Consider the following 106031-nt stretch of genomic DNA (forward strand, 5'->3'; position numbering starts at 1 on the left):
GCCGCCAGCTCTGCCCCTTTCCTTCCAGGAAGAGGACACCCTCCAGCCGCGGCGGACCTGCCCCCTGCTCCCTGCATCCTGCCGGCCGTGGGGCTGGGGCGCCTGACCTGCAGTGCATGGGCCACGGGGCGGGACGGCCCGTGAGTCCTTGTGCGCATGTGGGACCTGCTGTGCACACACGTGTGTGGTGCTGCGTTTGCACATCTGGCCCTGCATGGCTGCGCGTGCACACGCGTGGCTCTGTGCATGCACACGTGTGGTCCTCTGTGTGCGCGTGTGGACCTGCCTGTGCTCACATGTGACCCTATATAAGCACACATATGGCCTCCGTGTGCATATGAACATGATCCCATGCACATACGTGTCCCAGTGTGCACATGCATGGCCTGGATGGTGTGGCTAGGACACACACGCAGCCCCCAGCAGGGCCAGGAGTGCTTGGGCAGGGGCGCGCAGGGGTGCCAGCAGGGATGTGTATCCGTGCGCAGCTCCCCGGGGGCCTCCGTGCACAGGCGGGCAGGGGTCAGGATGTGCCTCCCACGTCCTATCAGCAGAGCCCGGAAACACCTTGTCCGAGCAGAGATTCTCCCTTCCTGTGGCGAGCACCGTCCCGGCCAGGAGGAAACTCCGGGAGTGACTGCATCTCCCTGCATGGGAGGGCGGGATGTGGCCAAACCCTGCAGCAGGCGCCGGGCGTCACAGGGGAGCTGCCCCTGCCTGCCCCTCTGCCCGGCCTGCCCGGCACCCGCATCCTCCTCAGTGCCACATCCTGCCCGGGAAGCTGCCCAGCGCCGTCTCCGTCTCTTCTCCTCCGGCTGGTCCTCTGCCGATCTCCAGGCAGGGAGGCACCGGCAGCACCGGGCTGCAGCAGCAGCTCATGCAGCAGCAGGAAGGATCAGCAGGCGCAAGGCCCGGCGCGGCTCTTCCCACGGGGCAGCTCCGCAGCATCCCCAGGCACCTGCGTGGCTCTTCCTGGGAAAGCTCTGCAGCATCTCTGGGGACCCGCCCCGCTCCTGCACCACTTTCCAGAGAGCTGGGGTCATCCACGGAGGGGTTTTCCTGCTGCTTTCAGGGCAGTGTCACCACCCTGGCGGCTCAGAAGCTCTGCTCAGGCTCCTCCTGTGTCTTTGGCCTGGTTTTGACCAGGAGAGCTTAGGTGCAAACCTCTAAGCGTTTCTTACACCATGGAGGCAAGTTTTTTGACTTTGGTGGCTGCGGAGCTGGAAACAGGCCATCCTCACACAGTGGATTCAGCACCTTGCCCTGCAGGAACAGGCGCTTTGCAGAGAGCTCCTGCAGCCCTCAGCATTGAAACAAGTCCCGGACACTCACCAGGGAGATGGGTCTGGGCTTACAGCAGCAGCACCAGTCCTAGAGCTCCGTGCAGAGCCCATCTGGGACACCCCAGGCTGTGCCTCCTCATGAGCACTGCTGAACCATTGCCCAACACAGCACAGAGAGCAGCCCTGCCGTGCTAAGCAGGGCAGCTCCCTGGTGACTCTGAGCTGCAGAAGGCGCCGCACAGGAGAGCATGGCCGGAGCAGGCTCAGCTCAGTGAGCGGCGCAGGCGCCGCAGAGCCCTGCGCCTATGTCTGCGCAGGCCCCGGGATGGGTACCCTGGAGCTGGGGCAGGGCACAGAGCAGGGCTCCCCTTGCGCAGCGCTCCCGCGGGCCAGGGAACAGGAGCAGGAGGCAGCAGGAAGCTGTGTCCTGCTGTGGAGACGGCCCATCTGCTCCGCGGCACGAAGAGGAGGGAGGCGCTCCGGGAGCGGGGCTGAAGGAACAGGGGCCTGGCCCCCAGCCATCACGCCAAGGACACCGGCAGTGGGCATAGCCCTGCCACCTCCACACGACATTTCACTTCTAGGGCCCCCGGACAAGGCCTGGGAGCTGCTTGGAGGCCCCCAAGGACTCTGACTCTGCCAATGGTGGGAGGCAGGACACAGCTCTGCTGAGGTCTGGGCCAGTGTTTTAGTCTGGATCCTCCCAGGGGACGGATGAATGGAGAAGAGTGATGGGAGAACCGCAGCTACCGCCAGGGCTGCAGCCATCTTCCCTCCGGCATGTCGTGCTGTCCGAGAGCATGTGCAGCAAAACACTTCTCACCAGGTGGTGACACCAGCTCTCCCAAGCCACCCCAAGCACTCGAGGGCTGTTTCCAGGGCCAGGAGCCAGGTCCAGGAAGGGCCTATGTTAATGCAATGGGCAATGGGCATCCCGCTCCAGCCAGAGGGTGGCAAATGGTGTGAGCCTCAGCATGGGGTCTGACAAAGCCAACGTTCAGTGCTTTACTGGCACTGGTTCTGAAACCTCTGCCTGGGGACAACGCTCCAGCCACCCTTGTGCCTGCATGCTCGAGTAACAAGCTGGATATTTTCCAGGGCCCCTTCTCTCTGCCAGGTCCCATTTTCTGGATCCCAGTGCCCTGCACAGTCTCTTCCCTTTACTGTTCTTTCTGGATGTTCAGTCTGAATCTTCTGGTGCATCTTGCAAAGGCCGGACAAGCTCTTGTGCTTTCCAGCTGCTGATGAAAGCAGAAGAGGGAGGAGTTGGGAAACTACAGGCCGATCAGCCTCACCTCGATCCCTGGAAAGGTGATGGAGCAGCTCATCCTAGAGACCATCTCTAGGTATGTCAAGGAAAAGGTGATCAGGAGTAGGCAGCATGGATTCACCAGGGGAAAGTCGTGTTTGACGAACCTGATAGCCTTCTACAATGAGGTGACCGGCTGGATGGACAATGAGAGAGCTGTGGATGTTGTCTACCTTGACTTCAGCAACCGTGAGGCAGTGGTATGCCCTCATGGCCAAGGCAGCCAATGAGATCCTGGCCCACATCAGGAGGAGTGTTGCCAGCAGGTTGAGGGAGGGGATCTTCCCCCTCTCCTCAGCTCTGGTGAGGCTGCACCTGGAGCATTGGGTGCAGTTCTGGGCTCCCCAGTACAAGAAGGACATTGAGCTTCTAGAGAGGGTCCAGTGCAGAGTCACAAGATGATGAAGGGACTGCAGCATCTATCGTATGAGGAAAGACTAGGCGACCTGGGCCTAGTCTGGAGAAGAGAAGGCTGAGAGAAGATTTGATCAACACGTTCAAGTACCTGAGGGATGATTGTAGGGAGGATGGGGCCAGGCACTTCTCCATGGTGGCCGGTGACATGAAGAAGGGTAACAGAATCGCAGAATCACAGAATGCTTAGGGTTGGAAGGGACCTCCAGAGATCATCTAATCCTAACCCCCTGCACAAGCAGGGACACCCAGAGCATGTGGCACAAGGTGGCATCCAGGCAGGTTTGGAAGGTCTCCAGAGAAGGAGACTCCACAGCCTCTCTGGGCAGCCTGTTCTAGGGCTCTGTCACCCTCACAGTAAAGAAGTTCTTCCTCATATGGAGGTGGAACTTCCTGTGTTTCAGCTTACACCCATTACCCCTCGTCCTGTCATGGATGGTGGGTGTCCTGTGCCCCGTACTCTAGGTGTCCCTGCTGGAGCAGGGGTGTTGGACTAGATCATCTCTAGAGCTCCCTTGCAACCTCAACCATTCTGGGATTCTGTGAAGGTGCAGCCATCTCTCTCCCCTGAGCTCCTGATGCAGAAGAAGCTGCCATGGGACTCTGAAACATCAAATCTTCCTAGCCACGACAGATAAGCCTTGGGCTCTGCTTCCAGCAGCCTGTGAGCGTGCCGCTTGGGGCACCCCGTGCCCAGCTCTGCTCCTGCAGCAGGGCTTTGGTGAGCACGTGCTTCCCATGGGGGTCTACCTGGTTCGGCTGCAACCCACACAGGCAGCGCACACAGGCTGAGGGCAGAGAGGACTCCTTGTGCCAGGGAACGAGGGGTCCCCATGCTAGGGTGCTCTGGGCAGTGAGGGGGTCCCTGTGCCAGGGTGCGGGTACAGCCTGTGGCAACAGTCCTTCCTCCTGGCCTCCACCCAGCTACTGCTTTTCCTCCAAAAGAGCTTGCCTGGTGCTGCGGGTGCTTTGGCAGACTGGATTCCTTGGGCTCTTTTCAGATTCAGACTTCCACCACTTTTCCGATACCATTCTTTGTGTCTGTCCGCACGAGTGCAGACAGCCTGGGCCTGTGTAAGAAATGCTGTGAGTTCTGGAGCGCAGTGGCAGCAGCTGCCTGCCTTGCTCCCAGACTGTGTGGAGCCTTTTGGCTTCCCGGCTGCTTCATTAAGTACACTTAAAGTCACATGGCAAGAACTTTCATGCCACTAAAGTCGTGCCCTTTACACAGTGAGCCTCTTTCTTTCCTACAAGCAAACTTCCAGGGCAGTGTTTCAGTCAGCTTGCAGAGGCCTGATGCAGGTCCTCACGAGCCCCAGGCCAAGGAGCTCCATCTCCTCCTGGCGGATGAGCCCTGCCTCTAGCACCAAGCCATCCAGACAGCTCATGTGCTCTCAGGAGCCACAGACAAGCCAGACCCTCCTGTCACCCACGATGCCACGATTCCAGATCACCAGCAGCGTCATCTTCTGCCTGCTCACACTGCAGGCCAGGCCGTGTGAAGCTGAACACAGCACCTGTGTTGTCCGCAGTTTGGGGCACACTCGAGGCTCACCTGCCCATGTGGCACAGGGGACCAGCGAGGCTGCAGCTGAGCACGGCTCGGCCCCAGTGGGGTGCGGATGTTTGGTGCTTGCCCATGCTCCTCCTACATTTCAGCAGGGATGATGCTGGACCACAGCTCCCCTGTATCACGACCCCTCTTCTCTGATGGGATCCATCTGTGCCATCCAGACAGGATTTCATCTCCAGCCAAGACAAATGCCACATCTCACTCAAGAGCACATCTCCAGTGGGTCTTGGGGGCCTACACAAGGGGCTGGAGCAGAGGGGAGTCTGCTCCAAGGAAATGGGATGCTCCCATGGGGTCTACCCTGCCCCGGCACCATGCCAGGGACTTCATAGGAGCCACCTGGGGCCTCCACAGGCCACACCATGGATCTCAAGCACAGCATTTTGAGCCACCTGAGGAAAGACTTTCAAAGAGGGATCATCAGTCCAAGGATCTTGTTAGGAGCAGGTAAAGGAGGGAGGTCAGGGAACCCCAGGAGGGATTCAGGACGGGCTGGCCAGGCGGGATGACCCTTTCCAGGCTGGCTAGTCACTGCCAGGCAGGAGAAGGACAGTGCTCTACCCTGCCCTGCGGCAGAGCAGACGTGCCTGGAGCATTGGGCTGGCAGGACCAGCCCTCTTCCCACTTCTTAATCACCGTTCTGGATGCTAATGAGGCGGCAGCTCCTTGAGGGAGGCATGCCTGCTAATTAAGCTCTTAATTTGTGACACTGCACATTTCCGGAGGCTGTCTAGCTGCCTGCCTGCATGGATACCCTGGGCAGCCCGCCCCAGCACAGCCCTCTGCCCTGCGTCATGGCTCTGCCCCAGCCCAAGAGTCCCACCAGAATGAAAGCAGCTGCCTCAGGGGGTGCTGCCATCATGAGGCTGGTGAGCAGGGACACGACAGCTTCAGGGCAAGGACATGCGGGCTGTATGCATCCGTGGAGAGGGCTCCTGCAGGCTGTGCAAATACCGGGCAGTGTTCACTGCACGCATTGCACATGAGCTGTGCTCACTGCAGGCAGTGCTCACCGTGCACCATGCACGTGTGCAGGCAGTGTTCGCTGCACACCATGCACGTGTGCAGGCAGTGCTCATTGTGGACCATGCACACACGCAGGCAGAGCTCATTGTGCACCATGCGTACACATGCAGCCAGGGCTCACCATGTGCAGGCGCTGCTCACAGCCTTTCTGCTCTGGTGGGAGAAATACAGCTATAGTGTAAATACAGACACAGTGTAGCTACAGCTAAATACAGTAATATACAGTGATACAGTGAAAACACAGTAAATTCAATCTTTTGAAAACACTTTTCACTGTGAGGGTGATTGAACATAGGCACAGGTTGCCCAAGAGAGGATGTGGAGTTTCCCTCCTTGGAGATATTCAGAACCAGCTGGACACAGTCGTGAGTAACTTGCTTGACCCAGGGAGTTGGAGCAGACGATCTCCAGAGGGCCCTGGGTATTGCTGAGAGGCCAGCAGAGTAGCCGTGACTCCTGCCTGACCCAGATCTGAGCAGCGGCAACTCCTGCCTAACCTAGACCTTTGGATTCATGGTTGTGGGGAGCCACACATGCAGGTGGCTACTCCGTGAGGCGCCTCCAGGAAATGCCCGTGCAGCGGGGGCGAGGAGGGCTCTGAAGCCACAGAACACACCGCTCTTGGCAGCAGAGGAGGGTGGCAGAGTGGGGTGGCTGCACTGCCTGCACGAACACAGCAGTGTGGAACAGCATGTGTGCCCTGATGTGCTCACAGGGCCACACGCACGGCATGGCATGGCATGGTGGGGCACACCACAGTGTGGCATACAAGCAGGGCACAGCATGGCATGGCATGGCAGGGCACATCATCCCCCCCAACCTTTCCCCCTGAGCCTGCGAAATGGCAGCGCGGAAGGGGAGCTCAGTATTTGGCCACAACAGGCACCTGCAGCTCTATCCCCCAGAGAAAGAGGGACTTTGCTCCTCCAAAGCAAAAGGTTTGACGGCTCCTGCTGCAGCTCATGGGTGAGGATATGGGCTGCTGGTAGTAGGACACCCCCAGACCTTCCTGGCAGAGACACTGAAACAGCTCCTGGGTAAAGGCCTCAGCTTGAGCCTTTCTGCAAGAGCGGGCAGAGTCACCAGGAGCCTGAATCAGCTCCACAGGAGCCTTTGCAGCATGCGTCAGTATGAGCAAGCACACCCAGTAGCACCAAAATCACAGACACACGCATGACCCAGCACCCGGCCAGTGGGGCTTCCAGGCCAGGGTGCAAATCTCAGGGCAGAAGCTTGCAGCAGGATGGTACTATTGACTGAGGACTGTGCTAGGATGCAGTGCCAGTCTCACACTGCCTGTGGAGCTGCTCCCCACTGCACCAGCCCTGCAGCAGGACGCGGCACAGAGGAGCTCCAAGGCCGGCTGCATTGCCAAGAGGAGCCAAGACCCCCCAAAGAGGCCGTCAGGCATAGCGACAACCTGCTGCCTAAGTCAGAGGTGCCAGGCAGCAGATTCCCCAGCTCCCATGCCATGCTGAATGTTCTCCCATAGCACTCCTTGCCCTGCACCCAGGGCGATGGACCAGCACTCACTGTGATACATGGCGTTATTGCACTGAACACCAAGGCATTAAATATTGAGCAGCAGTTAAATGCTCATTAGATAGATTTAAATGCTGAGACCCAAAGAGCCATTAAATATGCAGTGTGCAGGGTGGGGGGATCTGATGATTGACTGCAGCACCATCTTCTCTGCACTGAGCTGCAGCAGCTTCCCCAGCCCAGCTCTGCTCCATCTTCCGACACGTTATCTCATAGCAACCCCTGGCAGGCACGAGGCAGGGTGACACGCTCCAGGGGACAACGGGCTGTGGGAGAGCAGTGCAGAGAGGGAACATGGCCATGGGGCAGGACTGTGTGGGGAGAGTGAAAGCAAAGCCTCCCTGTGAGCCTGCAGTGTCAGGCACAGCAGAGCTCCCTAGCCCCAGCCCCAACCCCCACCAGTGCCACGGAGCACCCCACAAAACTGCACGTGGCTCAATGCTGGGAGGAGAATGGCGTCCCATGTGTCACCTTGGCACAAGACTCCCTCTGTCCCCTCCAGTGGCAGCCCCGCGGTGGCCGCAAGCAGCCAACCTGGCACTCCGCTCCGCTGCCTCCCACCCCTCCTGCTGCCCAGTTGCTCTCGGCAGCAGCAGCATCTTGCTGCACTGACCCCACGAGCTGTTTCCCTGGCCAGTGCTGCACGCTGGTTGGGGGTGTCCCGCTGCCTGCAACAGGTGCTTCCTCCAGGGAGCAACCATTAGCCCAGGCTGGGAATAACCTGAGGAGGCCTCCAAGGGAATGCAGAGGAGCAGTGAGCGCCAGGATGCAGAACATGGAGGCAGGGATGAGGTGGATGCTGGGACCTCTTGGGCATTTTACAGTGTCCTCAGAGCTGCAGGCTCGCAGAGGAAGTGGGACAGGGCTCAGCGGGACTGCTCTGATCCAGGAGGGCCACCAGCTAAACTCTTCCCAGGACCCTGGGCCAGCAGCACCCCATCTGCAGCCTTGTGCCTCCAGGTGGATGCAGGTCCCACCACCCCATTATGGGGAAAGGCTGAGATGTGGCCCCTTCTGCAAGGAGCAAATGTTCCCCAAAGCAGAGGATGTCCGTCCAGAGCTGTCCGGCAGCCCAGAACCCTCACGGCACAGGCCACAGCCCTATCCCCACTGCTCTGGCACTGTGGCTGTGCCAGCCCAGCCCTGCTCCATGCCACGCTGCAGAGGATGCAACAGCCTTGGGCATGGGCAGGCGCAGGCAGCAGGGAAGAGAGTAGAATGGGGGTGGTCCTGCTCAGTTTGCAAATGTTTCTCCTTAAGAAATTGTCCCTCCTTGGAGTGGAGCTCAGCAGCAGATGCTACTGCTGGGGGTGGAGAGGGACGCATGGCACTGTCCCTGCTGCAGCACCAACCCCCAGCTCTGCCAGCAGACCTGGTGCCCCTGCTCGTGATCCTCGATTTCAGGGCTAGGGTTTCCCTCACTGCTTCCATGCTGTTCAGCCTTTGCCACTAGGCAATGTCCTGGAAATGCCACCATGCCCAGCCACCATAGGAGCAGCAGAGCTGGTCAGAGGCAGGTCTGTGCAGTGTGGGGCAGATGCAGGAGACAAAACAGCACTCAGTACAGGAGCAATTGCAGGGCACAGCTCCCACGGATGGACAATGAGAGTGGAGGATGAGGGAAATACTGAGAGCTGCTCACAGGACTAAAGGTGGCCCCATCATGCACAGACTGGGTGCTCGGCCCCAACATCACCACTCCCCTCACTCCATAGTGTCACTCCAGAGCACCCTCTGCCTCTCCCTGCCCTGCTCCATGTTCTCATTAGCAGCCATGGACACTGGAAAACAGGATGGTGAAGTCAAGGATGTCCAGAGCTCCTTTAATGGTCACGCTGCTCTGAAGAAGCGGTTGGTGCTGAACGGGACAGCTCCTACAATTTGCCCCTGGCTCCTTCTTCGCCACTCCGGTGCCTCTTCTGTCCTGCTAGAGAGCCTTGGGCTCCCCACATAGGCCTTGCCCTGCCCAGTTCAACTAAATGGGACAACACAGAAGGAAATTGGTTTGAGGGCTTTACTGGTCTCCACATTCTAGAGAAGAACAGTGCTCATTAAAAATGGGGAGGTGGCACCATTATCTAAGATCAAAGTTCTGAACTCAAATCTCCTAAAAGCATTTTGGCTTCCTTGCCAACCTCAGAGTTGCAGCAGCTCTAGCCATCATGATTTGCATTCACTTAGCTCCTGATTACCAGCTGTGGGCTGCTCCTCACGACAGGAGATGCCCTGTACACATGGAGCAGGAGGTGACATATGGATCCAGAGCCAGCAGAGAGAAACACATGCCCCAGAACAAGCAGGGCCTGGAGACTGGGATTGCTCGCAGGATCTGTCCAGCCTCTTGGGGAGTCACCCACTCTTCTGCATGACCGTGAGTGCAGCAGGAACCCTGGTCAGCCCTCTGCAGCCCTTCCTCCTTTGTAGCTGCCTTGAGTCCCTGGGAAAAAAGGCAGCCCCTGGACTGAGGCCCACGTGGGGTGGCTGCAGTACGTGGTGCCAGTGCATGGGGCCAGTGCTGGCATTTGGTGCTGGTGAGTGGTGTCGGATTGTGGTGCCAATGAGAGAAGCCAATGCACGATGCTGGTCAGCAATGCCAGCAAGGGACGCCAATCACTCACAGTGCCAATGCTGGTGTGCGGTGCCAGTGAGCGGTGCAGTTGCACAGTGCTGATGTACGATGCCTCTACATGATGCCAGTGAGCAATGCCTCTGTACAAAGCTGGTGAGTGATACTGGGGAACAATGCCACTGAGACGCAGGTGAGCAAAGCAGATGAGAAATGCAGATGAGCAATGCCGGTGAATGTACACAGCAGGGGGAATAAACAAGGGGAACTGGAGAAACAAGTGCGATTGAAGGGTCATGATCTCAACGCAGTTACTGAGACATGGTGGGACAGCTCTCATGACTGGAATGTGGCCATGGATGGCTTTAGGCTTTCCAGGAAGGACAGACCAGGAAGGCGAGGTGGTGGAGTTCCTCTTTATGTGAGAGAGCAACTGGAATGTATGGAGTACAGGGAAGGACGAAGCGCAGGTCGAGAGCCTGTGGGTGAGGACTGAAGGATAGCGAACAAGGGCGACATCGTCGTGGGAGTTTACCACAGGCCTCCTGACCAGGAAGAGGAAGTGGATGAGGCCTTCCATAGGCAGCTGCAAGAAGCCTCATGATCCCAAGGCCTGGTCCTTATGGGGGACTTCAACCACCCTGATGTCTGCTAGGATAATCACACAGCTAGAAACAGACAGTCCAGGAGGTTCCTACAAAATATTGCAGATAACTTCTTGATGCAGGTGGTTGGTGAGCCAGCAAGGGGAGGGTGCGCTGGTAGATATGATACTAACGAACAGAGATGGTCTAGTGGGAAATGTGAAGGTTGGGGGCAGTATTGGCTGCAGTGACCATGAGATGTTGGAACTTAAGATCCTGCGAGGAGGAAGCTGGGCAAGAAGTAGGATTGCAGCCCTGGACTTTAAGAAATATGACTTTGACCTCTTCAGGGAGGTCCTCGGAAGAATCCCCTGGGCAAGGGTCCTAGAAGGAAAGGGGGTCCAGGAGAGCTGGCTAATATTCAAACACCACTTTCTCCAAGCTCAAGCATTCCTATAAGAAAGAAGTCAAGCAAGGGGAGCAGGAGACCTGCATGGATGAGCAAGGAGCTATTGGGTAAACTTAATGAGAAAAAGAACACGTACATAATGTGGAAGAAGGGCCAGGGCACATGGGAAGAATATAGGAACATTGTCAGAGAATGCAGGGATGCAATGAGGAAGGCCAAGGCCCGTTTGGAATTAGACTTAGTGAGAGATGTCAGGGGCAAAAGGAAGGGCTTCTATAAATACATCAGCAGCAAGAGGAAGACTAGGGAAAATGTTAGTCAGCTGCTGAATACAGAGGGTGCCTTGGTGACGGAGGATGCAGAGAAGGCAGAGCTACTAAATGCCTTCTTTGCCTCAGTCTTTACTGCTAACACTAGTCTAACTACTGATCCCAGAGACAAGAGAGAGAACCAGGAGAGAGGAGGACTTTCCACTGGCCAAGGAGGATTGGGTTAGGGATTATTTAGTCAAACTGGACACCCATAAATCTATGGGTCCAGATGGGATGCACCCAAGAGTGCTGAGGGAACTGGCAGGGGTTATTGCTCAGCTGCTCTCCATCATCTTCGAGAGGTCATGGAGGGCAGGGGAGGTGCCAGAGGACTGGAAGAAACCAATGTCACTCCAGTCTTCAAAAAGGGCAAGAGAGAGGAGCTGGGAAACTACAGGCTGATCAGCCTCGCCTCGGTCCCTGGAAAGTGATGGAGCAGCTCATCCTAGAGACCATCTCTAGGTATGTCAAGGAAAAGAAGGTCATCAGGAGTAGGCAGCATGGATTCACCAAGGGGAAGTCATGTCTGACGAATCTGATAGCCTTCTACAATGAGGTGACCGGCTGGATGGACAATGAGAGCTGTGGATGTTGTCTACCTTGACTTCACCAAGGCATTCGACACCTCATAGGGAAGCTCCGGAAGTGTGGACTGGACGAGTGGACAGTGGAGTGGATTGAGGACTGGCTGGATGGCAGAGACCAGAGGGTGGTGATAAATGGGGCCAAGCCCACTTGGAAGCCTGTGGCCAGTGGTGTCCCGCAGGGGTCAGTACTGGGCCCGGTGCTCTTCAGCTTATTCATCAATGTCTTGCACGAGGGCACAGAGTGCACCTTCAGCAGGTTTGCAGATGACACCAAACTGGGAGGAGTGGCCGACACTCCAGAGGGCTGGGCTGCCATTCAGAGACCTAGACAGGATGGAGAGTTGGGCAGAGAGGAACCTCATGAGGTTCAACAAGGGCAAGTGCAGGGTCCTGCACCTGGGGAGGAATAACCCCAGGCACCAGTACAGATTAGGGGATGACCTGCTGGAAAGCAGCTCCACAGAGGGATTTGGGAGTCCTGATTGACAAGTTAACCATGAGGCAGCAGTCTGCCCTCGTGGCCAAGGCGGCCAATGGGCTCCTGGCTGCATCAGGAGGAGTGTTGCCAGGAGGTCGAGGGAGGGGATCCTCCCCCTCTCCTCAGCTCTGGTGAGGCTGCACCTGGAGCATTGGGTGCAGTTCTGGGCTCCCCAGTACAAGAAGGACATTGAGCTTCTAGAGAGGGTCCCGCACAGAGCCACAAAGATGGTGAAGGGGCTGCAGCATCTATCGTATGAGGGAAGACAAGAGAGCTGGGTCTTTTCAGCCTAGACAAGAGAAGATCAAGAGGCAATCTGATCAACAGGTACAATTACCTGAGGGGTGAATGCAGGGAGGATGGGGCCAAACTCTTCTCCATGGTGGCCAGTGATTGGATGAGGGGTAACGGGTGTAAGTTGAAACACGGGAATTTCCATCTCTATGTTAGGAAGAACTTCTTTACTGTGAGGGTGACGGAGCCCTGGAACAGGTTGCCCAGAGAGGCTGTGGAATCTCCTTCTCTGGAAACCTTCAAAACCCACCTGGATGCCACCCTGTGCCACGTGCTCTGGGTGTCCCTCCTTGAGGAGGGAGGTTGTACTAGATGATCTCTAGAGGTCCCTTCCAACCTCAACCATTCTGTGATTCTGTGAATGATGCCAGTAAGTGATGCAGGTGAGTGGCGCAGTAGCGATGCCGCTGCTCGGTCCCTTGGCCCGCTCCTTTTCCCCGGTGCTGTCGCGCCGTGTCCCGAGCGCTGCGGCCCGGGCGGGGAGGCGGCGCCCCCTGGTGGCAGCTGGAGGGTCCGGCGGGCGCACGCGTGAGCGCGCGCACACGCACTTGCACACACACTTGCACACGCACATGCGTGCTTGCACATGCACTCACACGTGCACTGTGCACACGCACACACACAGATTTTCATAGTGTACCGCATGATGCATGCACACAGTGTTCGCAAGTGTTGCCTACGCACGCACACATCATGCTCCAAGTGCTTGCAAAGACAGTCTGCATGCTTACGTGCACAAGCACACACAACATGCAGAATGACCACCCACACTTAAAGCATTCACACAGCGTGAATACACAGACATAGTGTGTGCATACACAGACTCATCATGCAAACACTGGACAAACACAAGCAGCATGTGCTCACATGGGGCATGCACACTTAGCACACACACACAACGCAGGTACTGTGACTGCACACATGGTGTGTGCACACTCAGAGGAACCCTGCACACAGCTGTGAGCCTGCATGGAGTGCACACACATACACACACGGAGTGTGTGTCCACAAACACAAAGAGCACAGAGTGCTCATGGCTCGGGGGTGCTGAACCCACCCTGCTGGCTCATCGCTGCTTGGCTGCCACAGCTGTGAACCTGCCTGGCTTTTCAGCACCCAGCATGTGGGCACCCGCTCTGCAGGAGCCATGCTCCATGGTGGGGCACTTTGGCAAAGACAAGATGGGCAGCAGCTGCAGGGAGAGAGCAGCAGCCAACGTCCCCTGGGAGTTGCAAACTCATGCTGTTCTCCAGGGAGCTGCTAGCAAAGGCAGCGCTGGTGGGGGGCAGCGCTCCGCCCTGGCCACGCACCCTCATCCCCATCCCTGCCGTGTCCTGCAGGGCTGCTATCGCACCCCATCGTGGCACCCACAGCAGCTGCCTCGCTCCCACTCACACCCTGGGTGCCAGCCCCACTGCTGGCATAGACCCCACCAGGGGCCCAGGCTCCGGAACCAACTGCTCCAGAACCAGCACCATGGCACCAGCCCAACAGACATCACCAGAACCGGCTCTGCTGCCGCTCAGCGCAACCAGCAGGCTGCCTTGTGCTGTTGGTGAAGATGTTTTTCCTCCTCCTATTGGTGCTGGCCGCATGCTGGCCCATGCAGGATGCACAGTCCTCCTGTTTGTAAGTTGCCCAAGGCTTTGGCGATGTCAGCATCTCTCCTAGGAGAAGAGTTTGGGAGAGTTGGGCCTGTCCAGCCTAAAGAGGAGAAGACTAAAAGGCCCTCACTATACATAAACACCTTAAGGGAGGGTGTCAACAGGGGGAGGGTCAGACTCCTTTCAGGGTTGTCCAGCAATAGGACAACAGCCACAAATGGAAGCACAGGAAGTTCTCCCTGAATTTCAGGAAAAACGGCTTGACCGTGAGGGTGATAGACTACTTCAAGACATTGTCCAGAGAGGTGGTGGAGTCTCCTTCTTTGAAGATACTCAAAACGCATCTAGGCACAATCCTGTAACACACTGCTTGCCTGGGGGGTTGCACTAGATGATCTCCAGAGGTCTCTTCCAAACTTAATCATCTTATGATTAATTCTGTGTGATTTGGGAGAGCCCCACAGGGAGCCTGGTGGTCCAGGGCTGCACGGAAGGCATCTGGCCCAGGGCAGGGGGCTCAGCCCTCTCCAGTACCCTGCACATCCTGCTGCAGGGCTGTGGCTGCCTTGCCCATGCTGTCCACACGCTGCCTCCTGGGGAGGGAGCAGGAGGACCCTCCACGTGAGGGGAACAGGGAGCCGACGAGCACTGCACTAACCACTTTCTGCTTACAGCGACAGCTGCGGAGTCCGGACTGAGTCTTTCTACTACAGCGGAATGCGTATTGTGGGTGGTTGGGATGCTCAGCCAGGCGCCTGGCCCTGGATTGTCAGCATCCAGATTCCCTGGGAAAATGGCCGCACACACCTTTGTGGAGGGTCTCTCATCACCCCCCAGTGGGTCCTCACAGCAGCTCACTGCTTCGTAAATTTCAGGTAAGGCGGCTGGAGGCGCAGGGATATCCACACAACACAGGCAGATGCCCAGCTCTCTGCTTTGCAGCACACCTACTACCTGGGCATTTCAAAAACCCCAGCTGAGCTGCTGCTCTTGGAAGGGTACCAAAGCTTTCTAGCAGCCTCTCCTCAATGTGCCCTGTGCCCAACACATGCGATGGCACGATGCCTCCATGCAAGGTGGCATCTACATCCCTCTCCCTCTGTAAAGCTGATGGGTGGGAAGTGCTTGCTCCTCCAGTGCACGGCTCTGCTCTAACCAATCTCTCCATCTCCCTTCCAGTAATTTTGATAAGTGGCATATAATAGCTGGTTCACTCCACGTGATTCAGCCAGACCCTGGGGCCCAAGAGATCAATATCAAGAGAGTAGTGATGCATGAACACTTCAGTACCGTCACACAGCATAACGACATTGCACTTATGGAGCTGGAACACCCTGTGCAGTGTGGCCGTTATGTACAGCTGGCATGTGTCCCTGATAACTCGCTACAAGTGACAGGGCTGTCACCTTGCTACGTCGGTGGTTGGGGTGCCATGTACGAAGGAGGTGAGTTTCCAACAAGTGCTGGTGTTCCCCAAGGGCAGGCACAGCATGCTGTCGAGGTGGGACTGGGCTACCAGGAGAAGCCAATGGGACGTACACTTGTAGAGAGATGGCCTTAGCCCATTACCCAAAGCAAGACAGAAGGGAAGCCCCTCAAGACCCAAAGCCAGGACTTGGGGAAGGTGTTCAGCCACACAGGGATGCAGAAACGGCAACGAGCTGCCAGATGCCAATTCCTTTTTATGTCCACAGCATTGACACGACCTGAAATCCTGCAGGAGGCCCTTGTCCACCTCATTGACAAGCACCTTTGCAACAGCAGCGAATGGTATGGAGGGATGATCTCCGACACCAACTTGTGTGCTGGTTATCAGCAAGGTGGCATTGACTCTTGCCAGGTAAGAAGGGGCAAAAGCAGTGGGGACAATTCTGCCACAACCCCCATACACATGCAGCCTGTGCTCTGCCTGGACAGCTACCCAACCATCTCTGGGTCCCAAATGTGACAGAGCTCACCATCCCTTCTCCTCTGCAGGTCCAGCATGAGATGGTCCCCTTAATCCAGGTTGCCTGGGACATAGGTTCAGATCCCTGGCTGGAACATCCCTGTTCACAAACCCAGAATCACCCAGAAACACCAGAGAGAATCCTCCCTCACAGACCCATAGTCCCCTCATCAACAAGCTTCTGTGGGCCCCAGCAGCTGCAGTATGCCACTTGGCAGTGCAGACACCTCTGCAACGCACTCTTGTAGAGAAGCAGTGATGACACTTTAGTGCCAGCACTGAAGAGCTGACATTAGTCAAAAAGCAACAGCTCACGCTTCTCTCCTGCACTGCAGGGTGACAGCGGCGGCCCCCTCGTATGCAAAGATCGAACTCGCGACTTCTACTGGCTTGTTGGTGTCACCAGCTGGGGAGCTGGCTGCGCAAGAGCACACCAACCTGGGATCTACACCTCCACTAAGGACTTCCACCAATGGATCCTGTTCCAAATAGGACTGTACCAATCACAGACAACTGCAAGACCGATGACCACAGCCCCATACCATAAGCCAGTACCTACACAAACACACAGACCTGTCTCCTGCCCATTTTCACGCAAAAAGCTGACGGAGTTCTTCACTCTGCTGCAGGAGATGCTGCAGGTTATAAAAGAAAGTGAGGTTTAAACATCAGAACAAGCAGGATCCAGGGCAGCATGTGCTAACCATTTCCTCCTCAGGCAATGCCCCCAACCCCAGGGCCAAAGGCTTGCGCTGCCCTGCCCACCTCCCTGAACCCTGCAAATGACCACAAACCCTGAACTTGTAGTCCAGAAATAAAATTGCCTGTTCTCAGAGCTGACCTTGCCTCAGTCCAGTTCCATCTTGGGGGCATGGCTGGGATTTCCACAGATAGCACCTGAAAAGTGAGCCTGTGTGCAGCCAGTTGCCCACAAAGGCAAAGAGTCACCCCGAGGGCTGGAACTCTGCCCATGCAGGCAGGAGGCTGCTTGACCCGTATAGGCAGCCTACACTGTCTGAGACTGAGAGGCCTAGGAAAAAGATGATGGGGCATGAAGACAACTTTGAAGGAACACATCAGGAAGGCAAGTGAATGACTAAGCTGTGGCTTAAGGCTTTGTTGACTAGACCAAGAGAAACTCCTGAATGCAGTATGGGAAACCGCTGAACATAACTAGTAACAGAGTGAAACACTGATGATAGAGACAGCATTACAAGGAATGGCCAGATTTCATAAGAGGTTAGAGGGGAGGCACTTGAGAGAGGCCCAAACATCACAGATGACTGAAGGCACTGCTAGGGAGCAGAATCTGGCAAAGGCAGTGATATCTCAGAAGGCACATCACTAAAAACACAGAAGCCTGAGAGGAATTAGGTAAAAATATCTGAAATACTGAAATTGTGTAAGGATGCTGCAAAACTGGGTACTCATAATCCCTGTCCGGTGGTTGCGCAGTACCTCCCATGTCGGTTCCCACTGGGGCTGCCATTGCAACCTCCCCCCGAGCAGGTTGTAATTTGAGGACACAGTGGCATGCCCTTTGCTTCATCGTGTTTTCTTATGTGGACTCGGGAGATGATGCTGTATTATGGACCCTTCCTGAGCAAATCCTTTTCCCCCTGCAAGGGGACCTCGGCCGAGAGATCCACTGGGGAGTGCAAGGTCCACTGAACTTCCACACATGCAGCTCCCCACAGCAGTACCCCATAGTCCCGGGTGGCACTGAACCAAGGCTCGAGGCTGCACTACAGCTGAGCTTGCTTAGCAGAGGGCTCTGCAGAGTTTGGGGACAAGGTCGGAGTGTGAAGGGGCTGGGGCGGCACAGGGCTAGGAGCAGTGGCAGCAGGAGGGCTTGGGGGTGCAGTCTGGGGTGCAGCAGGGCTGCAGGGCAGGGTCTCTGCCCTTCCCGATCTGGCTTTCTCCAAACTCCATGCGCTGCTCAAAAAGCGCCTTCTGCAGTTTGATCTCCTCCAGCACTTGCAGAACTTCTTGCCCTGCGCCACCCTGCACCAAATCGTAGTGCTCAGCAGGGTCCGACTCCAGATCAAAGAGCAGCGGGGGCACATGGGGAGTCAGCGGAGTCAGTCCATGGCAAGCCTGGTCAGGGGTAGTATCACTGTGAAAGGAGCCTGCAAAAGAAGTCCCCAAGCGCAGCTCAGTTTCCTCCCATTGAGCTTTGGGCAGCCAAACCACACTGCGCCAAGCCACCCATGTAGAAAAGAGGAGGCAGTGCTGACCTTGTGTGAAGTAATGGGCCTTGTACTTCCCAAGCCTGACTGCAAAGGGCCCGTGCAGCTCATCAGGGGCCGGCGGGTAGTAGAACATTGTCTGACGGGGACTCTGCGGGGAGCAAACGAGATGAGGTCACCTGCACAGCACTGAGGCTGGAAGAGAGGCTGGGACAGGACCACGTAGAGACCGTAGGGAGTCATACAGAAGCCCTGATACCGCAGGCAGGATGGAGCAAAGGCAGCACCGAGCAGCAGCATCCTATTTGCTCCCAACTCAGAGAAATCGGGGCTCTGTCCTGGCACTGCAGCCCTGGGCGTTTGGCTTGGCAACACACAGCAGTTGCTACAGCATGCCTCGGAGCAGGCTGGGGACGCCCGGGAACTCCATGGCATGGCACAGGCCTGGCCCAAGACCAGAAAATCTCTCAGCTCATGGCTCTCCCCAGGCCCTCAGGCTGGGGCTACTAACCAGGCAGAAGGCTCCTTTCCCACACCCCACCTCTATGCGCTGCACTAGCCATAACTGGCCCAACAAACTCACCTTCCCTGAGCCAAACAGCACTGGACTCAAGTCGTAGCCGTCCAGGGCAACGCTGGGGAGAGCTGCTCCAGCCAGAGCAGTCAGTGTTGGCAGGATGTCCAGGGTGCTCGCCAGCTCATGGGTCACTCCTGCCACCACAGCAAGGCACAAGGAGAGGCTCAAGCATCTCATCCCATTCCCATGCCCATCCTCATCACCACCTCTCTCCCCTCCTCCACCGGTCCCAGGAGAGCTCAATTGCTACAACAGCCCCGCCTCAGCACGCAAGAGGAGAGCGGGGCCAGGTCTCACCTGGAGTGATGCGGCCCGGCCAATAAGCCACTGCTGGTTCCCGCATGCCACCTTCATATGTTGTTCCCTTCCCACACCTCAGAAGGCCAGAGCTGCCCCCACGGGCCATCCGCATGGTGGAAGGGCTGCGAGCGAAGAGGGAGGAACCAGCTCCCGTCAGTCTTGCAGCTCCACACTACCCCCTCCCTAATGCTCACAGTGGGGCCACGCTGCCACACTGACAAGGCACCAATGTGCAGCCCTGCCACCCTGCTGAGCCTTTCAAACAGGCAGGATGGGCTGAGGAGGCCAAGGAGTGCCAGATAGCCAAGCAGGACACTAGAGACCAAGGCCACCAACACAGGAAAGAGACTGGGAGGCATCACAGCAGCACACCCCGGCCCCAGGCCCGTGGAGCTTCTGTCCATGACAAGAAGCACAGCTGGCTCCCAGGGGCAAAGGGTTCATGCAACAGGTCCTACCCAGAGCAACCTTCACCCCCAGCCTCATTCCAGGTCACTAGGATCTCTCTTGGCAATGCTAACCCGCAACACCTGTGCCCCAGCCACCCAAGGTCTCATCGCAGCTCCTCCACACCAAGGCAGGAGAATCTTACCAACCAGGACATTCGCACTCACCCATTGTCAGAGGTGAAAAACACCAGCGTCCTGTTTGTTAGACCACTGTCCTCCAGCACCTGCAGCAAGTGTCCCACCGAGGCATCGAACTCCAGGAGAGCATCACCAAAGGGCCCCCGACGCGACCGCCCTGTGAACTCCCGGCTTGCAAACTGCGGGTAGTGCGTATGCTGGGGAGAGGGGAGAGGGGCTGCTCCACAACCTGCCAGAGACGCACCCAGCTGCTGCACTCACCTGGGCACAGCAAACACCCCAGCTGGGTAATGGAGTTATGGGACAAGACCCACGAGATGACACAGGGCTTGGGGCCAGCCTTCCGAGACGCCTCTCGGAAATAACACAAAGGAGCTCAGGGCCACAGAGGACAGGGAGTTTCAGAGATTGCCCTGTACAGATTCCTACTCCGGGGAGCAGGCAAAGCAGCAGGTAGAAACAGCTCAAGAACATTACCAGGACGATGCAATGAGGCTGGAGCACAAAGAATGCCAGCCCCGAGCCACTCACGTCAGGGTCTTCCCCCTTCTTTCCTCCATGTTCTGACTTCTCAGCACTCATTTGGGACCGCAGGAGTCAAAGTGCTCCCAAAGCGCCCATAGGACAGAGGCTTCCCCCCCACCCCTGCACCCAGGGCAGCCCTTCCCCTCTCCTACGTGGGAGGCATAGTAGAGCAGGAAGGGGACGCCTTTCCGGGCACAGTCAGTGATGAAGTCCCGGGAAAACTTGTTGTAGAGCGGTACTAGGTCGGGGAAGGAGACTGGCTGCTGCACAATACTCTGGTTCCAGAGCAGTGGGACCGGTACTAAGCCCTGGTCACAAGTCCCAAAACACTTGACGTCAGGTGGGAAGCAAGTGAGATTCTGGCATGGACCCTGCAGAGAGAAAGAGAGAAGGGGGCGGGGAGGGTAGGGTAGGAGGGAAAAAAAGGCACTTTGTTCTTTATCTGTGTGGCAGGACAGCGCAGGCAGGTTGCTCAGAGCCTCACAGCAGCTCCTCCTCCACAGACACCCTCGGGCAGCCCCTTCAGAAGCCCAAGGATGGGCCCCCCCCAAGCCTGCCCGCGGATCAGGCTGTCTCAGCACCACTTCCTCCCGCCAGCAGCGCAGGCCTTTCCCCGTTTCCCGCACGCAGGCCCTAGCACACGGCTTGGCAAGGGGCCGACACCTCCAGGCACAACGCAACCCGCAGCCCGGGACACGGCCCTACCGCAGCTGCCCCTCACGGGACGCTCTGTAACCGGCACCCGCCTGCTCGGCTTGCGGCCTCCCGCCTGCCCTGCGAGCCCCAGCTGGGCCCATCCGCCCTCAAGCAGGGGCCTCCCAGGGCAGCACCCTTGCGCAGCCCTGGCGCCTCCTCCTGCTCCCGGCCGGCCAGCGGGCACTCACCTGGTCGTGGGAATAGGGCACCCCCAGGAAGTGGTCAAAGCCCTGCTTGGTGGGCAGGAAGGAGCCGTTAACACCCAGCCCCAGGTGCCACTTGCCAACCATGGCTGTGGAATAGCCCGCCGCCTTCAGCACCTCCGCCACGGTCACCTCGGCGAGCGGCAGCCCCCCGCGCGAGTCGGGGCTGAACACGCCCGGGTAGACCCCGGAGCGCGTCTGGAAGCGGCCGGTGAGCAGGGCTGCCCTGGGGGCGAGAGTGGCGAGGCGGGGGTCGGGCACCGCCGCGCGGCAGCCCGCGCCTCGCCCCGCGGGCCTCCCCCGCGCCGAGCGGGCTGCCCAGGCAGGCGCCGCCCGCCGCCGTACCGCGAGGGGCTGCACACGGCGGCGCCGCTGTAGAAGTCGGTGAAGCGGAGCCCGCCGGCGGCCAGGCGGTCCAGGTGCGGCGTGCCCGACGACGGGTGCCCGTAGCTGCCCAGGTCCCCGAAGCCCAGGTCGTCGGCCAGGAGCAGCACGAAGCTGGGCGGCACCCCGGCCGCCCCGCGCAGCGCCAGCAGCGCCAGCGCCCACGGCGAGGGCCGCATGGCGCCGCTCCCGGGCGTCCCGCCGCGCGCCCAGCCCGCCCGGCACCCGTAGGCCAGAGCGAGGCGCCGCCGCTGCACCTGCCGCCGACCCCTGACGGGCGCGGGCGCGGGCGGCCACGTGACCGCGCGAGGCGTGCCGGGAGCTGTAGGCCGCCGCGGCTGCCCCTTAAAGGGGCCGCGAGGCGGCCGGGCGGAGCCGCCCTGCAGAGCGCGGCGCGGGGCCGGCCCCAGGCGGCCTCGGGGCCTCTCCAGGCAGGGAGCCTCCACAGCCGCCCTGGGCTGCCTGCTGTCCCCCAGGGCGCCCACGTCTTTTTCCGCAGAGCTGCTCCCCAGCAGGTCGTTCCCCAGCCTGTCCTGGTCCTGGGGTTATTCCTCCCCAGCGGCCGGACCCTGCATTTGCCTTAGTTGAACTTCGTGAGTTCTGCCCATCTCTCCAGCCTGTCGAGGTCTCTCTGAAGGGCAGCACAGCCCTTTCTTGTATCAGCCACTTCTCCTAGTTTGGTATCATCAGCAAACTTGCTGACGGGGCGCTCTGTCCTTCATCCAAGTCATTGATGCATAAAGTGAACAGGACTGGAGCCGATACTGACCCCATGGGGACACTGGCCTCCTACTAGACTGCACCACTGATCACAAGCCCCCGAGCTCTGCCAGCCAGGCAGCTTTCAGTCCACCTCACGGTCCACATACCTAGTCCGTATGTCCTGAGCTTGCCTTTGAAGATGTTGCGGGAGACGGTGTCGACAGCCTTGCTGCAGTCAAGGTAGACAACTTCCCCTGCTCTCCTCCACCCAGCCAGTCATTCCATCATAGAGGGCTATCAGATTGGTTCAGCTTGAGTTCCCTTGATGAATCCATGCTGTCTCTTCCTGATCACCTTCTTGTCCTCCATGTCCAGGAAAAGCTGTTGCATCCCCTTTCCAGACAGGGAGCTGAGGCTGACTGGCCCGTAGTTGCCTGAGTCCTCCTTTTTGCCCTTTTTGAAGACTGGCATGACAGTGGCTTTCCTTCTGTCCTCAGGCACCTCTCCTGATCTCCTTCACCTTACAAGAATGATAAAATCATAGAATCCTAGAATGATTATGGTTGGAAAAGACCTTTGAGATCATCGAGTCCAGCCGTAAGCCCTTCAACACCATCCTGCCAAACCAAACCATGTCCCTAAGGGTCTCATCTACATGCTTCTTCAACACTGCCAGGGACGGTGACTCCACCACTTCCCCAAGCAGCCTGTTCCAATGCTTGATTACTCTTTCCATGTAGAAATTCTTCCCAATGTCTCCCCTGGCAGAGTGGCTTACCAATAATATCCGGCAGCTCTCACAGCGCTCTTGGATGCATCTCATCAAGGCCTATGGATGTGTGGCTGTTAGCTTTGCCTATGCAATCACTAACCTGATCTTCCTCAACCAAGGGCAAGTCTTCCTTTCTCTAGACATCTCCTGCTGCCAGTGTCTGGGATTCCAGAGGGCTGGCCTTAGTAAAGATTGAAGCAAAGAAGGCATTCAGTAACTCTGCCTTCTCTGTATCCTTTGTCACCAGGGCACCCACCCCATTCTCCAGTGGGCTCATGTTTCCCCTAGTCTTCTTTTTGCTACTGATGGGTTTGAGGAAGCCCTTCTTAGAATCATAGAATTGTAAAGGTTGGAAGGGTCCTCTAGAGATCCAGAGGATCTAGAGTCCAACACCCCTGCACGCGCAGGGTCACCTAGAGCATGTTACACAGGATTGCGTCCAAGCGGATTTTGAAGATCTCCAGAGAAGGAGATTCCACCTCCTCTTTTGGCAGCCTGCTCCAACGCTCTGGCACCCTCACTGTCAAGAAATTTTTCCTTAAGTTCCTGTGGAAATTATGATGCTTCAGTTTGTGGCCGTTTCCTCTTGTCCTATCGCTGGCTGCCACTGAAAAGAGCCTGGCCCCGTCGTCCTCCCTCCCTTGAGGTACTTGTAGACACTGATCAGGTCCCCTCTCAGCCTTCTCTTCTTCAGGCTGTACGGGCCCAGCTCTCTCAGCCTTTCCTCATAGGGCAGATGTTCCAGGCCCCTCCTCATCCCCGTAGCCCTGCGCTGGACTCTCTCCAGTAGTTCCACGTCCCTCTTGTACTGGGGATCCCAGAACTGGACACAATACTCCAGATGTGGCCTCACCAGGGCTGAGCAGAGGGGCAGGATCCCCTCCCTCGACCTGCTGGAGACGCTCTTCTTAATGCACCCCAAGATCCCATTGGCCTTCTTGGCGACGACGGCACCTGCTGCCTCATGGTCAACTTGTCGTCCACCATGTTGCCCAGGTCCTTCTCCGCAGAGCTGCTCTCCAGAGGGTCAGTCCCCAGCCTGTACTGATGCTAAAGGGGTTATTCCTCCCCAGGTGCAGGAGCTTGCGCTAGCCCTTGTTGAACTTCATGAGGTTTCTCACCGCCCAGTTGTCCAGTCTGTCTGGTTCTTGTGGTCCTTGACATCCCTTGCCAGATTTAATGCCAGGTGCACCTTAGCCTTCCTCGTCACATCCCTGCACACCGTGACAGCATTCCTATACTCCTCCCAAGGGAGCCTGCTCCTTTTTCCACATTCTATATGCTGCCTTCTTCTGTTTGAGTTTTGCCCAGAGCCCCATGCTCATGCACACAGGTCTCATGTCCCCTCTGCCTCATTTCTTACTCATAGGGGTGCACCGGTCTTGAACTTGGAGGAAGTGATGCTGGAATGTGAAGTAGCTCTCTTGGACCCCTTCTTCCTTCCAGGCCTTTAACCCATGGGATTCCTCCAAGTAGGTCTCTGAAGAGGCCAACCCCCTCCTCTGAAGTCCAGGGCTGCGGTCCTACTTATTGCCCTGCTTCCTCCTGGCTGGATCCTGAACTCCACAGCAGCCACAGCTACCCCCGACCTTCCCATTTCCAGCGAGTCCTTCTTTATTTGTTAGTGGCTTATGCTACTATGGACTGCTTATGCTAACCTGTGCATAGGCTTATTAAACTGTAGCCTTTGTGGGCTCCTGTGCAGCTCTTTTTGACCTTGAAGGGAACCCTCCCATCCGAGGCCTGGGCTCTGGCCAAGTCCCAGTCCTGGATGATAGGGAAAATAGGCCCCACCAGATGTTACCGCTCACCAAGAAAATGCCAGTTATCATGATTTGCTGATGAGGCTCTATAAAAGCTGGACCCTCTTGCTGCGACTTAGGAGACCTTGCTTACGAGTGGACGCACCATGTAAGACCTCCCAATTGTTGTGAAGTTTCTCCAAATCCTCGCTGCAACAGGGGCTCCCCAGCCACTGCGGATCTGCATGATGGTAACGTATTTAGGCAATTGCTGATGTATCTTAATCACTATGCTCTTTCTCCTGTAGTAATGGCTAGGTGCGTTACCTTGCTTATTTTGTCTGTTGCTAAAACCGAGCGCATAGTGAGCTTATTGTTTTGTTTTGTTAAATGTATCATTCTGTACTGCCTTAATATTAATAGTAAAACAAGAAAGTTCTTTCCATTGGTGTCCGGTTCTTTTTGCCCCACCCGCCGATTGGCAAAACAGGCCCTGTGATAGCAAACACTTCTGCAGTTCCTCCTGTTTATTCCCCATGCTGCATGCACTGGTGTACAGGCATTTCAGGGAGGTAAGTGAGCGTGCAGGAGAGGTGCAAGAGGATCCTCCATAGTCCTGTCACATATGCTCTTCCCCACAGGAGGCATCCCGACTTGAGCCACGTTACCCTGACTGGAACTCTCCCCTTCCCCATCTTGCCTAGTTTAAAGCCCTCCTAACCAGGCCTGCCAACCTGTTGGCAAAGACGTGTGTACCCTGCTTACTGAGGTAGCTCCTGTGTCTCCCCACTAGTTGTGGATCTTTGAACAGGGTTCCTTTTGTTAGTTGTTCAGCTTTTATACTCTATGTTGAGCTGAGCCACCTACACACTTCCCCCATGCTGTTCTGGCTAACTCAGGGAGACATTCAATCTCTTTGGATGAACTCAGGGAAAAGCCTTTACACCAGTTCATCCACTCAACTGAGAGGCAGTCAGTTGATGCAAGCATTTGACATAGTTGTTCTTGTAAAAAGGAAAAGGCCACCTTCCAGTCCTCTTTGTGTTGAAATAAAGTCAGCAAACACTGCGGTCAGTCACATCCTTCGTTACTCGTGAACTTCATGGGCACCTCACTCTTGCCCATCTCCTCTGACTCTTCTTCCATTGGAGGCGTTCAGCGGTCAGCCATGGGCGCACCTCAAGCTCCTGCCCATCTCTGCTGAGGTGTGAGGTGTAGTTAACACCTAACCCTGGTATTGTTAGAGCACTGCATGCAGACACCAAGGGACTCAGCAGCTCTGCGACCCCAGGCTGTGCTGAACCAGAACGGCGCTATTGCTCGTCAACAGTGAGTACATAAATCCTGCCACATGGTATTAGTATAATGTGGCCAGGGAGGACTGCGCTGCATGTGCCTTTGACTGTTTTGTGTAAATGACTGCTGTCATCTGGGTGTGCTGGACCTCTTCTACACGACCATCTCTGTGTGCATGCCACAGCCACAAGCAACCTTAGCAGAGGCAGCACTCTGCCCTGGCCACGCACCCTCATCCCCATCCCTGCCGTGTCCAGCGGGGCTGCCTATCACACCCCATCGCAGCGCCCAGAGCGGCTGCCTGGCTCCCATTCACATCCCGGGCCCCAACCCCGCTGTTGGCGTGGGCCCCACCAGAAGCCCCACAAGGAGCCTGGTGGCCAGAGAATGCAGGGATGTAATGAGGAAGGCCAAGGCCCGTTTGGAATTAGACTTAGTGAGAGATGTCAGGGGCAAAAGGAAGGGCTTCTATAAATACATCAGCAGCAAGAGGAAGACTAGGGAAAATGTTAGTCAGCTGCTGAATACGGAGGGTGCCTTGGTGATGGAGGATGCAGAGAAGGCAGAGCTACTAAATGCCTTCTTTGCCTCAGTCTTTACTGCTAACACTAGTCTAACTACTGATCCCAGAGACAAGAGAGAGAACCAGGAGAGAGGAGGAGTTTCCACTGGTCAAGGAGGTTTGGGTTAGGGATTATTTAGTCAAACTGGACACCCATAAATCTATGGGTCCAGATGGGATGCACGCAAGAGTGCTGAGGAAACTGGCAGGGGTTATTGCTCAGCTGCTCTCCATCATCTTCGAGAGGTCATGGAGGGCAGGGGAGGTGCCAGAGGACTGGAAGAAACCAATGTCACTCCAGTCTTCAAAAAGGGCAAGAGAGAGGAGCTGGGAAACTACAGGCTGATCAGCCTCGCCTCAGTCCCTGGAAAAGTGATGGAGCAGCTCATCCTAGAGACCATCTCTAGGTATGTCAAGGAAAAGAAGGTCATCAGGAGTAGGCAGCATGGATTCACCAAGGGGAAGTCATGTCTGACGAATCTGATAGCCTTCTACAATGAGGTGACCGGCTGGATGGACAATGAGAGAGCTGTGGATGTTGTCTACCTTGACTTCAGCAAGGCATTCGACACCTCATAGGGAAGTTCTGGAAGTGTGGACTGGACGAGTGGACAGTGGAGTGGATTGAGGACTGGCTGGATGGCAGAGACCAGAGGGTGGTGATAAATGGGGCCAAGCCCACTTGGAAGCCTGTGGCCAGTGGTGTCCCGCAGGGGTCAGTACTGGGCCCGGTGCTCTTCAGCTTATTCATCAATGTCTTGCACGAGGGCACAGAGTGCACCTTCAGCAGGTTTGCAGATGACACCAAACTGGGAGGAGTGGCCGACACTCCAGAGGGCTGGGCTGCCATTCAGAGACCTAGACAGGATGGAGAGTTGGGCAGAGAGGAACCTCATGAGGTTCAACAAGGGCAAGTGCAGGGTCCTGCACCTGGGGAGGAATAACCCCAGGCACCAGTACAGATTAGGGGATGACCTGCTGGAAAGCAGCTCCACAGAGGGATTTGGAAGTCCTGGTTGAAAACAAGTTAACCGTGAGGCAGCAGTCTGCCCTCGTGGCCAAGGCGGCCAATGGGCTCCTGGCTGCATCAGGAGGAGTGTTGCCAGGAGGTCGAGGGAGGGGATCCTCCCCCTCTCCTCAGCTCTGGTGAGGCTGCACCTGGAGCATTGGGTGCAGTTCTGGGCTCCCCAGTACAAGAAGGACATTGAGCTTCTAGAGAGGGTCCAGCACAGAGCCACAAAGATGGTGAAGGGACTGGAGCATCTGTTGTATGAGGAAAGACAAGAGAGCTGGGTCTTTTCAGCCTAGACAAGAGAAGATCAAGAGGCAATCTGATCAACAGGTACAATTACCTGAGGGGCGAATGCAGGGAGGATGGGGCCAAACTCTTCTCCATGGTGGCCAGTGATTGGACGAGGGGTAACGGGTGTAAGTTGAAACACGGGAATTTCCATCTCTATGTTAGGAAGAACTTCTTTACTGTGAGGGTGACGGAGCCCTGGAACAGGCTGCCCAGAGAGGCTGTGGAGTCTCCTTCTCTGGAGATCTTCAAAACCCACCTGGATGCCACCCTGTGCCACATGCTCTGGGTGTCCCTCCTTGAGGAGGGAGGTTGTACTAGATGATCTCTAGAGGTCCCTTCCAACCTCAACCATTCTGTGATTCTGTGAATGATGCCAGGTGAGTGATGCAGGTGAGTGGCGCAGTAGCGATGCCGCTGCTCGGTCCCTTGGCCCGCTCCTTTTCCCCGGTGCTGTCGCGCCGTGTCCCGAGCGCTGCGGCCCGGGCGGGGAGGCGGCGCCCCCTGGTGGCAGCTGGAGGGTCCGGCGGGCGCACGCGTGAGCGCGCGCACACGCACTTGCACACACACTTGCACACGCACATGCGTGCTTGCACATGCACTCACACGTGCACTGTGCACACGCACACGCACACACACAGATTTTCATAGTGTACCGCATGATGCATGCACACAGTGTTCGCAAGTGTTGCCTACGCACGCACACATCATGCTCCAAGTGCTTGCAAAGACAGTCTGCATGCTTACGTGCACAAGCACACACAACATGCAGAATGACCACCCACACTTAAAGCATTCACACAGCGTGAATACACAGACATAGTGTGTGCATACACAGACTCATCATGCAAACACTGGACAAACACAAGCAGCATGTGCTCACATGGGGCATGCACACTTAGCACACACACACACACACAACGCAGGTACTGTGACTGCACACATGGTGTGTGCACACTCAGAGGAACCCTGCACACAGCTGTGAGCCTGCATGGAGTGCACACACATACACACACGGAGTGTGTGTCCACAAACACAAAGAGCACAGAGTGCTCATGGCTCGGGGGTGCTGAACCCACCCTGCTGGCTCATCGCTGCTTGGCTGCCACAGCTGTGAACCTGCCTGGCTTTTCAGCACCCAGCATGTGGGCACCCGCTCTGCAGGAGCCATGCTCCATGGTGGGGCACTTTGGCAAAGACAAGATGGGCAGCAGCTGCAGGGAGAGAGCAGCAGCCAACGTCCCCTGGGAGTTGCAAACTCATGCTGTTCTCCAGGGAGCTGCTAGCAAAGGCAGCGCTGGTGGGGGGCAGCGCTCCGCCCTGGCCACGCACCCTCATCCCCATCCCTGCCGTGTCCTGCAGGGCTGCTATCGCACCCCATCGTGGCACCCACAGCAGCTGCCTCGCTCCCACTCACACCCTGGGTGCCAGCCCCACTGCTGGCATAGACCCCACCAGGGGCCCAGGCTCCGGAACCAACTGCTCCAGAACCAGCGCCATGGCACCAGCCCAACAGACATCACCAGAACCGGCTCTGCTGCCGCTCAGCGCAACCAGCAGGCTGCCTTGTGCTGTTGGTGAAGATGTTTTTCCTCCTCCTATTGGTGCTGGCCGCATGCTGGCCCATGCAGGATGCACAGTCCTCCTGTTTGTAAGTTGCCCAAGGCTTTGGGGATGTCAGCATCTCTCCTAGGAGGAGAGTCTGGGAGAGTTGGGCCTGTCCAGCCTAAAGAGGAGAAGACTAAAAGGCCCTCACTATACATAAACACCTTAAGGGAGGGTGTCAACAGGGGGAGGGTCAGACTCCTTTCAGGGTTGTCCAGCAATAGGACAACAGCCACAAATGGAAGCACAGGAAGTTCTCCCTGAATTTCAGGAAAAACGGCTTGACCGTGAGGGTGATAGACTACTTCAAGACATTGTCCAGAGAGGTGGTGGAGTCTCCTTCTTTGAAGATACTCAAAACGCATCTAGGCACAATCCTGTAACACACTGCTTGCCTGGGGGGTTGCACTAGATGATCTCCAGAGGTCTCTTCCAAACTTAATCATCTTATGATTAATTCTGTGTGATTTGGGAGAGCCCCACAGGGAGCCTGGTGGTCCAGGGCTGCACGGAAGGCATCTGGCCCAGGGCAGGGGGCTCAGCCCTCTCCAGTACCCTGCACATCCTGCTGCAGGGCTGTGGCTGCCTTGCCCATGCTGTCCACACGCTGCCTCCTGGGGAGGGAGCAGGAGGACCCTCCACGTGAGGGGAACAGGGAGCCGATGAGCACTGCACTAACCACTTTCTGCTTACAGCGACAGCTGCGGGGTCCGGACTGAGTCTTTCTACTACAGCGGAATGCGTATTGTGGGTGGTTGGGATGCTCAGCCAGGCGCCTGGCCCTGGATTGTCAGCATCCAGATTCCCTGGGAAAATGACCGCAGACACATTTGTGGAGGGTCTCTCATCACCCCCCAGTGGGTCCTCACAGCAGCTCACTGCTTCGTAAATTTCAGGTAAGGCGGCTGGAGGCGCAGGGATATCCACACAACACAGACAGATGCCCAGCTCTCTGCTTTGCAGCACACCTACTACCTGGGCATTTCAAAAACCCCAGTTGAGCTGCTGCTCTTGGAAGGGTACCAAAGCTTTCTAGCAGCCTCTCCTCAATGTGCCCTGTGCCCAACACATGCGATGGCACGATGCCTCCATGCAAGGTGGCATCTACATCCCTCTCCCTCTGTAAAGCTGATGGGTGGGAAGTGCTTGCTCCTCCAGTGCACGGCTCTGCTCTAACCAATCTCTCCATCTCCCTTCCAGTAATTTTGATAAGTGGCATATAATAGCTGGTTCACTCCGCGTGATTCAGCCAGACCCTGGGGCCCAAGAGATCAATATCAAGAGAGTAGTGATGCATGAACACTACAATAACGTCACACAGCATAACGACATTGCACTTATGGAGCTGGAACACCCTGTGCAGTGTGGCCATTATGTACAGCTGGCATGTGTCCCTGATAACTCGCTACAAGTGACAGGGCTGTCACCTTGCTACGTCGGTGGTTGGGGTGCCATGTACGAAGGAGGTGAGTTCCCAACAAGTGCTGGTGTTCCCCAGGGGCAGGCACAGCGTGCTGTTGAGGTGGGACTGGGCTACCAGGAGAAGCCAATGGGACGTACACTTGTAGAGAGATGGCCTTAGCCCATTACCCAAAGCAAGACAGAAGGGAAGCCCCTCAAGACCCAAAGCCAGGACTTGGGGAAGGTGTTCAGCCACACAGGGATGCAGAAACGGCAACGAGCTGCCAGATGCCAATTCCTTTTTATGTCCACAGCATTGACACGACCTGAAATCCTGCAGGAGGCCCTTGTCCACCTCATTGACAAGCACCTTTGCAACAGCAGCGAATGGTATGGAGGGATGATCTTCGACACCAACTTGTGTGCTGGTTATCAGCAAGGTGGCATCGACTCTTGCCAGGTAGGAAGGGGCAAAAGCAGTGGGGACAATTCTGCCACAACCCCCATACACATGCAGCCTGTGCTCTGCCTGGACAGCTACCCAACCATCTCTGGGTCCCAAATGTGACAGAGCTCACCATCCCTTCTCCTCTGCAGGTCCAGCATGAGATGGTCCCCTTAATCCAGGTTGCCTGGGACATAGGTTCAGATCCCTGGCTGGAACATCCCTGTTCACAAACCCAGAATCACCCAGAAACACCAGAGAGAATCCTCCCTCACAGACCCATAGTCCCCTCATCAACAAGCTTCTGTGGGCCCCAGCAGCTGCAGTATGCCACTTGGCAGTGCAGACACCTCTGCAACGCACTCTTGTAGAGAAGCAGTGATGACACTTTAGTGCCAGCACTGAAGAGCTGACATTAGTCAAAAAGCAACAGCTCACGCTTCTCTCCTGCACTGCAGGGTGACAGCGGCGGCCCCCTCGTATGCAAAGATCGAACTCGCGACTTCTACTGGCTTGTTGGTGTCACCAGCTGGGGAGCTGGCTGCGCAAGAGCACACCAACCTGGGATCTACACCTCCACTAAGGACTACTACCAATGGATCCTGTTCCAAATAGGACTGTACCAATCACAGACGACTGCACCACCGATGACCACAGCCCCATACCATAAGCCAGTACCTACACAAACACACAGACCTGTCTCCTGCCCATTTTCACGCAAAAAGCTGACGCAGTTCTTCACTCTGCTGCAGGAGATGCTGCAGGTTATAAAAGAAAGTGAGGTTTAAACATCAGAACAAGCAGGATCCAGGGCAGCATGTGCTAACCATTTCCTCCTCAGGCAATGCCCCCAACCCCAGGGCCAAAGGCTTGCGCTGCCCTGCCCACCTCCCTGAACCCTGCAAATGACCACAAACCCTGAACTTGTAGTCCAGAAATAAAATTGCCTGTTCTCAGAGCTGACCTTGCCTCAGTCCAGTTCCATCTTGGGGGCATGGCTGGGATTTCCACAGATAGCACCTGAAAAGTGAGCCTGTGTGCAGCCAGTTGCCCACAAAGGCAAAGAGTCACCCCGAGGGCTGGAACTCTGCCCATGCAGGCAGGAGGCTGCTTGACCCGTATAGGCAGCCTACACTGTCTGAGACTGAGAGGCCTAGGAAAAAGATGATGGGGCATGAAGACAACTTTGAAGGAACACATCAGGAAGGCAAGTGAATGACTAAGCTGTGGCTTAAGGCTTTGTTGACTAGACCAAGAGAAACTCCTGAATGCAGTATGGGAAACCGCTGAACATAACTAGTAACAGAGTGAAACACTGATGATAGAGACAGCATTACAAGGAATGGCCAGATTTCATAAGAGGTTAGAGGGGAGGCACTTGAGAGAGGCCCAAACATCACAGATGACTGAAGGCACTGCTAGGGAGCAGAATCTGGCAAAGGCAGTGATATCTCAGAAGGCACATCACTAAAAACACAGAAGCCTGAGAGGAATTAGGTAAAAATATCTGAAATACTGAAATTGTGTAAGGATGCTGCAAAACTGGGTACTCATAATCCCTGTCCGGTGGTTGTGCAGTACCTCCCATGTCGGTTCCCACTGAGGCTGCCATTGCAACCCCCACCCAAGCAGGTTGTAATCTGAGAATACAGTGGCATGCCCTTTGCTTCATCGTGTTTTCTTATGTGGACTTGGGAGATGATGCTGTATTATGGACCCTTAACTGGAACTCTCCCCTTCCCCATCTTGCCTAGTTTAAAGCCCTCCTAACCAGGCCTGCCAACCTGTTGGCAAAGACGTGTGTACTCTGCTTAGTGAGGTAGCTCCCGAGTCTCCCCACTAGTTGTGGATCTTTGAACAGGGTTCCTTTTGTTAGTTGTTCAGCTTTTATACTCTATGTTGAGCTGAGCCACCTACACACTTCCCCCATGCTGTTCTGGTTAACTCAGGGAGACATTCAATCTCTTTGGATGAACTCAGGGAAAAGCCTTTACACCAGTTCATCCACTCAACTGAGAGGCAGTCAGTTGATGCAATCATTTGACATAGTTGTTCTTGTAAAAAGGAAAAGGCCACCTTCCAGTCCTCTTTGTGCCCAGAGCGGCTGCCTCACTCCCATTCACATCCTGGGCCCCAACCCCGCTGTTGGCGTGGGCCCCACCAGGAGCCCAGTGCTCTGGAACCAGCTGCTCTGTGACATGGGCTCAGTGACACGGCACCAGCCCAACGGACACTGCTGGAACCGGCTCCGCTGCCACTTGGCGCGACCAGCAGCTGCCTCATGCTACTGGCGAAGATGAGGTTGTTTCCCTTCCTCTTGGTGCTGGCCGCGTGCTGGCCCACACAGGACGCATATGACACCTGTCTGTAAGTGGCCCAAGGCTTTGGGAGAGCCCCACAGGGAGCCTGGTGGCCCAGGGCTGCACAGGAGGCATCTGGCCCAAGGCAGGGGGCTCAGCCCTCTCCAGTACCCTGCACATCCTGCTGCAGGGCTGTGGCTGCCTTGCCCATGCTGTCCACACGCTGCCTCCTGGGGAGGGAGCAGGAGGACCCTCCACGTGAGGGGAACAGGGAGCCAACGAGCACTGCACTAACCACTTTCTGCTTACAGAGAGGGCTGCGGAACCCGTGTTGAGTCTTTTTACTACAGCGGGATGCGTGTTGTGGGTGGTTGGGATGCTCAGCCAGGCTCCTGGCCCTGGATTGTCAGCATCCAGGTCCCCTGGGGAATAGGTACTGGACACATTTGTGGAGGGTCTCTCATCACCTCCCAGTGGGTCCTCACAGCAGCTCACTGCTTCGTACGCGGCAGGTAAGGTGGCTCAAGGACCCGGGACATCCACACAAGACAGGCTGATACCCTGGCTCTGCCCTCTCTAACCCCTCTCTCCATCTCCCTTCCAGCCATTTTGAGCTGTGGCGCGTGGTGGCTGGTACCTCCGATTTGCAACAGCTGGGCCCTGAGGGCCAAGTGCGCAATGTTAAGCGGCTAATTATGCATGAACATTACAGTACAATCACAGAGCATAACGACATTGCACTGCTGCAGCTGGACCAACCTGTGCAGTGCGGCCATTATGTACAGGTGGCATGTGTCCCTGATAACGCGCTACAAGTGCCAGGGCTGTCACCTTGCTACGTCGGTGGTTGGGGTGCCATGTACGAAGGAGGTGAGTTTCCAACAAGTGCTGGTGTTCCCCAAGGGCAGGCACAGCATGCTGTCGAGGTGGGACTGGGCTACCAGGAGAAGCCAATGGGACGTACACTTGTAGAGAGATGGCCTTAGCCCATTACCCAAAGCAAGACAGAAGGGAAGCCCCTCAAGACCCAAAGCCAGGACTTGGGGAAGGTGTTCAGCCACACAGGGATGCAGAAACAGCAACGAGCTGCCAGATGCCGAATCCTTTTCATATCCACAGCTCCAGAAACACCTCACATCCTTCAGGAGGCCCCTGTCCACCTCATTGACAACCACATCTGCAACAGCAGCGAATGGTACGCAGGGGTCATCGTGGACACTCACGTGTGTGCTGGCTATCAGGAAGGTGGCATCGACACTTGCCAGGTAGGAAAGGACAGCACGCCAGAGCACAACGGCAGGGAGAGCCCTGCCACAATCCCCCATACAACCCACCAAGCAACACCTCACACTTCTCTCCTGCACTGCAGGGTGACAGCGGTGGCCCCCTCGTATGCAAAGATCCAGTTGGCGAGTACTATTGGCTTGTTGGTGTCACCAGCTGGGGATATGGCTGCGCAAGAATGCAACAACCCGGAGTCTACAGCGCTGTTCAGCGGTATTACAACTGGATCTTGAGCCACATAAGCACACTGCAAGAATCATCACGGAGATGGAGTCGTTCATCCTCTGGTTTCAGCCAACTCCCTAGGCCACGGCCAACACAGTCAGCCCAGCCTGATCCCTGCAAAACTGGGTGCTCATAATCCCTGTCCAGTGGTTGTGCAGTACCTCCCATGTCTGTTCCCACTGAGGCTGCCCTCGCAAACACCCGCCCCCGAGCAGGTTGTAATTTGAGAATACAGTGGCATGCCCTTTGCTTCATCGTGTTTTCTTATGTGGACTCGGGAGATGATGCTGTATTACGGACCCTTCCTGAGCAAATCCTTTTTTTCCCCCTGCAAGGAGACCTCGGCCGAGAGATCCACTGGGGAGTGCAAGGCCCACTGAACTTCCACACATGCGGCTCCCCACAGCAGTACCCCATAGTCCCGGGTGGCACTGAACCAAGGCTCGAGGCTGCACTACAGCTGAGCTTGCTTAGCAGAGGGCTCTGCAGAGTTTGGGGACAAGGTCGGAGTGTGAAGGGGCTGGGGAGGCACAGGGCTAGGAGCAGTGGCAGCAGGAGGGCTTGGGGGTGCAGTCTGGGATGCAGCAGGGCTGCAGGGCAGGGTCTCTGCCCTTCCCGATCTGGCTTTCTCCAAACTCCATGCGCTGCTCAAAAAGCGCCTTCTGCAGTTTGATCTCCTCCAGCACTTGCAGAACTTCTTGCCCTGCGCCACCCTGCACCAAATCGTAGTGCTCAGCAGGGTCCGACTCCAGATCAAAGAGCAGCGGGGGCACATGGGGAGTCAGCGGAGTCAGTCCATGGCAAGCCTGGTCAGGGGTAGTATCACTGTGAAAGGAGCCTGCAAAAGAAGTCCCCAAGCGCAGCTCAGTTTCCTCCCATTGAGCTTTGGGCAGCCAAACCACACTGCGCCAAGCCACCCATGTAGAAAAGAGGAGGCAGTGCTGACCTTGTGTGAAGTAATGGGCCTTGTACTTCCCAAGCCTGACTGCAAAGGGCCCGTGCAGCTCATCAGGGGCCGGCGGGTAGTAGAACATTGTCTGACGGGGACTCTGCGGGGAGCAAACGAGATGAGGTCACCTGCACAGCACTGAGGCTGGAAGAGAGGCTGGGACAGGACCACGTAGAGACCGTAGGGAGTCATACAGAAGCCCTGATACCGCAGGCAGGATGGAGCAAAGGCAGCACCGAGCAGCAGCATCCTATTTGCTCCCAACTCAGAGAAATCGGGGCTCTGTCCTGGCACTGCAGCCCTGGGCGTTTGGCTTGGCAACACACAGCAGTTGCTACAGCATGCCTCGGAGCAGGCTGGGGACGCCCGGGAACTCCATGGCATGGCACAGGCCTGGCCCAAGACCAGAAAATCTCTCAGCTCATGGCTCTCCCCAGGCCCTCAGGCTGGGGCTACTAACCAGGCAGAAGGCTCCTTTCCCACACCCCACCTCTATGCGCTGCACTAGCCATAACTGGCCCAACAAACTCACCTTCCCTGAGCCAAACAGCACTGGACTCAAGTCGTAGCCGTCCAGGGCAACGCTGGGGAGAGCTGCTCCAGCCAGAGCAGTCAGTGTTGGCAGGATGTCCAGGGTGCTCGCCAGCTCATGGGTCACTCCTGCCACCACAGCAAGGCACAAGGAGAGGCTCAAGCATCTCATCCCATTCCCATGCCCATCATCCTCACCACCTCTCTCCCCTCCTCCACCGGTCCCAGGAGAGCTCAATTGCTACAACAGCCCCGCCTCAGCACGCAAGAGGAGAGCGGGGCCAGGTCTCACCTGGAGTGATGCGGCCCGGCCAATAAGCCACTGCTGGTTCCCGCATGCCACCTTCATATGTTGTTCCCTTCCCACACCTCAGAAGGCCAGAGCTGCCCCCACGGGCCATCCGCATGGTGGAAGGGCTGCGAGCGAAGAGGGAGGAACCAGCTCCCGTCAGTCTTGCAGCTCCACACTACCCCCTCCCTAATGCTCACAGTGGGGCCACGCTGCCACACTGACAAGGCACCAATGTGCAGCCCTGCCACCCTGCTGAGCCTTTCAAACAGGCAGGATGGGCTGAGGAGGCCAAGGAGTGCCAGATAGCCAAGCAGGACACTAGAGACCAAGGCCACCAACACAGGAAAGAGACTGGGAGGCATCACAGCAGCACACCCCGGCCCCAGGCCCGTGGAGCTTCTGTCCATGACAAGAAGCACAGCTGGCTCCCAGGGGCAAAGGGTTCATGCAACAGGTCCTACCCAGAGCAACCTTCACCCCCAGCCTCATTCCAGGTCACTAGGATCTCTCTTGGCAATGCCAACCCGCAACACCTGTGCCCCAGCCACCCAAGGTCTCATCGCAGCTCCTCCACACCAAGGCAGGAGAATCTTACCAACCAGGACATTCGCACTCACCCATTGTCAGAGGTGAAAAACACCAGCGTCCTGTTTGTTAGACCACTGTCCTCCAGCACCTGCAGCAAGTGTCCCACCGAGGCATCGAACTCCAGGAGAGCATCACCAAAGGGCCCCCGACGCGACCGCCCTGTGAACTCCCGGCTTGCAAACTGCGGGTAGTGCGTATGCTGGGGAGAGGGGAGAGGGGCTGCTCCACAACCTGCCAGAGACGCACCCAGCTGCTGCACTCACCTGGGCACAGCAAACACCCCAGCTGGGTAATGGAGTTATGGGACAAGACCCACGAGATGACACAGGGCTTGGGGCCAGCCTTCCGAGACGCCTCTCGGAAATAACACAAAGGAGCTCAGGGCCACAGAGGACAGGGAGTTTCAGAGATTGCCCTGTACAGATTCCTACTCCGGGGAGCAGGCAAAGCAGCAGGTAGAAACAGCTCAAGAACATTACCAGGACGATGCAATGAGGCTGGAGCACAAAGAATGCCAGCCCCGAGCCACTCACGTCAGGGTCTTCCCCCTTCTTTCCTCCATGTTCTGACTTCTCAGCACTCATTTGGGACCGCAGGAGTCAAAGTGCTCCCAAAGCGCCCATAGGACAGAGGCTTCCCCCCCACCCCTGCACCCAGGGCAGCCCTTCCCCTCTCCTACGTGGGAGGCATAGTAGAGCAGGAAGGGGACGCCTTTCCGGGCACAGTCAGTGATGAAGTCCCGGGAAAACTTGTTGTAGAGCGGTACTAGGTCGGGGAAGGAGACTGGCTGCTGCACAATACTCTGGTTCCAGAGCAGTGGGACCGGTACTAAGCCCTGGTCACAAGTCCCAAAACACTTGACGTCAGGTGGGAAGCAAGTGAGATTCTGGCATGGACCCTGCAGAGAGAGAGAGAGAAGGGGGCGGGGAGGGTAGGGTAGGAGGGAAAAAAAGGCACTTTGTTCTTTATCTGTGTGGCAGGACAGCGCAGGCAGGTTGCTCAGAGCCTCACAGCAGCTCCTCCTCCACAGACACCCTCGGGCAGCCCCTTCAGAAGCCCAAGGATGGGCCCCCCCCAAGCCTGCCCGCGGATCAGGCTGTCTCAGCACCACTTCCTCCCGCCAGCAGCGCAGGCCTTTCCCCGTTTCCCGCACGCAGGCCCTAGCACACGGCTTGGCAAGGGGCCGACACCTCCAGGCACAACGCAACCCGCAGCCCGGGACACGGCCCTACCGCAGCTGCCCCTCACGGGACGCTCTGTAACCGGCACCCGCCTGCTCGGCTTGCGGCCTCCCGCCTGCCCTGCGAGCCCCAGCTGGGCCCATCCGCCCTCAAGCAGGGGCCTCCCAGGGCAGCACCCTTGCGCAGCCCTGGCGCCTCCTCCTGCTCCCGGCCGGCCAGCGGGCACTCACCTGGTCGTGGGAATAGGGCACCCCCAGGAAGTGGTCAAAGCCCTGCTTGGTGGGCAGGAAGGAGCCGTTAACACCCAGCCCCAGGTGCCACTTGCCAACCATGGCTGTGGAATAGCCCGCCGCCTTCAGCACCTCCGCCACGGTCACCTCGGCGAGCGGCAGCCCCCCGCGCGAGTCGGGGCTGAACACGCCCGGGTAGACCCCGGAGCGCGTCTGGAAGCGGCCGGTGAGCAGGGCTGCCCTGGGGGCGAGAGTGGCGAGGCGGGGGTTGGGCACCGCCGCGCGGCAGCCCGCGCCTCGCCCCGCGGGCCTCCCCCGCGCCGAGCGGGCTGCCCAGGCAGGCGCCGCCCGCCGCCGTACCGCGAGGGGCTGCACACGGCGGCGCCGCTGTAGAAGTCGGTGAAGCGGAGCCCGCCGGCGGCCAGGCGGTCCAGGTGCGGCGTGCCCGACGACGGGTGCCCGTAGCTGCCCAGGTCCCCGAAGCCCAGGTCGTCGGCCAGGAGCAGCACGAAGCTGGGCGGCACCCCGGCCGCCCCGCGCAGCGCCAGCAGCGCCAGCGCCCACGGCGAGGGCCGCATGGCGCCGCTCCCGGGCGTCCCGCCGCGCGCCCAGCCCGCCCGGCACCCGTAGGCCAGAGCGAGGCGCCGCCGCTGCACCTGCCGCCGACCCCTGACGGGCGCGGGCGCGGGCGGCCACGTGACCGCGCGAGGCGTGCCGGGAGCTGTAGGCCGCCGCGGCTGCCCCTTAAAGGGGCCGCGAGGCGGCCGGGCGGAGCCGCCCTGCAGAGCGCGGCGCGGGGCCGGCCCCAGGCGGCCTCGGGGCCTCTCCAGGCAGGGAGCCTCCACAGCCGCCCTGGGCTGCCTGCTGTCCCCCAGGGCGCCCACGTCTTTTTCCGCAGAGCTGCTCCCCAGCAGGTCGTTCCCCAGCCTGTCCTGGTCCTGGGGTTATTCCTCCCCAGCGGCCGGACCCTGCATTTGCCTTAGTTGAACTTCGTGAGTTCTGCCCATCTCTCCAGCCTGTCGAGGTCTCTCTGAAGGGCAGCACAGCCCTTTCTTGTATCAGCCACTTCTCCTAGTTTGGTATCATCAGCAAACTTGCTGACGGGGCGCTCTGTCCTTCATCCAAGTCATTGATGCATAAAGTGAACAGGACTGGAGCCGATACTGACCCCATGGGGACACTGGCCTCCTACTAGACTGCACCACTGATCACAAGCCCCCGAGCTCTGCCAGCCAGGCAGCTTTCAGTCCACCTCACGGTCCACATACCTAGTCCGTATGTCCTGAGCTTGCCTTTGAAGATGTTGCGGGAGACGGTGTCGACAGCCTTGCTGCAGTCAAGGTAGACAACTTCCCCTGCTCTCCTCCACCCAGCCAGTCATTCCATCATAGAGGGCTATCAGATTGGTTCAGCTTGAGTTCCCTTGATGAATCCATGCTGTCTCTTCCTGATCACCTTCTTGTCCTCCATGTCCAGGAAAAGCTGTTGCATCCCCTTTCCAGACAGGGAGCTGAGGCTGACTGGCCCGTAGTTGCCTGAGTCCTCCTTTTTGCCCTTTTTGAAGACTGGCATGACAGTGGCTTTCCTTCTGTCCTCAGGCACCTCTCCTGATCTCCTTCACCTTACAAGAATGATAAAATCATAGAATCCTAGAATGATTATGGTTGGAAAAGACCTTTGAGATCATCGAGTCCAGCCGTAAGCCCTTCAACACCATCCTGCCAAACCAAACCATGTCCCTAAGGGTCTCATCTACATGCTTCTTCAACACTGCCAGGGACGGTGACTCCACCACTTCCCCAAGCAGCCTGTTCCAATGCTTGATTACTCTTTCCATGTAGAAATTCTTCCCAATGTCTCCCCTGGCAGAGTGGCTTACCAATAATATCCGGCAGCTCTCACAGCGCTCTTGGATGCATCTCATCAAGGCCTATGGATGTGTGGCTGTTAGCTTTGCCTATGCAATCACTAACCTGATCTTCCTCAACCAAGGGCAAGTCTTCCTTTCTCTAGACATCTCCTGCTGCCAGTGTCTGGGATTCCAGAGGGCTGGCCTTAGTAAAGATTGAAGCAAAGAAGGCATTCAGTAACTCTGCCTTCTCTGTATCCTTTGTCACCAGGGCACCCACCCCATTCTGCAGTGGGCTCATGTTTCCCCTAGTCTTCTTTTTGCTACTGATGGGTTTGAGGAAGCCCTTCTTAGAATCATAGAAGTATAAAGGTTGGAAGTGTTCTCTAGAGATCACCTAGTCCAACCCCCCTGCACGCGCAGGGTCACCTAGAGCATGTTACACAGGATTGCGTCCAAGCGGATTTTGAAGATCTCCAGAGAAGGAGATTCCACCTCCTCTTTTGGCAGCCTGCTCCAACGCTCTGGCACCCTCACTGTCAAGAATATTTTGCTTAAGTTCCTGTGGAAATTATGATGCTTCAGTTTGTGGCCGTTTCCTCTTGTCCTATCGCTGGCTGCCACTGAAAAGAGCCTGGCCCCGTCGTCCTCCCTCCCTTGAGGTACTTGTAGACACTGATCAGGTCCCCTCTCAGCCTTCTTTTCTTCAGGCTGTATGGGCCCAGCTCTCTCAGCCTTTCCTCATAGGGCAGATGTTCCAGGCCACTGGTCATCCTCCTAGCCCTGCGCTGGACTCTCTCCAGTAGTTCCACGTCCCTCTTGTACTGGGGATCCCAGAACTGGACACAATACTCCAGATGTGGCCTCACCAGGGCTGAGCAGAGGGGCAGGATCCCCTCCCTCGACCTGCTGGAGACGCTCTTCTTAATGCACCCCAAGATCCCATTGGCCTTCTTGGCCACGAGGGCACCTGCTGCCTCATGGTCAACTTGTCGTCCACCATGTTGCCCAGGTCCTTCTCCGCAGAGCTGCTCTCCAGAGGGTCAGTCCCCAGCCTGTACTGATGCTAAAGGGGTTATTCCTCCCCAGGTGCAGGAGCTTGCGCTAGCCCTTGTTGAACTTCATGAGGTTTCTCACCGCCCAGTTGTCCAGTCTGTCCGGTTCTTGTGGTCCTTGACATCCCTTGCCAGATTTAATGCCAGGTGCACCTTAGCCTTCCTCGTCACATCCCTGCACACCGTGACAGCATTCCTATACTCCTCCCAAGGGAGCCTGCTCCTTTTTCCACATTCTATATGCTGCCTTCTTCTGTTTGAGTTTTGCCCAGAGCCCCATGCTCATGCACACAGGTCTCATGTCCCCTCTGCCTCATTTCTTACTCATAGGGGTGCACCGGTCTTGAACTTGGAGGAAGTGATGCTGGAATGTGAAGTAGCTCTCTTGGACCCCTTCTTCCTTCCAGGCCTCTAACCCATGGGATTCCTCCAAGTAGGTCTCTGAAGAGGCCAACCCCCTCCTCTGAAGTCCAGGGCTGCGGTCCTACTTATTGCCCTGCTTCCTCCTGGCTGGATCCTGAACTCCACAGCAGCCACAGCTACCCCCGACCTTCCCATTTCCAGCGAGTCCTTCTTTATTTGTTAGTGGCTTATGCTACTATGGACTGCTTATGCTAACCTGTGCATAGGCTTATTAAACTGTAGCCTTTGTGGGCTCCTGTGCAGCTCTTTTTGACCTTGAGGGGAACCCTCCCATCCAAGGCCTGGGCTCTGGCCAAGTCCCAGTCCCGGATGATAGGGAAAGTAGACCCCACCAGATGTTACCGCTCACCAAGAAAATGCCAGTTATCATGATTTGCTGATGAGGCTCTATAAAAGCTGGACCCTCTTGCTGCGACTTAGGAGACCTTGCTTATGGGTGGATGCACCATGTAAGACCTCCCAATTGTTGTGAAGTTTCTCCAAATCCTCGCTGCAACAGGGGCTCCCCAGCCACTGCGGATCTGCATGATGGTAACGTACTTAGGCAATTGCTGATGTATCTTTTTCTTAATCACTATGCTCTTTCTTGTATAGCAATGGCTAGGTGCGTTACCTTGCTTATTTTGTCTGTTGCTAAAACCGAGCGCATAGTGAGCTTATTGTTTTGTTTTGTTAAATGTATCATTCTGTACTGCCTTAATATTAATAGTAAAACAAGAAAGTTCTTTCCATTGGTGTCCGGTTCTTTTTGCCCCACCCGCCGATTGGCAAAACAGGCCCTGTGATAGCAAACACTTCTGCAGTTCCTCCTGTTTATTCCCCATGCTGCATGCACTGGTGTACAGGCATTTCAGGGAGGTAAGTGAGCGTGCAGGAGAGGTGCAAGAGGATCCTCCATAGTCCTGTCACATATGCTCTTCCCCACAGGAGGCATCCCGACTTGAGCCACGTTACCCTGACTGGAACTCTCCCCTTCCCCATCTTGCCTAGTTTAAAGCCCTCCTAACCAGGCCTGCCAACCTGTTGGCAAAGACGTGTGTACCCTGCTTACTGAGGTAGCTCCTGTGTCTCCCCACTAGTTGTGGATCTTTGAACAGGGTTCCTTTTGTTAGTTGTTCAGCTTTTATACTCTATGTTGAGCTGAGCCACCTACACACTTCCCCCATGCTGTTCTGGCTAACTCAGGGAGACATTCAATCTCTTTGGATGAACTCAGGGAAAAGCCTTTACACCAGTTCATCCACTCAACTGAGAGGCAGTCAGTTGATGCAAGCATTTGACATAGTTGTTCTTGTAAAAAGGAAAAGGCCACCTTCCAGTCCTCTTTGTGTTGAAATAAAGTCAGCAAACACTGCGGTCAGTCACATCCTTCGTTACTCGTGAACTTCATGGGCACCTCACTCTTGCCCATCTCCTCTGACTCTTCTTCCATTGGAGGCGTTCAGCGGTCAGCCATGGGCGCACCTCAAGCTCCTGCCCATCTCTGCTGAGGTGTGAGGTGTAGTTAACACCTAACCCTGGTATTGTTAGAGCACTGCATGCAGACACCAAGGGACTCAGCAGCTCTGCGACCCCGGGCTGTGCTGAACCAGAACGGCGCTATTGCTCGTCAACAGTGAGTACATAAATCCTGCCACATGGTGTTAGTATAATGTGGCCAGGCAGGACTGCGCTGCATGTGCCTTTGACTGTTTTGTGTAAATGACTGCTGTCATCTGGGTGTGCTGGACCTCTTCTACACGACCATCTCTGTGTGCCTGCCACAGCCAGAAGCAACCTTAGCAGAGGCAGCACTCTGCCCTGGCCATGCACCCTCATCCCCACCCCTGCCGTGTCCAGCGGGGCTGCCTATCACACCCCATCGCAGCGCCCAGAGCGGCTGCCTCGCTCCCATTCACATCCCGGGCCCCAACCCCGCTGTTGGCGTGGGCCCCACCAGGAGCCCAGTGCTCTGGAACCAGCTGCTCTGTGACATGGGCTCAGTGACACGGCACCAGCCCAACGGACACTGCCGGAACCGGCTCCGCTGCCACTCGGCGCGACCAGCAGCTGCCTCATGCTACTGGCGAAGATGAGGTTGTTTCCCTTCCTCTTGGTGCTGGCCGCGTGCTGGCCCACACAGGACGCATATGACACCTGTCTGTAAGTGGCCCAAGGCTTTGGGAGAGCCCCACAGGGAGCCTGGTGGCCCAGGGCTGCACAGGAGGCATCTGGCCCAGGGCAGGGGGCTCAGCCCTCTCCAGTACCCTGCACATCCTGCTGCAGGGCTGTGGCTGCCTTGCCCATGCTGTCCACATGCTACCTCCTGGGGAGGGAGCAGGAGGACCCTCCACGTGAGGGGAACAGGGAGCCAACGAGCACTGCACTAACCACTTTCTGCTTACAGACAGGGCTGCGGAACCCGTGCTGAGTCTTTCTACTACAGCGGGATGCGTGTTGTGGGTGGTTGGGATGCTCAGCCAGGCTCCTGGCCCTGGATTGTCAGCATCCAGGTCCCCTGGGGAATAGGTACTGGACACCTTTGTGGAGGATCTCTCATCACCTCCCAGTGGGTCCTCACAGCAGCTCACTGCTTCGTACGCGGCAGGTAAGGTGGCTCAAGGACCCGGGACATCCACACAAGACAGGCTGATACCCTGGCTCTGCCCTCTCTAACCCCTCTCTCCATCTCCCTTCCAGCCATTTTGAGATGTGGCGCGTGGTGGCTGGTACCTCCGATTTGCAACAGCTGGGCCCTGAGGGCCAAGTGCGCCATCTTAAGCGGCTAATTATGCATGAACATTACGATCCAATCACAGAGCTAAACGACATTGCACTGCTGCAGCTGGACCAACCTGTGCAGTGCGGCCATTATGTACAGGTGGCATGTGTCCCTGATAACGCGCTACAAGTGCCAGGGCTGTCACCTTGCTACGTCGGTGGTTGGGGTGCCATGTTCGAAGGAGGTGAGTTCCCAACAAGTGCTGGTGTTCCCCAAGGGCAGGCACAGCGTGCTGTCGAGGTGGGACTGGGCTACCAGGAGAAGCCAATGGGACGTACACTTGTAGAGAGATGGCCTTAGCCCATTACCCAAAGCAAGACAGAAGGGAAGCCCCTCAAGACCCAAAGCCAGGACTTGGGGAAGGTGTTCAGCCACACAGGGATGCAGAAACAGCAACGAGCTGCCAGATGCCGATTCCTTTTTATAGGCACAGCTCTAGAAGCACCTCACATCCTTCAGGAGGCCCCTGTCCACCTCATTGACAACCACATCTGCAACAGCAGCGAATGGTACGCAGGGGTCATCGTGGACACTCACGTGTGTGCTGGCTATCAGGAAGGTGGCATCGACACTTGCCAGGTAGGAAAGGACAGCACGCCAGAGCACAACGGCAGGGAGAGCCCTGCCACAATCCCCCATACAACCCACCAAGCAACACCTCGCACTTCTCTCCTGCACTGCAGGGTGACAGCGGTGGCCCCCTCGTATGCAAAGATCCAGTTGGCGAGTACTATTGGCTTGTTGGTGTCACCAGCTGGGGATATGGCTGCGCAAGAATGCAACAACCCGGAGTCTACAGCGCTGTTCAGCGGTATTACAACTGGATCTTGAGCCACATAAGCACACTGCAAGAATCATCACGGAGATGGAGTCGTTCATCCTCTGGTTTCAGCCAACTCCCTAGGCCACGGCCAACACAGTCAGCCCAGCCTGATCCCTGCAAAACTGGGTGCTCATAATCCCTGTCCAGTGGTTGTGCAGTACCTCCCATGTCTGTTCCCACTGAGGCTGCCCTCGCAAACACCCCCCCCCCCCCCGAGCAGGTTGTAATTTGAGAATAGAGTGGCATGCCCTTTGCTTCATCGTGTTTTCTTATGTGGACTCGGGAGATGATGCTGTATTACGGACCCTTCCTGAGCAAATCCCTTTTTTCCCCCTGCAAGGAGACCTTGGCCGAGAGATCCACTGGGGAGTGCAAGGCCCACTGAACTTCCACACATGCGGCTCCCCACAGCAGTACCCCATAGTCCCGGGTGGCACTGAACCAAGGCTCGAGGCTGCACTACAGCTGAGTTTGCTTAGCAGAGGGCTCTGCAGAGTTTGGGGACAAGGTCGGAGTGTGAAGGGGCTGGGGAGGCACAGGGCTAGGAGCAGTGGCAGCAGGAGGGCTTGGGGGTGCAGTCTGGGATGCAGCAGGGCTGCAGGGCAGGGTCTCTGCCCTTCCCGATCTGGCTTTCTCCAAACTCCATGCGCTGTTCAGAAAGCGCCTTCTGCAGTTTGATCTCCTCCAGCACTTGCAGAACTTCTTGCCCTGCGCCACCCTGCACCAAATCGTAGTGCTCAGCAGGGTCCGACTCCAGATCAAAGAGCAGCGGGGGCACATGGGGAGTCAGCGGAGTCAATCCATGGCAAGCCTGGTCAGGGGTAGTATCACTGTGAAAGGAGCCTGCAAAAGAAGTCCCCAAGCGCAGCTCAGTTTCCTCCCATTGAGCTTTGGGCAGCCAAACCACACTGCGCCAAGCCACCCATGTAGAAAAGAGGAGGCAGTGCTGACCTTGTGTGAAGTAATGGGCCTTGTACTTCCCAAGCCTGACTGCAAAGGGCCCGTGCAGCTCATCAGGGGCCGGCAGGTAGTAGAACATTGTCTGACGGGGACTCTGCGGGGAGCAAACGAGATGAGGTCACCTGCACAGCACTGAGGCTGGAAGAGAGGCTGGGACAGGACCACGTAGAGACCGTAGGGAGTCATACAGAAGCCCTGATACCGCAGGCAGGATGGAGCAAAGGCAGCACCGAGCAGCAGCATCCTATTTGCTCCCAACTCAGAGAAATCGGGGCTCTGTCCTGGCACTGCAGCCCTGGGCGTTTGGCTTGGCAACACACAGCAGTTGCTACAGCACGCCTCGAAGCAGGCTGGGGACGCCCGGGAACTCCATGGCATGGCACAGGCCTGGCCCAAGACCAGAAAATCTCTCAGCTCATGGCTCTCCCCAGGCCCTCAGGCTGGGGCTACTAACCAGGCAGAAGGCTCCTTTCCCACACCCCACCTCTATGCGCTGCACTAGCCATAACTGGCCCAACAAACTCACCTTCCCTGAGCCAAACAGCACTGGACTCAAGTCGTAGCCGTCCAGGGCAACGCTGGGGAGAGCTGCTCCAGCCAGAGCAGTCAGTGTTGGCAGGATGTCCAGGGTGCTCGCCAGCTCATGGGTCACTCCTGCCACCACAGCAAGGCACAAGGAGAGGCTCAAGCATCTCATCCCATTCCCATGCCCATCCTCATCACCACCTCTCTCCCCTCCTCCACCGGTCCCAGGAGAGCTCAATTGCAACAACAGCCCCGCCTCAGCACGCAAGAGGAGAGCGGGGCCAGGTCTCACCTGGAGTGATGCGGCCCGGCCAATAAGCCACTGCTGGTTCCCGCATGCCACCTTCATATGTTGTTCCCTTCCCACACCTCAGAAGGCCAGAGCTGCCCCCACGGGCCATCCGCATGGTGGAAGGGCTGCGAGCAAAGAGGGAGGAACCAGCTCCCGTCAGTCTTGCAGCTCCACACTACCCCCTCCCTAATGCTCACAGTGGGGCCACGCTGCCACACTGACAAGGCACCAATGTGCAGCCCTGCCACCCTGCTGAGCCTTTCAAACAGGCAGGATGGGCTGAGGAGGCCAAGGAGTGCCAGATAGCCAAGCAGGACACTAGAGACCAAGGCCACCAACACAGGAAAGAGACTGGGAGGCATCACAGCAGCACACCCCGGCCCCAGGCCCGTGGAGCTTCTGTCCATGGCAAGAAGCACAGCTGGCTCCCAGGGGCAAAGGGTTCATGTAACAGGTCCTATCCAGAGCAACCTTCACCCCCAGCCTCATTCCAGGTCACTAGGATCTCTCTTGGCAATGCCAACCCGCAACACCTGTGCCCCAGCCACCCAAGGTCTCATCGCAGCTCCTCCACACCAAGGCAGGAGGATCTTACCAACCAGGACATTCGCACTCACCCATTGTCAGAGGTGAAAAACACCAGCGTCCTGTTTGTTAGACCACTGTCCTCCAGCACCTGCAGCAAGTGTCCCACCGAGGCATCGAACTCCAGGAGAGCATCACCAAAGGGCCCCCGACGCGACCGCCCTGTGAACTCCCGGCTTGCAAACTGCGGGTAGTGCGTATGCTGGGGAGAGGGGAGAGGGGCTGCTCCACAACCTGCCAGAGACACACCCAGCTGCTGCACTCACCTGGGCACAGCAAACACCCCAGCTGGGTAATGGAGTTATGGGACAAGACCCACGAGATGACACAGGGCTTGGGATTTTGGCGGATTTTGAAGATCTCCAGAGAAGGAGATTCCACCTCCTCTTTTGGCAGCCTGCTCCAACGCTCTGGCACCCTCACTGTCAAGAATATTTTGCTTAAGTTCCTGTGGAAATTATGATGCTTCAGTTTGTGGCCGTTTCCTCTTGTCCTATCGCTGGCTGCCACTGAAAAGAGCCTGGCCCCGTCGTCCTCCCTCCCTTGAGGTACTTATAGACACTGATCAGGTCCCCTCTCAGCCTTCTTTTCTTCAGGCTGTATGGGCCCAGCTCTCTCAGCCTTTCCTCATAGGGCAGATGTTCCAGGCCCCTCCTCATCCCCGTAGCCCTGCGCTGGACTCTCTCCAGTAGTTCCACGTCCCTCTTGTACTGGGGATCCCAGAACTGGACACAATACTCCAGATGTGGCCTCACCAGGGCTGAGCAGAGGGGCAGGATCCCCTCCCTCGACCTGCTGGAGACGCTCTTCTTAATGCACCCCAAGATCCCATTGGCCTTCTTGGCCACGAGGGCACCTGCTGCCTCATGGTCAACTTGTCGTCCACCATGTTGCCCAGGTCCTTCTCCGCAGAGCTGCTCTCCAGAGGGTCAGTCCCCAGCCTGTACTGATGCTAAAGGGGTTATTCCTCCCCAGGTGCAGGAGCTTGCGCTAGCCCTTGTTGAACTTCATGAGGTTTCTCACCGCCCAGTTGTCCAGTCTGTCCGGTTCTTGTGGTCCTTGACATCCCTTGCCAGATTTAATGCCAGGTGCACCTTAGCCTTCCTCGTCACATCCCTGCACACCGTGACAGCATTCCTATACTCCTCCCAAGGGAGCCTGCTCCTTTTTCCACATTCTATATGCTGCCTTCTTCTGTTTGAGTTTTGCCCAGAGCCCCATGCTCATGCACACAGGTCTCATGTCCCCTCTGCCTCATTTCTTACTCATAGGGGTGCACCGGTCTTGAACTTGGAGGAAGTGATGCTGGAATGTGAAGTAGCTCTCTTGGACCCCTTCTTCCTTCCAGGCCTCTAACCCATGGGATTCCTCCAAGTAGGTCTCTGAAGAGGCCAACCCCCTCCTCTGAAGTCCAGGGCTGCGGTCCTACTTATTGCCCTGCTTCCTCCTGGCTGGATCCTGAACTCCACAGCAGCCACAGCTACCCCCGACCTTCCCATTTCCAGCGAGTCCTTCTTTATTTGTTAGTGGCTTATGCTACTATGGACTGCTTATGCTAACCTGTGCATAGGCTTATTAAACTGTAGCCTTTGTGGGCTCCTGTGCAGCTCTTTTTGACCTTGAGGGGAACCCTCCCATCCAAGGCCTGGGCTCTGGCCAAGTCCCAGTCCCGGATGATAGGGAAAGTAGACCCCACCAGATGTTACCGCTCACCAAGAAAATGCCAGTTATCATGATTTGCTGATGAGGCTCTATAAAAGCTGGACCCTCTTGCTGCGACTTAGGAGACCTTGCTTATGGGTGGATGCACCATGTAAGACCTCCCAATTGTTGTGAAGTTCCTCCAAATCCTCGCTGCAACAGGGGCTCCCCAGCCACTGCGGATCTGCATGATGGTAACGTATTTAGGCAATTGCTGATGTATCTTTTTCTTAATCACTATGCTCTTTCTTGTATAGCAATGGCTAGGTGCGTTACCTTGCTTATTTTGTCTGTTGCTAAAACCGAGCGCATAGTGAGCTTATTGTTTTGTTTTGTTAAATGTATCATTCTGTACTGCCTTAATATTAATAGTAAAACAAGAAAGTTCTTTCCATTGGTGTCCGGTTCTTTTTGCCCCACCCGCCGATTGGCAAAACAGGCCCTGTGATAGCAAACACTTCTGCAGTTCCTCCTGTTTATTCCCCATGCTGCATGCACTGGTGTACAGGCATTTCAGGGAGGTAAGTGAGCGTGCAGGAGAGGTGCAAGAGGATCCTCCATAGTCCTGTCACATATGCTCTTCCCCACAGGAGGCATCCCGACTTGAGCCACGTTACCCTGACTGGAACTCTCCCCTTCCCCATCTTGCCTAGTTTAAAGCCCTCCTAACCAGGCCTGCCAACCTGTTGGCAAAGACGTGTGTACCCTGCTTACTGAGGTAGCTCCCGTGTCTCCCCACTAGTTGTGGATCTTTGAACAGGGTTCCTTTTGTTAGTTGTTCAGCTTTTATACTCTATGTTGAGCTGAGCCACCTACACACTTCCCCCATGCTGTTCTGGCTAACTCAGGGAGACATTCAATCTCTTTGGATGAACTCAGGGAAAAGCCTTTACACCAGTTCATCCACTCAACTGAGAGGCAGTCAGTTGATGCAAGCATTTGACATAGTTGTTCTTGTAAAAAGGAAAAGGCCACCTTCCAGTCCTCTTTGTGTTGAAATAAAGTCAGCAAACACTGCGGTCAGTCACATCCTTCGTTACTCGTGAACTTCATGGGCACCTCACTCTTGCCCATCTCCTCTGACTCTTCTTCCATTGGAGGCGTTCAGCGGTCAGCCATGGGCGCACCTCAAGCTCCTGCCCATCTCTGCTGAGGTGTGAGGTGTAGTTAACACCTAACCCTGGTATTGTTAGAGCACTGCATGCAGACACCAAGGGACTCAGCAGCTCTGCGACCCCGGGCTGTGCTGAACCAGAACGGCGCTATTGCTCGTCAACAGTGAGTACATAAATCCTGCCACATGGTGTTAGTATAATGTGGCCAGGCAGGACTGCGCTGCATGTGCCTTTGACTGTTTTGTGTAAATGACTGCTGTCATCTGGGTGTGCTGGACCTCTTCTACACGACCATCTCTGTGTGCCTGCCACAGCCAGAAGCAACCTTAGCAGAGGCAGCACTCTGCCCTGGCCATGCACCCTCATCCCCACCCCTGCCGTGTCCAGCGGGGCTGCCTATCACACCCCATCGCAGCGCCCAGAGCGGCTGCCTCGCTCCCATTCACATCCCGGGCCCCAACCCCGCTGTTGGCGTGGGCCCCACCAGGAGCCCAGTGCTCTGGAACCAGCTGCTCTGTGACATGGGCTCAGTGACACGGCACCAGCCCAACGGACACTGCCGGAACCGGCTCCGCTGCCACTCGGCGCGACCAGCAGCTGCCTCATGCTACTGGCGAAGATGAGGTTGTTTCCCTTCCTCTTGGTGCTGGCCGCGTGCTGGCCCACACAGGACGCATATGACACCTGTCTGTAAGTGGCCCAAGGCTTTGGGAGAGCCCCACAGGGAGCCTGGTGGCCCAGGGCTGCACAGGAGGCATCTGGCCCAGGGCAGGGGGCTCAGCCCTCTCCAGTACCCTGCACATCCTGCTGCAGGGCTGTGGCTGCCTTGCCCATGCTGTCCACATGCTACCTCCTGGGGAGGGAGCAGGAGGACCCTCCACGTGAGGGGAACAGGGAGCCAACGAGCACTGCACTAACCACTTTCTGCTTACAGACAGGGCTGCGGAACCCGTGCTGAGTCTTTCTACTACAGCGGGATGCGTGTTGTGGGTGGTTGGGATGCTCAGCCAGGCTCCTGGCCCTGGATTGTCAGCATCCAGGTCCCCTGGGGAATAGGTACTGGACACCTTTGTGGAGGATCTCTCATCACCTCCCAGTGGGTCCTCACAGCAGCTCACTGCTTCGTACGCGGCAGGTAAGGTGGCTCAAGGACCCGGGACATCCACACAAGACAGGCTGATACCCTGGCTCTGCCCTCTCTAACCCCTCTCTCCATCTCCCTTCCAGCCATTTTGAGATGTGGCGCGTGGTGGCTGGTACCTCCGATTTGCAACAGCTGGGCCCTGAGGGCCAAGTGCGCCATCTTAAGCGGCTAATTATGCATGAACATTACGATCCAATCACAGAGCTAAACGACATTGCACTGCTGCAGCTGGACCAACCTGTGCAGTGCGGCCATTATGTACAGGTGGCATGTGTCCCTGATAACGCGCTACAAGTGCCAGGGCTGTCACCTTGCTACGTCGGTGGTTGGGGTGCCACGTTCGAAGGAGGTGAGTTCCCAACAAGTGCTGGTGTTCCCCAAGGGCAGGCACAGCGTGCTGTCGAGGTGGGACTGGGCTACCAGGAGAAGCCAATGGGACGTACACTTGTAGAGAGATGGCCTTAGCCCATTACCCAAAGCAAGACAGAAGGGAAGCCCCTCAAGACCCAAAGCCAGGACTTGGGGAAGGTGTTCAGCCACACAGGGATGCAGAAACAGCAACGAGCTGCCAGATGCCGATTCCTTTTTATAGGCACAGCTCTAGAAGCACCTCACATCCTTCAGGAGGCCCCTGTCCACCTCATTGACAACCACATCTGCAACAGCAGCGAATGGTACGCAGGGGTCATCGTGGACACTCACGTGTGTGCTGGCTATCAGGAAGGTGGCATCGACACTTGCCAGGTAGGAAAGGACAACACGCCAGAGCACAACGGCAGGGAGAGCCCTGCCACAATCCCCCATACAACCCACCAAGCAACACCTCACACTTCTCTCCTGCACTGCAGGGTGACAGCGGTGGCCCCCTCGTATGCAAAGATCCAGTTGGCGAGTACTATTGGCTTGTTGGTGTCACCAGCTGGGGATATGGCTGCGCAAGAATGCAACAACCCGGAGTCTACAGCGCTGTTCAGCGGTATTACAACTGGATCTTGAGCCACATAAGCACACTGCAAGAATCATCACGGAGATGGAGTCGTTCATCCTCTGGTTTCAGCCAACTCCCTAGGCCAAGGCCAAAACAGTCACGGCAAGAATCATTACGGAAATGGGGCCATTCATACTCTGGCTACAGCCAATACCATAAGCCAGTGCCAACACAGTCAGTCCAGCCTGATCCCTGCCCATACCCAACCCACAAGCTTGTGGAATTTTTTACTGGGGTGCAGCAGCTGCTAAGCATCCTAAAGGGAAAAAAGCCCTGAGCAGGACAAACGGGATCCGGGGCAGCGTGTGGTAACCATTTTCTCCTCTGGCAACGCCCATTGAGCCAGAAGAACCCCAGGGCCAAAGGCTTGTGCTGCCCTGCCCACCTCCCCTAACCTTGCGACTGACCACAAACCCTGAACCTTTACTCAATTCTAGAAATAAATTTGCCTACTCTCAGAGCTGACCTTGCCTCAGTCCAGTTCCATCTTGAGGGCATGGCTGGGATTTCCACAGATAGCACCTGAAAAGTGAGCCTGTGTGCAGCCAGTTGCCCACAAAGGCAAAGAGTTGCCCTGGAAAGGTGATGGAGCAGCTCATCCTAGAGACCATCTCTAGGTATGTCAAGGAAAAGAAGGTGATCAGGAGTAGTTAGCATGGATTCACCAAGGGGAAGTCTTGTCTGACGAACCTGATAGCCTTCTACAATGAGGTGACCGGCTGGATGGACGATGGGAGAGCCGTGGGTGTTGTCTACCTTGACTTCAGGAAGGCTTTCGACACTGTATGCCATAACGTCCTCATAGGAAAACTCAGGAAGTGTGGACTGGACAAGTGGACAGTGAAGTGGATTGAGGAGTGGCTGGATGGCAGAGCCCAGAGGGTGCAGATAAATGGGCCCAGTCTAGTTGGAAGCCTGTGGTCAGTGGTGTCCCGCAGGGGTCCTGCACTTAGGGGAGAATAACCCCGGCACCAGTACAGATTAGGGGTTGACCTACTGGAAAGCAGCTCCACAGAGAGGGATCTGGGAGTCCTGGTTGACAACAAGTTAACCGTGAGGCAGCAACGTGCCCTCGTGGCCAAGAAGGCCAATGAGATCCTGCCCCACATCACAGAAGTGTTGCCAACAGGTTGAGGGAGGGGATCCTCCCCCTCTCCTCAGCTCTGGTGAGGTCACACCTGGAGTATTGAGTGCAGTTCTGGGCCCCCCAGTACAAGAAGGACATTAAGCTTCTTGAGAGGGTCCCGCACAGTGCCACAAAGATGATGAAGGGACTGCAGCATCTATCGTATGAGGAAAGACTAAGCAAGCTGGACCTGTTTAGCCTACAGAAGAGAAGATTGAGAGGAGATCTCATCAACATGTGCAAGTACCTGAGGGGTGAATGTAGGGAGGATGGGGCCAAACTCTTCTCCGTGGTGGCCAGTGACAGAGAAGGCGTAACGGGTGCAAGTTACAACACAGGAAGTTCCATTTCCATGTTATGAATAACTTCTTTACTGTGAGGGTGACAGAGCCCTGGAACAGGCTGCCCAGAGAGGCTGTGGAGTCTCCTTTTCTGGAGATCTTCAAAACCTGCCTGGATGCCACCCTGTGCCACGTGCTCTGGGTGTCCCTGCTTGTGCAGAGGGGTTTTACTAGGTGATCTCTAGAGGTCCCTTCCAACCTTAACCATTGTGTGATTCTGTGAAAACTGGGAGCCAACAGGAAAAAGCTACTGGCTGTGGGTTATTTGGAAGAAGACTACAGTGGAGAAAGGAAGAGGTCAAGGGAGATGAAGGGGAAGTATAAGAACGGGAAAATGGAGAGTGTGGGGGAATAAAAACGCCAGTCATACATAAACAGACTGCTCAACTACCTGAGCTTTGCAGCTAATCAGCAGTCTGTTAGCTTTTTTATAAAATCTATTTGAAATCATTTTCTGTGTAGCTCTGCTCCGTTCCCTGTGTGTGTGTGTGTCAAAAGGCCTGCCTGCCAGCACCAGGAAAACAGAACACAGGTCTTAGGGTCCCACTGGCCTGGGAGCCAGGAGTTGGAAACACCAGGCATCTAGGGCCAGGTACTGGGAGGATCCCTCTGTGCATGTGCAATTCACAAGCAAATGTCAAGTTAGAAGAGCACATAGACAAGATGAGAGGCACATCTGGAAAAGCCCAAGGTCTGAACTGATGACTAAGTAGTCTGGCATCTGGGTATGGATATTAGAAAGGCTGAGTGTCCTTAATTAGCCTTAATGGTAATATTCAAGTGATCGAGGAAGTGAGCTGCTTGCAAGTTTAAGAAGTAAGGAAAATGTTTATGCTTCACTAATGAACATCAATCATAGAATCACAAAATGGTTAAGGTTGGAAGGGACCTCTAGAGATTATCCAATCCAACTCCCCTGCTCAAGCAGGGACACCTTGAGCATGTGACACAGGGTCACATCCAGGTGGGTTTGCAATATCTCTAAAGGAGACTCCACAACCTCTCTAGGCAGCCTGTTCCAGTGCTCTGCATCCCTAAGAGTAAAGAAGTTCTTCCTCATATGCAACGAAATTTCATGTATTTCGGTTTGTACCCATTACCTCTAGTTCTGTCGCTGGCCACCATCGAGAGGAGTTTGGTCCCATCCTCTGAACATTCTCCTCTCAAGTATCTGTACATGTTTCAGCTGTAGAAGAAAAGAACTCAGTTATGTTCACGTGAATGCTGTTCAAGAGCGGTGTCTTCTCCAGTATCCGTGATTATCTAATAATTGTTCTAATCAGTTTTGCGAGTCATATGAGTCGAGTATGTGTGTGCATGTTTAAGGATGTATCTGGCTCTTTGGAATACATATTAAGCCTTTGGATCCATACACTGGAATAGCAGCAGCCATCTGCATCAGACTAGGGTGGGAGAAACTTTCTGGTTTGAGAGTCCACCTCATTCAGCTCTAGCATGCCTTAAAAGAGAAATTCCCTGAGTCCAGCAGTGCACTGGATTTGGCTGCTCCATAGCAGAATGGGAAGGGAAACACAGAGAAACAGTGCAGCAGAGACCAAATGGGTGGAGGGAGAGGTAGCATTAGATAAGCTATAAAGCAATGGGGTGCTTGGGCAGTTTGACCCATGTTTTGCAGGAACTGGATGCCCTATAACAAAAGTGCAGAACCAAGCTCAAAGCTTTATAAAAAGTTCTTCTTTTTTTTCTCCAGTAGGTACTATTAAAGCATCTTGACAGGACTCTTCCCTGCAGATCCAAAAGTGGCTCAGCTCTTCCAGCAAGCTCAGCCTCTACTGACCATGCCACAACCAGCAACCATGTGCCTCTTCTTGCCCTCTCCTTGACCACAGTGTGCAGGGGAAGCAGGGCCAGGTCAAGGAAGGTCATGCCCAGACAATCACTGCAAGAAGGAGAAAGGCCCAGCTGTTCACCACCAGAGTATCAAATGGATGAGAAGACCACTTTCCTCCTTGAAAGCCAGCTCTAACTAACCCCAGAAATCCAGAGAAATGGGAAACAACAAACTTGGGATCCAAAGTGTTAAGCGGATGGGGGCTTCTCTTCAGGGCAATTCTCCTCTGTTTCTGAGAAGTCCTCACTCTTCTTCTGTAGGTCAAAGCTCTGAAAACGAGCAAGACAAGAAACTCTGAGAAGCATGAGAGCAACAACCATGTTCTGTTTTGCTGTGGTATTTACAAACTCTGTCTAGGACAGCATGAGCTCTCCTGAGTGTCACCACCACCTCGTCCATTCCAAACTAGACATGGGCAACACACAAACCCCATAGTATCACCAGCATAAAGCAACTCTCTTCAAGCAAGCAAAGTTTCACCCTTTGATGCATGCTCTCAGTTTTCCCTGAGGGGAAAAAGGGTAGAGCTGCTAAGCACTTAGGAGAGGGAAGAGTGCAGTAAGTATACAGTTTTCTTACCTCTAGCTCTCGCATCACTTCATCCATGAAATCACCTGAATTCTGTTTGTAAACAATTGCCAGTTCAATAGCATCATTGAAGAGCTGATGAAAAGGAGAGTGCTTGTTACTCAAAGTAAAGGACGCGGGGTTTCATCAAGACAGGGAAACTGTCTATTTCCACACTCTAAGGAAAAATTCTGCAGCAACCTATAGCTACCAGAACCATCATAAGTAACCATCCAGAAGTGATAGCCCCTCTTCTGCAATCTGTGCCTTCAGCAATCTCTATGTCATCGGACTGTATTGAACTTTCATGGACCCTGAGTCAAATAACTGTGTTTTACCTTCACTACATTAGTGCCATCTGCAGCAGACACAAAGTAAAAGGGCAAATTGTATTTCCGGGCAAAATTGAAGCTTTTCTGGGTCACCTTCATATCCGCTGGAGGAAAAAAAATAAAAAGCATTCACTGAGACATCATCGTAAGAGTAGACACTGTAGGCAGAATAACAGCATAGGCATGGGTTGGTGGAAGAGAGCCTGATCTAGGAGTTAGGGTCTCCTCACTGCAATGTTAGGCCAGGACAGTCCTCCTCAAGATTCAGAGGATTTTAAAAGTGACTGCATCAGCAAACAGTTGACAAGAAAATACACAAAGGCAAGAGTTTTTGTTGTTTGTAACTAAAACACAGATGGATTCTGATGTACTGTAAGTGAATAATGCTTTGCAGCAGGAAAAAAGCAGTTCACTTGCTGAGTGTAGCTGTGAATGTTTTCCAGATATACGCATGTGAATTTTATTGTGTCCACATGATCTGACCCAATATCAATCATGCCTCTCCCTCCACTTTGCACTTTTTAAGCATATGTGGTCACTATCTTTATGGCACATTGCCTATATTCCTGTGAAGCAAGGATAGGCTCACAACACAGAAATGGCTCCACTGATATATATATAGGTCTGTCTACTCTAACCTCAGTAGGCAAGTTTTTTTTTCAATTATGAAACAAATCTACAAGATACCTACAGGCCATGTTGAGACAGCAGTATTAGCTCAAAGTTTTGATAGAAAAACAGTCCGTATACCAACATATAAGGAGAATGACTCCAGACTATCTGTCTTTTCTAATGGAAGCAACAGTAGAAGTAGTTCAGACTCCAAAAGCTTGCCAGGGAACATTGCCTAGGGAGATGTTCCCTACCTCCTTGCAGAAAGCAGGAAGCTGGATAAACGATTTGGCAGGCTGGATCTATGCTAAGAGCTGTAGACTGATTATTTCCTTATATTAGTGAAGTACAGCAAACAAAGCACGGGAGAGAGTTTCCTGAAACACTCCCTATTCTCACATGGAAAAACTAAGAGCAGGATTCACCTACACAGATGCAGTGTTTACAATATGGATTCCCATATCAGGTCAATTTGCCTTGGAGTCCCTGCACAGTCAGTGGATCCAAGGCTATCTTGACTCATCCTAGAGGAAAATCTTCCACTAGGTAAGATCAGTCATGCCCTAAAACCCACCAATGTATATTCAAGAACTCATCTGAACCAAACAGACAAATGACATTTTGTCACCAGCCAAGTCAGAAAAGAACCACATCATAACCCTGAGAAGATGAAAATATATACTCACCATCAATTTTGTTGGCCACTACAATACAAGGTATCTCTGGGCGGAACTCTCTCAGCTCCTTGTACCAGCTGCTCAAGTTCTTGTAGGTGACTTTCCGCTGAACGTCAAACACCTTCCAAAAGAGAAGCAGCTATCAAGTGGCCTATAGCAGGACAGTTCCTGATCAACCCACTTCACCAAGCACTTGTACAGAATCAGAATTTGCCCTGTTCTGTGTTCTCCCAGTCTTTATTTAAGGATATAATACTGCAAACACAGCAAATGAAAGGAAGATCTGGAGAAGGGTATTCCAACTGGATTAAAAGATTTGAGGTAGCATTCCTTGGAGTGTCCTACGAATCACTTACAACTGTTTAAGCAGGACAACAGTAGAAACTGGCCTTTCGTAGAAAGGATGAAAGATAAAAAGGAGAATCCCTAGCAAGTCTTTAACCATGCAGTCACTAATTTCTTTGCACTATGTTGTCAACAATCTCTATATTTCTTTTACATTCTTATTTTGCACCATGACAAGCACTCCCACCCATGACAATGAACAAGCACTGAGAGAAATCTATAATGCTAAGTAAGGTCAGATGTGAGGCTCCTCTAATTTAACCTTTACATTAAAATATCAGTGAAGTTGACTGATGTTCGCAAATAATGACAAATAGGGAAAAGTTAGAGCAGCAGTACAGTGCAAGAGACCTAAGTGGTTTAGAAAGAAAAAAAAATGAAAACAAACAAAAAAAAACCCAAAACAAGACTTGAGATGTAAATATGGAAAGCTGCCACATAAGTAAAAACAGAAAGAGCAGAAGATCAGACAAGCATGTCTTATGTGGTGCCTCTGCAGAACACATCAGAATAGTTTTGTACTGCATAATCCAAAAGTCACATTGCAGAATCAGAAAGGGATGTCCTTTGTCTGTCACTTCTGACAGGAGGTCATGCTGCAGGTTCAGTTTTAGATACCTCCTTGCTGGAAACACAGCGACTACCATAAGCAAATATAGAAGAAAACAAACTCAGGGAATGTAGTAAGGATGACATCAGGAAGACAAAACAAGGTAAAAACTCTCAACTACACCGGTTCTATCTGGTGAGGGAAAAAGGTACAACATAGGAAATCTTTTTAAGAAAGTAGAAGGGACAAAAAATATAAGGTAGTATAAATGACTTAATTAAATCCCACCAAATCATAGCTGAGAGACTACCCTTACCATGATACAAGCATGAGCCTTATGATAATAGGATGCATGCATGCTCTGGAACCTCTCTTGTCCAGCTGTGTCCCAGAAGTCTGTAAGACGGAAAAAAAAAAAAAAAAAAAAAAAAAAGACTTTTCAAGGTCTACATCTCTCGCAACCTACACTCAAGGTGCAAAGCCAAGCCCATCTACTCTGGGTCACTATTGGGTTTCACCTCATTAATTTGAAGTAGTCCATGAGAATGAGAACATGGAAAACTAGAACTTCTTATGCTTGGCTAGGAGTTATGCTGACTGATTAACTGCAGCATTCCTACAAACACACTAGCAAAGGAGCGGGTCCCCTCTTTGGTGCCCCTAGTGGCCTGGCACCAGAGGTAGGAAACACCCACGCGCTGCCCGCGGTGCCAGTGCTCCCGCTTCCCTGTGGCTCAGGAACCGCTGCAGGGTCCCTTGCCTCCCACCGCGACCCCCGCACCCCGCGCATCCTGCACGCCGGTCACCCCCCGCGCACCCCCGCCTCCACGCACCCCGCACCCTGGCGCGGCCCCACGGCTCCTACCCACGTGCACGGCCCCTACCCACGCGCTCCAGCCCTTACCCACACGCACCGGCCTCCCGCGCACGCGGGTGCGGTGCTGGTAGAGCGTCAGCGCAAACGTGGAGAGCTGCTGCGGGCGGCTGCGGCACGTCAAGGAGCGAGAGGGAGCGCGACCCGCCGCCCGGGACCCCGCTCTTCCCCGGGACCCCGCTAAGACCTTGCTCTGCCCTAGGAGCCCCCACCCGACCCCACTCTGCCCCCCAGGGACCTCGCTCTGCCCCGGGACCCTCCCGGGCCCCCACTCTGCCCCCGGGCCCGCCGCTCGCCAAGGATACAAGCCGTCGAGCAGGAACCTCTCCAGCAGCCTGCGGGCAAAGCGGAGCGTTAGGCCGCGCCGCACCCCAGGCCCGCCCGGCAGCCGACACTCACTTGGACTTGCCCACGGCACTGTCGCCCAGGCAGATGATCTTCACTGCCTCCTCGGCGCCCGCCGCCTCGTCCTGGGCCTGCTCCTGCTCCCGGGCCTGCTCCAGCTCTCGCTCCTGCTCTGCCGCTACCGCTGGGCCCGCCATGGAGCCGCCGCCGCGTCCGCGCTGCTACGCGACAGGCGAGACCCCGTCCACGGCCGCAGCTCCGGACCCGCCTCCGGACCCGCCTCCGGACCCGCCTCTGGGCGAGACCTCGGCCAGGCCCCGCGTCCGAGAGAAGACTCTCAGCCCCGCCCCCTCACGGCTCCGCCCCCGTCACGGCCCCGCCCTCCTCCGGCCCCGCCCCGCCGTATGATGTCACCGGCGCGACGGCAGGCATGGCGGTGGCGAGGCCGTTGCAGCTGACGCTGGCGCTGCTCAAGCCGGATGCGGTGGCGCATCCGCTGGTGCTGGAGGTGAGCAGAGGCGGCCGAGGCTCCGCCCGGCCCGGCCCGGCCCGGCCGGTCGGTCCCAGCGCTGCGCCTCTGTCCGCAGGCCGTGCATGAGATCATCCTCAGCCATCGCTTCCTCATCGTGCGCGCCAAGGAGCTGCGCTGTGGCCGGGAGCAGAGCCGCCGCTTCTACCGAGAGCACGCGGGTAGGCCGGGCTGCTACTTCCCCCGGGAACTCGCGGGCCGGCGGGGAGCCGGAGCCGTCGCTTCCCCTAGGCGCTCGCTGGTGCCGGGCAGGGGGTCAGGGAGGAGCAGGGCCGCCGCTCAGGCCTTGTTTCTTCCGTAGGGCGGTTCTTCTATCAGCGACTCGTGGAGTTCATGGCCAGGTAGGCTGCGGGCTGCAGCGGTGCTGGGCATAAGGAGGGAGCTCGCTTTGTTTTGCGGGTGGAGAGCTCTGTGTGTAAGGAGAGCCCCGTGCCCTGCAGGGTGGCTGCCGGTGGGGGATGTCTCTGCGCAGGAGACAGCGCTGTGGCACTCTCAAGGGAAGGCGGGCTCAGGGCCAGGGAAGCACCAGGGACCAGCCTTGCTGTGACAGCAAAGAGATCTGTGCAGTAGCTCAGGGTACTGTCCTCTGGAAGTTGGTACTTGGAGCAAATACCTTGCTACTAAACTGTGGTCTCACTGTTTGGTGAAGTGGCTGGCCTGAATCTCCTTCTGCTGAGCACCATGTGCCAGTTGCACTTTCCTGCTGCTTTGCTTTTGCTGTGTTTATACAGCAAAACAGGGAACAGAGAAGCTGTTCCCTGCTGTAACCTTATCTACTTCTGATCTCCCCTGTTCCTTCTCGTAGCGGCCCCATGTGGGCTTATATCTTGGCTCATGAAAATGCTATCGCCCTCTGGAGATCCCTTATGGGACCCACCAAAGTATTTCGAGCCCGAAACTGTGTGCCGGACTCCATCCGAGGAACTTATGGCCTTACAGACACCAGGAACACCACGCATGGCTCAGGTAGGGCTAGTGCTGGGTAAGGACTGGAGCTCTGTACACATGAATGGTGCTATTTGCTCTGTCTTTGCTCACCTCCTGCTCTGGGAATCAAAGTTAATAATTTTCTCACTTTTGCAGAATCCATTTGCACTTCTTTGGTGACACAAAGCCTGGCACTTTACATTCTCAACTCTGAGGCTTAGTCTATTTGAGGTACCCTTTGTATCCACTTGTCTTTGTTCTAACAGATTCACCAGCATCAGCCAGCAGAGAAATTGCCTTCTTCTTCCCAGAGTTCAGTGAAGAGCTCTGGTACCAGCAAGATGAGCCGCGTCTGCGCTGCGGGCAGGTGTATTACAATGCAAAGAAACGTGTCCACTGTGTGTTCAGGGATGAAGAAACAGAGCTGTCCTGAATTACCTGGCAGAGTGCGTTGCAGAGCAGGATGTAGCTTCTACCCACACTGTTTGGATCAGGCCTGTTACCAGATGTAGAACCATGATGCATTTTGAGGAGTTCATGAGAAAAAGATTAATGCACATTACATTGTGCTGTCTGGGACTGACTTATTTATGCAGCATACAGATGCTGGGGTGCTTTAGAAGAGCCTTATCTATTAGCACTACTGCAGTTTGACAGACACCTAGGCATGCAGTTCACTAGTCTCCAGTGTGCTTATTCATTTATGAGTGATACAGGTGGCTTCCTCAAAAGGCTACATGGAGAACGGGGTGCTAGTTCCAGCTATAGGCAGCCAAGTCAAGAGACTTTATGGTAAGAGTAGACCCCAATATTCTTAGTATCTGTTTGGTTCTCACAATCCCTTAAGGAGAAAAGAGGGGGGAAAAAAAGAAAATAAAGTGTGTCGGTGATTAGGGTAATACTGACTCTTCTGTCTTTGCCTGAATCCAAGCTAAGAAACAAGCTTGTCTTTAATCTTGTATCATGATTAAGATTTTGAGCTTCTGGTGGAAGGCATAGTGAGAAGCCCTCCTCAAAGGAAAAGGAGCATATCCTGTTTTTGGTTTAGTCTGGACTGACAGACTTGCAACGGATCTTCTAGAGAAGTTGCACAATTCCTAGTGGCAGTAGGATGAAGGTAACCCACTACCTGTGAAGGGTCTTAGACTGTGTGATTTTTAGATTGCCTGGGACATGACACCCGATAAGGTGACAGTGGGTGTTGTGAATTTATATTAAAAGGCCAGGAAAAAATGCACTGAACCTCATCGCACAGAGGTTGTAGATGTTGCAATGGGAGCTCTTTGCATAAAGCCTTGTAGCAAAATATCTAATGGTAACTCAAAGACTGCATTGCTGGGCATTGCAGCATTGATTCTTTACAAATTATACTGACGAATTGTTGTAATCTTGCAGATCACCAGTAAAAATATTACGTGCTTTATGAGAATTTGGTTTTAAGTGACACTGCAAAATTCTGCCATGCTTGTTATTGGCTTCCTGTTTGCTGTATTTTGAGATCTGCTCATGTGTGAGGTTTTTAGTCTATTTAAACAATGCCATATTCATTCCTTACAATGATAGTTTTTAAAGAGGCTTTTGTGTTGCATTGAGTAATGCTCTTTTTCATAATCACAGAATTGTTAAGGTTGGAAGGGACCTCTAGAGATCATCTAGCCCAACTGCACTGCTCAAGCAGAGACACCTAAAGCACATGACACAAGGTGGCATCCAGGTGGGTTTTGAAAATCTCTGGAGAAGGAGACTCCACAACCTCTCTGGGCAGCCTGTTCCAGGGCTCTGTCACCCTCACAGTAAAGAAGTTTTTCCTCATGTGGAGATTAAACTTCCGATGTTTCAACTTACACCTGTTATCCCTTGTCCTGTCAACAGCCACCACGGAGAAGAGCCTGGCCCATCCTCCCTACAATCACCCCTCGGGTACTTGAACATGTTGATCAAATTTCTTCTCAGCCTTCTCTTCTCTAGACTAAACATGCCCATCTCATTTAGCCTTTCCTCATATGATAGATGCTCCAGTCCCTTCATCATCTTTGTGGCTCTGTGCGGGACCCTCTCTAGAAGCTCAATGTCCTTCTTGTGCTGAGGAGCCCAGAACTGCACCCAATACTCCAGGTGTGACCTCACCAGAGCTGAGGAGAGGGGGAGGATCCCCTCCCTCTTCCTGCTGGCAACACTCCTCCTGATGCAGCCAGGAGCCCATTGGCCTTTTTGGCCAGGAGGGCACATTGTTGACACACGGTTAACTTGTTGTCAACCAGGACTCCCAAATCCCTCTCTACAGAACTGCTTTCCAGCAGGTCAACCCCTAAAATAATTTCAGATTAATCTTATCAGTGAAGGATTGAGTAACAAAGCAGTATTTGTAACATACTTAAAGGAAGTTTGACTGCCTTCTTTGAATTTGTGATTGAGTGACATCAATGATGCTAGTCACTAAGGCATTGTTGGCTGAGTCTCATATTAACCAATGCATTATTTTATCACCAACTAAAGACACTTCAGTCTCAAATAGTTCCTTTAAGATACGTATGTGGAAGATGGGCATTTTGATTGGAAAAAATACTTAATTGTAGGAACTGCTGCCATATATCTTCCTTTAGTAAAAGTATTAACATCTCTGTCCCCTCCTTATTGTTATACAAAATTAAATTCAGCCTTTATTTTGTTCCAAATACAGATCAACAGGATCTGGTGAATATTTCTGCATTTTTCATTCATTGTTGCCTTTTTTTTTTCCTCTTTCCTCCCTAGCAGCATCTAGTGGTGGATCTCTGCATGACCTAGTATGCATTAATGGGTCTGAAATCTTGATGTCCTTAATGCTACTGGTGGCTGATATTTTATTGCTTCCCAAGTGTCTGATTTTTTTTTTTCTTCTAGCTGGTAATCCTTACCATTTCTTCTGCCATTCTACTTTTTTCTTTCTTTTTTGGGGTATTATTTTGGGATGTCATTAAATTTCTATTTTATATTTCTTATTTTAAATGCTCATCTTCCTAGTCACTTATAGTCATTACATTCAGGTAAGTTGGCCCACTTAAACTTTCAAATATAAAGAACACTGGCTGATGGTACAGTGTTTTCAGAGAATACTTGTCATCAGATCACAGTCACTATTATAGAATCATAGAATGCTTAAGGTTGGAAGGACCCTCTAGAGATCACCCCCTGCACACGCAGGGTCACCTAGAGCACGTGGCACAGGACTGCGTCCAAGCGGGTTTTGAAGATCTCCAGAGAAGGAGATTCCACAACCTCTCTTGGCAACCCGTTCCAGTGCTCCATCACCCTGACTCTTAAGAAATTTTTTCCTTACGTTCCTGTGGAACTTTTGGTGTTTCAGTTTGTGGCCATTACCTCTAGTTCTGTCAGTGGCCACCAGTGAAAAGAGGCCAGCACCATCCTCCTCACTGCCTCCCTTGAGGTACCTCTAGACACTGCTCAGGTCCCCTCTCAGCCTTCTCTTCTCCAGGCTGAACAGGTCCAGTTCCCTCAGCTTCTCCTCATAGGGCAGATGTTCCAGGCCACTGGTTATCCTTATAGCCCTGCGCTGGACTCTTTCCAGCAGCTCCATATCCCTCTTGTCCTGTGGGGCCCAGAACTGGACACAATACTCCAGATGTGGCCTCACCAGGGCTGAGTAGAGGGGCAGGATCCCCTCCCTCGACCTGCTGGAGATGCTCTTCTTAATGCACCCCAGGATCCCATTGGCCTTCTTGGCCACGAGGGCACACTGCTGCCACATGGTCCCCTTGTTGTCCACCGTGACACCCAGGTCTTTCTCTGCAGAGCTGCTCTCCAGAAGGAGAGCCCATGTGGCTCTCTCTTTCTCTTCTTGCTCTGCCTTTACCTCTTCCCAGTCCGTACTTATAGAACAAGTTGAAAACATTGGTGTTTTGGGGCATTGGGTGTGGAAGAGGGAGGAGTGTTTGGTTTGTTTTTAACACTTATATCAAGCCCTTTTTAGGAGTTCTTGGTAATTAATGCCTGACTTATCCTATTTTTTCTCCTTCATAAGGATTTTTTTTCTATACCACTTGCTTACCACTTGCGTTCCAAACATCATGGTGTAAATAAAGTTACTTGGTTACCAGTTGAGTCTGAATTTGTGTCTGATGCTGCAAGGTTCACATGCATTTTTTGGCGTTTAAGTTTTGATTGCTGTTCCCTTACTGCTAAGGCTCAAATGCCTTAGCCTGGACTTTTCTCACACAGAAAAATGTACCTAAATACTAGACTCAAGGATGTTGAGCCATACAGTGTCTTCTCCCCAGTATTTTTCTGAAGTGCCTCAGTCCTGTTAATTTAATTTATTCAACCATTTGCTTAACTCTCATAACCTCTCTTTGCATTTGGAGAATTGGGCAAATTTCTGAAAAAATTTCTTATTATTTCCTTCTCTGAAAATAATAAGCAAGTCTCATTTTAAATTTAAATTCTCAGCTTCAGCTACTGAACTTGCAGAAGTGGCTTCTCAGTTTCTAGGTGTTGCATGAAAATGTGTAAGATGGGATTTGATTCTCTGGGCTATTGTGGAAGGAAGAAGAGTGAATCAAGAGAAAACCTGGTTGATAAAGGTACTGCGTAGGCACAGTGTAGCAGAATGCAGATGTTTGAATGCAAGGGCCAGTGGGAGATATTTCTAACAGTGCTGATCTGTGTTCCTGTTGCCTGTTCCTGCAGGTTCAGGGAGGGTTATTTCCTCGTGCCCAATAACCCTTCACCAGGTGAGTTTAACTTAGCCAGGCTCCTATTAACACAGCGAAGTGTGGCCTCAAGTTGAGCCTGACTAGCATGCTCAGTAAATAAACTTGCTGTGCAAATTGCTTCCTCTGTTACACTTTGTCCATTACTGAGAATGGAGCTGTGTCTGACTTCACTGATGTGCTGGACCTTTAGCTTTGTGCAAGCCATTTTTGTGACATAGACAATGTCTCAATGATTGATTGTCTTGGGTCTTTTCTTCCTGTAGGCTTCATGACTTTGCAGGAGGTATTTAGAAACAGCAGGTGGAGTTTAGGGAGGGGAGTTGCATCTTGCTGTAGCAGGCTAGGTGACATACAGTTCCCAAAATACTGAGGCATTTTGGATGCAGCAGCAGATTCTGGAGAATCTTTCCAAGGACATCTTGCTAGTGGCATTTTTCGCTCCAGGAGAAATACCTATAGACACAATGGCCTGAAAAGATCAATGCCTTGATGAAAACAGAGGAGCAGTGCATCAGTGATAAGAGGAGTATGCCTTGGCAATCCATTTTTTTGTTCTAGACAAAAGCAATTGGTTGTCGCATGCTCCTACCTACCTTGTGCTGCCTGCAAACAGCATGTAGCGGCAGGCCCTGCTGTGGCCCTTAGTGGCTTGAAAGCTGCTGTAAGGTCCCTACTGCAGAAATAGCCCCCTGACTCCACTGCTGCCCATGCCTGGTCGCATGGGGCTGGCTCCAGGCTGCCAGCAGCTGGTGGCTGGTGTCCCTGTCCACAAGGCCCCACTGCGGGGAGGGCTGGTGTCACCCCCACTGATGTGCTTGCCAAGACTGTGGGCAATTCATTTATTTTCAGGAAGTCTGTTAAAACTACACAAAAGAGGAGATTTGAGATGAGATACACCTGTCAGAATACAAATGAAGCATCCACTGTGGAAAATACCTAGTATCCGTAAGCTTCCACTACACTTATTCTCCCTTTCTTATGGGAAGCCTTTGTTAAACAAACAAGACAAAAAGCAACAAATCTACCAACTTCCTAAGCTCTTGGAACCATTTCGTTGTTCTTCCTCCACTGTCAGGGGACATTCTGCCCCCTCTTCAGCTGAAACTGGTGTTTTCCTCTCTTGATTCTCTGACCAGCACAAGGATGTTTGTAGCTCCCACTTATTGAAGGACAACTGAATTTTGTCACCTTTTTGTGTTCTACCAACAGTTTTCACGAGGCATTTTGGACTGCTATTCCCCTACAAGATGCACGTCTAGTATGTGACATTTTCAGTAAAGCAGCTGACAGCATTCAAAAGCAAATCAAGCATTAGCAATGATGAGGAAAGGGACCAAAAACAGCCTGCAGATGCTTTCACACCTTCCAGCAGCCCTTGATTCCCTCACTGTGGCAGCAGCTGGATGTGTATTCGCACCAGCCCTCTGATACCTATCAACAAGTCATTTTTAACCACATTATGAATTGGCTTCTTAGATTCTTGCTCTGGATTTTGTCTATTTTCCATTATTTTGCTGATAGACCTGAAGAACATCAGCCTGGTGAGATGCCGTTTCCTTCACAGAAGATATGTGGATATGGGCAACCCATAGTTTAGGTTAATTCTGAAATTTTAACTAATGCAGCTGGTGTTGTAGGTTGGATCACTGAAGGCACATTTGTTCATTTCTAAAATCTAAGACTGCATTTTCATTAGTATCTCGGTGTTTCCAGTACTGATTCTCCTTGAAACTCTTGAGCGTGCTGTCTTCTATGAACAGCATTACTGCTGTGTTACCTTTCACTTTATTCTGTGGCTTTTTTCTCAGACTCTATCTTCACTGGTTCTTGTCTTTATACATGAAAACAATAAGCCTGCTTTAAGACCAAAGCCAATTAATTTTTTAGCATGTTATGACTTTTCTAAGGAGCACTGCAAAGTAGATGTCTCTTTATGAGAAAGGCAAGTGCTCATGTAGTCAGATTTAATGAGTCAAATCTTGTTTCTACTGTAATCAACATTTTATTATTTTGCAGTTGTGGCAAAAGCTGGACACTATCTACTGAATAAGGGCAGGTCAAATACACAAAAGGAAACATGAAATAGCATCAGAGTCCTGACATGGCTTCAAGCAAATTGCTGCCGCACAGGGAGGGACTGACCTGCAGCTCATGTTCTTTGCTGCCCACGTGCCCTCCAAGTATCTACAGCTGTGCTCTACCATAGCCATGCTCTGGAGTCCAGTGAGGATTATGTAGGCTCCAGCACACATCACATGTACCCAAGTGACAGAATCACAGAAAGTTGGTGGTTGGAAGGCACCTCCAGGGTTTGTCTAGTCCAACCCTTCCTTCTCAAAGAAGGGTCAGCTAAAGCAGGTTGCTCAGGACCTTGTTTTTTTTAAGAAAGTTATTTTAAATTAAATTTCCTGTGTTTCATTTTATACCTGTTGCCTTTTTTCTATTTACAGGGTACAACTAATAAGAATCTGACTCTGCCTCCCATCAGGTTTTTATAGACACTGATAAACCCCTCAGAGCCTCCTCGTTTTCTGGGCTAAACCATCACAGTCCCTCAGCCTTTCCTTTTATGTCTGAGGCTCAATCCCTTAACCATGCCCCTGACTCTTTGCTGAGCTCACTGCAGTATGTTGATTTCTCTCTTACACAAGAAGCCCGGAGATGGACACAGCACTCACATGCAGTCTCACCAGGCCTGAGCAGAGAGGAAGGATCGTATTGCTCAGTCTGCTGGAAATACTTCATAACACAGCTCAGGATGCTGCAGGTCTTCTTTGGCACAAGAGTGCATTGCTGGCTCTTGCTCAACTTGGTGTCCACCAGGACTATCAGATTCTTTCTGCAAAAGTGCTCTCTAGCCCACTGGCCCCCACTGGCTACTGATGCATGTGGCTCTTCCTCCCTAGCTGCAGGACTTGGTGTTTTTCTCTGAGTTTCACGAAATCTGCTATGGATCCCCATCTTTTCTCCAGCCTCTGAAGGTCTCTATGACTGGCAGCACACCTCTTGTATATCAGCCACTCCTCCTAGTTTTGGATTAATCAGCAGACTTACTGAGCGCACACTCTGTTGCATCTGTCAAGTCGCTGGTAAAGATATTAAATTGGTCCTGGCATCAGTATCAACCCCTGGGAGATGTCACAAGTGTCTGGCCTCCAGGGTGACTTTCTGCTGGACTGTAACCCTCTGAGCCCAGTAGGTCAGCCAGTTTCCACTCAGCCTCATGATATAGATATCTAGTCCATAGGTCACTAGTTTGTCAATGAGGATGTCATGGGACAGTGCTGAAAGCCTTGCTAAAGTCAAGATAAACAACTTCCACTGCTCTCTCCTTATTCACCAAGCCAGTTATTTCATTGTAGAAAGCTGTTAGGTTGGCTGGGTATGATTTCGCTTTTGTAAAGCCAAACTGACTATTCCCAATCACTTCCTTGCCCTTAATGTGTTTAGATATGGCTGCCAGGAAAATTCACTTTATCACCTTCACAGGGATCAGCTTGTAGCTTCCTGGATTTTCCTTCTTGATTTTATTGAAGTTAGGAGTGATATTTGCTTTCTTCCAGTCCTCAGGCACCACTCCTGATCACCATGACCTTTCAAAGATAATTGAGACTGGCTGTGAATGACATTGGCCAACTTCCTCAGCATTCATGGGTACATCCCATTGGGGCCCATGGACTTGTGTATGTCTGCTTTGTTTAAGTATCCCCTAAGCTGATCTTTCTTCACTGAGGGTGTCATCCTTGCTCCAGACTTTCCCAGGTCTCAGGGACATGGGGTTGCTGGAAGGAATTCTTAATTTGCTTTTAAGTAATTTAAAGCAATTTAAAGACCAAGGTGAGGACAGCAGTGATTACTTTGGACTTTTCTTTATCTTTGGTTAGCAGGCTACCTGTTCCATTCAACAGCAGGACCAGATTTCCTTAGTCCTTCTTTTGCTGGTGATAGACCTATAGAAGCTTTACTTGCTGCCTTTCACATCCCTCACCTGATTCAACTTCAGGTGAGCTTTGGCTCATCTAACGCCCTAATTGCATGCTCAAACAGGGTCTCTATAATCCTCCTTTGGATACTTTCTTTTTATGCCTGAGTTAAGTTAGGAGCAACTTGTTCATCTACACAGATCTCTTGCTGTCTTTGCTTGATCTACTGCTCATGGGTGGACCATTCTTGAGTCTGAAGGAGATTATCTTTGAAAATTAGCTAGGCCTCCTCTCCAGGACCATAGCCCATGGGATTTTTTTACAAGCAGTTGCCTGAACAGGCTAAAATTTGTTCTCCCGAAGCTCACAGTTGTGATCTTGATCTTTATCAGGGAACAGCAAGGGCTGTCTGAACCATAAAGTATGGTGAGACAAATATAATAACACACCTGGAAGAGCAGGACTCTCACCAGTCAGAACCCATCCTCATTGCAACAAAGTGAAGCAAAAAAGGAAGACCAATAAGGATCACGTCAAGGTTCATGGTCATATCAATGTCAACGTTAAAAGTCCATGTTGTCAGGCAAATCCACGGTGACAAGGAAGGTCGAGGGTCAAGTTAGGAAGTCATTCCACAGGCCAAGGAAAAAAATGAAGTCCACGGTTACAAGACAGATCAGAGGACAAGCCAGGAATTCAGACTGTACATCAGGGCCCGTGACAAGGCACAGGCAGAGCTACAACTTCACCAGCAACCACCACTCCCCCAGCACAACTCAGACACAGACTAAGGCCCAGACCTGAGCTTATATGTGAGGCTGGTGCTGTGGAGAGGTGTTGTGTGCAGGCCTCGGGTGAGGCTGGTCAGAGTCATTAAGGCCTATTAATGCCCACAAGGTCCTGACACCTATTGTGCTCCTCTATCCTCTCGAGATCTTAAGTTCCACCTTTCTGGGGAACTGCAGCCAAGATCCTGACCTTTGCATGCCCAGCTGGGTCTTCATTGCCTGTGTGTATCATATAATCCTAGAATCATTATGGTTGGAAAAGACCTTCAAGATAATTGAGTCCAACCGTAAACCCTTCAACATCATACCTGCTAAACCATGTCCCTAAGTGCCTCATCTACACGGTTCTTCAACGCGGCCAGGGAGGGTGACTCCACCACTTCCCTGGGCAGCCTGTTCCAATACTTGATTACTCTTTCCGTGTAGAAATTCTTCCTAATGTCTAACCTCAACCTCCCCTGGTGCATACATATATATATAGTTATTCTGGAGAAGAGATCGATCCCCGCCTCACTGCAAGCTCCTTCCAGATAGTTGTAGAGAGTGATAAGGTCTCCCCAGAGCCTCTTCCTTTCCACACTAAATAACCCCAGAACACAAGACAACAGGTCCAGCAAAACCTCTCACTTCATCATTTCCTTGATCTTCTGTTTCAGAAAGCTATCATGCATAGATTTGAGGAATCTCTTGGGTATTTTTGCATATATAACATAGATACACTGCCTCAGAGCAGAGCAGAAGTTTGGGCAGAGAGGCCAAACCCGTATACAAATTACAGTGGAAATTCTTCTGTGTGTTTCTCCTTGCAATAATTTATTGAAAATTTGAATGTTATTTGAATATCTGTTTCACATTGATTGCTAAAGAAATGTTATATAAATTCTTTTCCTTTAATGCTTTAACAACTTAGTGCATATATATATATATTTATCTAGATCGTGTGTCAAGGATGGGAAGTCTAGGTAGAAAAAAAAGACATACTTTTGCCGTTTCTTATTCTGTGTCATTTACATTATGATGCAATTGATTACAGAATTACAGAATCACAGAGTGGTTAAGGTTGGAAGGGACCTCAAGAGATCATCTAGCCCAACTGCACTGCTCAAGCAGAGACACCTAAAGCACATGACACAAGGTGGCATCCAGGTGGGTTTTGAAAAAATCTCTGGAGAAGGAGACTCCACAACCTCTCTGGGCAGCCTGTTCCAGGGCTCTGTCACCCTCACAGTTAAAGAAGTTTTTCCTCATGTGGAGATTAAACTTCCGATGTTTCAACTTACACCTGTTATCCCTTGTCCTGTCACCAGCCACCATGGAGAAGAGCCTGGCCCATCCTCCCTACAATCACCCCTCGGGTACTTGAACATGTTGATCAAATCTCCTCTCAGCCTTCTCTAGACTAAACATGCCCATCTCATTTAGCCTTTCCTCATACGATAGATGCTCCTGTCCCTTCATCATCTTTGTGGCTCTGTGCGGGACCCTCTCTAGAAGCTCAATGTCCTTCCTGTACTGAGGAGCCCAGAACTGCACCCAATACTCCAGGTGTGACCTCACCAGAGCTGAGGAGAGGGGGAGGATCCCCTCCCTCGACCTGCTGGCAACACTTCTGTGATGTGGGGCAGGATCTCATTGGCCTTCTTGGATACGAGGGCACGTTGTTGACTCATGGTTAACTTGTTGTCAACCAGGACTCCCAAATCCCTCTCTGCGGAGCTGCTTTCCAGTAGGTCAACCCCTAATCTGTACTGGTGTTTGGGGCTATTCCTCCCCAGGTGCAGGAGTTGGCACTTGTTCTTGAACTGCATGAGGTTCCTCTCTGCCCAACTTTCCATCCTGTCTGAGTCTCTCTGAACGGCAGCACAGCCGTTGGGAAGGTTAGCCACTCCTCCCAGTTTGGTGTCATCTGCAAACTTAATAGGAGTGCACTCTGTGCCCTTGTTCAAGTCATCGATGAACAAGCTGAAGAGCACTGGGCCCAGTACTGACCCCTGTGGGACACCACTGGCCACAGGCTTCCAAGTGGGCTCGGCCCCATTTATCTGCACCCTCTGGGCTCTACCATTCAGTCTTCACCTTCCCTATGAGGATGTTATGGGAGACTGTGTCAAATGCCTTGCTGAGTCAAGGTAGACAACATCCATGATTCTCCATTCAGCCAGTCACCTCATTGTAGAAGGCTATCAATCAGGTTTGTCAAACACGACTTCCCCTTGGTGAATCCATGCTGACTACTCCTGATAATCTTCTTTTCCTTGACATACCTAGAGATAGTATCTAGGATGAGCTGCTCCATCACCTTTCCAGGGATTGAGGTGAGGCTGACCGGCCTGTAGTTTCCCAACTCCTCCCTCTTGCCCTGTTTGAAGACTGGAGTGACCTTGGTTTCTTCCAGTCCTCCAGCACCTCCTCCGCCCTCCATGACCTCTCAAAGATGATGGAGAGCAGCTGAGCAATAACCCCTGCCAGTTCCCTCAGCACTCTTGGGTGCATCACATCTAGGTCCATAGATTTATGGGTGTCCAGTTTGACTAAATAATCCCTAATCCAATCCTCCTCAACCAGCAGAAACTCCTCCTCTCTCCTGGTTCTCTCTCTTGTCTCCGGGCTCAGTAGTTCTTGGGGACTGGCCTTAGCAGTAAAGACTGGGGCAAAGAAGGCATTTAGTAGCTCTGCCTTCTCTGCATGCTCCGTCACCAAGGCACCCTCCTCATTCAGCATGCGGACTAACATTTTCCCTAGTCTTCCTCTTGCTGCTGATGTATTTGTAGAAGCCCTTCCTGTTGCCCCAACATCTCTTGCTAACTCTAAATGGCCTTGGCGTTCCTCATTGCATCCCTGCATTCTCTGTTCCTATATTCTCACCATTCCTCTCTCACTGTTCCTATATTCTTCCCATATGGCCTGGCCCTTCTTCCACATTACATACATGCTCTCTTTCTCATTAAGATTTTTCTCATTAAGATTACAGCTGATGTAAAAAGATTCAAAGTTATTGCATGAGTGTATGCCTCAAACAAACTTTTAACAGCTCCCTTTGTGGCTTGTTTACAAGTCACACAAAACCATGATGTTTGACAAAGTGCAGAACACTTCATCTCTTGTAATTAGCACCAAAGCCTCCCTATGGAGAGCTCTCCCTGTAGAGAGAAGCATATCCCAAATGGACAAGCCAGAAGTCAGAGAACTTCTCTCTCTAATTCCAGCTTTCTATTTAAAGCACTTTATTAAAAGTGCACTAATGGGCAGGTTTGGTGTCAAGCCGAGGTGTGTGGGCAAGGCCTGATGAGTGGTCTGGAGCTGACTCTTCTGGGAGGACAAAGACAGGATGTGGGTCCTGTGGCTGTAGGGAAGCTCTGGTCCCAGGCTGGAGTCTCGAGCGGTAGTACGAGGGACCTCTGTGGCCTTTCTGAGTACGAGCTGGGCAGGGAGAAAACCATCCCCAGGGCCGGGGCCAGGCCTCTCCTTCCTGTTTTAGGGGCTCTGTGCAAGTCTTAACTCCCTGCAATGGTGGGGCATTACCCAGAGCAACAAGTCCCTCAACTTTGCCTGTTCCATGGTTACTGAGTTTGTTCATGCTCTTAGACAGGGCCAGCCTTGCCCCATTCTATAGTTGGGCCATAGAACTGAAAATATTGATGCATGTTTTTTTCCTAAAATATGAATCCCAGTGGTCAATTTAGTTGTATTTTCATTCAGTTTCTAATATCTATTCCCTGCTACAGAGCAGAGAAGCTGCTGGAGACACTGCTGTTTCCCCCAGCTAAAAAATTTCCCTGTGAGGTGTTAGAAAAAGGGAAGTCTATGAGCCATTTCCCCTGTCACATGGTGCAGCGTGAAGCTTTTGTCACCCTCAGGGCAGCCCAAACTGGAAATGCCAAATAGTGCTATTGCTGTTTCTTGATTCATTCAGATAATAGGGAACTCCAGGGCAGCTCATCTGGAGGAGGAAAAAAAAATCCATAGAAAACTGGGGAAAAACTTCTCCCTGAGGAAAGCAATGGGAAAATCTGTAACGTTGTCCTTACGGAAAGAGATTTTAAAAAAATTGTTCCAGAGATCATGGCCTCATGCTAGTGGGAAGGGGGCGGTCCTGGTTCAAGCCCTGTTTAGCACAGGTTGCCTAAGGCTGCAGCTAGGCAATTGCTGGGTATCCTCAAGGAGACGAGTAGGTCCAGTGCTGGGCACAGCATCTAGATATCATCTCGTCAGTCCTGAGTAGAGGAGGATAATCCGCTTCCTCAAATACTGCCTTTGGTCCTGATTCTGTTGCTCTTTGTCACTGCGCATGGCTGACTGATATCTAGAAATACTGAGTTTTAGGCATCTAATTTAAAAAACAATCAGAACAAAACCACCTTCAGCATTTCCCAAATTCAAGGAGATTAGATTTCTCCATGGGCCCCCAAGGCCAGGTTTGGTATGTCAGTAGGTGAGAGACAGACACAAACATCAAAATTTCTTCTCACAAAGCCTGTCCCAAAGAAATTATCACAGAAAATAGACCCAGATTTCCAAAGTTGAATACCAGGTTTCAGGCATCCTGCAAGATTTCTTTATATATGTATGTATATTTTTACATATTTCTTTATTGGTCTCAGTAAACACCCATTTCAAGTACCAATGCAGGAGAGAGTTTCTCCAAGTGTTCCTAGCACGTGCCTTCATCCAGAGATCCGAGAGTGCTACACTTCTGAGTTTCTGCATGAAACAAGAAAATGTTCCACTTTGCCACAGGAAGAAATGTGCAATTTTATAAACTCTGATCTTCCTCCTACAATGTCAGACCTCCTCTCTGACATGCATATTCCCTTGCTCAGAATATAGCTCTTTGTAGAGCTCATGTTGGATTTCACACGGGTGGCCCTTCCCTTTCATGGCTGCTGTCCCTGCATTGTCTGTTTTCCAGCTCCTGCCTCTCAAAGCTTCAGCTACAGGAGTTGTTATAGAGTCAGCTCCTACTGCCAAGTCATCAGAAAAGTTTAGCATGACCTGCTATTTCTGCCAGGAATAGTTCCAGACTCAGAGCTGGTGGCATTCACTCTCATTCAGACCATGCAGCCAAAGCCCTTCTGCCCAGCTCTTCAGGTGCCCATGGTGCATTAACCAACTCCAAACAGAGCTTTTGCTTGATCACAGCTCTGCTGTGATCATGTTATTTCCCAGTCTTCTGCACTGCACTTTCTGTCCCAGGGAGCCCTGTGCAGCTTGGGCTGGGTGGGCATGCTTATTGCAGGTGGTGGGAGCATGGATGGTGTTGCCTGAAGGCTCTGTTGCCTTTAGGGCTGTTACTGCAAGTATGGCTGAAGACCATGCTTGGTCATTGCTGCCTCCTGGCTGGCATCAGCGCCTATCACATAGCCCTGCAGTGACCGAAAAGGGGATGCAGAAGACAATGAAGGACACAAGGAATGCAGCTCACAGACTTGCCAGCCAGTGCACCTGACATGGTCACCTGGGGCACAGCTGTGGCAGTGCTCTCCTTCCCCTCACCACTGATGTGGTCACCTTCTGCCTCCCCATCCTGCCCTCTCTGAAAACAGCACTCAGGCAGGGGCACTCAGGCAGGGGCAAGCTCCAAATAAAGTCTGCTAGTATGCAAATATGGCTGAGTCAATCATCTCCCTCCATAAATATGAGCAGTCCAGAGCTGGTTGGGCTCTTCTGCACAGCAGCGGGCTGCACTGCAGAACCTCCCCTGGAGCAGGGACGCCTCTCAAGGTTACTCCCCAAGGCTGGGAGATTCCCTACCCACAACAGATCCTTGGTAAGTGATTGATGCAGAAGCTTGGCAAAACTTTGTTAAGTTCTATCGCTGATTCAATGTATACATAAATCCTTTGGACATAAACTGTTGACCAAGTCTGAGACTAAGACTGGATCCAGCTGCACCTAGACTCCTCTGAGAAAGAGCTTGGAAAGCAGGTGGGTCCCAGGGTGGGGGGTCCAATCTGAACCTCATGACTTGACAGGAAGGTCTGCTTCAAACTTTTATCTGACACTGTCTTCCATGGAGTAAATAACTGAGTGAACTTTTCCATCAGCTCTCATTAAATCATTGTCTTATTTACAACTGAATGCTGTTAAGTCACTATCTTACCTCAATAACCATGCTGCTGTTTCTCTGTTACAAGTGAAGTGTATCATTCCCCCCTCATCCACAACAACAGCACAGACATCATGAGAGCTGCTGCGGGGCTGGAGGAGGAGGCCAGAGTGAGAAAACTCAGGCCAGGGTCAACCTGGAACACCCTAAAGCAGGAAAGGAGACCAAGATGGGTCTTGCCGACAGCAGGTTTCATCCTACGGGCTTTGATCCCACTTGACAGGACTAAGTGGAAAGGGCATTTCTCTGCTGGTTGCTTCTCCCCAAAGCACAGAAGGGTTGATGTTGGCAAGGACCTCTGGTGGTCATCTAGTCCAATTCCTCCACCCCACCCCAGCAAAATCAGCTGGAACAGGAGGCACAGGATGATGTCCAGTCATGTTCTAAACACCTCCAAGGGTGGAGGAGACTCCACAACCTCTCTGAACAATCTGCTCCAGTCCTAGATTACCCTTGCAGTAAGGGAAAAAAAAAAAAAGTTTTCTTATGTTTAGTTGCAATTGCCTGCATATCAGTGTGAGCCCATTGCCTCTCATCCCATCACTGGACACCACTGAAAAAGGCTCTGCTGTGTGCTCTTTCACATACTAATGCTCATAGCTTAGATGTCCTCCTGATCCCTCTCTTCTCTGGACTAAACAATCTCAGCTCTCTGTGTTCTGTCATATAACAGATGCTCCAGCACCTTCATCATCTTTTTGTCTCTTTGTAATGGTGTTCAGGATGAGCTGCTCCTTTCCTGGGATGGAGATGAAAATGACTGGGCCTTAGTTCCGTGGGTCTTCCTTCCTTCCTTCTTGCAGTGACATTCATGTTCTTCCATCTTCAGGTACCTTTTCTGATCATAATGACCTTTCATAGATAATTGAGAATGGCCTTTCCATGACATTGTCCCGCCTCCTCAGTTCTTGTGGGCACATCCGATAGTACCCATGGACTTATCTATGTCCAGTTTACATAAGTGATCTTTAGCCCAATCCTCCTCCATCAAGGGAAAGTTGTCTTTTTTTCAAGACTTTGTCCCTGATTTCTAAGGGACAGTCTTACTCGCAAAGACTGAGGCAAAGGAGGCATTCTGTACCTCTGCCTTTTCTGTATCATTTGTTACGAGAGCCCCTGCCCCATCCAGCAGTGGGCCCACATTTCCCCCACTCTTCCTTTTATTACTGGCATATTTATGGAAGTCATTCTTACTCTTGACATCCCTCACAAGATTAAACTCCAGGTGGGCCTTGACCTTCCTAGCACCAGCCATGCATACTGAAGCAGCTTCCCTATATCCCTCCTAGGTTACCTGTCCCAGTTTCCACCTTCTGTATAGGAAGTTTTTCTTGATGCTCTTCAGCAGCCTCCTAGTTTGTTCATGCTTTGCTGATATCAGGGTGACTGCAGTCCCTCATGAGAACCTGGGCCTGCGATCATGAGTCTACTTCCAGCTGTCTGTATAAGGCCTCATCAAGTGCCTCTTCCTGATCAGGTGGCCTTTAGCAAACACCCATAGCAGCGTCACCTGTATTGGTCTGCCCTTCATCTTTGCCCACAAGTTCACAGACAGCTCATCATCCACCCTCGGCAGAGCTCCTTATATTCCAGCTGCTCTCACACGTAACACATGAATCCCGCTCCTCGTTTTCCTGGCCTTTCCTTCCTGAAGAGCCTGTGTCCATCCATGTAGCCTTCTGGTTGTCCCACCACGCCTCAGTGATCGCAATGCGATTATACACCCGCAGCTGCACACAGAACTCTAACTCCTCCTGTTTATTCCCTATGCTGCATGAAGTGCCTGAGCACAAGCACTTCAGAGAGGTATCAGAACATGCTGATTTCCCAGAAGGTACTAGAGGTCTCCCCATAGTCTTGTCTTGTAGGTGCCTCCTTGCCTTTATGCAAACGCTTGAAGTAATCCCACCTAAGCCCTGTTTTGTTGATAGTGTCATGGCCCCTGTAACTCTCCCTCTCCCCTTCTTTCCTAGTTTCTTGCAACTGAAGAGCTACCTTTGCAAGCCTCTCCCTCAAGATTCTTGCAGGGTTAAAAGTCACTTCTACTGAGCCTAGAAGAGCCTAGAATAAACACATTCTCTTCTTCAAGTAGGTAAGGTATACCAGAGAGCACCTGGGGGATTTGCTGGTGTTTGCATCTTACCAAGCATTGGATGTCTGGCACAGATTGTTGTCTTTGAGCTCTAGCACATGGAGAGCAGCAAGGGCAGGACCTCCTCATCACAGGACCCTTGTAGGCATCCCTATCAGTGCACTACCTGGAGCAACAACTGTACTGGCAACCAGATCTCCTTGATAATTCAGGCATGCAAGCAGGTTGCAGTTGCTGGTGATGTTCCAAACAAAAGAGTCCTTTGGAGGGGAAATTCATCCTGCATTATTGCCAGTTCCGCCAGAGTAGCTATCACTTCAAACTGGGTCTGGGTCAGACCAGCAGAGTCTTATCTCCTCTGCTCCAGACTATCTTCTCTGGTCACTGGGATATGGTATTTTGGAGAAGAGAGCCAATGCATTGCCAACAGATCAGTCAGGAACACCTTCCTCCTTCCAGCAGGAGCATCAGGAAGCATCCACATCCCCACAGCACCAACAATATCAGTCAGTGAGCACCTCTGCTCCTCCCATCCCGCCCTTCTGGGCTGGTCATTGGTAAGCAAAGGTGCAAGGGAACCCTTGACATGCCATTAGTTACTATGAGAAATCACCTTGTGCATGTGAGAGAATGGAAAGAAGCAGGGCAAGGTGGAAACTATCTCAAGGGTCATCTCTGTGCAAGGAAGGAGGAGAGAGTTTTTGCTGCCACATCAGCAGGCCTCATGGTGTGCAGGACATCTGAGACATAAGGTTTAAATTTGGTATTTCTCACCATGTGACTGTGTCACTGAATGCTAATTTGCCCCAAACTGTTGCAAGAAAGATAGGGCCATTTCTCTGGACAGCTGCTATGGCTATGCTGTAGCCTTGTGCCTCTGCACCAAGCCTGAATTCATCATCATGGGGAGATTGTCACTTGCATGCAGCTCTCAGATCTCTGCTTCCCTCCTGCAGTGGAATTATTGATTCCTTGCTGCTGCAAATAACATGACTTTTCATCTCTGTGCACCTACATCCAACCAAAGGTTTATTGGTAGCATGTGAAGGGCTATGTCACACACTTCTTTCTCACCTGCTATTATTTCCAAACAAAAATTTCAGAGCATAAATATGTGTCAGTCCTTACACAGCTAACCTCCTATTATTACATTTCTTTTTACTCTTATCACTTTGGTCCTTGAGGTTCCCCAGTCCCTCCACTGTCAAAAGCAAATCCCTGTCTGTGCTGGTGCTACCTCTACTGTAACTCTTTAGCAGACTCTTGCCTCTGTTATCAGTTTGCAGCAATCAGTGCGGTCTTGGGCAGAGTCCTCCCTCTTGCACCTCTGCCATGCAAAATCATCACCTGCCTTGATGCTGCAGAAGGTCACACACAGGACTTTGCAGTTCAACAAGCATGTCACACACTCTGTAATGAGGGCGAGCTGGAAAAGTAGGCAGTTTAGGGTAACATTGCTCATCACTCAGCTGGGTCTCACTCCATTCTAGGCCCTGCCCAGCCTCCTTCAGGCCAGTGCAGCACTGCTCAGTAAGTTGGTCTCTTCTTGCACCAAAAGGTTTTGGTTTGAGGCTGGCTGTAGCGAGAGAGGCAGTCTCAAATTTCCAGAAAAACTGAATGATACAATCCTTATGCAATTGTCAAGTGTGGGAAAAACAAGTAAACTCCCCACATCCTTGTTAAAGGATATGTTGATCCGGGAGGCTACTGGAAATCAGAATCACATGCAGCCGCATCCAGGATGGAGTAAAAAGTTCAGATGCCTTTGTGCTAGACAAAGGTGAGTGAGTTTTTGACTGAAAGTTCTTCTCTCAATATTAAAAACAAAAGGTTGAAAATTTGGAGAGGAAAGAGAAATGAATCAGAACTAACAGTGATGATAGGCTTCAGTGAAATGATTAAAAAGATCTTAATCTACGTAGAATGTATTGAAACAAAGATTGAGGCTGATCACAGTGTGCAAGCACTTCAATAAAGTGCTATTGCAATCGATGCTCACTAACCTGAAAGAGAAAGACTTATTGAGGATGAATGAAATGGAGCTGACATTTAAGCAATTCCAACAGGAAATAGGGAGCACAGTTTTAAATAGTTTACTTTGGGTAAATAGTCATAAGAAAAAAAAAAAAAAACATCCCAACAGAAGCAACGAATTCTCCATTGCACAACACTTTAAAATTGTGATTGAAACTTGAATAGAGAAATTAAAAGTAGAGGAATGGATGCAGGCCGAGAGGTGACGACAGAGCAAGCTGGCACCATAAGCACATCTAAATGGAGGCAAAGAGCAAGTGAGCTGGGATGCTTCAGGTCAGAAGGGTGGTCTGGCTGGAGAAACACCCTCCTCGGGGCCAAGAGGCTTTCATATACCTGGACACATGCCAGTCCTTGCTCCTGCTGTGCGCTTCTCTTGCAGTCGGCTCTCCAGTGCTGAAGGGCAGCTCTCTGGGCTCTAAACTCCCGGTGCCTGTGAGACCCCCATCAAGGGAAGCTTCCAACCACTATGTAGGTGGGACCTGAGCCATCCTGTCAATGAAGCAATGGCACAAGGTCCCCTGTTAGCTGTCTCATCTTCACTACATCTTTGCAGTGCTTGTTTCTCACTGCAGACAAACACACCAGGCCCCATGGCAGAGGAGAACCAGAGTCAGGTGACCGAGTTTGTGCTTCTAGGTTTTTCCCAGGAACGGCCCTTCCTCTTCCTCATCTTCCTGGCCATTTACTTGGTCACGGTGCTGGGCAACACTGCAATCCTTGCACTCATCTTCCTGGATTCCCGTCTCCACAGTCCCATGTACTTCTTCCTCAGTCACCTCTCTTGCTTGGATATTTGCTATTCATCAGTCACAGTGCCCAAAATCCTGGTGAACACCCTGCATCTGCAGACAACCATCTCCTACCAGGGGTGCCTGGCTCAGATGTTCTTCTTGATGGGGTGTGCAGGGGCTGAGTGCGCACTCCTGGCCGTCATGGCCTATGACCGCTATGCAGCAGTCTGCCAGCCTCTGCGCTACACTCGCGTCATGCGGTGGGATGTCTGCATGGTGGCAGCTGCCGGCTGCTGGCTCTGGGGAATGCTGGACTCTGCCGTGCACACCTTCCTCGCCTCTAGGTTGTCCTTCTGCGGGGTAGCCCAGGTCCAGCACATCTTCTGCGATGTCCCCCCGCTACTGAGGATTGCCTGCAGCAACACCCGCCCCAGTGAAGTGGCACTCCATGTTGCCAGCATCTTTGTGGGCCTCAGCCCCTTCCTCTTTGTTGTCATCTCCTACCTCCGCATCCTGGTTGCCGTGCTCAGGATGCCAATGGCGGTCAGCCGGCACAAGGCCTTCTCTACGTGTGCTGCACACCTGCTTGTGGTTGTGCTGTATTTCGGAATGGCCAACCTGAACTACAACCGCTCCAGTGCTGGCTACTCGCCGGAGGCAGACACGCTGGTCTCTGTGCTGTACTGCATCGTCATCCCCATGCTGAACCCCATCATCTACAGCCTCCGCAACCAGGAGGTGCGCGGTGCCCTGAGGAAGGTGTTGCAGTGATGGAGGTGCAGGACATGAGCAATGTGAGTGTTGCTTCCACCAGTGCTAAAACAACTCAGCATCACACAGCTGTGGGAAATCCCTGAAGGTAGAAGTGGGTTCAGGGACCCTGCTCAGGAAGGAGATGCTTTCAAGCACACCACCATCCACTGGTCCTGTCTCTGGCACAACACTAATAGCAGAATGGCAAAATAAAGCTGAGAACAAGCTTACCATCCTAGCCTGGTGTTTTTATTTTTTGCATGTTGCATGCTGAGTTCCACACAGGACTCACTGCTGCAGACAGGGGCCAAGCAGCTCAACCCTTAGGGCTGCAAGGGCACCGACAGACGGAGGCAGCTCCTTGGCAGATCAAGACAATAGCAGCACCACTGTCTCAGCCTCTGCTCCCTTTCCCAGAATGGGTATTTAGACACATTTTGAACACTCCTGATATTTTACCTTTTCTATAACTAACTTACACACTGTTGTTTGTGGTATGTCTGGAAGGGCTTTTGGATATGGAGCTATGACAGGCCGACGTGTGCTGCAAAAGGCAATTCCACGGGGCACCAGATATGTTCTGACCCTAAGCATGACCATGAGCTCTGCCTTGAAGTTGCTCATAGCACTGAGCTTGGTCCTGCATGGGGTAAGAGGCAATGGCCCAGAGTGCAAAATCTGGCTCTAGCACAGGTGCTGTTGGTCCAGGGTCCCTCTGCAGAGGCTTTCACACCAGTCCTGCTCTGTTCTCCAGGCTGGATGAAAGCTTTGCAGTGTTTTGCACATTACCATGGCAGCCAGCAGCACAAGCAGACCACCCCTTACTCTCAGCAGTTTTGTCAAACACCCGGTAAGCATCAGGCTGCAAGCTGGCACTGCTCAGCCTCTCATCAGAAGAGTTTGCTTTGCTATATAGCTGCACACACTGGAAATGTGGCGTGAGAGCAGCAGAGCTGTGGCTGCTGACAGCAGAGGGCTGGCTGTCACCTGGGGCAGCCACCCCATCCTAAGACCACTCTCTTGGCTCAACTTCATCAGGCCACATGGACAGATGGTAAGGGCTTTGCACCAGGGTCCCCACTCAGAGGTTTGCATGGATGCTGTGACATGGCTGGCTAAGCCCACAAGCTTGGTGCCCTATGGCCAGCACCCATCACTGCCCTGGCAGAAGCTGGTTCATGCCCCCATTAGTGCAAGAGACTACATGGGGAGGGAGGCTGACACAGGCTTGGCATTTCTACAGCAGAAACGACGACTGCAGAGGGGTCGGGTGGCTAGAAGAGGCCAAGACCTGCTCAAATGTGACTCACTTCCCAAGGAGCTCCCAGAGAAATCCAGCCTGTTCTCAAAGAGACCTCAAGCAAAAGCACCTTCTGGGACTACAAGGTACGCAGTTTGCTCAAGCAGCTTACCAGCTCTCTTCAGTGCACAACACAGAGTGATTTTATTCTTCATGGGAAAAAAAATGTGCAATCCCTGTGTTGGGTTGGCCTGTTGATTTTCATGTACCTATTTCTGATGGGAAAAAAAATATCGAAATGTCCTTTCTATAAAGTCTCACTAAGACATGTAACAGAGCATTGTTCCAGTCCCCCACCAATAAAGCCTGTTCTGGAGAGACACCTCCCTGCCCCCACCATGGAAGGAAAGCCAGAAAATAAAGGGCAGCCTGCATGAGACAATGCAGGGAAAGCTACTGCAAGGAAAAAACCTCTAGGAAATTCGTACTAGAAAATACCAGTTTCTTACCTGAATGCACCTTTACCATGATCTTACGGACGTGATTGTACAGTAATGTTTCTCAGGTTCCAACACTGAGAACTGATGCTGTGCTGTGCTTACATGAAGTTTGCCTTACCCGGGTGCAGGAAAGTCCAGAACCACCCCAAGGAAGCGAAATGCACCCAAGCAGGCCACTCTGCCACTGGCATTGTGCAGGGACCTGCTTCTGCAGCTTCTCACAGGCCCCTCATTACTGCTTACTCCGTATATAATGGATTAATCCCTATTGCACGTTTGCACATCCCAAATTAAAACAACTAACTGCAACAGCGGGAGGTCAAGCACATGGCCTGGAATCTACTGGTTTAGGGAAGAACTTCAGCTTGCACAGGATTTCTACTGAATATTGTTTTGCACATGAAAAGGGAACAGTTACACACACATTTTCTCTTCCCTGCTCCCTGTGTGCTCACACTTTTGCCCCATCTGCTGTGGAGAAAGGCTATAAATAGGGAACTTCCTTCCTGTACAGGGAGCTCAGCCTACAAACTGATGGGCTAGGGGCACATGAGAGGGGACTGACTTGAGCACATGGGCTCAGAGAGGCCCGAGGAGAGCGACATGCCTGTCTCCTGTGAGAGCAGGATCCCATGCGCAGGCGGCACCGACAAGTGCAGGAGGCAGCCTCGAGCTGAAGCCCGATACAGCCAGGCCCTATGGGCGCTCTTCATGCTTATTTGTACTATTTGTCAGAGCACCCAATAGCAGTAACACATAGTAGCAATAACAGCACACTCTTGAAAATATTCTGCTGCCTGTAGCCACTGGCAGTTGCTCAGATTCACTTGCTAGACTGAAAGGATTATACTAGCAGAATATTCCTCTCCTACTGGCTTCCTGGGCAGGGACCACATTAGCTTTTAGCTCTTTGCTACATAAAGCTTTTGAAATGTTTTTTTTAATCTTGCTCCAAGACTGATTTTCCAGGATCATTCTCAGAAATAATTCTGCACCTCCCCTTTTTTAGAACTTAATCTCAGAAATGACACATCGACCCAGTAATGTTCTTCCCCACGGAGGAAAACCAGACAAGTTATCTGCTGCTTTAGCAAGAGTGTCCTTTATTTTCAGTGAGCCAGCACATACCTCTTCTGTTTTATGGGGTAGCTCAATACATCCAAGCTTGTGTCTGTATGCAGGAAAAATTAGCAAAGTTCATGATGAGGGTGAAATAGCCCCAGGTCCTACCCCTGAAATCTGCCCAGGTGGACAAGGCTCAAGTTCCTCTACCCTGCAGTACAAAGATGATTTGTACTGCATATGTGGAAATCAAATTCTGCACCTCTAGAATCAAAGATGAGTTCAGCTTTCACCTTGCTGTTTTCCTTTGACCACTAGATAAGAGGAGGTCCAGAGACATGGTTTGAGACAGTGTGTCTTACTCTACACCTGTAACTTCTGGACTGCTCAAAAGAAGGTGACAAATGACAATTTAAAAGGAAAGGTCCCACATTCATATCTCTTTTGCCTTAATTAGAGCTGGTGCTCTGTGAATTGCCCTGCTGTGAACAGGCATAAACAAACATATTTCCCCTGCAAGTTTGGTGTTTGGCATGTGGAAACAGAAAAACTGGAATAGTCTATAAAGACATCCTATATCTCACCCACACACTCCTGATCCACCCCATCGTTGTCACGAGGACTGCATGAGAAGCAGAACACATCTCGGGCATAGACTAAAACATTCCCTCAAACACTGACAGTTTTCTCATTAGTCTTTCTCTCATCAGACCCACCAGGATAAGCCGAACTTGGCTAATAACATGCAAAAGGATGAAGCAGAGGGGAGCAGAAGTTTGAAAGGAGGCTGCTCAGGCATTGTTGGTCTCATTGCAGAAGCTTCACATAATTGGCTGGAAAGAGGCCTATTTTGCCCCGGCATTGTCCCCGCCACCAGCCTTCATCTACCATTTCGATGTGTGTGATTGTGTCATCAGGATCAAAAGAAATCTCATCATCGCCATCTGCAAAATTGATCATAAAAATTGTCATAGTTCGAACATACATAAGCAAGAGAAGGTGCAAGAAAGCCTTGTGAGAGAGATGGTTTTGTGCATACACACACACACACACACACACACGTGAGGGGAATAAAGAACAGTCAGGCTGATAGGACTCAAAGTTCACAGAATCACAGAATGGTGAAGGTTGGAAGGGACCTCTAGAGATCATCTAGTCCAACCCAACTGCTCCAGCAGGGACACCCAGAGCATGTGGCACAAGGTGGCATCCAGGTGGGTTTGGAACATCTCCAGAGAAGGAGACTCCACAGCCTCTCTGGGCAGCCTGTTCCAGGGTTCTGTCACCCTCACAGTAAAGAAGTTCTTCCCCATATGGAGGTGGAACTTCTGATGTTTCAGCTTACACCCCTTACCCCTCATCTGTCACTGGCCATCACGGAGAAGAGCCTGGCCCCACCCTCCCTACAATCACCCCTCGGGTACTTGAACATGTTGATCAAATCTCCTCTCAGCCTTCTCTTCTGTAGGCTAAACAGACCCAGCTCACTTAGCCTTTCCCATATGTTAAATGCTCCAGTCCCTTAATCATCTTCATGGCCCTACGCTGGACTCTCTCTAGAAGCTCAATGTCCTTCTTGTACTGGGGAGCCCAGAACTGTTCATCTCATCCGAGCCCTCTCCCTGAAACCAGCACAGATATAGTAGAGGAAATATTAAGACTTCAAAGATTAAAGATGAAAATTCCATATTCCCAAGCTATGTCTCTTTCTGCCTCCCAAGAGCAAGAACAGCCTTGATTTAAACAACTGAGTTGTAATACTTCCATGACCACTGATGGTGTCACCATCTCTCCCACACCGGAGAGCAACTCTCAGTACCTCTCTTGGCAGGCTAACTGCCTTTCCTAAACCCTGGATGACAGACGCACCTCCTTGATAATCGTAGAGAGCTACTGCACATGTCCCGGGGCTCTCCACTTCATAAACGCAGTCTATATTCCCTGCAGAAGACAGGACAGGCAGGTGAGAAAGAAGCTGACAGCAATCACACAGATTTGGTCTGTGCTACCCTCCTGCCGGATGTCACTCTCAGGGAAAACCACATTCAAACCCTGTTAAGGTTTGCTTATTCCTGTTAGAGATGTTTTCCATGGCTCAAAGCAAGGTGTGACTTGTCCCCACTTCTTCAGGGAAAAAGAATGAGACAGTCTAAGCTGATACTTCTTGTTCCTCCTCCAAAGAAAAAAGGCTGGACTTAACTCCAGCCTCCCCCTTTTTCACCCCCAGTGAGGTTGTAACAAGAACCTCAACAGCAGCCTGTGCAATTTGATCACAGCCTGGAGGATGTCTACCCTAACACCTGCACCATCCCTCATCCCATGCTGCCAGACCAGGTCTCACAGTTGGGCTTTGAGCAACAGGCTGAATGTCAGCAACGGGGAAGGCCAAGACCCCAGTGTGGGGCTAGCAGTTCTTTCCTAGGAAACACTGCACCAAGGAAAAGAGCATCACTCCAAGTGCAGCTCCTTCAGGGCCGGCAACAGCCCTCCTCCCCTGCTCCAGCAGAGCGCCTGGCCCAGGACTCAGTGCCATTTATGTCGCACCTCAGAGTGGGGCAAGAGGATCGTAGAGAAACAAGTTCCCATGAATGTGGCCTGCCTCCCTGGCGATGGAGACATGAGGATACAAAAACCCTTTGCTGTCTGTCCCGTACCGCAGGTGCTGAGCAGACAGGAAATGAGCTCCCCAAGGCACAGGCTCTTCCCTCCACACTCACCTGGGCAGAGCTGGCTCTGACTGGGCTCCTCAGCGAGGACCTCCTCATAGTCCTCGCCTGCATCCTCACTGTGGTCATAGGTGGCAGCTGACTTTCCTAAAGGCTCTGGCAGCTCCTCATAGTCAGCACCCATGCTGGTACTGTCACAGTAGTCAGAGGACTCTGGCAGCTCCTCATAGTCCCCACCATCCAAACTCAAACTGTAGATAGGCTGATCTTGGCTGGGGGACTTGCTCAGCTCCTCACCCAGACCTGCTGGCCTTGGTGGCAATGTGGGCGGCATTTCCTCTTCCTGCTCCATTCTTGTGTTCTGCTGTGAAGTGAGAAAGTGACAGTAAAATCAGCCACAGCACCTCCACTGCAAGCGGTTCCCCCATGGCTGCACACTGTCCAGTACAAAGGAGCCTGCTTCCTTGCAGATGCTATATGGTGCAGACGGAGTATCTGTGTGATACTCATGTTTAGAGCTAGTAGCCAGCAAAAACACAAGCCAGCTCAGTAGCTGGGTGTTCCTGAAACCAGAAAACTAGCAGCCCAGAGGGCATTTTGTGCAAACAGTATGCAAACACTGGTGGCATTTAAAAAACCCAGCCAAAAATCAACAGGTAACAAAGCCTCTACACTCCTGACATCTCTCTCAGTTCAGCATATGAGCACTATTGCTGCTACCTATCACTTGTGTTTAGACCTGTCCCACACACTTAGATGCAGTTAAGTACATACCACCCACGTGCACAGTGTAAGGTACTATGCATCTGTGTCCCATCCACATGCCCAATTTTTCCCCCACCCCATTCCTTCCTCCACTGTGGCCGTGCCCTGCTCCTGCCCGTGCAGCTGCCCCATGGAGCACAGTCCCTTGCCCAGAGGAATCCAACCCCTCCTGCCTGCTCCCCTTTCAGCTGACCCAGCCTGCCACAGCACCTGCTCTCCTCGTGACACATTTCCATCTCTGTCAGCTCTCTCAGGGACCTTTGCTGGAATGGCAATAGGGGCTGCCTCTGTGTGGTCCTTGCCCTCTCTCTGTTGGATTTTCTGCTGGAAAAAGAAAATGTCATCATGAGCCCCTCAATCCCACTGAACAACACCCAGAGTAATGCCCATTCCCATTCCTGACGTGGTCACTTTGAGAGAGGTTGACATCTCTTCCTGCTGAAGCCTATTCTAGCTCCCACAGACCTGTCCTACAAACTGGACATTATCAGGACTGTAACTACTGTGTGGTCTGCAGGAAGTAACCTCAAGAAAGGAATGTATGATGGCCAGCTTTTATCCACACATTAAATGAAGCAACACCACAAAGTAAAAGAAGCTCTTGTAAACAGGAGGGTTTGGACACCACCTCCAGTTTGGAAAACTGTGAATACGGACTGCTAGAATTCACAATATTGTGAATATTGTGTCTGTCCTGCATTTATCAAGCACTAAATTCAAGAAAGAGCCTAGGCTAAGCCACAGAGATCATTTGATACAGAAAGGTGCTGGCCTGCATGCCCAAAGAGGAAAAATGCAGTGCCAACCAGTGAATTCAAGGCCAGCGCCTGGCAGGTATGGGGAGACAATTTAGGCAAGAGGTTATGAGGGCAGACTAAATAGGCGATGACCCATGCTGCCCTGAGGAAAGACCTGTTTTGCAAGCCTGAGGGGCAAGGAAGAGGCCTGTGGCTCACCTGCTGCTGAATCACCTGGCGCTCTCGAGCCTGCCGCCTCATCTTCTCCTCTTCCACCAGCCTCCTGCTCTCCTCATCCGCCAACTTAGCCATGTTTTCAAACCGTGACCGCAGGTTGCTGGTGCCACTAGAAGCTGATGTGGAAAAGAGTGCTGCCCAAGCCTCCCCAATGTCTCACACCCACCTCCCACCCCGACGTGACTAGAGCCAGCTCCAACCTCTGCCTCTCCCAGACAAACCTGCAGCACCGCATCCTCCAGCCTCCAGGCATCTTAGCTGAACCCCCACTTACAGCACATGCGTGCCACTGGGCTGGGGATGTGGGACCTATCATCTCCCACCCAAACATCTCACCTGCCTCCACTGGTCTTGTCTTCTCATATGAGGAGGCTGGAGCTGCCATTTCATTAAATCCAGCGGCACTCTACAAGAATCACAGAATTAACTGAAGTTGGAAAGGGCTTTTGAAGATGATTTAGAATGCATGGCACAGGATCATATCCAGGTGGGTTTTGAAAATTTCCAGAGAAGGAGACTCATCAGCCTCTATGAGCAACCTGCTCCAGGGCTCAGACGGGTTGTGGAAGAACCAAGGTATGTAAAGAGGCAGCAAACAATCTGCACAGTCTGTTAGGCAAGGCCAGTGCTGAGACCTCTGCTCAATCTGGCTGCTGGCCTGCAAGCAAGTCATAGCTTCGCTCCCTGCTGCATCCTCACTGATAAAAGCGCCACAGTCCCATGAAAGGGAGGCTCCTGGCAACAGTAGTGCTCTCCCTTCCAGCCTTCCCACTCCAGCCAAAGGCTGTTCCTGTAAAAGAAGAGTCAAAAAGGCCATATGGAGCTGAGTAGAGACGGCTGGACAGTGGCAAGAGAATGCACAAGGCAGAAGGGCTGGGAGCATGAGTGCTCACAGGGAATGCAGTGAGGGGCCACCAGCCACCTTTTACTAAGGTCTGGGGACCTCGTGTACTAGCTGTGCCAGACCCATTCCCTGCGTTCACTTGAGGTGTGCGGTGTGGGAGCAGAGCCCCATCAGGGAAAAAGCTCCTGCTATAGAACCATGAAAATCACAGGGCTCCTCAGTGGGCCGCTGCCTGCAGTACATGCACACAATAGCAGAGGCTGGAACATGTCAAGGAGAAGTTGTGTGCATGAACATGTGAGGTATCGCTGGCTTTACCACATGCAAAGAGGTAACTGACCTGATAATAGCATCAGTGGTGGTGGTTGTAGCAAAAAGAGGGTGAGACTGAATTTTTTTTTTTCCCATACATATTTGCAGTTACTAGACATTAAACTTCAAGATCAGTTGTTTGGTTTTATTTGTGCCTTCCCACCATAAATTATATGTATTACTTTTCCCTCAGGCTCTACTAGCACACATTTTTAAATGCATAGTCATAAATTTTATTCCAGCTATGCAGAGAGATGGAGAAAGACAAAAACTCCAGGAATATTCTTTATCTACCACTGCACTGCCACAGGCAAAAACCTAGATGACAAATTCTAATGCCTGCCTGTCCACTTCCATGAAAAAAAAAAGTCACTTAATATAAAAAGGAAACTGCAGGTGGGATACAACTTTCAGATGAGTACAGCTACATTTATATTTGTAATTTGTACATACAGGTGTCACCTGCATGCAGACTGGGTGTCTCAGTTCCTGGAGCCCAGACAGCAGCTCAGTTCACCTCAAAGTAAACAAATCTCAGCACGTAAACAGGACTTCAGGCTCTGCTGAACACTTGGACCAGGTCTCTACAGACCACAGCTGAGACATGTTTACAATTAGGTGTTCCAGTGGGAGAACCCAATCTCACACTTGGTGTTCAAAAAATTGACAAAGGGGAGTTCAAATTGCCTAGGGTAAATTTTGCCCTAAACTGGAGCAATTAATCTAGCGTAACTCCAGTGTGTGAAAAACGGGTAAAAAACCTAGGTACCTATCTGATTAGCCTTAATTTTGCCATCTTTGATTTTGCTTCAGTACTCTCAAGATAAACTCATGGTTCACGTGCAGGTGATCGGGAATTTTTTTAACCCTGCCTCGGCACCCTGATCTTCAAAATGACCCACGGCTGTTGACCTTTGCACAAGTGCTCATTTAATTTTATATGCTTTTTTCTGTCCCATATACAATGCCTTGGCCTTTGGCATTGCACCTACACTAGCTGTTGTTAAATTCACAGACAACGCTAATCTTCACTTTTGGGTGACTGTCCATGGGCAGGACACTTCCCACTCTGCTACTGGCAGCCTGCACATGCAGCACTGAAGAGAACATGTTGTATTGCTACAGGTATGTGTTCATCTCCTTCCTTGGCTCAGGACCTTGAAGAAAAATCCTCACCCACTCTGTTCAGCTCTTAACACAACAGCCCCACATGGTTCAGAAGAGGAACCATTCCTGCCTTCCTCAGATGCCCCAAAGTCTACCCACCACACAGGACACTCACCAAGGCTCTGCCCATCCTTGCAGAGCAGGAAACTGAGAGATGGCAGAGTGGGGATAGAAAGGGCCCATCATACACATGCCAAGTGTTCCTAAATTCACTTGTCTGAGTACAACTGAAAGGACTTCACCAATCTGACTCTGCCCACAAACTATTAAATCGAGCCCCAGGGGGAAAGCAAGTTTATGACTTTTCTCTTGCAGCCATGCAGAGATCAGTGGCCATCAGAAGAAAACCGAGGCTCCTGCATGCAGAAACTTACCTTATCCACTCTGTCCTTCTGGACCCCGTAACGGCCTCCAAACCCTTTGGCGTAGTCTATATGGAAAAAGTGAGACTATTGTATAGTATTTTGTATTTTATATGTGCCTGACTTCAGTGCTGCAAATAGTGTCATGAATTAGCTTTGTCTTGAATTGCAAGGCACATCTGTGGGCTAGCTGCATTTTATCACTCCATCAGGAGTGCCACATATTGATCTAAATAGGGAGACTGAAGGCAAGATGCTCTACAAAGTAGGTGTTAGCACTAACTCTCCCAATCTTCGAGTGAACTGCATAGTGTATGGTGCTGCACCCTGGCAAATCTGCTCCCAGGCCCCAGCATAAGAAGTTGGTCATGCCACATGAATGCAAAGTGGATACTTCCACTAAAGCTGGACAAACAGCACTAACGATATTCAAACTATTCCTGGTACCTAATTTGCTTCCTTCCTGTGTGCTTGCTTTTTATGATCAGGAACGTGCCTGATACAGAAAGTGCAGCCTAATTCAGGGACTTGCATTCAATAACTTCCCACTGCTCTAAGAATGCTGTACTTGAGTCCTCTTCCTGGGCAGCATTTGCCCATGTTTGGGGTTCACAGTGCTTCGTCTGCCTGCACCTCCACAACACGCTGTTCCCATTTGTTTCTCCACAGACATATCTCTATTAGGGATGGTGGGCAGCTGCAGGGCAATGCCTGCTCCAAGGAGATCGCACCGCTGCCGCTGGCAGCATTTCCCTACCTGTTTGGGAGGCATGGGGCTGCACATCCTCCTGGTGCTCCCAGCCAAGTGCACTCTTGTCCTGACGATCCCGCTGGACTCCAAATTTCCCACCAAAGCCCATAGAATAGTCTGCAGCCATGTGGATTCAGATCACAGCATGAAAGACAAGGGATGTAAAAAGAAAAGTAGCAGTACCATGAAGTCAGGTCATTTTCATAGTGGAGATGGTTATTTCTGCCCAGGACTCAGGGAGAGATGAGGAATGGAAACAGAGAAAAGACAGACAACAGGGCATAAACAACACCCATCTCTCCTTTTTGGAGCACATCATCTGACACCAATACCTCTCTTGCCTTCCAAAGCACCCATCCTTTAGAGACAAGCGGCCCACAAGACCCAGTGTCCACATAGTACTGTCTCTCCTCTCTGTTCAGTCAGAACTTTCCCAACAATCTTGTAGGGGCCTTGGCCAGCTAGTCGTGGATGTTTCACACTTTCCATGCCTCCCCAATTGCCTTGCAAGCAGTAGATGCCCAATACCTCCCATTGCATTTCTGCCACACATGCAGCAGCAGTCTGAAAGCACAGAACCCCGTGTCCCAGACGGGCACAGTCCCAGACCCAAATCTCCGCAATTCTCATGTCAATGGTTTCCCCCAACTCACCTTTCTGAGAGTCATGCTTCTCTGTCTGGCTCTTGTAGTCAAACCCCACTGCAGTTTTGTCCACTTTGTCCCTTTCCACACCGTAACGGCCACCAAAGCCCTTGGAGTAGTCTGAGGGGATGCATGGAATGAGGTGTTGCCCCAGGCATGAGGTTGGTGAGAGAAAGAGAGAGAGAAGGGGAGCAGCACTGGGAAGGAGCACCAGGAAGGAGGGGGAAGAGAGATGATGGATGGCACCAAAATAAATAAGAGTTTGGAAGGGATAGCATGGAGAGCAGGGAGTACTGTGAGGGCCATTGAAGATGAGGGCCCATGGGAAGGGCAAGGCTTGGATGTGGCAGCAGAAGAGCTCAAAGGCCATGGGGAGCTGGAGACACGCAGCCAGAGAGGGCAAGGAAGGCAAGCAACATGCCAAGGTGTTTGGGGAGGTGATGGGAGTTCAGCTCTCAGAAGCCAAGGCAAAACCTGGGCACTGATGGCCTGGGTATCAGCCCATCCACACACACCTCCAGAGCAAGGATTTCAACCTGTGATTTGCCTGTCTCTGAAAAGGTCTTTGAGTAAGTGCACTGATCTCTTGAACATACAGGACAAATAGACAACTTTTGCTCTGTGACTTTTATCTGCTGTAATGAAATCTCAAAATTTACAAGGCAAATGCTAACTGTGGATATTGAAGCAAAGGTTGAGATCCACATCTCTGGAAACATTCCCCAGTGCCCCTCCTGTCAATCTCTGGCTTGCTCGACTATCATATACTGGAAGCAGAGTACATCTTCCCCTTTTCACATCCTCTAAAGTAGCAGTGTATTAACTAACTTAAGTGCATTCAGTTGTCCTCTCAGGACTCCCAAGTTGCTAGTTTACTGTGTAGCAGCTGCTCAGCAGGATTTACAGAGGAAATGGATAACCCAATCCAAAACTATTTTCTCCTTTGTCTGCTGTCAATCAAGGGAAGGCAGGACTCTCTGCTCAGCCATGACCCCGTTTCCAGCAAGACAAAACACAGAGGCAACAACAGAAATGCAGTGAAATGCCAGCAGGGAACAAGTCAGGGAGGGTAACTGATCAGGAACACAAATTTGAAGTAAGCGATGAGCAGGAGGCAGGCAATAAAGGAGGCCGTCCTGCAGCAGACAGCACAGGACATAGGGAGAAGATGATCAAAGATGAAGATGAGCAGAAAAAAAGATGGGAAAAGTGTTGAGAGATGACACGTGTCTGTGGACTTGCCTTTCTGGGATGAGTGCTTCTCCACCTCACTCTTGTATTCAAACCCCAGTGCTGACTGGAACAAGAAGGGGAGGACATCAGTCATCCTGATGGCCAAGCTGAGGCTCACACATCCTTCTCCAGCACCCTGAGGCCGGGCTAGGACCCTGCTCCACCACCAGTGCTACAATATGCAAGTGCCCCCTCAGCCTCTCACATCATACCCTGCTGTCCACACGGCAGCATGCCCACAAATAGGACCACTGCAAGAGCATGCACCCCAGGTAAGATGCCCAAAGTCTCAACCCTAAACTCTGCCAACCAGTTCAGCAGCTCTGGGTGCAGGCAAGGCAGCTGGGAGGCATTAGGAACCAAGCAACACATGGGAGAATGGAGTCCGGCAGTCCCTGTCCAGTCCTACCACTGCGCAATGTGTGAGGTGGTTTTGTAGATGAGAAACCACAACTTCAAGGACAGTGGTGCCCAGGACAGAAACACAGCACTGTCTGCATAGCACAGTGCAAGCACAGTTAGGCTGTACTGTGCACAAGAGCATGTGCAAATTGGAGAGCTGATCTGCATGAGCTCACCACAATTCATCACCAGTCATCATCCTGCACACAATGGGCTAGTCGCATGTTTCAGTGTAGACCTTAACCTGCGGTCTGTCTAGGCTTGCGCTCATCAGCAGTTTGAAAGCCACAGCCACAAGCCTAAACATAGCACAGTGTTTTAGGGATGACACTGAGCACAGGCTGCAAGGAAATACTTCCACCACCCTGTCCAGCCCACCTTGTCGGCTCGGTCACGCTGGACTCCATACTTTCCTCCAAATCCCTGGGCTGCATCCGTCTGCGAGGAATGCTTCCCAACATCAGCAACATACTCATGGCCGACTGCACACTGAGGAGAGAGAAAGCATGACATGAGCCCACATTTGTGGAGGACAGAGACGTGGAGCCACACAGGCATCTGCCCTGCTTCCAGTGTTTGCAGCCAGCAGGAGACAGACTCAAAGTAGCCTCACTGCCTCAGCCAGCACCAGCTCTGCTCTGAAACAGCTCATGGGTAGTCATCCCACACGGGCATCCCTATGGCCCCACTCTCAGCCCATCAGGCAGATATTAGGCTGACAAACACCTGCTGCGCGAATTACAGCTAAGCTTAATGACAGGGGAACCTGAGGAGAAAAGTGCAGGCAGACACACAGCCAACCCCCGCCCTGCCCCGGCTCCTGGTTTGGCGCATGCTGCCTGGGGGCGGCACTGACCCTCACTCTCAGACACATAAAGCAGGCCTGGCTGGGATCATCCCTGACTGGCCTACTCCTACCCAGGCCAGGGTGCAATGCTCCCTGGCAGCATGGCCAGGACCACTTGCATCCTCAGGACAAAGGCTGGAGACCAAATGACTGCAAACTCTGTGCACTGGACAAAGTAGAAGCTGCTCAGCAAAAACATCCTTGCACTGCTCTGCAGAGCCCAACCATGGCTATTCTACTTTGACCCGCTAGAAGTCTCTTTCTCACTCCGCCACTCTGGCAGTATGCATATCTACCCCTGTGTTAAATACTATTGCAGTCTTACTACCTCACCTTTGAAAAGGTGTATTAAAAGCAGAACTGTACAGCTAGAAGTGTGACAAAATATGTGGACTAGAGCTTCATCCTGGGGAAACAGGACAGAGATCTGCAATGAAGAATGTGTGTATGGGATTATTAATCATTATTTCTCTAAGCACAAGTATGGAGGGGCACCATATTTAACCATTATGCAACATATTTGAAACAAAAAATCAGAAAGCCCTCCTTCACAGCACCTAAGTCAGCCAAGAGGAGGGTTGCAAGAAAGCTACAGAGGCAGATCACACAAATGGGTTTAAAGAGATCCTGCAGACATACCAGGGGGTGACCTAAACATGCAAATCTATGGAGCCATGCCAACTCTCCATTCCCTCCTGTGACGATCAGACAGCCAAAAGACAGGGATGCTCTTTCCATTATGAAACAAAGAATTTTTTCCACTGAGTACAGGAAAGCTCTTGAAAACAGTTACCTTGTCCATTCGGTCCTGTTCTGTCCCAAATTTGCCTCCATAGCCATAGGATGCCTTGGGGCCAGTTTCCAGCTCCTTCTTCTTGATGACCTCATGTTCTTCTGACACCTTGCTTCTCAGCTGGTGGATGCTGGCAAGACAGAGAGGACCAGACCAGGGCAAGTCACTGTGTTGTCCTGCAGACCTGTGCAGCTGCCCAGAGCAGCCCCTAGCTGCAAAGCTGGCCAGAGCCCCATGCAGAGCATGATGCAAACCCACCACCAGCAGCCCCCACTTGCTCACAGCTACTCCCTCTCTGGGACAGTCCCACACCTGAGGCCACTGCACCATGGTGGGGGATGATGCTACCCTGTGTCCTGGGGAAGGACATGGAGAGATCTGCTCAATGAGCACATCCTTCCTCCAGCTCACAGCCTCCATTCACAGCTATGCCTTCTCTTTCATGGAGGCCTATGTTTTCCTGGGTGCTACAGAAATAATGCAGAAGGTAGCACTGTCGGGTCCCCAGGGAACTGCTGGATAGGGGCAGCTTTAGACAGAAAGTCTTTGCCATGGTAGAACTAGCACATCCCCTCCTGCTAGCTGTCTCTTACATCATCACAAAATTGTTGAGGTTGGAAGGTATCTCTACAGATCATCTGGTCCAACCCTCCTGCTCAAGCAGGAGCACCTAGAGCATGTGGCACAGGGTCGCATCCAGGCAGGTTTTAAAGATCTCCAAATCACTTTACCCTCGCCATACTCTGCTCAGTAGATATTCAGGGGAATACATGGCAAAGTCACTTACAGCTTGACTTTGTGTGCCTTCTATTTTCTGGTGGTCCTACAAAATTAACTCTTAGAAGCATCACAGGCAGTCTGTGAATTTTGCCTTTTAGTGCAAAATTGGCCAACAAACCGAGAGCCAGCATGGCAGCAGACATGCCACCTGAGCTGCAGCTGGCAGCAGGCAAGGGCAGCAGTGGGCTCCCCACCAGGGATGAAGCCTCCACCACCTTCCTCGGCCAGTGACACATCCCAACAGAGCAGCTGAGCACCACCATGCAGCCTGCCGAGTACCAGGGGCCTCCCTAGATCCCAAGAACCCATAGGACACAGCTGGGGGTTAAGGGGGCACCCCTGCAGGCACTGTTCCTCCCCTGCCCGGTTCTATTTTGCACATGGCCATATTTGGCTGGTTTTTGTTTGCAAGCAAAACCACCACTTCCGTTTCCTGTAACTAGATGATCCAGCCCAGCCCCAGGAGTGTGGCGGCCTCACTCACTCGATGTGCTCAGCGCGGCCAGAGCCCTCAATGGTTTTGGCTCCCCATCTCTGCTCCTTCTCCGAGATGTCGTTCTGCAAAGCAAAGCGCAGCCACGAGAGACCCTCAGGACAGACGGTCACCTTGCACGAGCACCCTATCCAGCAGCAGCCACTGGCCTTTGGAGCAGCAGCAACCTGCCCACAGCCCTCCTCGATCCCCATGACGGGACCCAGGCCCCGCTTCAGCCCGGCCTCCCACTCCCCTGGCATGAAGCTCTCGCCCACCTTCTTGGTGGCAGACCTGGGGTGGTCTTCTCCCAGGGAAGAGCTGGCACATGAAAACATTGTAAAAGTTAATTGCTTAGGAAAATACTAGAAAAACACCAAAATTAGCATTTTGCTCAATGCTAATTCAGTAAATTTACTCAGTGCTAACACAATATGGTTTCATTTTTGTTATGACTGCCCTCCCACCTCCCCCCGCTTTTTTTTAAGGTCTGAAAAATGAGGACTACCACAATTATGAGAATTAAACAAAGCAAATGAAGTAAAAAGAGAGGGGGGAATTTTGACTGCACTTTTTTGAATATAAACAATTTGGGGACTATCCTTCCCTCCCAAATAAGAGTTTCTTGGAATTTAGACAGTAGGCAAGGTTTAGACTCAACCCTCTAAAGGGCCCTAGCTGTGCCACGACAGAGGTTCTTCAGCAATAAATTGTCCTGGAAAGGAAAACAGAATCTGGGCAGCGGGGCAGGGACCTGCATGCATAATGCATGCCTGGCACATCTGCTGCAGGACACACTCCCAAGAAAAAGTTATGAGGAATGAGATATCAGTGTCATGAGATAGTAAAAAAATCATCTAGGTTAACCAAATACAAGATGACAAAGACGGCGAGAAAAATCTTGCAATACCAACATGTGGTAAAATTGTAAATGAAGGCTAGCAAGTACAAAAACAAAGGCATATGGGAAAAAAAAATCCTAATGTTATCTATACAATGAGAGTTCCAAAATGGTTATCATTGTTCAGGAAAGAGTAGGTATTACAGAGTTGGCCAAAAAGCTGAAATATAAATGAATTATTTAGAAAGGAATAGAAAACTGAACAGAAAACAGAAACTGTGACATTGTCTTAATCCAGAGAGTTCCTACAGCCTGAGCATTTTTACACTCTCACCATCTTGGCTAGAAAATAAAGGGAACTATAAATATAAAACCAGGCAACCCTGAGGCAGGGAGCTGCATCTCTACAGGGTGACCCTAAATACTGTGGGATTCTTGCATTTGGAAGAAACAAATAAGGACATTTTGGAAGCCTGTAAAATTCTAAACATTGCAGGAAAAATAAAATGCATTTTTTTAATAAAAGTACTGTGGCGAGTCTCTGCTCCTTTAGTGATATTACTGGTAATCAGATGCAAGATACACTGAGGCTCAAAGTTCTGAAGAGGAAATATAAATAGGGATCAGAAACAGCTTAGACTACATGGCAGTAAGCTGCCTAATAATGCAATGGAGTAGATGTGTCACTGGGCTGCAGCACCTGGGAGCAGGAGGTGTCCCGGGATCTGCTCCTGCTTCTTACAGGTTCCCCTGAGCTCTGCAGGGGCTGCACAAGGAATAAGTGCAACACGGCCTGCGGGCCAGCAAGCCCTTCATGCCACTCCCCTTGCCTCAGCTATCAGTTATCAAACCAGGCACTCACCACAAAATCAGGGTCAGTGTCCCAGTCGTCTCCCTGGGATTCAACCTTCACTGACATGTTGTGTCCCACGACTGCTCTCCACATCTGCGTACAGAGGACACAGCGTCACGCAGGGCTCAGCGCTCAGGCACCACCAGCTCCATGCCCACGGACAAGTGAAAGCTCAGCAGCTGTGGCAGGCCAGAGGTACCTTTGGGAGGCCACCCACCTCCACTAACCTCTACATCTCTCGCACAGCACCGGGCATCCCAAACCTTCAAAGACCCACATGTCTTCCAGAAAAGAACAGGACTGTTAGGGGTAAACCCCAGTCCCAATGCACACTGACCTTGTAGTTAAAATATACATCTTATTTTAATGTAAATCAGTGCTAGCATCCAACCATCAGACTATGGTTTTCCAACATGTTACTTATTTTCTATGCTCTGGGACACTGTTCATAGCTTTACCTTGCCCATTTCTGAGCATAATCGTGCCATGCTGTCAGAGACCAGTGCTTGCTCTGACATCACAACACAACAGTGATCTATCCCACGTCAAACTCCTGAATTCCTTTGTCTTTTTTCTAAGCTTTTAATCAGTGCCGGGCAGACTAGAGAAGGTCCACAGAAAAGCTGTCTGTTAGTCTTACAGTATCAGTACCACGTGCTCTCTGGTGTTTACGTCTGTCTTTCTTACAGTCAGAATAGGAAATGAGGCTAAAATCCTTTAGTGTGCAAGGTGAAAGGGCTGAAGCTGCCACTCCACAATTTACACAAGCTGCCCAAAGAAACCTGGAGGAAGTAACAGGCTCAGGAACAGGAAGTTAAATGAAACCCATATGAAATCCAGAACTGCTGCATTTCATTTTCAAGGTGACCAAAAAAAAAAAAAAGGTAATGAAAAAGCCCTCTCAAACAGCAGAACTTCTAAAGAATAAGAAGCAGAAGGAAGTCACGTTACATGCCCTGCCTCCCCGCGCAAAATGGATTCCTCATTCTCTGCAGAGCTCTCATTTCACACTTCCTATTACTGCCTGTGTGAATTGAGAAGCACCAAATCTTCATCCCTCAGCCTGAAGGAGCTTTTCATCAGGGCAGAAAGGCTAAGCAATGCATACAGTGAAGACCAAGGTAGCACAGGAAGCTACTGAGTTCACTTCTGAAAGTTTCAAATAAACCCGTGCCCAACGCAAAACAAAACAGGGCTGTGACAGATCCTCATATAGCAGTGTGTTTTCTTTGTGTGCTTAACTACCCCAACTCAGGGCCAACCTCACACTAGCTCCAGATTTACCCCAGGCACTCACGACAGCTGCTTGCTGTGTTTATACAAGCAAAACACTTGCACTCAGGGGGAAATCGCACAACCACTGCTGTCTTAAGCAATAAACTTCCAGCCAGTTCACTGCACTGAGCTTCACAAGCTGCCGCTAACAACAGTTTGAGAGTCAGCACCATCTAACCAGGGAGCCAAGACCACAGGAACTGAAAGCATAGGAGGGACAAGTCTTTCTTCTGTTAAGCAAAAGAAATCAGCATGCTTAAGGCGATGTAGGACCAAGGCAGATTTACAGTAAAGATGTGGCTTTAGGCCTTCTCTGGGCTGCACCAGAAAAAGATGGTGTCAAACTGCAGAGCACAGCAAGTCTTGTTGTGAATCATGGCACTTAAGTAGCAACATACCCTGAGACAAACAACACTGCAAATAAAAGCAGGTGGAGCAGGAGAGCTAAACAGACAAAACAGCACTCTAAAAATACCTTTCATCTCCCCTTCCCCTCCAGTAACCTGAGATGTAACTGCGTGCAGGGCAGTAAATGGCTCCTGAACAACTGCTTCCCAAAGCCGGCCTGGCACTCTGCATCCTCGCTTCCATGACAAAGCTCAGCCTCTTATCACCTGGCAAGGGTCCAAGCACCCGCTATAAGGAGAAAGACCAGGTATGGTAGTGTCTCAATCCTTTAATTTGTCCCCCTCTTCCGATAGTATTCACTATGTGTGCACAAGCACAGTGTACTGCTGTGCGTAACTGCACTCATTAACTCGGAAATGTGGTTCTTGAGAGTCTTAAACAAAAAACCAGCAGCAACAACCAAAATGCTGTCTAAAAGCAAATGCCAAGCACCATCAGGCAGCCTCTTTGCCCTCCTACCAAGCAACCATTTCTTTGCTGCTGTCACTCACTTTCTGCTCTCAAAACCCCTTCACGCTCCTACCTTGAAAGGTCCCCAGGCTTCAGTTCACAAACTTGCTGCTTTTTGCCCAAGCACCTGTTGCAAGCCCCAGTTCTGGCTTATGGCACCCTCACAGTTCCTGTTTTAACTTCAACTAATTCACTTCCTGCCTCCCAGCCCCCAGCTTTCTGCTCAAGTTGTGAGCACCAAACCCTGCGCTCGCGCCCTGCACTTCCCCACGCACAACAGAAAACTGGCAGCAAGCAAGCCCTGGACACAGGTGCTCTGAGCACATTAGCAGGGCTTGGTAGAGCATAGTCACATTTGTTAATGTGTAAACCCAGATCACCATCTCCACAGCTTTACCTGCTGTGCCATTGAGTGCTTACATGGCTAAAGCCCAAATTTGCCAATTACAATGAGAACTTACGTGAGAAAGCTGCAGCTTACAGAAGTTAAGGAATTTGTCTGATTACACCACAATTAAAATACATTTATAAACACATATGCACATGTTTTATGTCATACATGTGTGTAAAAATATATATGCAATATCCATATCTATGCATGTATACATAAACACACACATAAATCAATAAGAGCCTCCAAGACTCTTGGAAAAAAAAAAAAAAAAGAAAAAAAGGAGGGTGGAAAGGATGTGGTCAAAGGATCCCAAGCATTTACAGACGTTGGTACATTGCTCATGGCATAAAGCGCATGGTTTTAGAGTAAGTAGCAGAATTACACTAGTTTGGTAATAAAATATCTCAGCAACCAACATAGGTTCAGTCAAACAAGAGATGGAACAAGCTGTTGAATTTTCGAAGTGATTACCAGGTAGAATTTTAACATCTTTCATTATTTCATTAGATCAAACCACAAAATTGTTAGGTCAGACTATAATTATAACCTCAGGAGTACCTTTGGGGTTTTGTTTCCCCTCCTCATCAAAGGTCTAGTTGCTTCTTGCAAAAGTATGAGATATTCAAACATCTCTGAGCCAGCAGAAGGTTGTCTTACAATGGAGGCATGTGCCAAATTCAGGTACTGTGTAGTAAACTGGTACCATGAACTTTAAAGAAATGCACTTGGCTTTTAATTCTTTCTTCTCTTAAAAGCAGTGGAAATATCATCCACAGTCTAACAATGTCATATTATTTAGCTTCAGTCTTCAGTGAAAATGGAGCTCTTGGTGAAAATGGATGATATTACAGCCTGTCTTTGGCTCTAAATATTCATGGACATTATGTTTTAACTCTTCTCAAAGTTAGCTGCACTTTTCTAGTTTGCTCTTGGTAACTCCTGTGACTTTCCTAGGGTTGCATGATCCTAATGGGATCCAGAATTTAGTTCACTCTGCCTAAAGGCTATTACAAGTGAAAACAAGTAACCTTCAGTTTTATTATTGCTTTGCAACGTTGTGGAAGAATTGCTTGAAAGGGACAACTTAGAGAAAAACTAGGGCCTAACAGAAGTTTTGGCATTACAGAAGCTTGCTTGGGGTGACACCCATCTGCCACTTCCGGGATAGTTGGTAGGCAAGGACTCTGCTCCTCTATGGTTCTCTGGGCAACACAATCTGCCCTCCTCACAGCTGCAAAGGGGAGTAACGGAGGATGGAGTGGAGTGAAGACACCACGGCCAAACTCTGTTGCACTCCCTGTTCTGGACTGCTGATAAGCCGCACTGTAGCTGTCCAATGGGAGATACACGATAACATATCCAATGCTGAGCCAGCAAAGGTGGCAAATCACTCCTTTCGGATGAACTTTACTTGAACTTTGCTCCTTATAAGCTCATTATAATGTCAAAACACACCTCCATCCCAAAAGTTACCCACCCCCGAGGTACGACCACTCCTTACTGAGCATCTGCTCTAGATTTTCAATTGACTGTACCTTTCAATGAAAGTGAGAAACTTTTTCACCAATCAGTAACAATTAAGTATGACTCTAGTCACTCAAGCTCCACCTGAATGTAAAGAAAAGTATAAAAGGTGAACTAAGGATGAAAAGGAGGAGGGAAGAAACCATTGTAACTCCTGGGTCAGTTGACAGGCTGAGGCCCCTTCCCTCCCCTCAGGTTGGGACGCTGCCTGAGGAGACTAAGGAGGAAGAAGGAAGAAGCCATTGTAACTCTTGCGTCAGTCAACGGGCTGATCCCCCTCTCCTCCCTCGGAGTGGAATGCAGCCTGAGGAGACTCGAGACTGAGCGCCCTTTCCCATCTTCTGGAGTGAGTGATAATTGCACATTTGTACAGCACAGCTAGTGAAAAACCCCACGCTCTAGTAGAGAATTTCCTGTACTGACATCTGAAACCTGCTTTGGAAATGTTGCATTTGAATAAATCATACTGCTTGTGAACTCGGCTACTTGTTTGGGGGGAGGCGAGCGGACCTACAGTTGACAGACTGTTCGTGAATCTAATACTGCCAGAGTCGAGCTTATAGTTGATGACACTATTTGGGAACTCGATTCGCTCCTAGGAAGGCGACTGGACCTACGGTCCACAGACAGTTTGTGAATCCAATACTGATTTGATATCTCCTTCCCCCCCCACCACCACTACAGCTTTCAAACTACAACATTTCACAAACGTGACGTGTTATTTCCTTTTGTCAGTACAGCAGAAGCTGAAAAAGGCTGAGAGGTGAGAATGGAAAAAAGACCATCAACATGAGACACACAGATCTTCTACAACCAACACACAAGAAAGAGTACCCTTAAAAGAACTACAGTCTTACAGTACACCCATACAAGTTATGATACAACAGCATTACCTCCTTGAGATATCTCTGACATACACATAATGACATTAAAAAGCTTGCATCTGAAAAATAATCTTTATTATATACAGAAGCACGTATCCTAAGAAACTATAGGTAAAGTACTTGGTCACGCCATTTTATGTAATTGAGGAATACAGGACTCAGGGCAGTGCTGATGGATACAAATGGATACATGGTGCCAGTGTTCTGGACCTGCCAGAGAATTAGTTTATGCACAATGATGATCCATCCACAAAAAGGCTTTGTTCAGGGACTAGATAATCTCTGTTTACCAGCGGTATCAAAAGAGCCACCTCTTTCACTTTTGAAAAACCTGTGTGGCTGCTTAAGCCAGGG

At 52.2% G+C, this 106031-nt stretch overlaps 11 protein-coding genes across 18 annotated transcripts; 6 read left to right on the forward strand and 5 right to left on the reverse strand.

Moving 5' to 3' along the window:
* The first annotated feature begins 7076 nt into the window (after positions 1 to 7076).
* LOC148592311 (acrosin-like) lies at positions 7077 to 16593 on the forward strand. The gene is made up of 6 exons (XM_088535232.1): positions 7077 to 7095; positions 13951 to 14005; positions 14655 to 14855; positions 15160 to 15425; positions 15675 to 15820; positions 16264 to 16593. The coding sequence occupies exons 1-6, from the start codon at positions 7077 to 7079 to the stop codon at positions 16591 to 16593; spliced, it is 1017 nt and encodes a 338-aa protein (XP_088391358.1).
* Positions 16594 to 17731: 1138 nt separating this feature from the next.
* On the reverse strand, positions 17732 to 21576 carry LOC104579679 (arylsulfatase A). Of its 2 annotated transcripts, XM_088535201.1 has the most exons (8): positions 21351 to 21576; positions 20991 to 21231; positions 20259 to 20477; positions 19609 to 19778; positions 18992 to 19116; positions 18701 to 18828; positions 18166 to 18268; positions 17732 to 18057 (listed from the first exon to the last, which is right to left on the reverse strand). In XM_088535201.1, the coding sequence occupies exons 1-8, from the start codon at positions 21566 to 21568 to the stop codon at positions 17756 to 17758; spliced, it is 1506 nt and encodes a 501-aa protein (XP_088391327.1). In that variant the 5' UTR covers positions 21569 to 21576; the 3' UTR covers positions 17732 to 17755. The 2 variants fall into 2 exon arrangements, with proteins under 2 accessions (XP_088391327.1, XP_088391328.1); XM_088535202.1 differs by lacking the exon at positions 20259 to 20477.
* Positions 21567 to 35159, forward strand: LOC148592312 (transmembrane protease serine 9-like). Its single transcript, XM_088535233.1, has 9 exons — positions 21567 to 21616; positions 30064 to 30264; positions 30569 to 30834; positions 31084 to 31229; positions 31673 to 31991; positions 33828 to 34026; positions 34119 to 34399; positions 34640 to 34779; positions 34884 to 35159. Exons 1-9 carry the CDS (start codon positions 21567 to 21569, stop codon positions 35157 to 35159), a joined length of 1878 nt encoding a protein of 625 aa, XP_088391359.1.
* A 333-nt stretch (positions 35160 to 35492) lies between these two features.
* LOC148592313 (arylsulfatase A-like) lies at positions 35493 to 39380 on the reverse strand. 2 transcript variants are annotated; one of them, XM_088535199.1, is made up of 8 exons: positions 39155 to 39380; positions 38795 to 39035; positions 38063 to 38281; positions 37413 to 37582; positions 36796 to 36920; positions 36505 to 36632; positions 35970 to 36072; positions 35493 to 35861 (listed from the first exon to the last, which is right to left on the reverse strand). In XM_088535199.1, exons 1-8 carry the CDS (start codon positions 39370 to 39372, stop codon positions 35560 to 35562), a joined length of 1506 nt encoding a protein of 501 aa, XP_088391325.1. In that variant the 5' UTR covers positions 39373 to 39380; the 3' UTR covers positions 35493 to 35559. The 2 variants fall into 2 exon arrangements, with proteins under 2 accessions (XP_088391325.1, XP_088391326.1); XM_088535200.1 differs by lacking the exon at positions 38063 to 38281.
* Positions 39381 to 44550: 5170 nt separating this feature from the next.
* On the forward strand, positions 44551 to 45841 carry LOC148592314 (acrosin-like). The gene is made up of 4 exons (XM_088535234.1): positions 44551 to 44708; positions 44801 to 45066; positions 45316 to 45461; positions 45566 to 45841. Exons 1-4 carry the CDS (start codon positions 44551 to 44553, stop codon positions 45839 to 45841), a joined length of 846 nt encoding a protein of 281 aa, XP_088391360.1.
* A 358-nt stretch (positions 45842 to 46199) lies between these two features.
* Positions 46200 to 50863, reverse strand: LOC148592315 (arylsulfatase A-like). Its single transcript, XM_088535235.1, has 6 exons — positions 50809 to 50863; positions 48100 to 48301; positions 47483 to 47607; positions 47192 to 47319; positions 46657 to 46759; positions 46200 to 46548 (listed from the first exon to the last, which is right to left on the reverse strand). The coding sequence occupies exons 1-6, from the start codon at positions 50861 to 50863 to the stop codon at positions 46247 to 46249; spliced, it is 915 nt and encodes a 304-aa protein (XP_088391361.1). The 3' UTR covers positions 46200 to 46246.
* Positions 50864 to 51860: 997 nt separating this feature from the next.
* Positions 51861 to 53300, forward strand: LOC104571162 (acrosin-like). Its single transcript, XM_088535197.1, has 5 exons — positions 51861 to 52018; positions 52111 to 52376; positions 52626 to 52771; positions 52876 to 53039; positions 53103 to 53300. The coding sequence occupies exons 1-5, from the start codon at positions 51861 to 51863 to the stop codon at positions 53290 to 53292; spliced, it is 924 nt and encodes a 307-aa protein (XP_088391323.1). The 3' UTR covers positions 53293 to 53300.
* Positions 53301 to 56507: 3207 nt separating this feature from the next.
* On the reverse strand, positions 56508 to 60833 carry LOC104571158 (rab-like protein 2A). The gene is made up of 8 exons (XM_088535236.1): positions 60691 to 60833; positions 60597 to 60626; positions 60322 to 60401; positions 59734 to 59813; positions 58532 to 58643; positions 57240 to 57337; positions 56914 to 56997; positions 56508 to 56603 (listed from the first exon to the last, which is right to left on the reverse strand). Exons 1-8 carry the CDS (start codon positions 60831 to 60833, stop codon positions 56523 to 56525), a joined length of 708 nt encoding a protein of 235 aa, XP_088391362.1. The 3' UTR covers positions 56508 to 56522.
* A 227-nt stretch (positions 60834 to 61060) lies between these two features.
* Positions 61061 to 62632, forward strand: NME6 (NME/NM23 nucleoside diphosphate kinase 6). The gene is made up of 5 exons (XM_088535243.1): positions 61061 to 61144; positions 61224 to 61326; positions 61467 to 61506; positions 61971 to 62131; positions 62359 to 62632. Exons 1-5 carry the CDS (start codon positions 61067 to 61069, stop codon positions 62523 to 62525), a joined length of 549 nt encoding a protein of 182 aa, XP_088391369.1. The 5' UTR covers positions 61061 to 61066; the 3' UTR covers positions 62526 to 62632.
* Positions 62633 to 82340: 19708 nt separating this feature from the next.
* Positions 82341 to 83252, forward strand: LOC104571159 (olfactory receptor 5V1). Its single transcript, XM_010218236.2, has one exon. It carries the CDS (start codon positions 82341 to 82343, stop codon positions 83250 to 83252), a length of 912 nt encoding a protein of 303 aa, XP_010216538.1.
* A 3448-nt stretch (positions 83253 to 86700) lies between these two features.
* On the reverse strand, positions 86701 to 103036 carry LOC104571157 (hematopoietic lineage cell-specific protein). Of its 6 annotated transcripts, none has more exons than XM_088535239.1 (15): positions 102949 to 103036; positions 100752 to 100835; positions 99061 to 99134; positions 97797 to 97926; positions 96535 to 96645; positions 95764 to 95818; positions 94531 to 94641; positions 93884 to 93994; positions 93139 to 93194; positions 90778 to 90847; positions 90424 to 90557; positions 89678 to 89788; positions 88754 to 89063; positions 87906 to 87977; positions 86701 to 86980 (listed from the first exon to the last, which is right to left on the reverse strand). In XM_088535239.1, exons 2-15 carry the CDS (start codon positions 100833 to 100835, stop codon positions 86844 to 86846), a joined length of 1566 nt encoding a protein of 521 aa, XP_088391365.1. In that variant the 5' UTR covers positions 102949 to 103036; the 3' UTR covers positions 86701 to 86843. The 6 variants fall into 6 exon arrangements, with proteins under 6 accessions (XP_088391365.1, XP_088391364.1, XP_010216536.2 ...); XM_088535238.1 differs by having other exon boundaries at positions 88754 to 89066; XM_010218234.2 differs by having other exon boundaries at positions 89678 to 89791.
* Between the last annotated feature and the right edge of the window lie 2995 nt (positions 103037 to 106031).

This window comes from Tinamus guttatus, unplaced genomic scaffold (assembly GCF_059628265.1).
Source record: "Tinamus guttatus ecotype Peru unplaced genomic scaffold, ASM5962826v1 Tinamus_guttatus_pri_ptg000619l, whole genome shotgun sequence".
NCBI lineage: Eukaryota > Metazoa > Chordata > Aves > Tinamiformes > Tinamidae > Tinamus > Tinamus guttatus.

What these genes read in the sequence shown, in the direction of transcription:
- LOC104571157 (XM_088535237.1), bottom strand. Translation starts at nt 100,835, where the DNA reads ATGTGGAGAGCAGTCGTGGGACACAACATGTCAGTGAAGGTTGAATCC. An exon ending in AGAAGGACAGAGTGGATAAG is followed by an intron (nt 90,848 to 93,138) that starts GTAAGTTTCTGC and finishes TGATTCTTGTAG; the next exon opens with AGTGCCGCTGGATTTAATGA. An exon ending in TCTCTACGATTATCAAGGAG is followed by an intron (nt 86,981 to 87,905) that starts GTGCGTCTGTCA and finishes TCAATTTTGCAG; the next exon opens with ATGGCGATGATGAGATTTCT.
- LOC148592313 (XM_088535199.1), bottom strand. Translation starts at nt 39,372, where the DNA reads ATGCGGCCCTCGCCGTGGGCGCTGGCGCTGCTGGCGCTGCGCGGGGCG. An exon ending in TGCTCTACTATGCCTCCCAC is followed by an intron (nt 37,583 to 38,062) that starts GTAGGAGAGGGG and finishes CCCTCTCCCCAG; the next exon opens with CATACGCACTACCCGCAGTT. An exon ending in GGCCCATTACTTCACACAAG is followed by an intron (nt 35,862 to 35,969) that starts GTCAGCACTGCC and finishes CTTCTTTTGCAG; the next exon opens with GCTCCTTTCACAGTGATACT.
- LOC104579679 (XM_088535201.1), bottom strand. Translation starts at nt 21,568, where the DNA reads ATGCGGCCCTCGCCGTGGGCGCTGGCGCTGCTGGCGCTGCGCGGGGCG. An exon ending in GCCGTGTGCAGCCCCTCGCG is followed by an intron (nt 21,232 to 21,350) that starts GTACGGCGGCGG and finishes TCTCGCCCCCAG; the next exon opens with GGCAGCCCTGCTCACCGGCC. An exon ending in GGCCCATTACTTCACACAAG is followed by an intron (nt 18,058 to 18,165) that starts GTCAGCACTGCC and finishes CTTCTTTTGCAG; the next exon opens with GCTCCTTTCACAGTGATACT.
- LOC104571162 (XM_088535197.1), top strand. Translation starts at nt 51,861, where the DNA reads ATGCGTGTTGTGGGTGGTTGGGATGCTCAGCCAGGCTCCTGGCCCTGG. An exon ending in CACTGCTTCGTACGCGGCAG is followed by an intron (nt 52,019 to 52,110) that starts GTAAGGTGGCTC and finishes TCTCCCTTCCAG; the next exon opens with CCATTTTGAGATGTGGCGCG. An exon ending in TTGAGCCACATAAGCACACT is followed by an intron (nt 53,040 to 53,102) that starts GCAAGAATCATC and finishes CCCTAGGCCAAG; the next exon opens with GCCAAAACAGTCACGGCAAG.
- LOC148592312 (XM_088535233.1), top strand. Translation starts at nt 21,567, where the DNA reads ATGGCGCCGCTCCCGGGCGTCCCGCCGCGCGCCCAGCCCGCCCGGCAC. An exon ending in GCCCAGCCCGCCCGGCACCC is followed by an intron (nt 21,617 to 30,063) that starts GTAGGCCAGAGC and finishes TTCTGCTTACAG; the next exon opens with CGACAGCTGCGGGGTCCGGA. An exon ending in CACTGCTTCGTACGCGGCAG is followed by an intron (nt 34,027 to 34,118) that starts GTAAGGTGGCTC and finishes TCTCCCTTCCAG; the next exon opens with CCATTTTGAGCTGTGGCGCG.
- LOC104571158 (XM_088535236.1), bottom strand. Translation starts at nt 60,833, where the DNA reads ATGGCGGGCCCAGCGGTAGCGGCAGAGCAGGAGCGAGAGCTGGAGCAG. An exon ending in AGTGCCGTGGGCAAGTCCAA is followed by an intron (nt 60,627 to 60,690) that starts GTGAGTGTCGGC and finishes CTTTGCCCGCAG; the next exon opens with GCTGCTGGAGAGGTTCCTGC. An exon ending in CGGGAGGCCGGTGCGTGTGG is followed by an intron (nt 59,814 to 60,321) that starts GTAAGGGCTGGA and finishes TCCGTCTTACAG; the next exon opens with ACTTCTGGGACACAGCTGGA.
- NME6 (XM_088535243.1), top strand. Translation starts at nt 61,067, where the DNA reads ATGGCGGTGGCGAGGCCGTTGCAGCTGACGCTGGCGCTGCTCAAGCCG. An exon ending in CGCATCCGCTGGTGCTGGAG is followed by an intron (nt 61,145 to 61,223) that starts GTGAGCAGAGGC and finishes CTCTGTCCGCAG; the next exon opens with GCCGTGCATGAGATCATCCT. An exon ending in GAACACCACGCATGGCTCAG is followed by an intron (nt 62,132 to 62,358) that starts GTAGGGCTAGTG and finishes TTGTTCTAACAG; the next exon opens with ATTCACCAGCATCAGCCAGC.
- LOC148592311 (XM_088535232.1), top strand. An exon ending in GATGCACAGTCCTCCTGTTT is followed by an intron (nt 14,006 to 14,654) that starts GTAAGTTGCCCA and finishes TTCTGCTTACAG; the next exon opens with CGACAGCTGCGGAGTCCGGA. An exon ending in GGGTGCCATGTACGAAGGAG is followed by an intron (nt 15,426 to 15,674) that starts GTGAGTTTCCAA and finishes TTATGTCCACAG; the next exon opens with CATTGACACGACCTGAAATC.
- LOC104571159 (XM_010218236.2), top strand. Translation starts at nt 82,341, where the DNA reads ATGGCAGAGGAGAACCAGAGTCAGGTGACCGAGTTTGTGCTTCTAGGT.
- LOC148592314 (XM_088535234.1), top strand. Translation starts at nt 44,551, where the DNA reads ATGCGTGTTGTGGGTGGTTGGGATGCTCAGCCAGGCTCCTGGCCCTGG. An exon ending in GGGTGCCATGTTCGAAGGAG is followed by an intron (nt 45,067 to 45,315) that starts GTGAGTTCCCAA and finishes TTATAGGCACAG; the next exon opens with CTCTAGAAGCACCTCACATC. An exon ending in GTGGCATCGACACTTGCCAG is followed by an intron (nt 45,462 to 45,565) that starts GTAGGAAAGGAC and finishes CCTGCACTGCAG; the next exon opens with GGTGACAGCGGTGGCCCCCT.
- LOC148592315 (XM_088535235.1), bottom strand. Translation starts at nt 50,863, where the DNA reads ATGGAAGAAGAGTCAGAGGAGATGGGCAAGAGTGAGGTGCCCATGAAG. An exon ending in TTTTTCACCTCTGACAATGG is followed by an intron (nt 47,608 to 48,099) that starts GTGAGTGCGAAT and finishes CTTTGCTCGCAG; the next exon opens with CCCTTCCACCATGCGGATGG. An exon ending in TGCTGTTTGGCTCAGGGAAG is followed by an intron (nt 46,760 to 47,191) that starts GTGAGTTTGTTG and finishes TGCTCCCCGCAG; the next exon opens with AGTCCCCGTCAGACAATGTT.